At 43.2% G+C, this 144,179-nt stretch overlaps 5 protein-coding genes and 1 long non-coding RNA gene across 10 annotated transcripts; 2 read left to right on the forward strand and 4 right to left on the reverse strand.

Annotated features, from left to right (window-relative positions):
* Positions 1 to 5,380: 5,380 nt before the first annotated feature.
* LOC106575243 (uncharacterized) lies at positions 5,381 to 11,219 on the reverse strand. The gene is made up of 3 exons (XR_014381082.1): positions 11,158 to 11,219; positions 10,850 to 10,934; positions 5,381 to 5,998 (listed from the first exon to the last, which is right to left on the reverse strand). It is a non-coding gene; the product is annotated as an uncharacterized LOC106575243 (long non-coding RNA).
* A 2,601-nt stretch (positions 11,220 to 13,820) lies between these two features.
* LOC106575194 (uncharacterized) lies at positions 13,821 to 19,829 on the reverse strand. 2 transcript variants are annotated; one of them, XM_014151528.3, is made up of 4 exons: positions 19,671 to 19,829; positions 14,595 to 14,673; positions 14,282 to 14,392; positions 13,821 to 14,041 (listed from the first exon to the last, which is right to left on the reverse strand). In XM_014151528.3, exons 2-4 carry the CDS (start codon positions 14,644 to 14,646, stop codon positions 13,938 to 13,940), a joined length of 267 nt encoding a protein of 88 aa, XP_014007003.1. In that variant the 5' UTR covers positions 14,647 to 14,673; positions 19,671 to 19,829; the 3' UTR covers positions 13,821 to 13,937. The 2 variants fall into 2 exon arrangements, with proteins under 2 accessions (XP_014007003.1, XP_082819528.1); XM_082963402.1 differs by lacking the exon at positions 19,671 to 19,829 and having other exon boundaries at positions 14,595 to 14,697.
* A 4,703-nt stretch (positions 19,830 to 24,532) lies between these two features.
* Positions 24,533 to 33,772, reverse strand: LOC106575193 (ras-related protein M-Ras). Its single transcript, XM_014151527.3, has 6 exons — positions 33,630 to 33,772; positions 31,867 to 32,078; positions 31,416 to 31,569; positions 31,167 to 31,266; positions 29,849 to 29,928; positions 24,533 to 29,673 (listed from the first exon to the last, which is right to left on the reverse strand). The coding sequence occupies exons 2-6, from the start codon at positions 32,057 to 32,059 to the stop codon at positions 29,574 to 29,576; spliced, it is 627 nt and encodes a 208-aa protein (XP_014007002.1). The 5' UTR covers positions 32,060 to 32,078; positions 33,630 to 33,772; the 3' UTR covers positions 24,533 to 29,573.
* An 810-nt stretch (positions 33,773 to 34,582) lies between these two features.
* Positions 34,583 to 70,842, forward strand: LOC106575192 (tyrosine-protein phosphatase non-receptor type 4). 2 transcript variants are annotated; one of them, XM_045698815.2, is made up of 26 exons: positions 34,583 to 35,018; positions 39,257 to 39,411; positions 50,423 to 50,530; positions 51,176 to 51,218; positions 51,315 to 51,393; positions 51,522 to 51,566; positions 51,677 to 51,729; positions 52,975 to 53,095; positions 53,379 to 53,466; positions 53,671 to 53,759; positions 54,648 to 54,711; positions 55,755 to 55,927; positions 57,064 to 57,132; positions 57,369 to 57,515; positions 57,743 to 57,904; positions 59,373 to 59,529; positions 59,638 to 59,778; positions 59,904 to 60,063; positions 60,921 to 61,111; positions 64,213 to 64,303; positions 64,452 to 64,516; positions 64,808 to 64,954; positions 65,142 to 65,270; positions 65,449 to 65,597; positions 65,879 to 66,014; positions 66,661 to 70,842. In XM_045698815.2, exons 1-26 carry the CDS (start codon positions 34,934 to 34,936, stop codon positions 67,903 to 67,905), a joined length of 4,092 nt encoding a protein of 1,363 aa, XP_045554771.1. In that variant the 5' UTR covers positions 34,583 to 34,933; the 3' UTR covers positions 67,906 to 70,842. The 2 variants fall into 2 exon arrangements, with proteins under 2 accessions (XP_045554771.1, XP_045554772.1); XM_045698816.2 differs by having other exon boundaries at positions 57,746 to 57,904.
* Positions 70,843 to 70,969: 127 nt separating this feature from the next.
* On the reverse strand, positions 70,970 to 81,334 carry LOC106575191 (ras-related protein ralB-B). Of its 3 annotated transcripts, none has more exons than XM_014151519.3 (5): positions 81,124 to 81,258; positions 79,622 to 79,803; positions 79,235 to 79,443; positions 76,748 to 76,925; positions 70,970 to 71,443 (listed from the first exon to the last, which is right to left on the reverse strand). In XM_014151519.3, exons 2-5 carry the CDS (start codon positions 79,733 to 79,735, stop codon positions 71,402 to 71,404), a joined length of 543 nt encoding a protein of 180 aa, XP_014006994.1. In that variant the 5' UTR covers positions 79,736 to 79,803; positions 81,124 to 81,258; the 3' UTR covers positions 70,970 to 71,401. The 3 variants fall into 3 exon arrangements, with proteins under 3 accessions (XP_014006994.1, XP_014006993.1, XP_014006992.1); XM_014151518.3 differs by lacking the exon at positions 70,970 to 71,443 and adding an exon at positions 74,178 to 76,499 and having other exon boundaries at positions 81,207 to 81,334; XM_014151517.3 differs by lacking the exon at positions 70,970 to 71,443 and adding an exon at positions 74,178 to 76,499 and having other exon boundaries at positions 81,124 to 81,257.
* A 6,809-nt stretch (positions 81,335 to 88,143) lies between these two features.
* Positions 88,144 to 101,180, forward strand: LOC106575190 (inhibin beta B chain). Its single transcript, XM_014151516.2, has 2 exons — positions 88,144 to 89,381; positions 98,801 to 101,180. The coding sequence occupies exons 1-2, from the start codon at positions 88,967 to 88,969 to the stop codon at positions 99,574 to 99,576; spliced, it is 1,191 nt and encodes a 396-aa protein (XP_014006991.1). The 5' UTR covers positions 88,144 to 88,966; the 3' UTR covers positions 99,577 to 101,180.
* Positions 101,181 to 144,179: the final 42,999 nt, after the last annotated feature.

Raw genomic sequence — 144,179 nt, forward strand, 5'->3', positions numbered from 1 at the left:
CATACCTCTTCTATGTTAGGTTTTATAGAGTGGTGCTGTGCTGAGCTGTGTGGAATCACAGCAGCTGTGCTGTCTTCTAACTACAGTGTCATAATTAGTCTACAGGTGAGGAGTGTTTCTGACACTGGCTGCAGTTCAGAACCAGAGTCAGGTTCAATCTGTCCATTTACAGTAGCTTTAGTTTACACAGAGTGAGATTGCAGAGAGTGAATGATGAAGGGTTTGGTAACTCAGTCTCTGTCTTCTGTCATTTGGACCACAATTGCATGTTTAAATGCAATCATGTATTTAGTAGAAATGGCATGGGGCCCCTCTCAAGTCAAATCAAACTTTATTTACCACATACGCCGAATACAGCAAGTGTAGACTTTACCGTGAAATGTTTACTTACAAGCCCTTAACCAACAGTGCAGTTCAAGAAGAAGAAAATATTCACCAAGCAGGCTAAAGTAAAAAGTAATAATAAAAAGTAACACAATAAGAATAACATTAACGAGGCTAAATACAGGGGGCACCGTAACGAGTCAGTGTGCGGGGGTACAGGCTAGTTGAGGTAATCTGTACATGTAGGTGGGGGCGAAGTGACTATGCATGGGTAACAAACAAACAGCGAGTAGCAGCAGTGTACAAGGGGGGGGGTGTCAATGTAAATTGTCCGGTGGCGATTTTTATGAATTATTCAGCAGTCTAATGGCTTGGGGGTAGAAGCTGTTGAGGAGCCTTTTGGTCCTAGACTTGGCGCTCCAGTATCGCTTGCCGTGCGGTAGCAGAGAAAACAGTCTATAACTTGGGTGACTGGAGTCTCTGACAATTTTGGGCTTTCCTCTGACACCGCCTATTATACAGGTCCTGGATGGAAGGAAGCTTGGCCCCAGTGATGTACTGGGCCATTCGCACTACCCTCTGTAGCGTCTTACGGTCAGATGCCGAGCATTTGCCATACTAGGTGGTGATGCAACCGGTCAGGATGCTCTCGATGGTACAGCTGTAGAAACTTTTGAGGATCTGGGGGCCCATGCCAAATCTTTTGAGTCTCTTGAGGGGGAAAAAGTTTTGTCGTGCCCTCTTCACGACTGTCTTGGTATGTTTGGACCATGATAGTTCGTTGGTGATGTGGACACCAAGGAACTTGAAACTCTCGACCCGCTCCACTACAGCCCCCCGTCGATGTTAGTGGGGGCCCGTTTGGCCCGCCTTTTCTTGTAGTCCACGATCAGCTCCTTTGTCTTGCTCACATTGAGGGAGAGGTTGTTGTCCTGGCACCACACTGCCAGTTCTCTGACCTCCTCCCTATAGGCCGTCTCATTGTTGTCGGTGATCAGGCCTATCACTGTTGTGTCGTCAGCAAATTTAATGATGGTGTTGGAGTTGTGTTTGGCCACGCAGTCGTGGGTGAACAGGGAATACAGGAGGGGACTAAGTACATATAACTTATAAATGACTCATTTATAATGCCTCAGAACCAAAGCTTGTTTTACTTCAATGTGTGCAAACATTGTAAATGTAAACAAACACTATATAGCCTCCAAATAAACTTCAAACTCTATTTTTACATTCCTTGAATCAAGAGCTCTGCATTTTTATCAACATAGAGGCAGGGTAGCCACTTTGTTATTGTTTCAACTACAGATTACACCTTTAAGCTATAAGGCTATATCTCAGGAAATGCCAGAGTTACTCAATAAATTACACATGTACATTTTATTCACCTGGTGGTCCAACCACACTGCAACTTTCAGGAGGAGGAATACCCCCTGCTCCTTTAAAAAAATGGTTAAAGAATATGTACTTATATGCATGCGTGTGTGGAGAGGGGGATCCTTGCAAGCATGTGGTGGAGGAAGTAGGTAGTTGGTGTGGGGTCTTGTAGTCTCCTGCAGGCTGCTGAATGGTATTTTCCACAACCCTGGTGGTTTCCTTCCCCCCTGACTGGGGGAAGCCTCTGCCAATGGGGTGTCCCCTACAGTATGGGTCATAAAACCAGGGTCGGGGAACCCCTGTGTCTATGTGGGAATGGAGGAATGGACGTGATACGAGTTGCCTACTTCAGCCATCGACGTTTGCATGTGTGTGTGTTTGTGTGTGTGTGATTGTGTGTGTGTTTACGTATCCGCGTGTGAGTGAGCACGGGGCTTTCCGCTGGCAACCTTTTTTTTTACAAGTACAAGTATTCCCTCGACTGTGTTAGCCTTTAGAAAACAACAATTCCATGTGGAGCATGAGCATACAATTCCCTAGGAGGGGTAACGATTGGTTATTGGAGTGTAATGAATTAAATAATTAACTATTGACACAGACGGAGCTTGTCTCTCAGCATGGGTGTTTCAGTCAATACACTACTACACGGAGTCTCTTGACACTAGGGCTGAGTCCCGAATGGCACCCTTTTCCCTACATAGTGCACTGCGTTTCACCTTATGGGCCCTGGTCATAGTAGTGCACGAGCCCTATGGGCCCTGGTCAAATTGAACGCACTATATTAGGGAATAGGGTGCCATTTGGGACACAGCCAAATAATCATTATCTGTATAGAGTTTGAATTATTAATACATTTTGTTTTTATTCATGTCAAATGTATGATCATGATGTATTGTAGGAAACTGATGAATGTAGTTTCATTCAGCGTATTAATAATGCATGTCTGTCACCATGGAGTGATCTTCATGCTGTGCCCAGCTAAACCATGAACTATTTGTATTGGACTATGTTGTAAGTAGGAGCTCTGTTGACATCTAGTGGATAAATTATGTATCAGTTTCTAGTCATTGTTGACAAATCGGCCCAGAAATCATGTTGTAATTATGCTGTAATATTTTCTGAGTTGAAGTGTGAAACTGCAACCTAAAAAAGATCTGTAACCTTAGACTATAACCTAAAAAAGATCTGTAACCTAAGACTATACCCTAAAAAAGATCTGTAACCTTAGACTATACCCTAAAAAAGATCTGTAACCTAATACTATGACCTAAAAAAGATCTGTAACCTTAGACTATACACTAAAAAATATCTGTAACCTTAGACTATACCCTAAAAAAGATCTGTAACCTTAGACTATACCCTAAAAAAAGATCTGTAACCTAATACTATGACCTAAAAAAGATCTGTAACCTTAGACTATAAACTAAAAAAGATCTGTAACCTTAGACTATACCCTAAAAAAGATCTGTAACCTTAGACTATACCCTAAAAAAGATCTGTAACCTTAGACTATAAACTAAAAAAGATCTGTAACCTTAGACTATAACCTAAAAAAGATCTGTAACCTAAGACTATAACCTAAAAAAGATCTGTAACCTAAGACTATAACCTAAAAAAGATCTGTAACCTTAGACTATACCCTAAAAAAGATCTGTAACCTAAGACTATAACCTGAAAAAGGTCCACGAACTGTGTAAACATGCAGATATTTATTGATTTAACTGCATGTGATTTAACAAATGGAAGACTAAAATCAAATCAAATCAAATGTATTTATATAGCCCTTATATCAGCTGATATATCAAAGTGCTGTACAGAAACCCAGCCTAAAACCCCAAACAGCAAGCAATGCCGGTGTAGAAGCACGGTGGCTAGGAAAACTCCCTAGAAAGGCCAAAACCTAGGAAGAAACCTAGAGAGGAACCAGGCTATGAGGGGTGGCCAGTCCTCTTCTGGCTGTGCCGGGTGGAGATTATAACAGAACATGGCCAAGATGTTCAAATGTTCATAAATTACCAGCATGGTCAAATGATAGTAATCACAGTGAACAGGTCAGGGTTCCATAGCCGCAGGCAGAACAGTTGAACAGTTGAAACTGGAGCAGCAGCACGGCCAGACTAGAGAAGACATTTTAAATGCACTGTCCCTTTAGTGGTTACAGAGGTCATATTTGCAGCAGTAGCTGTGGAGGAGTCCTCCCTCGATGCCCTGGAGATGTTCACACTCCTTGCTGCTGATGAATCCTTGGAAACATGACACCATTACAAGGAGAGAGAGGTGGACCGTGGGACACAAAACGGATGCAATCACAACCAGTGGCGGTTCTAGACCATTTCAACTGGGGGGGCCAAGCTGGGGCCAGTTGTACTGTTAGATGGTCCAGTTACATTAGACGTTATTGTTGTCGTATCGTTTTCTCCACTGCATTGCAGGCATTAGCAGGCAAAAGACCATGTTCATAATCATTAGTGTTCTGCGTTGCCACTGTCTAATAAAGGATGTAAAAAAAGAACGATAGCAAACATTTTTATGTAAAAATTATTTCATACTCCACATTTAGGGGGCCACAAGGGGTCCAAAATTGTTGTCACAGGGGCACTGCCCCCCCTCCCCCCCCCAGAACCGCCCCCCCCAGAACCGCCCCTGATTATAACATCAACAAACATACACAAACAATATAAAAACAAGATTTCACTGATCTTAATGTAGCAGATTATGAGACATTGGGGAAGAGAGAAATTAGAGTGAGTGGAACCTTGATTTGTGGCTTTCTCACATTTGATCTGAAATAATTCATTCCAATAACCAAGTGATAAATGAGACCTCTCCACACACAGCTTCATTAGGAGTGTCTGGGCGACACCGGTAACACTGGGCGACACCGGTAACACTCTCCTACACCTAGACAATACAGTACCACAAACTCAGTTTTTAAATATTTTTTTGTAAAACTTTAATATTGTGTTCTTATATATCAGTATATTGTATATTCACTGAATCAATTAGGTTGTTAATACAGTTCACAAACACTATACAGCATGTTATTGTCATGAACACAGAGTGGAAGAGTTTCAATGTTGTTTTGAAGTTATTTCCGGAACATTCTATTCACTCACATACCACAAATAGAACGCATCAGAAGAAGGAAAGATATAGCCACGACTCTCATCTTCACTGCTTAACCAAACACAGGATAGTCCGAGATATTTTCATTACAAGGTATTTTAGAATGGCTATGTAATTGTCACCTACAGAATGTAATAATCTAATAAAATAAAAGTTATTGTGCTTCACATGTGTATGTGGAACTCTAGTGTTAACTCAGTGCTGTCCTCATATACGTAAACTGTATTTTCACTGTTACGTAAATACAACTTTATCACTGAAGTTCCTGATAAAGATGGTGTAGTGTTCTGGGAATTGTGACACGGCAGGCTGCCATGGGAATTGTTCTAGGAATGCCACCTGGATCTTTCCCACTTGGTCACTATAGTAACAGCATTGCAGCTCAAGCCTTGGGTGGTGGCAAATAGTGCTGCTCAGTGCTCATGTTTTATGCCATCAACTTACCTGACCAATCACATGCTAAAGAGTCAGATGATATCTGTATAAGCCCATCTATTTTATCAAACTGAATCATGCTTTCAAGTTAAAGCTGACATCAATAAACTAATGCAAACTGTTGGGGAACAAAGAAACTTTTATTTTGTAACTACTTCACAACAGTAACGGATGGTAAATGGACTACATATGTGGTACTCTTGCGGTGCCAGACATCATACCAAATTATAGAATCAACTATGGTGGTCAACGGTTGTCTCAGTTGCATAGGTCAGAGGAACAGCACCTGACATGAATGTTCTCACTCTCGTCTCCAAACATCCGGCATTCTGACATCTGCATGCATCTCTTGAATGTTGAGAGAGGATTGAAAATACCAGATACCTAAGAAAAATAACCTGGGCCTGTATTTATAAAGCATCTCAGAGTTCTGATCCAGGAATAGGTCCTTCGTGTTCATATAGTCTTATTCGTTATGATCGAAAAGGCAAAACTGATCCAAGATCAGCACTCCTGCTCCAAAATGTGTGTGTTTTACTGATCATTTAAAACTTGTAGGTCGCACAGATGAAGCACAAGGTAAAGTGGCCAAGTGAAGGAGGGAGCTACATATGAAGTGAGTGTTTCAATGTGATTCTAGCGCAGATGTTTTTTTTCTCTCTTTGGCAGGTCTCCAGTGTGTCCCAGCTATGGTCTCCACAGCCACTGTCAAGACGTTTGTTTCACCTTAGGCCCTCTCCTGGAAATACAGTAGACCAGCATTATCTCTGGTGTAGTTTAGTAGTTTGGTAAACCTGACTGAACGCTTCACGTTTAACAATGGTGAAAACATTTGTTTAGTAGCTTGATTAAACCTGACTGAATGCTGCATATTAAACAATGCTGAAAAAATGATTTCACAATGGTTCAGTCTGGTTAATAACCAGGCAAGTATTCAGTGAGACAGTTTATGATACCTAGTAAGACACAGAGTACTCTTTTTGGGTAGACTCGCCATAGCTTAAAGCCAGCAGCAGGAGAAGGAGAGAAACACACACCACTTTCATCTTTCCTTCTCGTCAGGTGTCTTTTGAGCTGTCATTTTAACGATAGAACATATGTCATCAACGAGTGCTTAGTGTGACTAACGTATACAGTTGGTCCTGTCCCGGCGCTTCACATGCAGGCTTGTGTATAATGATAGACATGGTGAAACCCAAGTAGCACAATTTAATTGAGACAAATATTTGTCACACTTTACAACTTTTTAAGCATTTTAGCGTTTGTGTTTGTTCTCGTAGCGATTTCGACGCTTTTTTATAGTGTGTTGTTGTTATGAGCAATAAATAGTGAAGTAGTTGAAGGTAGGCTACAACTCAAACAGAATCTCTGACCTGGTTAAGTTTCCTTTCTTTTTCTTTCTTTCTGGTCCAATAAATTGTATTTTGATTCTAGCTTTCCTTTCCCTGCTCCTCACCATATGTCATGAAGCAGCTAATATACTTGAATCTATTCTGTGATATTCATTAGGCAATGTTCTATTTATTCAGGTTTAGCACATATATTGGATTGTGGGGCAGCTATATCACAAAAATGTCTAAACTACAGTTGTTGCGTGTGAAAACTAAAAGAAGAAAGACAGATGGGAATAAAAGGCAGGATCATGTGGACAACACACTTAGGAAAGTAAAGCAACTCTAAATCATTCACGCTGTGGGTTTCAGATAAGTAGATGCACAATTTTCTTTTGTAAAATGTTCAGTGTGAATGAAGTTTGATTTTAGTTGACTGATTATATAATGATTAGAAAGTTAAGCTATTATTTGGAGGGAGAAATGAGATGACAGCTCTTTAAAAGTATTTTTGTGGTAGTTGAAGAACTACGTAGAATAGGTTCGTATTCAGACCTACTGATAGCTAGCTGAAGTTGTATCTATATTAAATAAACTCTTTAGGCTAACAGTGATCACTGAAAAGTACATATCCGGAAGAAAATGTGCTGTGTTTGCTAGCATGTTTCAAAGTATGTATGGTTTTGAAATACATTATAAACTCAGCAAAAAAAGTGACGTCCCTTTTTCAGGACCCTGTCTTTCAAAGATAATTCGTAAAAATCAAAATAACTTCACAGATCTTCAATTGTAAAGGGTTTAAACACTGTTTCCCATGCTTGTTCAATGAACCATAAACAATTAATGAACATGCACCTGTGGAACGATCATTAAGACACTAACAGCTTACAGACGGTAGGCAATTAAGGTCACCGTTATGAAAACTTAGGATACTAAAGAGACCTTTCTACTGACTCTGAAAAACACCAAAAGAAAGATGCCCAGGGTCCCAGCTCATCTGCGTGAACGTGCCTTAGGCATGCTGCAAGGAGGCATGAGGACTGCAGATATAGCCAGGGCAATAAATTGCAATGTCTGTACTGTGAGATGCCTAAGAGAGTGCTACAGGGAGACAGGACGGACAGCCGATCGTGCTCGCAGTGGCAGACCACGTGTAACACTTGCACAACACCTGCAGGACAGGTACAGGATGGTAACAACAACTGCCCGAGTTACACCAGGAATGCACAATCCCTCCATCAGTGCTCAGACCGTCCACAATAGGCTGAGAGAGGCTGGACTGCGGGCTTGTAGGACTGTTGTAAGGCAGGTCCTCACCCGACATCACCGGCAACAATGTTGCCTATGGGCACAAACCCACCATCGCTGGATTAGACAGAACTGGCAAAAAGTGCTCTTTACTGATGATTTGCGGTTTTGTCTCACCAGGGGTGATGGTCGGATTCGCGTTTATCGTCGAAGGAATGAGCGTTACACCGTTACACCAAGGCCTGTACTCTGGAGGGGGATCGATTTGGAAGTGGAGGGTCCATCATGGTCTGGGGCGGTGTGTCACAGCATCATCGGACTGAGCTTGTTGTCATTGCAGGCAATCTCAACACTGTGCGTTACAGGGAAGATATCCTCCTCCCTCATGTGGTACCCTTCCTGCAGGCTCATCCTGACATGACCCTCCAGCATGACAATGCCGCCAGCCATACTGCTCATTCTGTGCGTGATTTCCTGCAAGACAGGAATGTCAGTGGTCTGCCATTGCCAGCGAAGAGCCCGGATCTCAATCCCATTGAGCACGTCTGGGACCTGTTGCATCTGAGGGTGAGGGCTTGGGCCATTCCCCACAGAAATGCCTTGGTGGAAGAGTGGGGTAACATCTCACAGCAAGAACTGGCAAATCTGGTGCAGTCCATGAGGAGGAGATGCACTGCAGTACTTAAAGCAGCTGGTGGCCACACCAGATACTGACTGTTACTTTTTATTTTGACCCCGACCCCCCCTTTGTTCAACGACACATTATTCAATTTCTGTTAGTCACATGTCTGTGGAACTTGTTCAGTTTATGTCTCAGTTGTTGAATCTTGCTATGTTCATACAAATATTTACACATGTTAAGTTTGCTTAAAATAAACAGTGGACAGTGAGAGGACGTTTCTTTTTTTGCTGAGTTCTGTAGTGGTAGTGTCTGCACTAGTAATGGTGGTACTGTAACTGGTTATAGTTGACAAAGTAGGGTAAAGGAAAAGTTAGGATAGCCTGAACATGTGAAAATTGGTTTGGTGTATCTAGCTTCAACGGTTCAAGAGTTACTGTTGGTGGGTTATTTTATACAAATTTATATAGTTAGTTAATAAAATAATTAGAATTTAGGATAGCCTGAACATGTGAAAGTTAGTTTGGTGTATGTAGTTTGAACAGTTAAAGAGTTGCTGTTGGTGAGTTATATTATGCTAATTTATGCAATGGTATATAGTTAATTCAAGTTTTAAGTAATTTGAAGTTAGGATAGCCTGAACATGTGAAAATTGGTTTGGTGCTGTGACGATCGTCGAAAGGAGGAGACCAAGGTGCAGCGTGGTAAGTGCTCATGTTCAGTATTTATTATAACTCAGAACACTAAATCAAAATAATAAACGGAAAACGAACGTCACGTTCTGCAGGCTTACTGAGCTGTACAAAGACAAGATCCCACACTGAAGGAGGGAAAAGGGCTGCCTAAGCATGATTCCCAATCAGAGACAACGATAGACAGCTGCCTCTGATTAGGAACCATACTCGGCCAAAACAAAGAAATACATCACATAGAATGCCCGCCCCACACCCTGTTCTAACAAAATAGAGAAATAAAACGTCTCTCTCAGGTCAGGGCGTGACAGTACCCCCCCGCAAACCTGAACCTATAGGGGAGGGTCCGGGTGGGCATCTACCCATGGTGGCGGCTCCGCTTCGGGGCGTAGCCCCTGCTCCGCCCACTGATCCCTACGCTTTTGTGCCACCGGACCGTGGATCGTCGGAGAACCGGACCGTAGATCATCGCCGGAGGCTCCGGGCTGCAGGCCCTCAGGAGGTTCCGGGCTGGGGACCGTCGCTGCAGGTTCCATGCCATGAATCATCACTGCAGGCTCCGCGCCATGGATCACCACTGGAGGCTTTGTGCCATGGATCATCAACACAGGCTTCTTACGTGGAGCCGGAACAGGTCTCACCGAACTGGGGACTGTCGCCGGAAACTCTGGACTGGGAACTGTCACCAGAGGCCTGATGCGTGGGGCTGGCACAGGTGGCGCCAGACTGGTAACATGCACCTCAGGGCGAGTACGGAGAGCAGGAACAGGACACACCGGACCGGACCGGAGAGACTCATTGGAGGCCGGGTGCGTGGAGCAGGTACAGGTGGAGCCAGACTGGTAACACGCCCCTCAGGGCGAGTACGGGGAGCTGACTCAGATGGCACCAAACTGATAACACGTTCCTTTGGGAAAAATCCGTGCATCCTCCACCAACGCAACAACGCTCCCATATCTATCTTCTCCTGGATTGACTCTGGTCCCCTCCTCAGGTCCGTCGACTGCTCCATGTGCCCCCCCCCCAAAAAAAATAAATGTATCTTGGGGTTTCTGTGGCCTTCCTTCCCGACTTCGTAGCTGTCCCTCCTTCGCTGCTTCCGCCTGCTTCCCTGGCAGGCTCTTGTCTCCTGCCACTATTCCTTCCAAAGTCCAGGATATACTCCTCCTAATCTTCTCAAAAGTCCACTGGTCCATACCACGCTGCTTGGTCATATTGTGATGGGATCTTCTGTGACGGTTGTTGTAGGATGAAGCGGACCAAAGTGCAGCGTGATTATCGTTCCACATATTTTATTGAACTGTGAAACTTCGCAATACATACAAAATAAACTGAATGAACAAAAACAACAAACCGTGACGAAGAGTTATCATACACTTACTCAGAATCAATCTCCCACAAACCCAGGTGGGAAAAACACCTACTTAAGTATGATCTCCAATTAGAGACAACCATGACCAGCTGCCTCTAATTGGAGATCATCCCAAACAAAACCCAACATAGAAATACAAAACTAGAACATAACAACATAGACAATCTAAACTAGAAAAAAAAAACTGTCACGCCCTGACCTACTCTACCATAGAAAATAACAGCTTTCTATGGTCAGGACGTGACAGGTGCATCTTGCTTGAACGATTCAAGAGTAACTGTTGGTGAGTTATTATATGCTAAAATAAGACCTTGTTGGGCAGACTCACCAAAGCTACATGCCAGCAGCAGGAGAAGGAGAGAAAAACATACAGCTTTCATCTTTCCTCTGTTGTTCTTCAGGAGTCTTTAGATCTGTCTTCCAACAATATAAAGTGCATCATCAAAGACTCCCTTTATATGGTGGGATTATGCTATGTCCAACAATTACAACATGTACTGTAAGTCTATGTAGGTCTACCTCTTATATACTTTAAATGTGCAGAAACATTCTGAAACCAACCATTTCACAACCCAAGTAGCACAATATCATGAGACAAAGTTATGAAGAGCAATAGATTGTGGAGTAGTTGCTCACCTGATTGTACTTCCTTTAGATGTGTGTTGAGCTCTCTTTTACTTTACTTTCCTCTCCTTCTCTTTTTATACAGCATAATATGCTAATAAAGCTGCTATCTATGAGTCACTTGTGTGAGATAATGGCAATATTTACTCAGGTTTAGTAGTTCCCTTAGCCTACTCGATATACAGTAGCAAGAAAAAGTATGTGAACCCTTTGGGATTACCTGGATTTCTGCATATATTAGTCATACAATTTGATCTGATGTTCATCTAAGTCACAACAATAGGCAAACACAGTCTGCTTAAACTAATAACACACAAACAATTATACGTTTTCATGTCTTTATTGAATACATCATTTAAACATTCACAGTGTAGGTTGGAAAAAGTATGTGAACCCCTAGGCTAATAACTTTTCCAAAAGCTAATTGGAGTCAGGAGTCAACTAACCTGGAGTCCAATTAATGAGACTAGATTGGAGATGTTGGTTAGAGCTGCCTAGCCCTATAAAAAACACTCACAAAATGTGCATTTCCTATTCACAAGAAGCATTGCCTGATGGGACCCATGCCTCGAAACGAAAGAGGTCTCAGAAGACCTAAAATTAAGAATTTTTGACTTGCCTAAAGCTGGAAAGGGTTACAAAAGTATCTCTAAAAGCCTTGATATTCATAAAGTCCACGGTAAGACAAATTGTCTATAAATAGAGAAAGTTCAGCACTGTTGCTACTCTCCCTAGGAGTGGCCATCCTGCAGTCCAAAGATGACTACAAGAGCACAGTGCAGAATGCTCACTGAGGTTAAGAAGAATCCTAGTGTCACGGTTGTCGTCGGGAAAGGAGGACCAAAACGCAGCAGGAATGTGGATGCTCATCTTGATATTTATTGAAACCAAGAAAACACCAAAATAACAAACGACGAAGAACTCACGAACAACCAAACAGTCTTGTAAGGCTCACACACACAAAACAAGAGACAATCTCCCACAAACACTAAACCAAACACATACCCATATATAGGACTCTCAATCAGAGGCAACGAGAAAGCACCTGCCTCCAATTGAGAGTCCAACCCCCCATTAACCTAAACATAGAAATACAACTAACTAGACTAAACATAGAAATACATTAACAAGGAACAGTGCCCAAAAACCCCAGAATACCTAAATCAAATACCCTTCTACAAAAAACACCACCCCGAACCACATAAAACAAATACCCTCTGCCACGTCCTGACCAAACTACAATAACAAATAACCCTTATACTGGTCAGGACGTGACACCTAGAGTGTCAGCTAAAGACTTATAGAAATCTCTGGAACATGGTAACATCTCTGTTGACAAGTCTACAATATGTAAAACACTAACAAGAATGGTGTTCATGGAAGGACACCACGGAAGAAGCCACTGCTGTCCAAAAAAAACATTGCTGCAAGTCTGAAGTTCTCAAAAAAGTGCACCTGGATGTTCCACAGCGCTCCTGGCAAAATATTCTGTGGACTGATTAAACTAAAGTTGAGTTATTTGGAAGGAACACACAACACTATGTGTGGAGAAAAAATAGGCACAGCACACCAACATCAAAACCTCATCCCAACTGTAAAGTATGGTGGAGGGAGAGTCATGGTTTGGGGCTGCTTTGCTGCCTCAGGGCCTGGACAGCTTGCTATCATCGACGGAAAAATGAATTCCCAAGTTTATCAAGACATTTAGCAGGAGAATGTAAGGCTAACTGTCCGCCAATTGAAGCTCAACAGAAGTTGGGTGATGCAACAGAACAACGATCTAAAACACAGAAGTAAATCAACAACAGAATGGCTTCAACAGAAGAAAATACGCTGTCTGGAGTGGCCCAGTCAGAGTCCTGACCTCAATCCGATTTAAAATGCTGTGGCATGACCTCGAGAGCGGTTCACACCAGACATCCTTAGAATATTACTGAACTGAAACAGTTTTGTAAAGAGGAATGGTCCAAATTTCCTCCTAAACGTTGTGCAGGTCTTATCCGCAACTACAGAAAACGGAGGGTCAACCAGTTATTAAATCCAAGGGTTCACATACTTTTTCCACCCTACACTGTGAGTGTTTACACGGTATGTTCAATAAAGACATGAAAACGTATAATTGCTTGTGTTATTAGTTTAAGCAGACTGTGTTTGTCTATTGTTGTGACTTAGACTCAAACTGTATGACCAATTTATGCAGAAATCCAGGTAATTCCAAAAGGTTCACATACATTTTCTTGCAAATATACTTTTTGAAGCAGTTGCTTTCTCAGATCTGTATTCAAATAGTTAAACAAAAGTAGTTACTTTCTCAGATCTGTATTTAAATAGCTTAGAAAAGTAGTCAATTTCACTGAATAATTTTTACTTTCCACAAAGCACAGTTAAAACTATAGTTATCCATGGTCTGCTCTGTTCCACATGTGGACATTCCACATCGGGACAGAGTGTGTAATGATCATTTTAAGATATCAAACCCTCAACAGAACAACTACATGTAGTCTATATTTTCTGTGGAGGTATTGGGTAATACTTAATATAGGCTGTATATGACTTGTATTTGACTTATCATGTATAAACTGAACTTGCTCAGTGCAATGGTCATGTTTCAGGCCATCACCTGGCTAATCACATGTTAATTATGTCAAACATAAATAATAAATAAATGCTAACTGTTTGGAAAAAAGCACAACTTTATTTCTGTTACTTCTTGACAGTTTCAATCATGTGCATTGATTAGTACAATTAATGGACTGTACAGTATACAGTATGGTAGACAGAGGATGTGTCTCTCAGTTGCATTGGTTGGTGGTGCAGCAATAGGCATCAATGTCCTTGTTGCTTCCCAGCAGCATGCATTCTGACATCTTCATGCATCTCTTGAAGTATGAGATAGCTGTGGAGAGAGAGAAGCGAGACAGGATAAAACACCAGACACAGAAGACAAACCAGCATATTTTCTTGATTGGATAAAGCAAACGTTTTCCTTAGACGTCAATCAAAAGGATCCAATATTTGGTGTTTTACAAATTGGTTACTGATCCTAGGGTTAAACACAGTAAAGTGCCTAGTGAAGGGATATATACAGATGAAACTCAGGGAATACTGCCTAGTAAAGGGGATAATAGATACGTACGGAGTGGGGGCTTGAATAACACCGTGCCGCATGTGTCATGGTCAAAACGGCAGGTCTCCACTGTGTTTCTGCAGCCTTTGCCAACACAACGGTTGCATTTCAGACCCTCTCCTGGAGAAAACAGAAGAACAGCATTATCTCTGTTGTATTGGAGTGTGTCTGGTTATCCATTGTGTAGACTGGGAGACTGGAGAATAAAGAATGGAGATGAGAATAAGCAAGCAAGCTTTAATCTGGTACATGTGTTTATTTGGCATTGTCCCTGTCAAATAAAGACATGAAATAAGATGAAGACCTTGATGGGCAGACTCACCAAAGCTACATGCCAGCAGCAGGAGAAGGAGAGAAAAACATACAGCTTTCATCTTTCCTTTCTTCGGGAGTCTTTTGATCTGTCGTTCCAACAATAGAAAAAAGGCATCACCAAAAACTCCCTCTATTGTTTCAGTATGATATATTGGATAAAGTAATAAAGACAGACACCAATGTCTAGTTCAATAGCCTTGTTCATGCATTGTACAAATCCCTACACGCGGAGTCCGGGGAACAGTCCGGCTAGTCGATTACCTATCAACTAGACTCCGTAACATCATCCTTTTCAATAGAAAGTGCAAACATAACAGCATAACATTAAATTCTTAACAATCAAGTCATAACAATTAAGAACGCATGACATTTTCTTTTTACTTCAGTTGTCATCTTCCTTTCTTTTTAAATTTTCTTTTTTTCTTTATTTTCTTTTATTTTATTTATTTTTATTTTTTAAATGTTTATTTTTATAAACAGGAGGACAAGTTAACACAGTCTCTTGCTTACAGAGTAAGCCTGTCCGGTGGCTTGCACAGCCGACCCACCCGTGAGTAAGTATTGGCTCTGACAGGGGTAGGATTAGGGCCACGAGCTGGAGAGCTTGGTGGGGTAGAAGCCTCACCTTCAGTTGGCTCATGTCTCAATTCTGCACCTCTTACCCTTAGGCCTGGACTGTGATCCATCTCATCTAGGTGAGTGTATGGCGTGTTCTGGTTTGTCCGCTCTGCTATGCGCAGATCCACCCGATTGCGACGATAGAGGGAGCCACCAACATCCACCAGGTAAGAGCGTGGTGCAACTCTCTGTAGGCACGTGCCCAGCCTCCAAAGTCCTGTGTGGTCTCCCGGCAGCGGTTTCATCCTTATCGTTTCACCCACCTCCAGTTCTGGTAGGTCTCGAGCAGTCCGGTCGTAGAAGCACTTAGCGAGCTGCTTTCTGCGACGCAGTTTGTCCGTGACGCCAACCATGACGCAGGGCTCAAGTAGCTTGTTAGCTACGGGGATGGTAGTCTTCAGACGTCTGGACAGAAGGCGTTGTGCTGGGCTGCTGTCCATGTTTTCGGTGGGTGTGTTCCTCCACTGTAAGATCGCTTTCCATGGGTCGTTGCTGTCGCGCGCGGCCCTGCTTAACAGGTTTTTTGCAATCTTGACAGCTGACTCTGCCTTGCCATTTGCTTTTGGGTGTCTTGGAGAGGAGGTTACATGGTCAAACTCCCATTCTGAGGCGAAACGCTTGAACTGTGCAGTGAATTGTGGGCCATTGTCCGTGATTACCTTGTCAGGCTGACCTTGCCTGGCAAACTGCGCCTTGCAGCGCTTTATGACCGTCTCTGCAGACAAGTCAGGGAGCAGTTCAATTTCCCAAAAGTCAGAGTAGTGATCCACAATGAGAAGATAGTCCTTTTGTCTGTGGCTGAATAAGTCCATGCTGACGATTTGCCAGGCCCTTGTGGGCAGTTCGTGTGACATCATGGTTTCCTTTTGCTGTTCATGAGCGTACTCGTTGCATGTGGTACAGTTGCTGACAAAGTCTTTAATTTCTGCTTGCACGTTTGGCCAGTATAATGTTTCACGAGCCTGGCGGTAGCATGCGTCACCTCCAACGTGACTGGAGTGTATGCGGGTAAGCATCTCTGGACGTAGTGATTTGGGAATAATGACCTTCTGACCTCTGAACAAGACGCCATTTTGCACGCTGATCTCATCTCGAAAGGTCCAGTATTCTCTCACTGTGAAAGGTGTCTCCTCTTTCAGGTATGGCCAACCTGCGAGAGCCATGGACTTCAGTGATTGTAGGTGTTCGTCCTTGTCAGTGTGTTGCCTGATCTGGGCTAGGCGGTGATCTGTGACGTTTAAGTAGTCTGCCTGATTGATCTGTTGAACATCTTGTTGTTCCTGCTGTAGCGAACAGATGGCCTGCCGCTGATAGGCAGTGCCTCTGCCTGTACATTGTGCCGTTGCCCTGCTCAGTGTGTCGCTGATGTACATCTCTGGTCCTGGCTTGTAAATGACCTTCAGGCTGTAGTTTTGCAGAGTCAGGAGCATGCTTTGAAGCCTCTTGGGCGCGTTGAGGAGAGGTTTACTGAATATGGCAATGAGTGGTTTGTGGTCAGTTTCAGCGGTGACCAGCTCTCGACCATACAAGTAGTGATGGAATCGCTGGCAAGAGAAGACGATGCTGAGGCACTCTTTCTCAATTTGTGCATAGTTCTGTTCGGTGGGGGTGAGCGCTCTCGAGGCAAACGCAACGGGTTGGCCTTCCTGCATAAGGCAGCATCCAAGTCCCCTTTGACTGGAGTCACTCTGGATTGTGACAGGCTTCGTGACGTCGTAGTAGCGCAACACTGGCATGGATGAAGCCAGAGATTTCATCTCCTGCACCGCTGCCTCGTGCTTGGGTAGCCAGTGCCATGGTGTGTCTTTGTCCAGCAACCGGCGCAGAGGCTCACAGACTGCTGATAGGTGTGGCATGAACTTTGCAAGATAGTTTGCAAAACCGATGAGACGCTGTACTCCTTTTGCATCAGATGGGTTTGGCATGTCGAGGATCGCTCGGACCTTGTCTGGGTCCGGCTTCAGGCCTTTTGCCGAAAGAATGTGGCCATGGAAGTGGACGTCTTTCACCTTGAACTGTAGTTTCTTCAGGCCAAGACGAAGCTTAACTGTTCGACAGCGCTCCATCAGTGCCAGGAGCTTCACATCGTGGTCGCGTTCTGCTTCATCGTCTGTGTCACCACAGCCTACGATCAGGACATCATCAGCGATGGGTTCAATGCCCTTGAGCCCAGCCAGTAACTCGTGCTGCTTGCGTTGGTATACCTCAGGTGCCACTGAGACACCAAACGGGAGCTTGAGCCAGCGTTTCCGACCCCAGGGGGTCCAGAAGGTAGTCATGAAGCTGCTTTCTTCGTCCAGCTTGCATTGAAGGAATGCATCTCGGGCATCCACCAAGGTGAAAATCCTGGCCTTGGGAAGCTTGTAGAGGACATCCTCTAGTGTCGGCATGATGTAGTGGGATCGTTTCAATGCTTGGTTCAGATGCTTTGGGTCGATGCAGACCCTCAGCTTCTCTGGTTTTTTCACTATGACCATATTGCTGATCCAGTCAGTTGGTTCGGTCACAGATGTCATGTGGCCATCGGCCTCATACTTGTCCAGCTGGGCCTTCACAGCCACTTTCATTGCAATGGGCACATTGCGAGGAGCACACTGGACTGGAGTGATGCTCTCATCCACTTCAAAGTGTACCTCACCAGGCACTGATTCAACGGGCATGTTGAATACATCGTCATATCTGTTGAGTAGTTGTTCTTTGGACAGGGGTCCATGCTGGACATGATCCACAATGTGCAGGTCATTTGGTACAGTGAACTGCATCAGTCCCAGGCGTTCGCATGTAGAGCCTGAGAGGAGAGGATGTTGACTGGTTTTCACAATCTCAAACTCCAGCTTGTGTTTGCGTCCCCGAATAACACATTCGGTCTCAAAGGTGCCCATAGAGCTCATTAGCTCTCCTGAGTACAGCTTTAGTCTAGTATCGCTGGGCAATAGATGCGTGTCAGGTGCCAGATTGATTTTGTCTTTGTAGCTCATTACGTTGCATGTAGCACCGGAATCCAGTTGACATTGTTGTTGCTTGTTGTGTAATCGTAGTGTCACAAACCATTTCTTCCCTCTTGAGTGTACAGCCCCAATGGATTCATGCATGTAAATGTTACTTTCACTGTTCAGCCCTGAACATTGAGTGACATCATCAACACAGTGAATCTTGCCCTCACTCACCCTTCTTTTGCTTTTGAGACACACTTTTGCAAAGTGATTATTAGTTCCACAAGCTCTGCATGGTTTTCCATAGGCAGGGCAGTGCTCTTTGCCACGTGTGTGCGTATTCCCACAGTATATACATGCTACTGGGCTCTCTGTGTTCACCGTTCGTGGTGAATTACTCTGCCTTGATTGGTTTTGCCTGAATGTCTGCCTAGCAACAGCGTGAACAGTGTCAACGTCGGAGCGTGGGGTTTCGATTTCCATTGCTCTCATTCTCATGTCAGTGACTTCAGCAGTGCGGCACATTTCGATGGCAGTTACTAATGTTAAGCCTCTCTCTCTCAGTAGACGCCGGCGTGTATCCTCATTTGCAATTCCCAGTACTATTTTGTCACGAATCAATTCATCTTTCAATCCCCCGTATTCACAAGTGGCGGATTTTTCTCTCAAACGGGTTACAAAGTTGTGTACTGACTCACCCTCTTCCTGTTTGCAGCTTCCGAAAACGAACCGCTCGTAAATTACGTTTCTGGCGGGTTTGAAGTAATTCTCCAATGCATCCAATATAGCCTTTGCATCACACTGTTGTCGCGCTGTGAGGGTGAGATTGTGCCGGTAGATATGCCTGCATTCGCTGCCCATTAAACTCCTCAGAGTTGCCGCTTGTACCTCGTTGGGTTTCTCATGTAGACCGGTCGCCAGCGCATAGTCCTCGAATTCATCCCTGAAATTGTCCCAATTAGTATTCCAGTCCCCTGTGAGAACCATGGGATTAGGTGGCGGAATGTTCGCTGCCATAGCGATGGAATAGGAGACTTCTTTGCCTTCAGTCATCGAGGTAGGTAGTGATGCTAGCTAACCAGCTAACAACTAGTTGATCAGTGTTGTGACTAGGAATCGGCGTGTGTTCGCATATGGAACGTAACCGCGCCTATACTGTACTTAGCTACAAAAATAACAAACGTATGGTTTTCGAGCCACTTCTGATACCATGTTTCAGTATGATATATTGGATAAAGTAATAAAGACAGACACCAATGTCTAGTTCAATAGCCTTGTTCATGCATTGTACAAATCCCTACACGCGGAGTCCGGGGAACAGTCCGGCTAGTCGATTACCTATCAACTAGACTCCGTAACATCTATGCGGTGGGATTATGCGATGTTCAACAATTGCAACATGTAGGTCCACGTAAGTCTGATTTATTTGAAATGTGCAGAAACATTCTGAAACCAATCATTTCACAACCCCAGTAGCACAATATCATGAGACAAAGTTATTAGGAGCTGTAGATAGTAGAGTAGTTGCTCACCTGATTGTACTTCCTTTAGGTGTGTTGAGCTTCCTTGACTCTCCTGTCCTTCTCCTTCTCCTTTTATACAGCATAATATGCTAATAAAGCTGCTATCTATGAGTCACTTGTGTGAGATATTGGGCAATGTATTTACTCAGGTTTAGCACAAACAGTGCCCTATGTCTCTCTGTAAATAAATGGAAATTCACGGATTTCACGAGACAAAGGTTTGCAGTGTCGTGTTCCATACTGGGACATTCCACATTGGGACAGAGGGTTAAGAGAATTTCGAAACATTAAAGCTCAACAAAACAACTGACTGGTGTGCAAAGTTTATGTAAGAGGTGGTATTGGATGATGAATCATCTTATGTAAACAAGTTCTTATGACATTTAGACATATGTTGAAACCAGGAACAAAAGATTAAAATATCATTTTGCAATACTGAATGTATTTCATTGCCATTTGAACTGGGCTCCAGCCACATGCATACCAATGATACAGAAGATGAGTAGAGACAAGAAATGTCACCATGTCATTGGATTTAGGTTAAAAGCTGGGTGATAAAAAGAGGAAATGCCCTTACGTTGATGACCTTTTTCAAACCCAATCAGTATTCTATGTTGATTCAACGTCATCACATAGATTTTTGTGGGGTTATAATGACATGGAAACAACATTGACTCAACCAGTTTTTGTCCAGTGGGTAATGACTTTCGACTGAGCGATAATCTTGTAGGCCTACCTAGTAAATAGATTTCTGTGTGTGTGTGTGTGTGTGTGTGTGTGTGTGTGTGTGTGTGTATGTCTTTGATGGATTTCTGGTCGGATTAATAAGGCACTGTGGCAGTGATTGTGGCTATATGCCATGCTGACTGAATGGTGCTGGGACTCACCATAAGGGGAAGGGTAGGTCACTTTGGCACAGGCGTCCAGCTCAGGAGGACAGGTCTCCACAGTCCACACACAATCACCACTGCCTGGCGTGGCCCGGACACAGTTATGGCCCTGCAGGGCCTCACCTCAGAGAGGAGGGAGAGAAAGAGAGAGCAAGAAATAGAGAAACATTCATGAAAACACGACTAAATCTTGAAAGTCATTGGCCATAGTCATGGTGTGCAGTCTAGTGTGCACTACTGACCTACTATCGAGTTTTTTTTAAATCTGAACTTTTGAAAAGAAAAACATTAGGATGGTTCAACATGAAGAGATGATATTTACCATAGATGACGGCCACTAGGAGCAGGAGACCAAAAGCAAAGACTTTCATGTTTGGAAGTGGTTCTAGGAGAAAGAAAGACACATTTCAACAGTGTAACCTATATAGACACGACAGTTAACATATTGTTCAATACCTTAAAGTCTTTGTGTCCTAGGCTCAGACAGACATTTCAAACAGGGTCAAAAAGTGGGAAGTCAGTGCCCTTGCGCCCATCTTACCTTCTGGACCTCTGCAGGTTTCAGTGTAACTCTCCTTCCTCCGGCCCCTCCTTCATTCAGAAATATGAGACTGATAAAGACAGTGCTGTGGGAAAATAACCAGATTTTAAAAAAACATGATCTTTTTAAAACACGGACACAGGTGCAGTGTCAGACATGAATACGTACAGTACTGGAATGGGTAGCCTACCACTCAAATGAAAGGATCATTGGGTTTAATATTCCTTAACTGCCATTGGCTGTAATTGTGCAGTTACAGTAGCTAAACACACTTTTTCAGCTTCCACCTACTTTTTATTTTTTAAAAAGGGTTGAAAAAGGAGGTGTGGAAATACAAAATAAGATTAACTATTTGAAATTAACCTGTAAAGCTTTGAAAATGACAACAAAAACAATTAAAAGAAAAAAGGGGGAAATATAAAGAAAGATTAGGCCTTCCTAGCAAGCCAAAGTGGTGGGTAACCTTGAAGAGAAGCCAAACCAAAGGATGAGGAGGCTGTGTAGCTTGCGCTGTGAACCGACCTGATGCAGCAGGTCAGAGTGGGTCCCATTATGCCTGGCAAAAACCAAACACTGCATTCCACAGTAAGAACCTTATGCCAATGGTCAAGCATGGTGGTTGTCGTGTGATGTTTTGGGGATGCTTTGCTGCCTCAGGACCTGGACAACTTGCCTTAATAGAAGGAACCATGAATTCTTCTCTGTATCAGAGAATTCTAAAGGTGATTATCAGGACATAGGTCTGTAAGCTGAAGCTGAAGCGCAGCTGGGTCATGCAGCAAGACAATGATCCAAAACACACATGAAAATGGCTAAAAAGAAAGAAATTTGAAGTTTTGGAATGACCTAGTCAAAGTCCAGACCTTATCCCAATTGAGATGTTGTGGCAGGACTTGAAACAAGCAATTCATGCCTGAAAACCCACAAATGTCACTGAGTTACAGCAGTCCTGCATGGAAAGGTGAAACAAAATTCCTCCACATTGACGTGAGAGACTGATCCACGACTACAGGAAGCATTTGGTTGAAGTCATTGCAACTAAAGGTGGCACAACCAGTTATTGAGTGTAAGAAGGAATTTACTTTTTCAAAGGGGGCATTGAGTGTTGCATAACTTTGTTTATGAAATATATGAAATAAGTATGTGATTGTTGTGTTATTTGTAAACTCAGGTTCCCTTTATGTAATATTTGGTTTTGGTTGAAGATCTGATAACATTCAGTATCAAAAATTGGCAAAAATAGAGAAGATTAGAAAGGGGGCAAATACTTTTTTTTACAGCACTATACTGACAATATGCCAAATAAAATGGGAGTATACTGTACGTTTAAAACAGGTTAAAACAATAATGTTCTCAGTTTATTCGCTTCCAGAAAACTAGAATATAGAATAGAATAAAATACATATAGAATAAAATGGAAATATAAGCCTAGCAAGCAAATATGAAAAATCTGATATATTCTCAATGTAGCAAGGTGGTAAAAGCGCATGGCTGTATTAATTTATATCCACTAGATGGCACTGTCCCTTTAAGAGATGCATAAATGAGGTGTGCAAGCAGTTATGGGATTGCGCATGCGCAGTGTGTGAGACTGAGAGCAAGCAATTAGACTGGAGAGCTGTTGAAATCCATGGTTGGTCCAACATTACTTTAGGTGGGTAAATAATATTTTTTTATCTTACTCTTGCACCGGAATATATCATAGTTTGCATAATCTGCAATGTACAAGAGTTTGTTTTGTAATATTGTTAGCTTCTTTCTCAAAAACTCCTTGACATTATGTTGGCCTATTTAAATAAGCATGTTAATTATCTATGCTGCTGTTGGTCTTTGTACTGTATGTCGTGCTCTGCGTGATCCATTGTACTACTCTCTGAGCTAGACCATTTCCCCTATATTACACTTTTACAGGTTGATCACAAAGGATCGCATTACTCATCAACCCTTTTCACAACGAAGTACACTTAGTCACCAGCCTAATTTGGATTATCATGAATTGAACATCACTGGCTAAAATGCAGCATGCTTAGAAAAAGGGCTACATGAATATGATTTGATATATTCAGAAGATTTTCGGTCTCTAAATCTAAGAAACAACAAATTGATCCATAACATAAACTAGATTTGGTTATTTCAGTGCTTAGCTTTCTGTGGGATACAGTGCCTTCAGAAAGTATTCATATTAACCCTTGAAAATTTTAAATGGTTTAAATCTTCATTTTTTTTCTTACTATCAACACACACAATTCCCCATAATGAAAAAGTGAAAACGTGTTTTCAGACATTTCTTCACATTCATTGAAAATGAAATACAGAAATATCAAATTTACATAAATATTCACAGCCCTGATTCAATACAAGTTAGAATCACTGTTGGCAGAGATTACAGCTGTGAGTCTTTCTGGGTAAGTCTCTAGAAGCTTTGCACACCTGGATTGTACAATAATTGCACATTATTCTTTAAAAAAATCTTCAAGCTCTGTCAAATCGGTTGTTGGTCATTGCTAGACAGCCATTTTCAAGTCTTGCCATAGATTTTCAAAGCTGATTTAAGGTAAATCTGTAACTAGGCCACTCAGGAACATTCAATGTTGTCTTGGTAAGCAACTCCAGTGTATATTTGGCCTTGTGTTTTAGGTTATTGTCCTGCTGAAAGGTGAACTTGATGGTCTGTTGGAAAGCACTCAACCAGGTTTTCCTCTAGGATTTTGCCTGTGCTTAGCTCTATTACGTTTATTTTTACACTTAAAAACTCCCTAGTCCTTGCCAAAGACAAACATACCTATAACATGGTGGAGCCACCACCATGTTTGAACATATGAAGACTGGTATTCAGTGATGTGTTGTGTTGGATTTACCCCAAACATAACCCTTTGCATTCAGGACATAAAGTTAACTTCTTTGCCACATTTTTTGCATGTTTAATTTAGTGCCTTAGTGCAAACAGGATGCATATTTTGGAATATTTTTATTCTATACAGGCTTTCTTCTTTTCACTCTGTCATTTAGGTTAATATTGAGTTAGGAAGGACATGTCTTTGTAGTGACCAGGACTGGATCTAGGCTTATGGGGCCTTAAGCGAGATTTGATTGAGGCACCCCATCACCATGAGGGCAAAATGTTTTAGTAGACATTTTAAAGTTTTTTTGCAATTCTACCCATTTTGCCATGAAGCGTACAGAAAATGATGTCGTTTTAGAACCAGTTTTCTGTAGTTCTACACATTTTGCTATGGGTTGGAGAGAAAATGTAGCAATTTTATAACCCATTTCATGCAATTCTGCTCATTTTGCCATTTGGCAGAGAGAGGTTTTGCAGTTATAAAGCACATTTCCTTCAATTCTACCCATTTTACCATGGGGTGGAGTGTTTTAAAGGGACATTCTTGTCAGGCGGTGAGTGTAGCTGGTGCATGAAGTCAGGCGCAGGAGAGCAGAGATGAGTGAACAACGCACTTTACTAGAGAAAATAGCACAAAGTAACAAAACCAATGTGCGAACAATAATGGTTGCCATAAAACACGGGTGAACACAGCACCCGGAACAAACCAGCCGGAAACGTACCGACCCTAACAATAAACAAACACACACAAAGACATGGGGGAAACAGAGGGTTAAATACATGATCAGTAATTGGGAAATGAGACCCAGGTGTGTGGGAAACATAGACAAAACCAATGGAAAATGAAAAGTGGATCGGCGATGGCTAGAAGAGCGGCGACGTCGACCGCCGAGCGCCGCCCGAACAAGGAGAGGAACCGACTTCGGTGGAAGTCGTGACAATTCTGCCACTTTTCAACCTCGTATTCATCATCTTCATCACAAAACCAGTGTCTACGGAAAGTATTCAGACCCCTTGACTTTTTCCACATTTTGTTACGTTACAGCCTTATTCTAATATAGATTTTTTTTATCCTTAGCACTCTACATACAATACCCCATAATGACAAAGCAAAAATGTATTACAAATAAAAATCAGAAATACCTTATTTACATAAGTATTCAGACCCTTTGCTATGAGACTCACAATTGAGCTCAGGTCCATCCTGTTTCCATTGATCACCCTTGAGATGTTTCTACAACTTGATTGGAGTCCACCTGTGATAAATTCAATTGATTAGACATTATTTGGAAAGGCACGGAAATGTCTAAGGTCCCACAGTTGACAGTGCATGTCAGAGCAAAAACCAAGCCATGAGGTCAAAGGAATTGTCCATAGAGCTCCGAGACAGGATTTTGTCGAGACAGGATTTTGTCGAGACAGATCTGGGGAAGGGTATCAAAAAATGTCTACAGCATTGAAGGTCCCCAAGAACACAGTGGCCTCCATCAATCTTAAATGGAAGAAGTTTGGAACCACCAAGACTCTTTCTAGAACTGGCCGCTCGGCCAAACTGAGCAATCGGGGGAGAAGGGTCTTGGTCGGGGTGGTGACCAAGAATCCGATGGTCACTCTAACAGAGCTCTAGAGTTCCTCTGTGGAGATAGGAGAACCTTCCAGAAGGACAACCATCTCTGCAGCACTGCACCAATCAGGCCTTTGTGGTGACCAGACAGAAACCACTCCTCAGTAAAAGGAGTTTGTGGGCACATGACAGACCATTTGGAGTTTGCTAAAAGGCACCTAAAGACTCTCAGACCATGAGAAACAAGATTCTCTGGTCTGCTGAAACCAAAATTGAACTCTTTGGCCTGAATGCCATTCGTCACGTCTGGAGGAAACCTGGCACCATCCCTATGGTGAAGCATGGTGGTGGCAGCATCATGCTGTGGGGATGTTTTTCAGTGGCAGGGACTGGGAGACTAGTCAGGGTCGAGGCAAAGATGAACGGAGCAAAGTACAGAGAGATCCTTGATGAAAACCTGCTCCGGAGCGCTCAGGACCTCAGACTGGGGCGAAGGTTCACCTTCCAACAGGACAACGACCTTAAGCACATAGCCAAGACAACGCAGGAGTGGCTTCGGGACAGGTGTCCTTGAGTGGCCCAGCCAGAGCCAGGACATGAACCAGATCAAACATCTCTAGAGAGACCTTAAAATAGCTGTATAGCAACGCTCCCCATCCAACCTGACAGAGCTTGAGAGGATCTGCAGAGAAGAATGGGAGATACTCCCCAAATACAGGTGTGCCAAGCTTGTAGCGTCCTACCCAAGAAGACTCAAAGCTGTAATCACTGCCAAAGGTGCTTCAAAAAGTACTGAGTAAAGGGTCTGAATAGTTATGTAAATATAATATTTCCGTTTTTTATGTTGAAGAAATTAGCAAAAAAATCTTCACAAAATGTTGAAAAAGTCAAGGGGTACTTTCCAAAGGCACAGTATGTGAAAACAGCGCGTTTCTAGGATCTGTGGTTAAAAAGATAAGGTCCTAAAAAAATGCTTAGAAGTAAAAAAAAAACGGTGATTTTCAAAACCTGGAACGAGTTTCTAGCACAAGGTAGGGTATTCTCTTGCTCCCCACATCCCCTTGAATCTCATATTGTTTGAAAATCACTGTTTTTAAAAAACATTTTTTACTTTTGATGATGTCATCGGGTAGAACATTTCAACTTAATATTTCATTCTATGAAACTTAGAAATGAGCCATTTTCACATATGTTGACACTGATATTGTGCTGGAGATAATGCAAATGACGTTGAAAAATTGTCCTTTAAAGCAAATTACCTGCAATTCTACCCATTTTGCCATGGGGCAGAGATAAAAAAAAATCTCACATTTTATAACAAATGTCATGCAATTGTACACATTTGCCATGGGGCACAGAGATATTTTAGCAGTTTTAAAGAACGTTTTCTGCAGTTATACACTTTTGCCATGCAGCAGAGAGAAAATGTTGCAATTTTATAACAAATTCTATGCAATTCTACTCATTTTGCCATGTGGCAGACAATTTTTTTTGTCGTTTTAAAGCAAATTTTCTGCATTTCTACAGATTTTGCCATGACTTACAGTATGCCTTGATAATATTATCTGAGTGAGAGTGACTAACAAAATCAATAGGGGCCCCCCGGCGATCAGGGCCCCTGGGCACATGCCCCAAGTTTAGATAATTGGCCAGACAATTGACTGACAAAACAAGAGAAAAACTGCTGACGCAAAACCACATTTTTAACTTGTGCCTTGTGTATTCTACTATTCTAACTCGCAACAGTAAGTTCAGACCCCGACTGAGTTCCCCAAAAAACACACATAAGCGACTGCTTATGTCGCTTATGCCTGGATCCGGCCCTGGTAGTGACTTGGTACTGATACACCATCCAAAGTGTAATAATAACTTCACCATGCTCAAAGGGATATTCAATGTCTGCTTTTTTTGTGTTTTTTTACCCATCTACCAATAAGTGCCCTTCTTTGTGAGGCATTGGAAAACCTCCTTGGTCTTTGTGGTTGAATCTGTGTTTAGAATTCACTGTACGTGTGGGGTATAGAGATGAGGAAGTCATTCAAAAATCATGCTAAACAATAGTATTGCACACAGTGAATCCACGCAACTTATGTGACTTGTTAAGCTAATTTGTACTCCTCAACTTATTTAGGCTTTCAATAACAAAGGGGTTGAATACGAATTGACTCAAGACATTTCAGCTTTTCATTTTTAAATAATTTGTAAACATTTCGAAAAACGTCATTCCATTTTGACATTATGGGGTCTTGTGTAGGCCAAAGAAACAAAATCTAAATGTAATACATTTTAAAATCGGACTGTAACACAACAAAATGTGGAAAAAGTCAAGGGTTGTGAATATTTTCGGAATGCAACCCAATATCCCCCGGAACAAAGGGCCAAATGTACAACCATGCTGAATGTTGTTCCATTCTTGCAATGACATTTATATCCACTGGAGGGCACCATCAACACACTAATATTCACTGAGATTGACAGAGACAGACAGTCTTCTGTGTCATTATAATTATGGTTTTATCCAGACAAACCAGTTTACCCAAGATGTGTACACATATAATAGAACACAAAATGTATTAACACACATTCATACTTTGCTTACACATCTTTTGTTCCTTCAATTTCTTAGTTAAGCTCTGTGCTTTGTGCCTCTCTGGAGTAGCCTTGTACTAATGATAACACAGTAATAAATTACTTATATAAAATAAATACTGAAATAGTAGCAAGGAAAACTAATATTCACATGTGAACATTAGATTTCATCGTCTAGGCCACAACATATCCGGGGCACTCACGCACACACAAACACACACACACACACACCGCGTTTTGAGAGGTACACAACTACATCCAGCGAGCACTGATAAGTCAAAATGGTCATGGTTCATAAGTGTACATTCAAATAAGACATTTGGTGTGTTCAATAAGCTACAATACAGTTATATAACAGTCTTGTTCAGAGATTATAAAGACGTTCTCCATGTATAAATTATGGGGCTACACATTGGCTGCCTCCCAGGCTTTGACACAATGTCTGGAGTCCCTTTGCCAGATGCTATCCATTTGGAATCTCTCTTTCTCTCTCTGTGTCTCTTTCCTCACTTTCCCTTCTTCTCTCTGTGTCTGACAGGCCCACTGATTCCAACACAAACAGACACATCCTCTCCCCTCCTCTCACTCCCCTCTCTACTATACTCCCCCTTGCTGGGGAAAGCTCTCCGTTTCCTCCCTCCTTCCAGTGCTTTACTCAGTGGCCTCCATCCTAATGATAGGGACTATCACAATAAAAAAATAAAAATGGACCAAGTTTTAAAGGCCTACCTCTTAGTAAAACAATGTTTGTGTGACCCTGCTACAGTATGTCCTAATTATTTACAGATTATCTTTGTGAGCCCATATGTCCAGTTTCTCTGTCAAAGAGCTTCATTGGTAGATAAAGGCAGTATTGATGCCACTTTATCGCCATGTAGTTGAGTAAGTTAGTGCACATTCCCAGAAGAGCTGTAAATTATTCCACTGGTCGAGTCAGTCACATCCCATGTCTGGGCAACTCATGTGCTGTTGGACCTGACCCTACAACCTAACTCCTGTGCTGTTGGACCTGACCCTACAACCTAACTCCTGTGCTGTTGGACCTGACCCTACAACCCAACTCCTGTGCTGTTGTACCTGACCCTACAACCTAACTCCTGTGCTGTTGGACCTGACCCTACAACCTAACTCCTGTGCTGTTGGACCTGACCCTACAACCCAACTCATGTGCTGTTGGACCTGACCCTACAACCTAACTCCTGTGCTGTTGGACCTGACCCTACAACCTAACTCCTGTGCTGTTGGACCTGACCCTACAACCTAACTCCTGTGCTGTTGGACCTGACCCTACAACCCAACTCCTGTGCTGTTGGACCTGACCCTACAACCTAACTCCTGTGCTGTTGGACCTGACCCTACAACCTAACTCCTGTGCCAGGGTAAATGGTACAAACTGCCTCATGGAACTCTGTGTAGAGAGTAAACACTCCTAAATGTAATCATCTTCCCCTTGTCCTGTAGCGAGCAGCTGTACAAGTAAAAGCCATCATAGGACAACACAGTGCAGTCTGTGGGAGACAGTGGACCTGTCGGCCCGCCACTTGGTTTTCCTCTTCTTCTTCAGGCTCCTCTCTGGAATCTGTTGCCTGGGTGTGAGAGAGAGAGAGAGAGAGAGAGAGAGAGAGAGAGAGAGAGAGAGAGAGAGAGAGAGAGAGAGAGAGAGAGAGAGAGAGAGAGAGAGAGAAAGAGAGAGAGGCTCTCATAGGTTTTGTATCAAACAGACAAACCTTCTCTAAATAATCTGTGGTGGTGGTAACATACCTGATTACTCTAACTAACTCGTGGAACGCCTTGTCAACATTCATGGCTGGGTCCTTAGCACTTGTTTCAATGTAAGCTATCTGTAAATTAAAAAGCTCAGAATTGAGTATGGAGATCAAACAATGTCTGTAGATTACATACAGTGGCAATAAAATGTATGTGAACACTTTGAAATTACCTGTATTTCTGCATAAATTGGTCATACAATTTGATCTGATCTTCATCTAAGTCACAACAATAGGCAAACACAGTGTGCTTAAACTAATAACACACAAATTATTGTATTTTTCTTGTCTATATTGAATACATAATTTAAACATTCACAGTGTAGGTTGGAAAAAGTATGTGAACCCCTAGGCTAATGACTTCTCCAAAAGCTAATTGGAGTCAGGAGTCAGCTAACCTGGAGTCCAACAAAGACGAGATTGGAGATGTTGGTTAGAGCTGCCTAGCCCTATAAAAAACAGTCACAAAATGTGCATTTGCTATTCACAAGAAGCATTGCCTGATGTGAACCATGCCTCGAACAAAAGAGATCTCAGAAGACCTAAGATTAAGAATTTTTGACTTGCATAAAGCTGGAAAGGGTTACAAAAGTATCTCTAAAAGCCTTGATGTTCATCAGTCCATCAGTAAGACAAATTGTCTATAAAAGCTATGCACTGTTGCTACTCTCCCTAGGAGTGGCCGTAAGGAAAAGATGACTGCAAGAGCACAGCGAAGAATGCCCAATGAGGTTAAGAAGAATCCAAGAGTGTCAACTAAAGACTTACAGAAATCTCTGGAACATGTTAACATGACAACGACCCAAAACACAGAAGTGAATCAACAACAGAATGGCTTCAACAGAAGAAAATACGCCTTCTGGAGTGGCCCAGTCAGAGTCCTGACCTCAACCCGATTGAGATGCTGTCTCATGACCTCGAGAGCGGTTCACACCAGATATCCCAAGAATATTGCTGAACTGAAACAGTTTTGTAAAGAGGAATGGTTCAAAATTCTTCGTGACCGTTGTGCAGGTCCGATCCCCAACTACAGAAAACGTTTGGTTGAGGTTATTAAATCAGTTATTAAATCCAAGGGTTCACATACTTTTCCCACCCTGCACTGTGAATGTTTACACGGTGTGTTCAATAAAGACATTAAAAAATGGTTTGTGTGTTATTGGTTTAAAACAGACTGTGTTTGTCTATTGATGTGACTTAGATGAAGATCCGATCAAATTTTAGGACCAATTTATGCAGAAATCCAGGTAATTCTAAAGGGTTCACATACTTTTTCTTGCCAATGTATATGTAAAGTTCACACATTCACTCACACTGTGTTTACTAGCCATCTCCTTCCCCTGATCACTGGGTATTTTACGTAAGTGCAGCAGATCCACTTTGTTGGCCACAAGAACCATAGGAAAGGATTCCCTAAAAAAATAAGGAAAATAATAATGAATAAATGAACGAATGGATGGATGGACGGAGTAATAAATGCGTGAACGCATGGATAACTGAATGAATGAATGACTGTTGTCCTGGCTACGGCCACCAGTGGGAAGTTAAGTCGTAAATCCCACCGGTCCTTCACCCTGAGGATGAGTTGATGGAAGCGGTCCACATGTTCAAAGCTGGCCTTGTCTGTGACAGAGAACACGATGAGGAACCCGTCTCCAGTCCTCATGTACTGTTCCCTCATAGCACTGAACTCCTCTTGGCCTGCTGTATCCAGAACTGCAGAGACAGACACATGCACGATCAGACAGGTCACACATATAACATCTACACTGAGAACAGTACTATGAATGATCCTGGTTATTCATAAATATGTGTAACTGTGTGCTGATCCCTCACATCTAACAATGGCAGCACAATAATGTTATCCTTTTTTCTCCTTATAACAGAACATTCAATCTTGTTCTTCAGTACATTACAAAGGTTATTTCTGGGAAAACGACATAGTACTTTTGGCCAGATTAACAGGTTGGGCTTTTTATTTGTAATGTATGTGCTATCTATAAATCCATTTACCATCCAATATGACCCACTGGGCATCAATCTCAGTGTGTTTGAGGTAGGAGTCCTCGATGGTGGGGTCGTAATCAGGGACAAAGATCTTCTGAAAGAACTGAATGGTGAGAGCACTCTTCCCCACTCCCCCATCCCCCACCACGACCAGCTTATACGTGGGGAGATTGTCGCTGGGAACAGCGCTCGTTGCCATAGTGACAGCTATGCTATACCTGGAACACAGAGAGAAGACGGAAGATGGTGTATGTCTGACTGATGCCATTTAGAATGGGCTTTTTGCCCCTCTCTTACTCTGGGCAAAAATACTTGACAAAAATCACAAATGAAATGGCACAGGTAATAGCGAGGTAATAGATCAATACAAATCTTAAATTAATATTATAAAAGCAGAGATCCTTCTTTTTCACTGCAATGCATAGAAAACACGATCATCACAATGTTTATCTTCCATCCCTTACATAGTTGCTTCCTCACTGGGCCAAAACAGTATCATTCTTATGCTGGAAAACCCACACTTTTTTCACTGAAAACATCAAACACTCAAACAAGGCTGAGGTCTGTACTGTAGCTGTCTATTCCTTGTCTGCTGGATCTTCACTGACGTACTTAAGTCAGGGAATTACCCACCCACACACACGCCATGAGTAAGCAAACCCAGCCTGCAGCTCCATACAATGGCACTGGTCTAACAGGATGGGGTCACACAGAGAGTTCTTCCTTCCTGCAGTCAACAATGGCAGGAAGTGGAAGGTTTACTTTCTCAGTGGATACTGTAGCCTGCATCCCTGGCCAGAGCAGGAACGGAACCCAAATGCCTGTGGAAATTACAGGCCCTCCAGAACAATATTGCAGCCAGAGAATGGGACAAGGGCCGACCAACCAATAACAATTCTCAGTCGAACCTGGGGCCTGGGGAGACCTTATTCTGGGGGGTACTTCTTTGGGTTCCAAGAGGTATCACATTCTCTAGGGCAGGGAAACGTTTTTTTTACATAAAAGGCTGTAAAAACACCAGGAAATCAGCTCCAAGTGATTTTAATGTAATAAGTCTGTTCCCAAGTATTCCCACGCATAATAGAGAGTTACACGTGATCTCATACAAATGTTAGCGAGTTATTAAATGACTGTTTTAGGCAAACATTATATCTATTTGGGGTTCTTGTGGACAATTTGTTGTCTACAAATGATTTGTAATTATGTTCCAGCCCCCGACCACCAGCTCAAGTACAAATCGTCCCGCGGCTGAATCTAGTTGATGATCCTTGCTGTAGAGTATTATGAAAAAATATATATTTTTCAAAGTATGCAAGATAGGCCTTTAAGTTATTTTTCAGTTATATGTCATCAAAGGCTGTTCTAATCGCATATTATGTAGTACTACCTGCCCAGCACAACCTGTTGATCGAGGACTATGTAGCCTGGGTGATTCCTTATTTCTCAGACACACTTCGCGCACACATACACCTCATTGGTGATCAGTCAGCTCTGTGATTCACAAATCCCATATCCCCACTGAACAGTTTTGTTTTTATAGTGCCAAATTCGATCCCATAACAAAGTTGAACAATTATTTGCTTAGGCATAACCAGATAAAGTGGGATTCGGTATTGTAAAATGCCTCGCCATACCATATTATTCCAAAGTATAATTGGACTTTCACACACATTTCAGTAGGATACAGCTAGCCGTGACTTTACATCTGAAAACACCAGACATCCCAAAGCATCACAATCTGTCGTAGCCGATTAAATAAAATAGCTTACCCCAATATATTTACTCTAAAGTCGCTTACATGAAGTCACATTTCCTTCCTTCTCATGTTGTAAAGTTGACTTCATTCAGATCTGTACATTTATATCTAATCCATTTCATATCACAGCTGCGGGAAAGTCCAGCATCTGCCACAAAAATGTAAGTTACTTTGCGTTGCAACAGCTGATACGATAGGTTTACTTCACGCGGGAGATGGGGGGGGTCAACATTTCTTATTTTAGCGCAAATAAGCCATTATTTTAATGATTATAGGTCCCATTTAGAGTTTGTCGGGCTTAATATAAATGCTTAAATGATTTACTTTCAATGTGTTATGTTTTTAACCTGCCATTTTTGGAGGTAAAGTATAACAATATTTGAACAGCATCCCCCTGTTGTAGAAATGGAGCATTCCATAGTGACTCAAATCCAGATGTGACCGTATAAAAAATTATTAAATGTTCAACCAATGTATAGCCTATTGCTTATTTACAAAGTATCTATAAACTATCTACAAAAACGAATAAAGAACTATTTATTAACAACTTACAAACTCCCATGAATAATTTTAAGTAGGCCATACCTTAATGTTTCTTACGTGTTACCTAAAAGTGGGCAGTTCGAAATGGGAGTGTACAATGATGTGGATCACTATCAGTGTTTCTGCGTTTCATTTTGAAACTATATACAATATACCAGTTATTACCATTCATCTCAAATAGAAGTGGCATGGACATAGAATTGTGGCCACAAGATGGGAGTATAGGATATTTATTTGTAAAGGTAGCTAAATGTTTACTAAACTTTTAATATATCACACAAAAACTACGTTCATGGAGAAAAAAAATATTTGAAGTTACCTACAATCTAATAATAATAATAATAGTATTAATATGTCTCCCATTTCTCAGGCTGCGCGCGTGCGTGTTGTGAAACCTGCGCCTCAAATGCCACGCCTACTAGTTTGACAGACATCAACCCCGTTCAAAAAAAAATGTGTTGTGGAGTTTACGCCATGTTTCGTTGATGCCCCGTGGTTTATGCTTCAGCGATTATAAATGATAAACGTCTTCAAAACGGGGTTGTCTTTGAATTGAGCTACAGTTTGGGGACCGCGGAAAGGAAGCTCTGGTTTTTCTGGGTGATCATACCTACCTGCTGGTGCTTGCCTTGCCCGCATTACAATGGTTGCGTCCTGTATTGACGTTTGCCTGGGTCCATCGTCGCTGTGGTGCTGAAAAGAAACGAACCCGTGCGGCCGTAGCTAGTGCATGCTGCTGCGAACGATGAGGAGGTTTCTGTGGACCTGCAGCGGATGAATTGCACCACCTCGCCCACTTATTGCTGTGTTCTTGATTTTATCCCTCAAAACCTGGACTCTACCGGCGCAGTTTATGAAGGTAACGTTAAGCAGCCTGCATAATAATAACGTCATGCCATGGTTAGCTTGCTAGCGTGCATAGCACAGCTGATGTAGCAAGTTAGCTAACTAGCTGTTCATCTATCCAGAGACAGTATAGCTACACCTCTACGTTAGCTGATGCTAGTCTTAGTGACAGTGACAACTATTTGATAGGCTGGTGGCTGGCTGGCTTTCTAGCTAGCTAACATCAATGTGTTGTTATTTTTCTGCCCCTGTCATATGTCAGTTGACAGCCTTATAGGCTACAGTTAACTAGAATAGAACCGAACAGAATAGAGTGTGCACTTCTAACCTATGTCTGGTTCTGGGAGAGAGTGTAGGCCAGGGGAGAAGGTAGAGGCTAAATATATGTCTGTGTCAATAGATAGATTAACCTCTTTCTTGAATCAGTACACAGAGAGACCCCACTGATTCTGATTTACAGGTAGGCTACACACTGGTTTAGCTGGTTGACATAATGAACTCCACTCAGAATTACATACAAGTCTTGTTTGTCTGTAATAATGCAGTTATGACACATATTTATGTTCTATTCATGCTGCTGGATGCAAGACCCCGTGCTCGGTCCTACCACAAGAAATATAGACGCTCTAGTTTATTTCACCGACTGACTTCGTAGAAACACTAGGCTTCTAATCGACATGCTGCCACAAAGAAAGGCTGAGCGAATAGAGCTTCACCGAAATGGCACCGTCCTGGAATCTATAGAATCCCCAGTGATGTCATCATAATATTCCCTTCTCTGCCTCCTTGCTGACCATAGTGGAATATAGAGGAGCAGCCATTTGCTATCACACAATCTCAACTGTCTCTCTCTCTCTCTCTCTCTGATAAAGAGCTGCAGGGCTATAGTGGAGAATGACGAGAAAGAGTGGAAAGAAGAGGAGGATTGTATCCTACCCACACGGCTCCGTCTCTCCATCTCTCTCCGTCTGTCCAAAGCGGCCTCACGTTTTTAGAGACTGGGTCAGTTATTGTCAAGTGCAAGGCTTTTTTTTTGACAGTGCAGTGAATGAGAGTGATGGAGTACATGGGATTTGATTGGGGAGAAGGGGGAGTGTGCTGAAACAGATGAAACCGAGCAACGGGGTGTGTGCTGCAGACAACGGAGAAGTGTGTGGTAAATGACATAAAACACATATGTGCTCATGAAGCTCTAAAACAGGATGATTCACTAGGGGGTCTACACTGTAGTGTCCCCACCTCCACCGTTCGGGGTGGTGAGTTACTAGCTACGCTGCTGCTGGGGCTAAATATCTGAATGAATGAGATCGGTAGCAACAAACGCCTCTGGAGCTTTAAGAATGGGAGAGGAGGAAGGAAGGAATCAGGGAGAATGAGAATGGCCTCAAAGGGGGTCCTATCAATGGCAATGCTCTCTAACCGCTAGCTCACAACATAATTGTGTTTCTTAGGCTATTCATCATTATGCTCAATTCTGTGTGGACATATGTTGCAAAGGAATGCAGCTGATTTAATTTGCGACCCCAGAAGCCTTTTCAGGGAGAATCTCTTCTGTCGTGAACAATGTTGTTTAGATTTGTGCCCAGGGTTAAATGGCTTGTTAGCTACTGTTGGCTTTAGCCTCACAATGCTAAGAAGGATTACTAGACCACGCACGGAAAGAACTGAGAATAGTGGAAAGAGAGAGAAAAAAAGAGCGCATACGCTCTCTAGTGTCACGCATGAGTGTGTGATCTGTGATGCATGTGTTGCGCTCCCCAGTTGATCTGCTGATGGTAGCCCTCCAAATGGCCTCCTATCCCCTACATAGTGCACTACTTTTGACCAGAGCCCTGTGGTGAATAGATGCCATTTGGGACTCAGCTGTGGTGACTGAGGTCTGCAGAGTGGAAGATCTGAGAGGAAGGGGAACTCCCTTTGTGTGTGGAACATAACCTACCTGGGTTGTGTTCAGTAGGCCCCACTGTAGCAAAACGTGTTGAAACGAAAAAAATGAGTGTTTGTTATTGGACAAGTCCAAGCAGTCCTTCCTTGTTTTTGTTTTTTTTTCAAAATCTGTTTCATGCCTAATGAACATGACCCTAGTTGTTTGTACTGTATTCTCTTGGGGGAGAGATGTGTCTGAGCTGTACACACAGCATGCTAATCCAGTGCTGGAGTGGGTGGGTGTGTTTGAGGAGCCAAGGTTTAATAAAACGATTATGTCCCTTAGCTGTCATAACAGTTTATTGTGCACAGATGCTTTGAAGAATGACTGTAGCCTAAGTACATAAGATATTTCTGTTTTATAACCCATAGTTATACTGTGTCAGATAGGTAATGCTGTCCCGTTATACTTGGTGTGAAAATACTAAGACAATGGTAGGTCCAATATATCACCAGGTGGATCTGTAAAGCAATGTGTAACCTAATTTATTAAGGAGTGAGGTTACTAACTTCGGTCTATGGCCTAGGGGATTGGGATTCAAGGTAGGCTAGCTCCTCTGCATTTGGCACGGTGTCCGTCTGGTCTCTCCACCCAGCTCCAGTAATCCAGAGCTCTGGCTCTATTACTGAAAGGTCACTCAGCCCCATAGACTCAGCCTATGATTTGAACTCTGTTATGGTGGGTGGTGGTGTTGGCAGGCGAGCCAGGTTGGAAGCGGGTTACACTGACACTGACACACAGTCTATCTGTTCCCATCCCTCAAGTTCATGTTTATTGGATGGACCCACCCCACACTCAAGGCTAGCTGCCATGGCCATTCACTGCCAACTTTGTGTGGTTGTCCTGGATGCTATGGGGACAGAAAGTGCAGTAAACAAACACAGTGACAGACAGTAAAGGTCAAAGTAGGTATTTATGGATCAGTATGTTTATTAGGATTCTACTGTGACTGTTCCATGTGTTGACATCTGCACACTGTAGGTGATGTTTTTGGACTGCAACTTCGTTCAAAGGAGGGCCGACGTTGTAAACAACCTTAGTCTTAACCTGAGAGTCGTTGGGACATTTGGCTTTTTTCTATTGGTAGGCGTAAACAAAAACGGTCATGTCCTGAATAGACTTGAGTAGATAATAAGGTATGATTCAGGCCAGGACAGCTCCACTCCCTAGATATTGTTTAGCTAGTAGGTTTTGAAGTGTCTGATCCCCCTGATTTAACCTCTAACTGTGAGACGTTGAGACCCGTGAAAGGGTATTGACCCATGTGGGAGTTCTGGAGACGGGTCCAGTGTGACAACACCGTACAGCGACTCAGCGTGTCTTTGTGTGTTGCACTGTGACATTCACAGGAACACCATTGTCACTGACTCGGGACCTTTCTGTGTGCAGTCAATGGATGATGTCATGCAGGAAAAAGGTCAAAGGTGATATAGCCTATCCTAGTTGTTTTAAAACAATTTCTATGTTTCTGCTGTCACTTTTCTCCCTAAAATTAGATATGATTGTGAAATAGGATTTTAATAAGTATTTATCACCCTTCCCCCTGTTATTACAACTTTATAACTCAGAATTAGGCCTAACAGCGTCCATCAAAGAGAGAGAGTGTGTGGTGTGTGGTGTGTGGTGTGTGTGTGTGTCTGTGGGGACTCTGGTGGGGACGTGAAGACTGCTAACCCTCCTGGGGAAGTCCTCTTTAGTGTGTGTAGCTCTCTTCCTCCCAGCAGCAGTGAACTGGGTCATGCCTCACTGAATCCTTTCATTGTACTGCAGCCTGACTGTAAGAGCATGGACCATAAAGGATCAAGGGTCTTGCATCTGACGGGGATCTCTTTCTAGATAATACTAGAATGAAGGATGACATCATCAGCATCGGTCACAGATTTAAGGAGGAGTGCGTTGTCTTTATTCTTTTTACTTGACTCAAATATGCTGTTGCCGACGGTTTAAATAAAAAATGAAAATGAACAACATTTTGAAAAATGGTATACTGGTGTTGAAGAGGAGGCTAACCGTTCTCCATTGCAGAATTTTAATTTTTATTTAACCTTTATTTAACTAGGCAAGTCAGTTAAGAACAAATTCCTACCCCGGCCAAACCCGCACCTTAACCGGACGACGCAAGGCCAATTTTGCGCCGCCCTGTGGGACTCCCGATCACGGCCGGTTGTGATATAGCCCGGGATCGAACCAGGGTCTGTAGTGACGCCTCTAGCACTGAGATGCTGTGCCTTAGACCGCTGCGCCACTCTGGAACAATGTAATGTATTTAAATGCAGTATAATATAAGGTCCCTAACCCTGTTGTTTTGTTTCTCTGTGTTGCAGACCCAGTGTGGACAGTAATGACCTCACGCTCCCGGTTGCCATCTGGCAGTAACGACAATGTCCGAGCATCAGAGCTGGCACAAGACAGGCAGCACACAGAGGTGGTCTGTAATGTTCTTCTGCTGGATAACACAGTTCAAGCCTTCAAAGTTAATGTAAGTACTGTACTATACTACTCCCGGCATCTACACTGACTGTACAGCCATACATTTCACCATAGAGAATGACTGGGTTAGGGCCTTCAACCTCTTCTCGAAACCAGTTGTCTATCAATAGGCTACGCAGTAACCAGGTAGTCCTATAAAGATAAATTAGACTTTGTTTAAAGGGTTTTCAACCTCATATTCATTACCTCCAGAACCATAGCAGTGTTTGCATATGTGAAAACGGCCTGATTCTATGATCTGTGGTTAAAAAGATAAGGAAGGTCCTAAAAAAAATGGTTCTCTTTGACATCACAGGGTAGGATTAAAACGAAGAAAAAAATGGTGGTTTTCGAAACCTGCAGTGAATTTCTAGCCAGAGGGAGGGTATTTTCTTGCTCCCCACAAATCTTAGTGTTTAAAAATGTCATCGGGTAGAACTTTTTAACTTCAATATTTTTCTTCAAAATGTTTTTCACATACAGTGCATTCGGAAAGTATTCAGACTAGTGATGCACCGATATGACATTTTTGACCGATACCGATATTCCTTGCCCAAAAAGCAATACAGATATTTAACATTTTAGCGGCCTTTTAAGCATTCTAGTACAGTTAAATAGTTAACACACACACATGGACGCAGCGGTCTAAGGCACTGCATCTCAGTGCTAGATGCGTTACTACAGACCCTGGTTCGAATCCAGGCTGTATCATATCCGGCCGTGATTGGGAGTCCCATAGGGCGGTGCGCAATTGGCCCAGCGTCGTCTGGGTTTGGCAGGGGGTAGGCCGTCATTGTAAATACGAATTTGTTCTTAACTGACTTGCCTAATTAAATAAAGGTTACACACACCACACTGACCAAAAAGTTATTTTATTGGCATTTACGTATGTCCCCATTACCAGTAAAACATAGTCAAGACATATTTCTTTCACTTGCTTGCTGTGCTGTTTTGTTGTTCATTTGTTAAGTCGTTTCATTCTCAACCAGGATTTCTATGGAACACCGTTTGGGTCTTTGCTATGGAACGCCGTTTGGATCTTTGCGTGTCAAATAAGCTTGTTGACCAATCAGGACCTGAATATGACTCCACGTCACCTAATAATTTAACGCGTTCATACACATTTTACATAGTTATTACACATTGATTACACTATCACTCGTATTTCATATGTCACAACGATTCATCGATACGTCTGCTATGATGCTGGTAAAGTGGTCTCGCGCACCTGCAGTGCTGGTCATAAAAAAAAGCTAGCTAGCTCATGGATGCAAACAATGTTCTTCCCCCAAAACATAGCAAACCGACATAATCTGTTTCAGTAGCTATAGTTATCTAGCTGTCATCAGCTAAAATAACCCTAATTTATGAGACAGTTCTTGTTTGATTAATGGTGAGCGGACCCATCTATGTGAAGCCAACCACAATAAGGATTAGCCACAATAGTGGACTTTGCTGTTAGCCTTCAAAATAAAAGTATGACATAATTATACTATTTGTATTCGTTTGCATCACTATCAATGACGTACTTTTACTTTGAAGGCAAACCGCAAATTCCACTATTGTGTAACTACGGTAACTAGGTATGTACGTCAGCTTTGACATCGGTTTTGCACTTCCGCGTTAAACTAGACATCTAGATATGTTCACGATATATCGTGCATCCCTAATTCAGACCCCTTGAATTTTTCCACATTTTGTTAAGTTACAGCCTTATTCTAAAATAGATTCAATAGTTTTTTTTCATCATCAATCTATACACAATACCCAATAATGACAAAGTAAACCGTTTTTTTTGTATTTTTTGCATATTAAAACAAAAATAATAATAATAATGAAATATCATATTTACATAAGTATTCAGACCCTTTACTCAATACTTTGTTGAAGCACCTTTGGCAGCAATTACAGCCTCAATTCTTCTTCGGTATGACGCTACAAGCTTGGCACACCTGTATTTGGGGAGTTTCTCCCATTCTTCTCTGCAGACAAGCTCTGTCAGGTTGGATGGGGAGCGTTGCTACACAGCTATTTTCAGGTCTCTCCAGAGATGTTCGATCGGGTTAAAGTCAGGGTTATGACCAGCACTGTAGGTGCGCGAGACAACTTTACCAGCATCATAGCATACGTATCGATGAATCGTTGTGGCATATGAAATACGAGTGATAGTGTTATGACTTGTTCCAAAGTCACTCCATCATTGTCTTGGCTCTGTACTTAGGGTTATTGTCCTGTAGGAAGGTGAACCTTCGCCTGAGTCTGAGATTCTGAGCACTCTGGAGCAGGTTTTCATCAAGGATCTCTCTGTACCTTGGTGGTTCCAAACTTCTTCCATTTAAGAATAACTGAGGCCACTCTGTTCTTTTGGACCTTCAATGCTGCAGACATTTTTGGTACCATTTCCCAGATCTGTGCCTCGACACAATCCTGTCTCGGAGCGCTACAGACAATTCCTTCGACCTCATGGCTTGGTTTTTGCTCTGACATTCACTGTCAACTGTGGGACCTTATATAAACAGGTGTGTGCCTTTCCAAATCATGTCCAATCAATTGGATTTACCAAATGTTGACTCCAATCAAGTTGTAGAAACATCTGAAGGATGATCAATGGAAACAGGATGCACATGAGCTCAATTTCGAGTCTCATAGCAAAGGGTCTGAATACTTATGTAAATAAGGTATTTCTGTTCTTTTTTTTTATTTTTTATAAATGTGCAAATATTTCTATAAACCTGTTTTCACTTTGTCATTATGGGGTATTGTGTGTAGATTGATGAGGAAAAACATTTAATTTAATCCATTTTAGAATAAGGCTGTAACGTAACAAAATGTGGAAACGTCAAGGGGTCTGAATACTTTCCAAATTCACAATAGTATATAGACACTGGTATTGTGCTGGAGATAATGAAAATGTATCTGAAAAGTGGTGGAATTGCACATTAAAGTACAGATGCATTGTAGTAGTAGGGACCAAAGGAGCCTGGGTAATTTTAGATATCTGTCAATATCGGGTGTATGAGAGGCGAAGTCAGGTGCAGGAGAGAAGCGAAATGTAACCAAGCGCACTTTATTATAGTTCCAAAATACGAGAGCACTACATAAATAAAAATGCGCTCAAAACCACGGAACATAACCAAAGTGAAGCGCGTAAATCAAACACCACGAAAAACATGAAACAATTACACACAAAACATGATGGGAAACAGAGGGTTAAATACAAGTAGATTGATTGGGGAAATGATAACCAGCTGTGTATGGAAACAAGACAAGACAAATGGGATAATAGAAAAATGGAGCGCGATGGCTAGAAAGCCGGTGACGTCGATCGCCGAACGCCGCCCGAACAAAGAGAGGAGCCGACTTCGGCGGAAGTCGTGACAATATCTGTCATTAATAGCAGCACAGCAGAGACATAGCAGAATGTCTGGCATTCTGGTTTTAAAGGAGACTCCTGGGGTCGCTATCTAATGGAGTAAACACTTACACCAAGACTGAACTGCAAACATCACAATGGCTTTTCCGAGCCAAGCGTGGGGGATATCTGGCCCGTGTGGTGCGCTGTGGGGAACGGGGGCAGAGAGTCACGATGTTAGTGCATTCCCCCTAATTATAACCGACACCCACAGCACCTCAGTCAAACCCACGACCATCTCTGTTGCCCCGATACTCTTTGTTCTGTTCTGGGTCAAATCTACTCAGCTGCTGCCCACTAATCCCCTGGTCATGAATTAAGATGAGTCCATTTCAGGGACTACGGAGCTGCCGTTATGGAGTCCTTTGTCTTTACTAGTGCCATGCGGGGCTAAACCAGGTCAACGCTTCACTGCCAGTCAGGATTAGGTGAATACAGGCCCTCATGTTTGTGTGCATATGTGTTTCATATGGTTGGTTGGCGGTGATGTCGGTTCTATCCTCTGGGAACCATCCAGTGTGCACAGACACCCATCATGTATACACAGGGGAAGTCAGTACTGAATGACAACTGACAGCTCCTTCATCATGCCCCCTGGCATTCTACCGCCATGCGGGAACCACCTCCAATACCGGCACTGCACAGGGAATATACAGAAGGCTTCTAACAGGCATCTGTTTAACTTCTGGAGCTGGAGAACTTCAGTGTTTCAGTAAAGCCCCTCGTTAGCTGGTAGTTTGGTTCCCCAACGTGGCTGCTGTGCTTTAGCCTAGTGGCTGGAGAGAGTATGACCTGATCGCTGCTGACCGCTATGGTTAGAGCTCATCTCCAGGTTGAGGCACAGCACTCTGATCTCACCCGTTAGCGCCACGTAGACTTGTGTGTGTGGTGTTTAGGGATGTAGCGGTTACCGTATTACCACCCCAACGGCAGTCATGAGTCACGTTGACCGTAGTAAAATTCCATGTGACTCGTAATCTCCTCTTATGCACTCTGGACATGTTGTGGTAGTACCCAACTCACTAACGGTAGGGGTGCTAATGGCCTGGTACTCAGGGCTCTGTTGTCCCTCCATCAGGTCCTAATGGCCTGGTACTAAGGGCTCTGTTGTCCCTTCATCAGGTCCTAATGGCCTGGTACTCAGGGCTCTGTTGTCCCTTCATCAGGTCCTAATGGCCTGGTACTCAGGGCTCTGTTGTCCCTTCATCAGGTCCTAATGGCCTGGTACTCAGGGCTCTGTTGTCCCTCCATCAGGTCCTAATGGCCTGGTACTCAGGGCTCTGTTGTCCCTTCATCAGGTCCTAATGGCCTGGTACTCAGGGCTCTGTTGTCCCTTCATCAGGTCCTAATGGCCTGGTACTCAGGGCTCTGTTGTCCCTTCATCAGGTCCTAATGGCCTGGTACTCAGGGCTCTATTGTCCCTCCATCAGGTCCTAATGGCCTGGTACTCAGGGCTCTGTTGTCCCTCCATCAGGTCCTAATGGCCTGGTACTCAGGGCTCTGTTGTCCCTTCATCAGGTCCTAATGGCCTGGTACTCAGGGCTCTGTTGTCCCTTCATCAGGTCCTAATGGCCTGGTACTCAGGGCTCTGTTGTCCCTCCATCAGGTCCTAATGGCCTGGTACTCAGGGCTCTGTTGTCCCTCCATCAGGTCCTAATGGCCTGGTACTCAGGGCTCTGTTGTCCCTCCATCAGGTCCTAATGGCCTGGTACTAAGGGCTCTATTGTCCCTCCATCAGGTCCTAATGGCCTGGTACTCAGGGCTCTATTGTCCCTCCATCAGGTCCTAATGGCCTGGTACTCAGGGCTCTGTTGTCCCTTCATCAGGTCCTAATGGCCTGGTACTCAGGGCTCTGTTGTCCCTCCATCAGGTCCTAATGGCCTGGTACTCAGGGCTCTGTTGTCCCTCCATCAGGTCCTAATGGCCTGGTACTCAGGGCTCTGTTGTCCCTCCATCAGGTCCTAATGGCCTGGTACTAAGGGCTCTATTGTCCCTCCATCAGGTTCTAATGGCCTGGTACTAAGGGCTCTATTGTCCCTCCATCAGGTCCTAATGGCCTGGTACTAAGGGCTCTATTGTCCCTCCATCAGGTTCTAATGGCCTGGTACTAAGGGCTCTATTGTCCCTCCATCAGGTCCTAATGGCCTGGTACTAAGGGCTCTATTGTCCCTCCATCAGGTTCTAATGGCCTGGTACTCAGGGCTCTGTTGTCCCTCCATCAGGTCCTAATGGCCTGGTACTCAGGGCTCTGTTGTCCCTCCATCAGGTCCTAATGGCCTGGAACTCAGGGCTTTATTGTTCCTCTAACCACTCTGACATCAATGCAAATGCGGTCGAAAATCACATCAAACACTTATCATCAAAATAGTATGTGCTTTTAAACTCGCCTCACTGTGATGATCAATTTGAAGAAAGGAGTTCAACAGCAGGTTGAAGCTGAATGTGAAACATGGTCGTTGTGGATGTTGTTTCCAAGCCTAACACAATGTAATGGACAGCGCTTTCTAAGGTTGAGGATTCATTCAAAACACCCATACGCATATTAAGAGCATATTAATCAAAATTATATTTGTGCCGTTATACAACTTAGCCTACCGCATATTATGCATGGCAAAAAGACTAAACAGATTGAAGATGTCTTTGGTCCATAATAGGTCTAGCCTCTTGAGGATCGGGGTTGGTTGAACAACAACCAGTGAGATAGCACGGCGCGATATTCAAAACAAAATAATCTCAAAATTAAAATTCAAGTATTATACGGCATTTTAAAGATACTCTACTCGTTAATCCAATCACATTGTCCGATTTCAAAAAGGCTTTACGGTGAAAGCAAAACATTAGATTATTTTAGCATAGCACCTCAGCAAAAAAAAAAGCAATTTTCCAAGCACGATAGCCATCACAAAACCAGATATACAGCTAAAATTAAGCGCTAACCTTTGACAATCTTCATCAGATGACACTCCTAGGACATCATGTTAGACAATACATGCATTTTTTGTTCAATCAAGTTTATATTTATATCCAAAAACCCAATTTTTACATTGGCGCGTGACGTTCAGAAAATGTTTTCTCCCCATAACTTCCGGTGAATAGGCACATTTAATGTACAGAAGAACTCATAAACGTTGAAAAAATGTATAACAATTATTTAAAGAAATAGAGATAATCTACTCCTTTATGCAACCACATTGTCAGATTTCAAAATAACGTTACAGAAAAAGCACATTGTTCAATATTCTGAGTACAGAACTTAGCCTTCAATGCTAAGCTATACAGTTAGCCTATTTACTTACCTTTGCTGATCTTCGGCGGAATGCACTCGGAGGGGCACCCACTTCCACAAGAAATGTTCATTTGTTCTGCAAAGTCCATAATTTATGTCCAAATACGTCCGTTTTGTTGACCCATCCAGAATACTTTACAATGCCATGTGGCGTGGACGCAAATCCATAGACGAAATGTTCAAAGTTCCATTACCATTTGTAGAAACACGTCAAACGATGTTTACAATGAATCCTTTAGGGTATTTTTTTACGTAAAATTGCGATAATTTTACAACCGGGCAATAGGTATTCATCCCAGAAGAAAAATAAAAAAACAACGAAGTCACGTGCACGCGCATCATAAGACACCTCTCCTCAGACTGGCCAATGATTGACTGAGCCATAATTATCTGCCCAGTAACAGCTGACGGTTGAAACCAGTTCCTAAAGATTGTTAACAGCCAATGGAAGAGTTAGGAGGTGCAACGTAAATTGTAGTTTTGTCATTGTAGTTTTTCAAGGGATTCAAAACAAAAACTACATTTCTAATTTCTCCCACTTCCTGATTCAATTTTTCTCAGGTTTTCTGCCTGCCATATGAGTTCTGTTATACTCACAGACACCATTCAAACAGTTTTAGAAGCTTCAGAGTGTTTTCTATCCAAATCTACTAATAATATGCATATTCTATTTTCTGGGCCAGAGTAGTAACCTGTTTAAATTGGGTACGTTTTTCATCCGGCCATGAAAATACTGCCCCCTAGCCCCTAGAGGCTAGCCTATACTCCAAAATGAAACGCATTCGAGTAATCGCCTTTGAGAGTATCATTATACATACTGGATAGACTGGTTACCTTATGCTACACTCCAACATTTCTATCCACAAGTCTGGGAGGGAACTTATAGCCCTAGGCGATGCTGTTGGTTGTGCAGGGTAGCTAACAGTTATCCTCCAATTATAGTGCATTTTTATTTTGAATGCCCTAGTAATCGGGTTTTAAAAAAATGATTATTATTAATTGTGTGACATGACCTTTTAGCTCCAGAATATCTCACCACCGTGCGTTTCCATCTCCTCCTCTCTCTCCTTCATTCCTTTAGCTGCATACTATCTCACCACCGTGTTTCCATCTCCTCCTCTCTCTCCTTCATTCCTTTAGCTGCATAATATCTCACCACCGTGTTTCCATCTCCTCCTCTCTCTCCTTCATTCCTTTAGCTGCATAATATCTCACCACCGTGCGTTTCCATCTCCTCCTCTCTCTCCTTCATTCCTTTAGCTCCAGAATATCTCTATTTTAAGAATGTGAAATGTCAGAATAATAGTAGAGAGAATGATTTATTTCAGCTTTTATTTCTTTCATCACATTCCCAGTGGGTCAGAAGTTTACATACACAAAATTAGTATTTGGTAGCATTGCCTTTAAATTGTTTAACTTGGGTCAAACGTTTCGGGTAGCCTTCCACAATCTTCCCACAATAAGTTGGCTGAATTTTGGCCCATTCGTCCTGACAGAGCTGGTGTAACTGAGTCAGGTTTGTTGGCCTCCTTGCTCGCTCACACTTTTTCTGTTCTGCCCACATATTTTCAATAGGATGAGGTCAGGGCTTTGTGATGGACTTTGTTGTCCTTAAGCCATTTTGCCACAACTTTGGAAGTATGTTTGGGGTCATTGTCCATTTGGAAAACCCATTTGCGACCAAGCTTTAACTTCCTGACTGATGTCTTGAGATGTTGCTTCAATATATCCACATAATTTTGCTTCCTCATAATGCCATCTATTTTGTGAAGTGCAGCAGTCCCTCCTGCAGCAAAACACCCCCACAACATGATGCTGCCACCCCCGTGCTTCACGGTTGGGATGGTGTTCTTCGGCTTGCAAGCCTCCCCCTTTTTCCTCCAAACATAACGATGGTCATTATGGCCAAACAGTTCTATTTTTGTTTCATCAGACCAGAGGACATTTCTCCAAGAAGTACGATCTTTGCCCCCATGTGCAGTTGCAAACGTAGTCTGGCTTTTTTATGGCGGTTTTGGAGCAGTGGCTTCTTCCTTGCTGAGCGGCCTTTCAGGTTATGTTGATATAGGACTCGTTTTACTGTGGATATAGATACTTTTGTACCTGTTTCCTCCAGCATCTTCACAAGGCCCTTTGCTGTTGTTCTGGGACTGATTTGCACTTTTTGCACCAAAGTACGTTCATCTCTAGGAGACAGAACGCGTCTCCTTCCTGAGCGGTATGACGGCTGCGTGGTCCCATGGTGTTTATACTTGCGTACTATTATTTGTACAGATGAACGTTGTACCTTCAGCCGTTTGGAAATTGCTCCCAAGGATGAACCAGACGTATGGATCTCTACGATTTTTTTTCTGAGGTCTTGGCTGATTTCTTTTGATTTTCCCATGATGTCAAGCAAAGAGGCACTGAGTTTGAAGGTAGGCCTTGAAATACATCCACAGGTACACCTCCAATTGACTCAAATGATGTCAATTATCCTATCAGAAGCTTCTAAAGCCATAACATCATTTTCTGGAATTTTCCAAGTTGTTTAAAGGCACAGTCAACTTAGTGTATGTAAACTTCTGACCCACTGGAATTGTGATACAGTGAATTATAAGTGAAATAATCTGTCTGTAAACAATAGTTGTAAAAATGACTTGTGTCATGCACAAAGTAGATGTCCTAACTGACTTGCCAAAACTATAGTTTGTTAACAAGAAATTTGTGGAGTGGTTGAAAAACGAGTTTTAATGACTCCAACTTAAGTGTATGTAAACTTCCGACTTCAACTGTATTTAGCACAACTCCGCTATAAAACCGAAGAAGCCTATTCGCGTGCATACGGATTGCTCCCCCCCTTGCCACTGTTCCTGCCACTGTTCCCGGCCAATCTAAATCAAAACTAATTTTACATATTAGACAAGATTAAATTTAGAATAATCTGATGGGTGAAAATATGATCACTTGATGAGAGAACAGCTGTGCAGCCTGAGGCAAGGAACAGAGCACAAGGTTCTTCTTTTATGTGACTCTCTCAAATCATCAATATCCTATAGTCAATCACCACCTTCCATAGACACCTGAAACCCCACCTCTTTAAGGAATACCTGGGATAGGATATAGTAATCCTTCTAACCCCCCCCCCCCCCCCACAAAAAAAAGATATAGATGTACTATTGTAAAGTGGTTGTTCCACTGGATATCATAAGGTGAATGCACCAATTTGTAAGTCGCTCTGAATAAGAGCGTCTGCTAAATCACGTAAATGTAAAATGTAAATCATGCATCCCATATATGTTTTCATTTCTGAGACATTAAGGTTTGTGTCATTGACAACTAAAGTTGCCAAATAACTCAAAATCTAGTGTATAGTACTTGTTTCAAATGATCACTTTACCCTCAACATATCCACTTAATGGGAAAAATATCCTTCTATTTTATTCAGCTAAATTCTATTACATTCTTCTTACTATTGCACGACAATAACCAGCTGACAAAATGTCATGACTGCCACAGCCCTTGTGGTGTTTACTTATTTATGCAGATACTGAAGGTTTTCAGTTATTATTAATTTCCTCTACATTATTGATCACTTAATGCCAGTGACACAGTCAAACAGAGTTAGGGAAGTACTTCCGTTTCAGTGCATGGGGGATTTCCATGGGGATTTCCATGGAAATCACTGTTTCACTGAAACATGCCAGTCAACTGGTTGGTCCAGTTTCTTTACATTACTGAGAGATTGGCGTATGTAGTTAGGTGATTGAAACGTGCTTTTTCTGCTTTCCTGCCTGGTTGGCATTACAAGGTAGACTGTGATTGCGGAGCCTCAGTTGAGATTGAGACGTATGGTGTTCCTCAAGGCTCCATGTGCGGACCAATGGTCTTCCTACTACTAGTAGCCTAGTGGGTAGCCTATATGACATGGGCCAATCAAATCAGGCAAAGAGAAGTCACTGTGTGTAGTATAGTTTGTGTTCCCTCCTTCTCCCAGCTCTCTGTAAATAATACATGGTCTGGTTCAGTGTTCCGGATGCCTGTGGCTGCACATTGCCCTGACACTTCTAGAAAGCAGCTGTGAGGCCTTGTTGTGAAACGCTTGCAATGCCCAACCTCCAGTCAGAAACCCAGTAGGGTAAGCATTACACATAGTTGTGTGATAGTTTTTCAATAGCCCTCTATCAATTAAGTATTTTTAGGCTACTCTGTATTGGAGGTGTCAATCACTTTACGGCCAACACACTTCTCAGTCCTACGCTGCTTCAGTCATCTGTATTATGAGATAGTCATATATCTGTACTACAGGATTGTGAAGGTCTGTCTGGTTTCTCTCGCCTGCAGAAGCACGATCAAGGACAGGTCCTGCTGGATGTAGTGTTTAAACACCTGGAGCTGACGGAGAGAGACTACTTCGGCCTCCAGCTGGCCGACGACTCCTCAGACAGTCAGGTGAGGCCTCTAATCAGGACCCAGAACCAAATCTTGCGCAACGCTCGGTAATTAGCTAGCTGCTCGATTGACTCGTTTATTTCAACAGGCTGTCGCAAGAGTTCAGGTGAGGCCACCTGAGATTGTGCACGTTAGACTACATTGCAGCGGCGCAGAATCACTGATCTCCAAATCAACTGGCTTCCGAAATTACTGATTGTTATGTGATCAGGATTAGCAGATCTACGCAGAGCCCTGCTCTGGCTGATCCCCTCAAACACTCTGACTGGCAGCATAGCAGCATCTCATGAATAGGCTCTCTCCAGCCCTGTCAGCAAACTGTGGCGTATTTGCAGCAAACAGTTTGAGATAATAAGAAGGTTATGGGTCATGATCTGCAAACAATAGAGTTGAAACAGCGTCTAGAATAGTGTTTAGAGGCTACAGATTGTGTTTCGGAAAGTTCACAAAATAACAATGCAAATATTCATTTGTGACTGCTGAAATTCAGACTTTGATACGTATGTATATTTTTGATGATGCTATCTCGCAGGACAGTTTGATTTCTATTCTGAACTTTCTCTAATGTTTTGAGTAAAAATGTATCTTTCATTTTCCCTCTTGTCCCCTACTGTGTCTGTGGTTTTCTCTATCCATATTTTACAGAGGTGGCTGGATCCAACCAAACCCATTAGAAAGCAATTAAAAAGTATGTTTGATACATTTGGAATATTCTCTAGTATTTTCAATATTATATTTATCGCTAGTTTTAGTTCCATTAATCTGGTTGTTTGTTTTTCTTCAGGGAGGTCTCCACACAGTTTGAATTTTAGGGTTAAATTCTTTGTAACCGACCCCAATAAACTTCAGGAGGAGTATACAAGGTAAGTTCTTAATGGGTGGCACTGTGACAGAAGTAAGCAGTACTTCCTCTATGCTATTCTCCATACAGTTTGATTAAAGTGGACTTAAAAGGTTTTGTATTGATCTTGCTGTTTTGGGTCCCCTTTAGGTACCAGTACTTTTTGCAGATTAAACAGGACATACTTAGTGGAAGGTGAGTGTGGATTTTATAAACACACAGCTCTGTATTTGGTTGGTTTGTTCAAACATTTGAATAATCTTCATGTGGTGAATTTGAGTTATAACTGAATCCTTGGCTCGCAGGCTGCCGTGTCCGTACATCACAGCCGCTCTTCTTGCTTCATACGCCGTTCAGTGTAAGTACTTCAATTATTCCTCTCAGCTATTCAACTAGAACTGTACTACTGACTTATGGTCGCACACATTCTGCCTGAAACCTTGTCACTAACTACTATTGATAGAACGTGTTCAGTAGTGTATTTTCCCTATCTCCGTCCTAATATCCACCATAGGATTTCAAGCATTGAGAGTATGGGGGATCTGGCTATTACAGTAGCTTGGAAACCTCAGACCGTAGTATTACTTCATACTGTACTTGTCTTGTAATGATGCTGCTTTCATGTGGCCTGGCTGCTGCAGGTCTTTGTTTACACATTGACCCCAACACGCTGCTGAGGGGGGAGGAGTAACAGCACAATCACCACAACCAGGCTGGCAGCAGGGCAGAAGAACACTGCTCATTGGTTGTTAGCTTAATAGGCTGGCTGACTGACTGACTGACTGGCTGGCTGGCTTGCTGGCTGACTGGCTGGCTGACTGGCTGGCTGACTCTCTCGTGGGGTTGTAGTAAACGTATCATGCTATATGGGAGGTATAGAAGTCACAGGAGGAAATGGAAAGTGGCCATGGTGGTCTCACCGCAATTACTATAATAACAACAATAGAATGGAGGACATTTCACATGTGCCAGTCTGTATGTCAGTCACAGGTCTGAGCAGGATAGTTAGTGTATACTGGGCTATTACTGTTCATTTTTCCCACTGTTTTCACATACTGATGTAGTTTCTGTTAAAATGATTTATTAATTGATTCACATTATTGTGCTACATACTTTTCTTAAAGGGCTTCGGAAATAGTGGCACTTAACCCCCAACTTCCTTATGTCTGCTCCCTTTTCATTATGGAAGACGCGTCGTATCCCAAATGGCACCCTGTTCCATAGATATAGTGCACTATTTTTGACCAGAACCCTATGAGCCCTGGTCAAAAGTAGTGCACTATATAGGGAATAGGGTGCCATTTTGGAAGAAGGCAGACTGTTTATACAGAATGGAAACACTGAGACACTCAGCAGGACGACTCATCTCCCTGTCTCTCTTTTCTAAACATTGACAAAAAAAGGCAAGTGTTTGGCTCCTCTCAAGCTGCAAAAGTCCTGCTTCTTTCCGTTTGCACACAAAGGACAAGTTTGACCAGAAAATGTGTGAATGAATGGGAGCTGTGCAGGAGGGAGAGGAGGAGAGGAGTAAAGGCTTCCTTGTGCTTTGTGTCACACGCACACTTACACACTCACACACTGTGTGCTTTGTGTTGTGTTGCAGCTGAGCTAGGGGACTACAGTCAGGACGAGAACTTGCCCGGCTACCTCTCCGGATACTCTTTCATCCCCAACGCACCACATGACTTTGAGAAAGAGATTGCCAAACAGCATCAGCAACACAAGTAAGAAGCAATCTCTCAGCTGATATTGTGTGAGGGTGTGGATACATTGGTGTAAAACGGGAAATGCACAGAAAATATCAAATAACTTGTAGATTAAACGGCGATGGACTCTGCTCATTCACAGCAGCTGAGATTGAGGCGGCTCAGACTTTGTGCCCAGGTCAGAACAAGGGCTGTCATTGTTTATCGTCTCACGTAGATGGTAGGGTGGCCTACTCTCTGAATGGCCTGTGTGGAGCCAACTGAAGTCGCTATCTCTCACTCTCACTCTTTTTCCTTTCAGGGGACTGCCTCCTGCCCAGTCAGAGTTCAATTATCTAAACACAGCACGGACGCTAGAGCTCTATGGAGTGGAATTGCACTATGCCAGGGTAAGTGTTCAGTTGTGAAATGGAGTGATGCATGCATACTATGCTCCCCAATCAACCTTCTTTAACGTGGTTTCATTAGACAGTGTGGCGGTTAGCACCCTCCTCCATTGCCCAACTATAGGGTTTCTGTTAAGTAGGACCCATCCACAGGAAGTCTGGGCACCTTACAATCCTCCCTGTCCTTTTTCCCCTCCTCCGTTACAGGATCAAAGCAACACTGAGATTTTAATCGGAGTGATGTCAACTGGGATTGTCACCTATAAGAACAGGGTACGAATCAACTGCTTTCCATGGTGAGTCAAGTCAGTTGAGTATGTTTCCACATTCAGCCACATTCTCCATATAGGGGAGCCATTGGATGGGACGCACAGAACCTAAAGAGTATTATAAATTGGGTGGTTCGAGCCCTGAATGCTGATTGGCTGACAACTGCGGTATATCAGACCGTATACCACGGGTATGACAAAACATTTATTTTTACTGTTCTAATTACGTTGGTAACCAGTTTATAATAGCAATAAGGCACCTCGGGGGTTTGTGGTATATGGCCAATATACCACGGCTAAGGGCTGTATCCAGGCACTCCACGTAGCATTGCGACTAAGAATATTGTATATTGGCCATATACCACACCTCTTCAGGCCTTATTGCTTAAGTAACAAACAGTAGTAGCAGACATAGCATGAAAGCGGTTATGAATCAATAGCATTTACGATGCTCTACTTCTTTTCATGGCCCAGATTCAGCCATAACTTACTCCAGCTCTACTGTAAAGTGACAACACGAGCCCTCTCCCCGCTGTTTGATCTTGCCCTACTCCCTTTGATGGTACAGCACAGTGAGAGTTTATCTTCATGAAAAGAGACTTCTATAGAAATGAGTAATAGCGTAACTGTGTCAGGTTGGGACACAGTGCGGTCTATATTTAGATTCTCTCTCTGAGTCATGCTTTAAGGAACCAGGGAAATAGGCCAGCAGGCACAGTGGAACTATAGAACACTGAACATGATTTGTTTCTGATTAAAGAATGGAAGGGATTCTTATGGATGATAACATGGGGAGTATGTATTCTCTATGCTTGTCCAGTGGCTTCAGAACGCTGGATAAGTTCGCTGTTATGTCGGAAATAAAGGAGAGATTCCATCCTATGGGTGACAAAAGCTTATTTTTCTTTCTTTCAGGCTCCAGATTGTAAAGATCTCGTTTAAATGTCGACAGTTTTTTATTCAACTCAGAAGAGAATTGGTAAGTATGTCCTGGTTTCAACTGGGATTACATCCCTACTATTTGTGCGAGCTCAAATTCTCTCTCGTCATTATGAATAATACATAATACATACATAATGCACTTTGTGGGTGTGCTAGGCTGGTCATATGAAACTAAATCTAAAATGATTTGATCCCAACTAGGGCGTCTGGTAGTGGAAGACACACAAAAACACCTGGTTGAATAATGCAAGTCAAGGAGACCTTTTAAAAGCAGTTGTACAGTACTTGATATCTAGATGAAGTGATGTCATGCGCTATAATTCATGTATCTGAGTAGAGAAGTACTACCGAGCACACAATAGTGTCTGGCCTAGAAGAAGCTATCTCATGGCCAGCTATGCAAGTCGAAGGGTGATTTCTTCCTCTGCATCCATGTTCTTTTAGCTAGATCTGTGTGACATCAGTTGATCATGTGTGATAACCCAATCAAATTGTATTGGTCACATACACATGGTTAGCAGATGTTATTGCGAGTGTAGCGAAATGCTTGTGCTTCTAGATCCGACAGTGCAGCAGTATCTAACAGATAATGTCTAACAAATCCACAAAACCTAATATCAAACAAATTCCACAACAAAACCTACTACACACAATCTAGTAAAGGAATGGGATGAGAATATATAAGTATAAAATATCTGGATGAGCAGTGACAGAGCAGCTAAGATGCAGTAGAAAGTAAAGAATAGATAGTGAGGGGTACAGTATACAGTAAATACATATGAGATGAGCAATGCGAGATATGTAAACATTCTTAGTGGCATTTAAAGTGACTAGTGATCATGTTGATCATGTGTGATAATCACACACACCTACTGTACCGTGCATCATGCAATACTGTACGCCTAAGTGTGCTGAGCCCACCACTAACCTCTCACTCTCTCCCTCGCCCTCTCTCTCTCACGCTCTGTCTCGCCCTCTCTCTCCCTCTCTTTGTCTCTCTCTCGCCCTCTCTCCCTCGCCCTCTCTCTCTTGCCCTCACCCTCTCTCGCCCTCACCCTCTCTCCCTCCCTCCCTCTCCAGAATGAGAGCCGTGAGGCGCTGTTAGCCTTTCACATGGTGAACTACCGAGCCTGTAAGAACCTATGGAAGGCCTGTGTAGAGCACCACACCTTCTTCAGACTGGACCGACCCTTACCACCACAGAAGAACTTCTTTGCACACGTCTTCCAACTGGGCTCCAAGTACCGCTACTGGTGAGTGGGCCTGGGGAATGTGTGACTGTGTCCCAAATGGCACCCGATTCCTTATATAGTGCGCCACTGTAGACCAGGCCCCGGTCAAACGGAGTGTACTATGTAGGTGAATATGGTGCCATTTTGAAGTGCATAGTCTCTGGTGACCGTTAGCCTTCAGCAGATTTGGTCCTTGGTGCTGAGGTTGCATATTAAAATGTGTTTTGAAAGAGAGTCCGTGATCAAGTTGGGATCCCAGCAGGCAGAACTGGCTGTAATGATGGCGTTTCAACCAGCCTTTCCTGCTAAGATTATGTTTGTTTGTCAATGTTTACATGAGTCTTGTCAATGATAGTGTGTGTAACTGTAAAACTGCTGTCTAAAGGTGTCTAAACCTCACCAGAGAAAACAGTACTCTCTTAGAAAAAAGGGTTCTGCGGTTGTCCCCATAGGAGAACCCTTTTTGGTTCTAGGTAGAACGCTTTTTGGTTCCATGTACAACCCTCTGGGGAAAGGGTTCTACATGAAACCCCAAAAGGTTCTACCTGGAACCAAAAGGGGTTCTTCAAAGGGTTATCCTATGGGGACAGCCGAAGAACCCTTTTTGGTTCTAGATAGCACCTTTTTTTCTAAGAGGTTACACATTACCTAATCCTTTCAATTTCCCCTGACTCACTCCGTTCAGATCCAGTCCTTCCTAATTCGTGTTGCCCTCAGGATAACACCATCATCATTTTGCTGAAGCATATTTACATTTTTGTACCACTCACGACGGTGCCATTTGACCCATTGTGCCGCGTATCACAGAAATCGTGTGGGCTGGTTTGCATAACACAGGAATATGTTTACCGTGCCTCCTACAACTGCCAGTAGAGACCCAAAGCTCCAGTCCTCTCAGCTTTGCCAATGCCTTGTCACACCGTATGAGTGACTGACAAATAGTGTGACAGAGTAAAAAGAGCTGCGGTTTCACACACTGGGGTGTGTCCCTATTAATACTTCCTGCTGGCTCACTACACACATTAAAATGTCTAAATGGTAGGTAGTGCAACACTGGTTTGGTCTCCTCTTACTGCAGGATATAGAAGTGTGAGGGCAGTTGGTGTATGAATGTTTTCCGTTTTAATGTTAAAAAGATGTTTCTGTGTTATATGCAGTGGTAGGACAGAGGTGCAGTCTGTCCAGTACGGCAAGGAGAAGGGCATCAAGGACAGGGTGTTTGCCAGGTAAGACACTTTCTGAAGCCTAAATGAAGTGACACTATTGCTTACTGATAACTAAGAGAATCAGAAATGTGAGAACATGAAGAGACAGGGATGGAGGAATCTTACACTGAATAATGAGCAAAAGTCTAGTGAGTTGTAAGCCGTTTTCATCCTGCTAAATTGAAATCTGATGAACGTTTTACCTGCTGCAATGCAATCTAACAATAACAATGACCTCCATATCATCAACCAATCAGGTCTCCCAGTAAGCCCTTGGTGCGGCGGCTGATGGATGGAGGGATGGACTGGGAGTCAGTCAGCCGGAACTCCAGAGCCTCTCTGTCTGACGACCGCCTGGAGACCCAGAGCCTGCCCACACGCTCCCCACCAGGCACCCCCAACCAGTGAGTAGCCCTAACCCGTAGTGTAAGCAAACAGTACATTCCTTAGTTTCAAATCTATGAGTGGGACTGAACAAGTGCACACTTCAAGGGAGATGAAGGGGGAAGGAAATTGGGCTAATCTACTGTTGAGGAGGAGGAGCGATGTCAAGTACCTCTAAAAACCTTGGATAACAGTACACTCGGGTACCTTACATGTCCCTCCCTCCTCCTCTCTCCTCTTGTCTCAGCAGGAACTCCAAGTTTGCACAAGAGCGCCCGCGGCCGTCCTCCGTGGGACACCTGCTGGACCATGTGATCTACCACGACCCTGCCTCGCCCTGCCAAACCTTCACCAATCACAAGTCAGCCTCCTCAACCCAGGCCAACTCCATCAGCCTAGATTCTACCCCGTATGTCTGTCTGCCACACACGCCAACGCACACACAGCCCTGAGTCATTTCAAACCAAAACAGAAAAGAAAGAAGAAACCTGCACACTGCTCTTGATAGTATCACTGCTCTTTAATAAGCTTTACGTATTGACCTCAAGGCCTTTGTCATGCACCTGCAACAAAAATAGCTCAGATGTGCGAGTGCCTTTTGAATTTTCAAACCAAAAGACCGGGCCATGAGCATCTCTTTCATCGAGACTTGATTGGGTTGAATGTCCTCATACCGTAAACACACATACACCGGCCTCTAATTTCTATGTCTTTACAAACCGTTTGTTTTTATTATGTAAATACCCCGGGGCTGTAGCACCAAGCTCTGCTTGCCTGAAGACTACAAAATAGGCCTCTTTCATGACTGTCATTTAAGCGTCCATAATGAGCATGGTGCTTGGCAGGCTGGCCGAAGCCAAAGCGCTGCAGCAGTAGGTTGGGGCTGCAGGCACATCACAATGGTGAATGCTTGGTATGTTAATAACACAGGTAGAGTGGGCTGAACCATTGCAAATCTTCTCATAACTTCAAGGAAATATGCCATTACCCCGTTTCTCTTTCACTCTTGAGAGACAGTATTCTCTGCATGTGAATTTGAGAAAGAGCAGAATTATTTGAAGTGGTTTGGTGTGTTTGTTTCGACTTGGATCATTTTTTTCTTCTCTCTCTCTCTCTCTCTCTCTCTCTCTCTCTCACCTCTCTCTTTCCCTCTTTCTTTGGATAGGCACTTCTTCGGTGTAACTGTGCGTGTCGTTTTTGACCTTATCGCTCTCTGTGGTCCTCTGTGTATCTCTGTGTAAACTCCTTTTGAGGAGCCCATAGCGCTAGACGCTGTTTGTTTTGGTGAGTGCTGTCCCAACCGGTTAACCTCCACCAGGGTCTGCTCAGGGCTGCTCCGAGGCAGACAGCGGGCTAGACAACATGGATGCTCTCTGACTGGGGGAAGTACATGAACAGTACATGAACACATCAAGCTGAGGGTAATATGCTGGTAGGACACGCAGCGCCTCTCCAAGGGGCTCGTAAGCTGTTCTAGTCCACAGGTTGAGGCTATAGCACTGAGCAATGATAGGAAATAGGGGGAAGAGTTTCTATGAACTGAGAAAACCCTCTGCTCTGACTGAGCCCTGTAATGATTCAGTGTACACAGAAGATGATCATTGCCTTCTGAGAAATGGGTCGCGTGAAAAGAACATGTTCCATTTAGAGGTTAAGCTCTGGAACATTACAGTTTCTACTGTGTAGTTAATGTTGAGTCGGAGTGTGTTTCCAGGTTCATATATAACCCTCAAAAAGGGGAAAGCACACGCAATAACACTCTTCATTTATGTATTTATTGACTTGTTCTCAATAAAGCCAGCACTGGGGTTGATGTTTGGATATATACTGTATTCCAATTTTGCCGCAAGGACTCATTTGGATTTGCCTGTGTCCAGGTCACCAGACTCGACCATCGACGACCAGCCGCCCGCTCTGCCCCCTAAGCAGACCAGGAGGCCTCTGTCCAGCCAGTCCCAGTCCCACTCTCAGCAGGAGTTGGACAACCACATCAATGAGCTGTATGACACGCCTCTGTCAGAAGACAAGACTATGGTAGGAGAGAGACCTACGCGCACACAGACACACACTCACACACACACACTGTTATTTCGTTGGACTTAAACGTTGTTTTGTCCTCTGTGTTTCTTCTCACTCTCACAGCCCAATGGAGTGCTTCCTCATGACAATCTGGTATTCATTAAAATGTGCCCCGACGAACAAGGCCGATTTGGATTCAATGTGAAGGGTGGGCTGGACCAGAAGATGCCTGTGATCGTGTCCCGAGTGGCCCCGGGAACAGCGGTACGTGTCCTACTACCTGGGCCACCGTCACTGCCAAACCCCTGAACTTCTCAAATGACCTTCACAGGTAATGAATAATGATAACCACACTGTTCTCTTGTATTCTGTGTTAATGCCCTCCCCAGGCTGACCTGTGTGTTCCCCGGCTGAACGAGGGAGACCAGGTGGTTCTGATTAACGGTCAGGACATCTCAGAGCACACCCACGACCAGGTGGTCATGTTCATCAAGGCCAGCTGTGAGGAGAGCGACTCAGGAGAGCTGAACCTGCTGGTCAGACCCAACGGTGAGGAGAGAACAGAACAGCCCTCTTAACAGGCCTTGTGGTCCTTTACGGTCATTTATGATCCTTTGCGGTCCGCTGTAGCTCAGTTGGTAGAGCATGGCAACGCCAGGAGAGTGGGTTTAATTCCCGGGACCATCCATACATAAAAAGTCACTTTGGATAAAATCTTCTGCTAAATGGCATGTGTTATTATTCCATTTTTTTACAGCAGTGTTTGTAAAACCATAGCTTGCCTGTCCCTGAAACAAGAGGGAGTGAGGGACCATAGTGGACCCCAGGAAGAGTAGCTGCTGCTTTTGCAACAGCTAATGGGGATCCTGATAAAATACAAAATACCAAATAGCTTGCCTGTCCCTGAAACAAGAGGGAGTGAGGGACCATAGCTTGCCTGTCCTATATTGGGTCAATACAAATCCACTATACTATGGGCATTGGTTTGATTAAAGTTGGAGTCCTTTGCGGTGAAACTGCCACGTCCGTCTGGGATATTACAACAACAAAGACATTACTTCATATGACAAACACTGTTTTATTCCCTCGGACATTGTTGCACGCTCGATAGAACAGAAGAGTATGTACTACGATATATATTTTTTTATTGCGTTTCCGGATGCTCTTCTCCTCCTTTTCAAAACCAAAACAATAACAAATGCGCCTAATGCGGATCTCAGCTTTAAGGCAAAGCATCCGTCTGACAGTGTATTCACTTGGGAGGGACGTTTTTAATTTGGCTGCTGCCTTTCTGCCGTTCCCTTTTCTTTGTTTTGCTGTTGTCGCTTAGTTTTTCTGAGTTCCTGTCACCTGCAATGGATGTGCAATGTTCAATCACGCTGTCATCCTTCCTGTCGTTCCTCCAGCCATGTATGACCTGGTGGAGGAGGAGAAGCTGGAGGATGGAGATACAGAGTCTAACTACCAGTACTCCCCAGAGAGGGCTCCCCAGGACCAGCCCCAGGACCAGCCAGACCACCACCCATCCTGCTGGAGAGACTCCATACTACAGCTGAAAGAAGGCTTGAGCACTGGGGCCGTACAGCAACAGTTTGATGTTAGTCCACATATACTACAAAATATAGTTCATGTTTAGCTGAAGGAGGGCCTGAGTACTTGGAAGGTTGACGTTTATTGGGATAAATCTTGTCCTGGAGGCAGAGCTGAGCGATTTCTGGTAGATGGGCCAGTTGCAGTCAAAATTGGCTATATTGTAATAATGTATGAAAACAAAAATGTGTTTTTTGGTCTTAATGTAAGGTTAGGGTTAGGCATAAGGTTAGCAGTGTGGTATTATTATTAGATATTTTTGTGGTTAATGTTTTTTTTTTTGTGTGGTTAACGTTAGGGTTAGGTTTAAAATCAGATTTTATGACTTTGTAGCTGTGCCAGCTGGTGACTTCCCTGCAGAGCTGCCTCCTATACATGAATCATCCCAAGAAGAGATTTCATTAATGAGGGTTGCAGGTAGCCTAGTGGTTAGAGCGACAAAGTGAAAAATCTGTCGATGTGCCAACTTAACCCTAATTGATCCAGGGTCGCCGTTGACAATGGCTGACCCTGGTCGTGACCTCACTCTCCAAGAGGTGTCTCAGAGGGAGTTGGGATATGCAAGAAAACACATGAAATAGGACTAATATAAGAACTCACCAAATATTATAATATTATATATTATAATTAAATGCCAACCTGCGAGTACTGGGTCCATACAGGTACAGTTTGATCAAAGATTTTGATAACTATTTGCATTATTCCATTGGGGAACGGCTACTCTGTGAAGTGCTCGTGTGCAATAACTACATTCGCCCTTGCATTCCTTCTAAACAATGCCATTTTTGGAGAAATTGGCAAAGGGTAAAGTTCACAAACTTAGTCCACTCTGTCTGTAAACAGATTCTTGTTCTGGGAACAGAAAACTTAATAGAGATGCTTCTTTGATGAGAAATCGTACAGAATGTAGGCCCAGTTCCATCTCACTCCGTACTCTCCCACTGCCGGCCACCAGGCTTCCTCTCCTCACCATATTTGGTGGGGAGTGGACATTAACTGGATGCTTCAGATTTATACAGTGAGGGGAAAAAAGTATTTGATCCCTTGCTGATTTTGTACGTTTGCCCACTGACAAAGAAATGATCAGTCTATAATTTTAATGGTAGGTTTATTTGAACAGTGAGAGACAGAATAACAACAAAAAAATCCAGAAAAACGCATGTCAAAAATGTTATAAAATGATTTGCATTTTAATGAGGGAAATAAGTATTTGACCCCTCTGCAAAACATGACTTAGTACTTGGTGGCAAAACCCTTGTTGGCAATCACAGAGGTCAGACGTTTCTTGTAGTTGGCAACCAGGTTTGCACACATCTCAGGAGGGATTTTGTCCCACTCCTCTTTGCAGATCTTCTCCAAGTCATTAAGGTTTCGAGGCTGACGTTTGGCAACTCGAACCTTCAGCCCCCTCCACAGATTTTCTATGGGATTAAGGTCTGGAGACTGGCTAGGCCACTCCAGGACCTTAATGTGCTTCTTCTTGAGTCACTCTTTTGTTGCCTTGGCCGTGTGTTTTGGGTCATTGTCATGTTGGAATACCCATCCACGACCCATTTTCAATGCCCTGGCTGAGGGAAGGAGGTTCTCACCCAAGATTTGATGGTACATGGCCCTGTCCATCGTCCCTTTGATGCGGTGAAGTTGTCCTGTCCCCTTAGCAGAAAAACACCCACAAAGCATAATGTTTCCACCTCCGTGTTTGATGGTGGGGATGGTGTTCTTGGGGTCATAGGCAGCATTCCTCCTCCTCCAAACACGGCGAGTTGAGTTGATGCCAAAGAGCTCCATTTTGGTCTCATCTGACCACAACACTTTCACCCAGTTGTCCTCTGAATCATTCAGATGTTCATTGGCAAACTCAGACGGGCATGTATATGTGCTTTCTTGAGCAGGGGGACCTTGCGGGCGCTGCAGGATTTCATTCCTTCACGGGGTAGTGTGTTACCAATTGTTTTCTTGGTGACTATTGTCCCAGCTGCCTTGAGATCATTGACAAGATCCTCCCGTGTAGTTCTGGGCTGATTCCTCACCGTTCTCATGATCATTGCAACTCCACGAGGTGAGATCTTGCATGGAGCCCCAGGATGAGGGAGATGTGTTTCTTTCATTTGCGAATAATCGCACCAACTGTTGTCACATTCTCACCAAGCTGCTTGGCAATGGTCTTGTAGCCCATTCCAGCCTTGTGTAGGTCTACAATCTTGTCCCTGACATCCTTGGAGAGCTCTTTGGTCTAGGCCATGGTGGAGAGTTTGGAATCTGATTGATTGATTGCTTCTGTGGACAGGTGTCTTTTATACAGGTAACAAGCTGAGATTAGGAGCACTCCCTTTAAGAGTGTGCTCCTAATCTCAGCTCGTTACCTGTATAAAAGACACCTGGGAGCCAGAAATCTGAGAGGGGGTCAAATACGTATTTCACTCATTAAAATGCAAATCAATTTATAACATTTTTGACATGCGTTTTTCTGGATTTTTTTGTTGTTATTCTGTCTCTCACTGTTCAAATAAACCTACCATTAAAATTATAGACTGATCATTTCTTTGTCAGTGGGCAAACGTACAAAATCAGCAGGGGATCAAATACTTTTTTCCCTCACTGTACATCCAGTGTAGCATCTGTTTCCTTGCTCTATCTGTGGTGTGATGTTAGTCCACTCATCCTAACTATAGTATTATGCTTGTTGTTCACATGGGCCAAATAACAAGCGCTACCGCTGTGGCCCAATGGCCCCTGTGTCTCTGAACTGCTCCGATCCACTTTGATATTATCAAATGCAGTTGGTTATTCAAAGTTTCCACTTGCTCTAGAATGTATTTCACATTGCACATGGCTAAGACTGATCACATAGCATATAAGTCATTTACCAGAAAGAGAGATGGACGAGAGTGAAATAGAGAGATGAAAGGAAATATTGAAAGTCTATTGCTTCCTGTTGTTGCTCAACATGGTCTCAAACGTTTCCTGTTTGTGTTCCACTGATGGGTTATCAGTGAGAATTGTGGTTTAGTGTAACCTAGAAACCAAGCTCATGTCATGGCCCGGTCTGAACTTCAGTTAACTTAGGACAAATGTTAACCATTGTTTTTTTGTTGTGATATTTCTCAGCAACTCTACCGGAAAAGGCCTGGATTGACAATGTCATTTGCCAAATTACCTCAGAACATTTCCAAAAATCGATATCGAGACATTTCACCGTGTGAGTATACTATAACCATCAGAATTGGCATATTCTGTCACATATGCTGTACTTCCTCATACAATGATGTAAGTAAATGCCCTCTGTCTCAACTGCCACCCCTTTCTTCTCTCATCCTCTCTCTCTTCCTGTATCTGCCGTCTCACAGATGATGCAACCAGGGTTATTCTGAAGGGCGAGGATGGGGACTATATCAATGCAAATTACATCAATGTGAGGGCCTTCTCCCTTCTTCTTTTCTTGATACTCAACACTCTTTGATATATGCCACAATCTTTGATTTTATTACCAAGACCGGACACCTTCCTTCGACTAGGTAATGAATATCACACAGACAAAAACACCCCCGGAAAGAGATGGACTTTTCTTGACAGATACTCAACACTTCTTAAAGTGTGTGTACATAGACTGAAACATGGATTATGTTTACATATATGAATTTGCCAATATGCAGCTATACGTATGTGTATATTTGCCAACCCATGTCATTCTCCTGGCCCATAGATGGTGATCCCAGCGTCCAGTGCTGTAAACCGTTACATCGCGTGCCAGGGCCCGCTGCCCGCCACCTGCTCTGACTTCTGGAGGATGACTTGGGAACAGGGCTCCAACATGGTGGTCATGCTCACCACGCAGGTGGAGAGAGGACGGGTATGTCTCGTCCCCAACCAGGGTTCGCTCTCTCCATTTCAGCCCCTTCCCAATGCTTTTGGTCTTGTTTTGGAATTTCTTGTGGTAACGTATGAGGTGAAAACTGAAGACGTTTCCATTCCCCACAAAGGAAATAGACAAACTATTCCTCCTCTTATCTCCAATGATCCTTTTGTTTCATTCCAAGGTGAAGTGTCATCAGTATTGGCCCAACCCTGGTGCCACTGCTACCCATGGGGACTTCCTGGTGTCCTGTGTGACGGAAGAAGAGCAATCAGCATTCCTGGTCAGAGAGATAACTCTCACACACCTGGAGGTAAGGACCATTTCTTGTATCATCTCTCGTGGACAGACTACATAAACATCGAGCATCTGACCAAAATGACTGGAGATTTTATTTCTGGGTTAACCGAGATTACGTCTTGCACTTAGTGAAAATTGTATGGGGAAAAAAGTATAAAAACATAAAAATACATTTGATTGATTTTATTCAGAGTGAAGAGAGCAGGCCGCTGACTCAGATCCAGTACATGGCCTGGCCTGACCACGGAGTACCTGATGACTACACTGACTTCCTGGACTTTGTCAGTCTGGTCCGCAGGAAGAGGGAGGGCAAGGAGGAGCCAGTGATAGTACACTGCAGGTAAGGTCTAGTTCTTATCCCCTCAACTAACATCTGTAAGCCATCTCGCTGTTGATACAGCTTTGAAGTAGGCCTTTGTACATCTGCCTCATAACCTGGCTTAAAGAAAAACATGTTCCCATTTCCTTCGAATCAGACGTTAAGACACTTTGCATGTTGTTGTAGCAACCGTGATTGATTGCAGTGTAAGTAGCGGGAACGAGGATTTGAATCCTCTTCTCTCATTGCTGCCATCTTCAGCCTCATCTCACTCACCTCGTCCTCTGTGTCTCTGTGTGCAGCGCTGGGATTGGTCGGACGGGGGTGCTCATCACCATGGAAACAGCCATGTGTTTGATTGAGTGCAATCAGCCCGTGTATCCGTTGGATATCGTGAGGACAATGAGAGACCAGAGGGCCATGATGATCCAGACTCCGGTAATCTGATCTGTGATGCATAGAAATGAGACTAAGAGAAGAGCAGAGGCTCTATCCTCAATAGACGGGTTGGTTGTTTAGGAACAAAGCCCACACGTGCACAACTATGGGGCAAAACAGACGGAGCCGGCTTAGACCAGGGGTCTCCAAACTTTTCTAGCATAAGAGCTACTTAAAAATAAATTAACATGTCGCGAGCTGCTAATTTCTTATTTTATAGCTTTCAAATCGGCACATTCTTCTCTACACAGCAACTTCCCCGGGTCCTTGGTGTACAAGATATGTATTTTCTGTCAATATACCTGGTAAAATAATGGTTAATAAACAATTCTAAGGGGGCCCGAATTTAATTTTCTCCGTAAATTTTTTTCTTCAGTTTTTACCTTTCAGTATTACAATTATTCATAGACAAACAACGGAAATTGATGTTCTAAGTCCATGTCAGTGCCTAAATCACATCCGAAGGCAAAAAAATACTAACAAATTTGGATTTGTGTGTAATTCTAGCGTATCTAGCAAGAGAGGAATGTGTTGGCCTAAGCTATGTTTCTGCTGTTAGGCTGAATCTAGTTACTCTATGACCTTGCTGTCATCAGTACTGTTCACTCCCATTTAACCTCGGTCTCTTTGCTCTGTTTGCTTCCAGAGCCAGTACAGGTTTGTCTGTGAGGCGATCCTCAAGGTGTACGAGGAGGAGCTGGTCAAACCCCTGACGCCCACAAAGCCCCTGACACCCGTAGAGTCTCTGACGCCCACAAAGCCCCTGACACCCGTAGAGTCTCTGACGCCCACAAAGCCCCTGACACCCGTAGAGTCTCTGACGCCCACAAAGCCCCTGACACCCGTAGAGTCTCTGACGCCCACAAAGCCCCTGATACCCGTAGAGTCTCTGACGCCCACAAAGCCCCTGACACCTGTAGAGTCTCTGACGCCCACAAAGCCCCTGACACCCGTAGAGTCTCTGACGCCCACAAAGCCCCTGACACCCGTAGAGTCTCTGACGCCCACAAAGCCCCTGACACCCGTAGAGTCTCTGACGCCCACAAAGCCCCTGACACCCGTAGAGTCTCTGACGCCCACAAAGCCCCTGATACCCGTAGAGTCTCTGACGCCCACAAAGTTCCTGACGCCCACAAAGCCCCTGACACCCGTAGAGTCTCTGACGCCCACAAAGCCCCTGACACCCGTAGAGTCTCTGACGCCCACAAAGCCCCTGACACCCGTAGAGTCTCTGACGCCCACAAAGCCCCTGACACCCGTAGAGTCTCTGACGCCCACAAAGCCCCTGACACCCATAGAGTCTCTGACGCCCACAAAGCCCCTGACACCCGTAGAGTCTCTGACGCCCACAAAGCCCCTGACACCCATAGAGTCTCTGACGCCCACAAAGCCCCTGACACCCGTAGAGTCTCTGACGCCCACAAAGCCCCTGATACCCTTAGAGTCTCTGACGCCCACAAAGCCCCTGATACCCGTAGAGTCTCTGATGCCCACAAAGCCCCTGACACCCGTAGAGTCTCTGACGCCCACAAAGCCCCTGACACCCATAGAGTCTCTGACGCCCACAAAGCCCCTGACACCCGTAGAGTCTCTGACGCCCACAAAGCCCCTGATACCCGTAGAGTCTCTGACGCCCACAAAGCCCCTGATACCCGTAGAGTCTCTGACGCCCACAAAGCCCCTGACACCCGTAGAGTCTCTGACGCCCACAAAGCCCCTGATACCCGTAGAGTCTCTGACGCCCACAAAGCCCCTGACACCCATAGAGTCTCTGACGCCTACAAAGCCCTTGACGACCTTAGAGCCCCTGACACCCACAGAGCCCCTGACACCCACAGAGCCAGAGGTAGAGACAGAGAGAGTCAGCTTTATCCCTCCTGGGACTGACTGACTGACACAGGGCTGCATGGGCCTAAGCACCACCCTCTTCTTCCACAGCCTGTCTGTCTATCTGTCTGTTTAGAGCCTGTCTGTCTGTCTGTCTAGAGCCTGTCTGTCTGACTCCCTCAGTCACAATAGTTTCTTCCCACATCCACCATCTTGAGTCTGGCAAGAGAGACGACATTCATAACCATGGAGACGACTATGGACAACCACTCAAACTGGCCTGGGAGGGGAAACAAAGCACTGTTGCACTTTATGACGACAAAACGCGATACTTTGGAGAATTAAAGGAAGAAGAAAAAAAGAAACAAAGTTACGATGATCAACTGGAATTTGGGATATTAGCAAGTGTCCAGGATCAAGAGAGAAGTGAGAAACAGAACAGTATCTGGATTGGATAATATTGCTGTAGTGTCATTACTTTCAGACAAACCTTCATAATGAACCAGACCACTCAATGGAAAGTGGACTGACGTTTGTTTTCAACCCGTCAGTGCATCATCACCAAGTGTCACATCAGTGGTTCCTTCACAGACTAGTCTTTCTGTCTTTGATTACACCATAGACTTAAGAGTCCATTTTCTTTTTTAAAATACACTATTCATCAACTAAAGATCCATTCAGAAGTGGGTTGACCCCTCTATGTGAGGTCCTAGTAAAGCACTCTGACTACTCTATGGTACTACTCATCTTACCATCTCGTTATTTCTCTCATTGAGGCTATTGGTTGTCAGATGGGTACTTTTGGGCTTTTATGTTAATTTGTCTACAGATTAGAATCATCTCCAGGGTAAGTTCTTACAACTCCAAGTTGTAAGTCCTTTGTGAAGGATTTTCCCCAAACCAAGGTAAAAGGCGGGGTAGGTTAGGAGCAGTGGAGGCTGCTGAGGGGGAGGACGGCTTATAACAATGGCTGGAGAGCAGTCATTGGCGTGGCATCGACCACATGGAAACCATGCGTTTGTTACCGTTCCATTGGCTCTATTCCAGCCATTGTTATGAGCCGTCCTCCACTCAGCAGACTCCACTGGTTAGGAGGAGTCTGTTGACTCCTCCCTCCTCCTTTACCATAATCTCATTAGCTGATTACCTGTCATTGAGCTCGGCCCTATGTGGTGGTGGTGGTGTTGTTGTTATTTTTGAGGCAGCTATTCAACTTTGATTCAGATGGCTCAACATGTGACGGTACATCGGTCTCTCGAAGATGCTATACCACTAGCCCAAAACGGGTAGTATTTAAATGCAGGTTTTGTTATTCCTAGTAACATAGAATGACCTTGCCATGCAGGATTGGGTTGGTACAGTACATAGGTGGTTTATCAAGTGTCATTGCATCAGATTTTGAAATTGAATATGAGGTATTCAGAGCTCTCTGAGAGCATCGGGGTATTTGGTACCATGGTACTGTACATCAGGATTTTAGGCAGTACATACAGACGGTACATACATTACATAAAACGACTGAGCTTTCAGGACCAATAGGTTTTTAGCCTTGTGAGTAAAACAAAAAGTTTTCAAATTGTGTTGAAAAGCGATAAGGCTCAAGCTATAGATTTGCTTCTGATATTTTTTATAAGAGACCCTTTTTGCTTCTTGGGAATGGACAGCACTTTTCAGCTGAACTTGTAGCATATTTGCTGCTATGTATGATTAGACCCCCAAAAATTATTTTGGAATTGTATTTAGCATTTTCTTAATATTTGTTGGATATAGACACCTCTATGGGAAATTTAAGCTATATGGTGTCATCTAGAGTTGTGTAATGTAACTAGTGTACATTTACCATGGTAATTTATAAGGTTTAATGAAATTTAAAATAATGTGAGACTAAGTTATTTTTTATATGAGCAGAAAAGTTCCAAACTTTTCCACTTGTGTAAAGTCCTGCTGGAATTAGAAATGATTGTTATGGGAAAGCATTGCAATAGATGCATGCTGTGTAAAAGTGCTCTCCATAAATCCAGTGGCAGTGGAAAGAATTGGGACCGGCAACATGAAGCTCTGTACACTGACTAATAGATTAATCACCATTAATACTGTTCTTTTTATGACAATTGAAACCCACAAAGTGATTTTATTCCCATGACCTCTGGTTGAATCAATAGATGCGATTGTGCTTTTGAAATCAGAAAGCTGGCTTGGTCAAACTTCATTTTGCTGATACTTCTGCAGTGGGTTTATGCAGTACTATTGCTGACAATGTTTACAAAATGGTTCGTGAGTTGGTTCTGTGATTTAAAAAGGACGTGTATCTACTGAAAGTCGGTGTGTTTACAAAAAGCTGTTGTGCGATGGGGAACTTCGGCCCAATCAGATCACTCGCCGCTGCGTCCCAAATGGCACCCTATTCCCTATACAATGCACCACTTTTGACCGGGCTCTAGCCAAAAGTAGTGCACTGAATAGGGAGCCATTTAAGACTTAGACGGTGTCTACCACTTCACCATGAAATGGACTGAGGCACTGGAATGCTTATTTTACCAGGTTGTCCCCATTAAGGTCAAACACTTCTTTTTCAAGGGAGACCTGGGTGGTGTGTTTTTTGTTTTGTTTTTGCACGATGCTTTTCTACCTTATCATCACTTAGTAATAGTACAACATTCTGCACAACTGTGATGTAAATATAAGCTTAAAATCTGTGAACTAGTGAAATATATTTGAAGATCATAATCAGGAGGATGTACAAATGTAATGTTTGTTGTGAAGCTGTACAGAAATGGAATGTATCGAGCTAAAGCTTTTAGTTGTTCGAAAACTTAAGGGATGTACAATTTGACTTTTGGAGGGGAAATATTTTTCATACTACTGTACTTGTAAATGCAGGTAAATATCAGTCTGGCCTCTGCCTGGTCTGCGACCTGCTCTGTGTTTTTGTTGTAAATAGGAGCAATATCATGTCAGTAAAGTGCCAATGTTCTGTAAGTAAAGTCAAATTTCTGTTGTATTTTTTGGTTGACATGGTCCTTTCTTTCTATGCCTTGACTGTGAATATGTACACAGCAGACTCATTTGCCTTTCCACATTCACCATTCTAGATTCAACACCGCAGCAACAATCACCATAGAATCAACAACCATTCAAAACATATTTATTTATATAGCCCTTCGTACATCAGCTGATATCTCAAAGTGCTGTACAGAAACCCAGCCTAAAACCCCAAACAGCAAGCAATGCATGTGAAAGAAGCACGGTGGCTAGGAAAAACTCCCTAGGAAAAACTCCCTAGAAAGGCCAAAAACCTAGGAAGAAACCTAGAGAGGAACCAGGCTATGAGGGGTGGCCAGTCCTCTTCTGGCTGTGCCGGGTGGATATTATAACAGAACATGGTCAAGATGTTAAAATGTTCATAAATGACCAGCATGGTCAAATAATAATAATCATAGTAGTTGTCGAGGGTGCAACAAGCACGTCCGGTGAACAGGTCAGGGTTCCATAGCCGCAGGCAGAACAGTTGAAACTGGAGCAGCAGCACGGCCAGGTGGACTGGGGACAGCAAGGAGTCATCATGCCAGGTAGTCCTGAGGCATGGTCCTAGGGCTCAGGTCCTCCGAGAGAAAGAAAGAAAGAGAGAATTAGAGAGAGCATATTTAAATTCACACAGGACACCGGATAAGACAAGAGAAATACTCCAGATTTAACAGACTGACCCTAGCCCCCCGACACATAAACTACTGCAGCATAAATACTGGAGGCTGAGACAGGAGGGATCAGGAGACACTGTGGCCCCATCCGATGAAACCCCCGGACAGGGCCAAACAGGCAGGATATAACCCCACCCACTTTGCCAAAGCACAGCCCCCACACCACTAGAGGGATGTCTCCAACCACCAACTTACCGTCCTAAGACAAGGCCGAGTATAGCCCACAAAGATCTCCGCCACGGCACAACCCAAGGGGGGGGGCGCCAACCCAGACAGGAAGACCACGTCAGTGACTCAGCCCACTCAAGTGACGCACCCCTCCCATGCACGGCATGGAAGAACACCAGTACGCCAGTGACTCAGCCCCTGTAATAGGGTTAGAGGCAGAGAATCCCAGTGGGGAGAGGGGAACCGGCAAGGCAGAGACAGCAAGGGCGGTTCGTTGCTCCAGCCTTTCCGTTCATCTTCACACTCCTGGGCCAGACTATACTTAATCATAGGACCTACTGAAGAGAGAAGTCTTCAGTAAAGACTTAAAGGTTGAGACTGAGTCTGCGTCTCTCACATGGGTAGGCAGACCATTCCATAAAAATGGAGCTCTATAGGAGAAAGCCCTACCTCCAGCCGTTTGCTTAGAAATTCTAGGGACAATTAGGAGGCCTGCGTCTTGTGACCGTAGCGTACGTGTAGGTATGTACGGCAGGACCAAATCGGAAAGATAGGTAGGAGCAAGCCCATGTAATGCTTTGTAGGTTAGCAGTAAAACCTTGAAATCAGGAAGCCAGTGTAGGGAGGCTAGCACTGGAGTAATATGATCAAATTTTTTGATTCTAGTCAGGATTCTAGCAGCCGTATTTAGCACTAACTGAAGTTTATTTAGTTCTTTATCCGGGTAGCCGGAAAGTAGAGCATTGCAGTAGTCCAGCCTAGAAGTAACAAAAGCATGGATACATTTTTCTGCGTCATTTTTGGACAGAAAGTTTCTGATTTTTGCAATGTTACGTAGATGGAAAAAAGCTGTCCTTGAAACAGTCTTGATATGTTCTTCAAAAGAGAGATCAGGGTCCAGAGTAACGCCGAAGTCCTTCACAGTTTTATTTGGGACGACTGTACAACCATCCAGATTAATTGTCAGATTCAACAGAAGATCTCTTTGTTTCTTGGGACTTAGAACAAGCATCTCTGTTTTGTCCGAGTTTAAAAGTAGAAAGTTTGCAGCCATCCACTTCTTTATGTCAGAAACACAGGCTTCTAGCGAGGGCAATTTTGGGGCTTCACCATGTTTCATTGAAATGTACAGCTGTGTGTCGTCCGCATAGCAGTGAAATTTAACATTATGTTTTCGAATGACATCCCCAAGAGGTAAAATATATAGTGAAAACAATAGTGGTCCTAAAACGGAACCTTGAGGAACACCGAAATTTACAATTGATTTGTCAGAGGACAAACCATTCAAAGAGACACTGATATCTTTCCGACAGATAAGATCTCAAATAAAAAAAAAATTATAATCAGAATTCTGATCATTGAAATCAGAATCCTGGCAATTCTATTTCTACTGTATATACGGTCTTTTCTATGACAGTATGTTTACAGTAACACTAATAACCAGGTCAGGATAGGGCAGTCAGCTGGAAGGAGGCCTGTCTGGTGACAGACACGCCTAGTTGTCCATGTTCAGCAGAAGGAAACAAAAATAATTCTTACCTTCCTATCAAGATTCTCTGCCTCCACCATGTGTTCAATTTCAGACTGCTGTGGCTGATGATCGAGGCAAAACGACTCAACTAGGCTACAGCAAAGATGTATTATATTCCTCTCTGACCGCAGGAGGACATGATATTGCAAAATCCTGACATCTACAGAGAGGCTATAGGTCTGATGAAGCTGTGGCTCTTATTTTGTGTTTAGTGACTGAATGACTTGAGCCAGTAGAGGGCTCTCTTGCCAAGCTAGAAGGGTCTTCAGAACTAGTTGAGGTTTCTCAGGCCATAGGTGTTGTAGAGTGTAAGTGAGATAGGATGTACTTGGGCGTGGGAAGAGGTTAGCCAGCCGTCAATGGAACATGCCATCTGTGCGCTACTGAATCTAAGGCCGACCTGGATCATATTCATTAAGCACCAAACGGAAGAAAGCAGGCTAAAACAGGGAGGAACTACCTGGACTTGTCCAATAAGATACACTTTAGTTTGGTTTAGTTTTATGCAGCAAAAATGGTTTGCTACAATGTGCACTAATGAATATGTCCCTGTCCTGCCGCTTTGCAACAGAGTGTTAACAGACTGAAGGCCACATAAGGCCTCTGTCGTCCATTCATTCAAAGTCAAGTTGTACAGCACCGGAATGGTGTTTTATGACACTCAAACATAAAACCTTTTGGTGCTCTGCTGCCCTCAAACACATCAAAGGCACTAGTCAAACCACACCAGCAACAAAAAGTCCAGCACAGCCGACAAGGATGCAATTCTTTACTGCACTCTTTTCATGCAAATTTTGAACAGCACCTTTGACCTTGAATAACTGGCAACTGATCCTCAGGAGGTGACAGACCCAGAAGTTGGACTGCAGGGTTGGGGTCAATTCCATTTAAATTTAGGATGTACAGGGGCTTCTTTTAAAAACTGAGCCACACTACAAATTCATTACAAAAGAGAACTTTATTTGGTAACAAAAACTGTTTGTATATAACACATAATAAGTGTGCATAGAAACAGGAATTTAGTTGAATGCTTCAGTTTCAAGTGTAGAATTAGAAAGGCAACACTGAAACATTTACATTTTTGTGGAGAAAAAGTGCAGTCGACAAAAGATTTTCATTAAAAAAAAACAAAGTACCAGTCAAAAGTTTGGACACACCTACTCATTTCAGGGCTTTTCTTTATTTTTACTACATTGTAGAATAATAGTGAAGACAAACTATGAAATAACAGATATGGAATCATGTAGTAACCAAAAAAAGTAATCATCAAAATATTTCATGAGATTCTTCAAAGTGGCCACCCTATGCCTTGATGACAGCTTTGCACACTCTTGGCATTCTCTCAACCAGCTGCATGAGGTAGTCACCTGGGATGCATTTCAATTAACAGGTGTACCTTAAAAGTTAATTTGTGGAATTTCTTTCCTCTATTTTTTTTGAGCCAATCAGATGTGTTGTGACAAGGTAGAGGTGGTATGCAGAATATACCAACTAGGGCTAAAAGACCAAGTCCATATTATGTCAAGAACAGCTCAAATAAGCAAAGAGAAACGACAGTCCATCATTACTTTAAGACATGAAGCTCAGTCAATCCGGAAAATTTCTTCAAGAGCAGTCGAAAAGACCAAGCGCTATGATGAAACTGGCTCTCATGAGGACCGCCACAGGAAAGGAAGACCCAGAGTTACCTCTGCTGCAGAGGATAAGTTCATTAGAGTTACCAGACTCAGATTGCAGCCCAAATAAATGCTTCACAGAGATCAAGTAATAGACACATCTCAACATCAACTGTTCAGAGGAGACTGCGTGAATCAGGCCTTCATGGTCGAATTACTGCAAAGAAACCACTACTAAAGGACACCAATAAGAAGAAGAGACTTGCTTGGGCCAAGAAACACGAGCAATGGACATTGGACCGGTGGAAATCTGTCCAAATTTGAGATTTTAGGTTCCAACCGCCGTGTCTTTGTGAGACGCAGAGTAGGTGAACAGATGATCTCTACATATGTGGCTCCCACTGTGAAGCATGGAGGAGGTGGTGTGATGGTGACACTGTGATTTATTTAGAATTCAAGACACACTTAACCAGCATTGCTAACACAGCATTCTGCAGTGATACGCCATCCCATCTGGTTTCCGCTTAGTGGGACTATCATTTGTTTTTCAACAAGACAATGACACAAAACACACCTCCAGCCTGTGTTAGGGCTATTTGACCATGAAGGAGATCGATGGAGTGTTAAATCAGATGACCTGGCCTCCACAATACCCCGACCTCAACCCAATTGAGATGGTTTGGGAAAAGTTGGACCGCAGAGTGAAGGAAAAGCAGCCAACAAGTGCTCAGCACTAGATGATTCCATATGTGTCATTTCATAGTTTTGACGTCTTCACTATTATTCTACAATGTAGAAAATAGTAAAATAAAGAAAAACCCTTGAATGAGTAGGTGTGTCCAAGCTTTTGACTGGTATTATATATATATGATGTGGATATAGTACATGTTGGATTGTACATGTGGACAATATGTTGGATTATGAATAAGGTGACTTAATTATGACTGATTTTCATGCGGTGGACCATAAATAAATAAATACGTTTTTTAAAAATGGTGTAGTAGTGGTAGTAGGAATATAAAATTGATTGCAGTGCAAACAGTAAGACATCAAACAGCATAGCCAATTTCTCTTGGTGATGAGGCTACCTATTCCTACAAGTGAGCATCAAACCAAGGCCATATTTAAGTAGTGTGCGAGTGAGTGATTGTCTGCGATCATAACCTATATATTCACAATCAATGTTGAGGCACTTCATCTATACAGTCCCCTCTGGACCCGTCCCCAACAGCGGCACAAAGGATGGTTTGCATAACTAGGTTAGACCACCCCTCTGACTGCCACAATGTGAGAGGTACTGTATATGGATTTGATATGCGTGTGTTAAAAATGGCAGAAGGCTCAGTTCAGTGGGAAGGATCTGTAGATCTGGTTTGTGGGAAGGATCTGTAGATCTGGTTTGTGTTCAGTAGGCAAGAAAATGCTCCAAAGGTGCAGTATGTCCTAATGAACTTGTCCCTGTCTAATGCCACTGTGCTGCGGAGGCTCTGGTCTGGTTTGGCTCTGTGTGTCTGACTGAAAGGTCTGGTCTAGATCAAAGCAGACAACATTTGAAAGCCTTCTTGATCTTGCCTTCTTTTCCACCCTTATCCTTGCTCTCTGACATTTTCTTTTTTCGCACCTCCCTCATAAGATCAAAGAGCACCTGAAAAGGATGGACAGTTGATAGTTCAACACTATAGTTACATTGACAATGGAAGTTGATTTACTGTAAATGTTGTTTTTAATCATGCTTGCTTGTAGTTTCTGATATCTCTTGTCCGGAAACATATTTTGATAACATAATCCCCCATCTAAAAAAGTATAAATCCTAAGAAAGAAATTACATGAAGGTATATTGTTCCTAGTCCTACTGTAGCAAAGTGGACAGTATGTTTAAGTTTGGTTACATACCTTGTCGACATTGGCTCGTGTCTTGGCTGAGGTCTCCACGTACTGCACCCCCCACTCCTCTGCCTTGGCCCTGACCTCCTCCAACGACACCTGCCTGCGGTCCTCCAGATCCGACTTGTTTCCCACCACCAACAGAGGGATGGTATCGTTCTCTGCTTTCACCCGCATAATCTGCTCCCTAGGAAGACACAATACATTAGTCCTGATGAAGACCCAGTTGGATCTAAAACACTGTCCTTCATTTTTTTTTACAAACTTAGCACTGGGGCACAATTAGCATTGTGCAGATGTATTTTTTGTTCTGGGCTTTTCCATATAAAAGTGACCATGAGCACCAACATGAAGTTAGGTGTCAAATTAGGTGTCAAATGAAAGCTAAGAGTATATTTTGGGGAAATGAAGGCGTCTTTTTTCTTTTTCTTAAATGGCATAAGTAAAGGCTTTGATTTGTGGATAAACAAATGGAAAAAGTATTTTAAAAAGTATCAGAAATACATCAAAACACAATGTTGACGTAAAGACCCCTGCCAATTAATATCAACATATTTATTGGCTTGTTTATTACGTTACCAAAAACACATCTTTAAGGTATTTCTAAGTTTGCTCCCTCATCAGGAGAGAGGAGAATGAAAGTTCACAGAAGTAACAAGTAAACAATTAGTTATAGGGATTTTACTGATACACATTTTGTTTGAATTAAGTGATTAAAACTCGTAATTTCGTTACCAAATTGGTAACGGAATTACCACAAAAAAATGATCAGTAACTGAATTACTGCAACTGAATTGGCTACAATGGGAAACCATAAGTCACAGACTACAGTTGAGTTACCTGCCACTGTCATACTATTACTGTATGTTCAGCGCATCACTTTCCTTTGTTGTCTGGTGGTCAAACCAAGAGTCTAAAACAGTCATTCTGGACAGACAGAGGCTCACAATCACTCACTCACCCAGAAAGACTCACAGCTGTAATCACTGCCAAAGGTGGTTCTACAAAGTATTGACTCGGGGGTGTGAATACATTTGATATTTTAGTATGTAATTTTCAATCAAATGTGGCAAAAAAAAATATAAAAACACATTTACAATTTGTCATTATGTGTATTGTGTGTAGATTGGTGACAAACATTTTTTTGAATCCATTTTCAATTCAGGCAGTGACAACAAAATATGGAATAAGTCAAGGGGCATGAATACTTCCTGAAGCTACTCTATGTTCCGGTCCACAGACGGACCAAATCTGAACATATCATAGACGTATGTTTCACAAGTTTGAATAGCACAGTACAGTGAGTAGAGTACGATATAGTACAGTGAGTAGAGCGTACAGTAGTAGTACAATAACATGGGTCACATTAGCTTTAGTTAAATAAAGGTTAAATACATATTTTATTTTTATTTTTAAGTACAGTAGAGTATATTGTACTTTACTGTAACTGAACTCTACCTTACTTGTAAAACATGAGGAGAATGACATATCCATAATTATGCATCTGTGTAGTACAGATCAAGGACCCATGATGTAAGTCCTTTACCGGATATAAATCCACTTCACTTACTAAAAAAATATTTATTTTATTTTACAAATGGGCAACTTCAGCGTGCATAACTAGTCAACCCCCCCCAAAGTCAATACTTTGTAGAGCCACCTTTGCAGCAATTACAGCTGCAAGTCTCTTGGGGTATGTCTCTATAAGCTTGGCACATCTAGCCACTGGGATTTTTGCCCATTCTTCAAGGCAAAACTGCTCCAGCACCTTCAAGTTGGATGGGTTCCGCTGGTGTACAGCAATCTTTAAGTCATACCACAGATTCTCAATTGGATTGAGGTCTGGGCTTTGACTACGCTATTCCAAGACATTTAAATGTCTCCACTTAAACCACTCGAGTGTTGCTTTAGCAGTATGCTTAGGGTCATTGTCCTGCTGGAAGGTGAACCTCCATCCCAGTCTCAAATCTCTGGAACACTGAAACAGGCTTCCCTCAAGAATTTCCCTGTATTTAGCGCCATACATCATTCATTCAATTCTGACCAGTTTCCCAGTCCCTGCAGATGAAAAACATCCCCACAGCATGATGCTGCCACCACCATGCTTCACTGTGGGGATGGTGTTCTCGGGGTGATGAGAAGTGTTGGGTTTGTGCCAGACTTAACGTTTTCCTTGATGACCAAAAAGCTCAATTTTAGTCTCATCTGACAAGAGTACCTTCTTCCATATGTTTGGGGAGTCTCCCACATGCCTTTCTGCAAACACCAAACATGTTTGCTTATTTATTTTTTTAAGCAATGGCTTTTTTCTGGCCACTCTTCCGTAAAGCCCTGTGGAGTGTACAGCTTAAAGTGGTCCTATGGACAGATACTCCAATCTCCGCTGTTGAGCTTTGCAGGTCCTTTGTTATCTTTGGTCTCTTTGTTGCCTTTGATTAATGCCCTCCTTGCCTGGTCCGTGAGTTTTGGTGGGCGTACCTATCAGCATAGACGTACCTGAACTCTGAGGCGGCAGTGAACGACTCGTGTTCGGTGATGGAGAAGACTAGCAGGAAGCCCTCTCCGCTCCTGAAGTAGTTGTCTCTGATGGCAGCATAGTCCTCCTGTCCAGCTGTGTCCAGGATGTCAATCTGGACCTCCTGTCCATCCAGCACCACCTTCTTCCTGTAGCTGTCTGCCTTGGTGGGCTCGTAATCCTCCACAAACTAGGAGGTGGGAAGGAATCATTTTATTTACAGAATCGTAAACTCTTTTCAATGGAAAAGCAGTATTGGAGGTTTGAGTGGCAGCTTGCCCAAGTCTCTCTTTAGCCTCAGCGTCCACCACCTGCTACAAAGGGAGCAATGTACAGAGTCTGGTAAGGACCAGACTTATCGCTCTTACCTCATCATACATGAACTGCAGAGTGAGGGCTGACTTCCCAACACCGCCACTTCCCACCATGATCACCTTGTGCAGCACCAGAGAGCTCTGGTTCTTACTTTTTCCAGTAGCCATCTTTGGATTTGGACACTGTCCACAGCTACTAGACTAATGGAAACTGCCTCCACCAACACCAGAACTTCCTACAGTTGGACACAAACAATGTAAATTCGCCTACAAAACTAAACATTCAAACATAAAAAAAAGTTGCAGAAAAGTGTTCAGAGAAAGAAGGCAGGGTTTTGTATGCGTACGTACATCTAATGTCAAAACAGATCCACATGGACCTAAAAGGTTGACAAAACAGCCAATCTCAAAATGGCAGCTGACTGAAACATAGGCTATGGAAAAATCCTATTCGACTGACCCTATAATTTCATTCATGAGGGCAGCAGTGGTGTGGCAGCCTTCAATGCCAAACTTATGTAGGTTACAATGATAACACAGGCATGTTGTAGCCTACTACAACCTAGCCTACTGTATTTTCAGTACACACCTTCACAGAAGTTTTTTTTAAACGAACCTCCGACTCGCTATGCAGTCGATACGTAAAAAAGTGTATATTCTTAAACCCTTACCGTGTACCTATGTTTGTCATCTGTTGAAGCGTGTCTTTCTTTGTTTGCTGAACCCCCCCCCCCCCCATTTAACATTTTTATGGAGTAGAGACGTCCCAAGGACCCCAGATAGCAAGGACCAAAGTTCAAATAATCTGAAGGAATGACATCAGTAGATCATGCAATGGATTTATAAATCAGGCATACAACAAGAAGAGAAAGCAGAAGAAAGTGTGAGAGAACCTCTTGTAAGTGTCCTCAACTGAATGTTGCCATCATGTCAAGTGTAGCTGCTGCTTCTGCAAAAGCTAATGATCCAAATATGATTTTTTTTTAATTATTAAATTAACAATGTATTGCAACAAGACCCGAGGAAACATTCCCACAACGTAATAGGCCTTATTGTCAGTTGCAAAACAGAAACTAAAATCATAATAAAACACTGCTCAGAGGAACTATAATACCATAACTTCCCCATAACTTGTGGCTATTTTAAAAACAATTCTGCTAAACATATGTCCCTTTTAACTGCCCTAACTTCTGCCCTAAAATCCAGGGGCCAAACTTTGGGGGGGGGGGGGGGGGGGGGGTTGTCCAGTCAGATAAACACTCCCAACAGCCTACCCGACTGCACCCCTGCCAAAATCAAAATAGGTCCAAATAAATTGATTTCAGACTTCTGCTACTTTCTACCTGCCACTTTCTCTCAAGGAGCAGCTCTCGACTAGATATAAATTAGAAAGATGTGGTCAACCGAATATTGGATGAGAATCTGTCAATCAACAGACGTTGCGCAAACAGTGGTATGTTTGGCCAAGATAAAATATAAATCAAAATCCGCTTCTGATATCGATTTCCACTTGTACATACTTCCACAAAAGTGCATAGCGATATCAAACGTCTCACCTCGTAATGGGTTTGGTGTCTTTCTTTGCTTTTATCCGGTATTCACCATGGGAACGCTAAAGTAGAGATCAAGTTCCACTTACCTGCCGCAAATGCGGATATTTTGACCACTCCCGGACGTCGTGTGATAACGATTATATCAACCGGATGTGACGTCATGTGAAATTGTGCCACCAAAGACAGTACAATATGGGCTAGAACTGTTTCTCACCGATCACACTTGTAGGCGATGTCATGGCAACGTTGAATAACTAATACCGCGTTAAAAACAAACCATGGTGTCTTGGCGCACACCATACATATGCATTTTTGCCTTTATAAATCAAACTATCATTAAAACTCCGCCTGAAAAACGCCCATCATTCACCTTTTATGGTGACAATAATGCCCTCGTTTGCTGCATGCTTTGGATGTATAGAGTAGGGGAGATGGGGTGGTTGTAACACTTTTCACCTTTTCATCAGTTTCTCAGAGATTGTTTATGGTGGTGTATTCGAAACTTGATACAAACAACCTACATCTGTCCACACACATTGGTGTCGTTATTATATATGTAAATGAAATGGCAAATGCATGGTGTTGTCTTAAAAACAAGGAGTGAAGTGTTACAATTTACCCCATGGTCTGGGTTAGTAACAGTGCTTGGGGTGAATTGTGCCAGAATGAAAAAGTGCATAAATCATGACATGCAACTAATTATTAAGTGTCTTTATTGAGACCATGAGAGCAACATTGCCATGTTTAAAATTTGGTTGGGCAGAAATAATAATAACCTTAAATAATAAAATGTGTATTATTTTACCCTCCACTAAATGGTATTTCTCAACCAAACAACAACTAGGCTAAACGAAACACCTACACCTGAACGTTTGTGGTGTGTGTCTGTGAGTCTGTGTGTGTGACTGTTGGACATGCTCACTTAATCAGAGTCACAGTTGTGACAGGGGTACAGGCTTGGTGGGCCCATAATTTGCATTCCCAGCACTGCACGCAGACCTCATTGGAATTGTTAAAGTGCTCCATGCACACGCGTTTTCCTCGTTGGAGGAATCTGAATCTTCTGGTTCAATCTGCTTTGTTTTGTCTTTTTTCTTAGGCAGGACTGTTTTTTGTTGTTGTTCAGTGTGGTTTGTCTTGGCTTGCTTCTTTCCAGCTGTTGTTGTAGGCAGGACAATTTTTATTTTTGTCTTCTGAGTGCTTGACTCTTTATGCTCTTCTTCCAGTGCCTGCGTGACGGGTGTATCTGTCAAAATCACAGTTTTTCTCCTCTTCCTAATCCTTGTTGTAATTTTCCTGAACCCTGCTTTTGGGAAGGGGCGTACAACTGGGTTGAAATCAGAAGAGTAATCAGGTGTTTCCCAGCCACAGCCTGATACATGTGGGGAGGTGCCCTGTGAAGTGACTGGAGAGGTGGCCTGGGAGGCAGCTGGAAAGGTGGCCTGGAAGCCAGTTGGAGAGGTGGCCTGGAAGGCAGTTGGAGAGGTGGCCTGAATAGCTGTGGGCACAGTGGGCATAATGGCCTGAGAAGTGTCTGAAGAGGTAACCTGGGAGGCAGCTGGCAAGACCAGTGTGTCTGCTGGAGCAGGAGGATCAGTGACAAGTGAGGGTGCAATGTCACATCCCTTAAATATATCAGGATTGTATGGCCAAATGCCAGCACACCTGAACCCAGCCTGTACATTGGTGGGTGTTGTGGCACCTGTTTCGACAAGGCCTGGAATGTCATTTATGGTCAGTTGGAGAGGTGGCCTGGAAGGCAGCTGAAAAAGTGGCCTGGGAGGCAGCTGGCGAGATGGCCTGGAAGGCAGTTGGAGAGGTGGCCTGGAAGGAAGTTTGAGAGGTGGCCTGGGAGGCAGCTGGAGAGGTGGCCTGGAAGGCAGTTGGAGAGGTGGCCTGGAAGGAAGTTTGAGAGGTGGCCTGGGAGGCAGCTGGAGAGGTGGCCTGGAAGGCAGTTGGAGAGGTGGCCTGGAAGGAAGTTGGAGAGGTGGCCTGGGAGGCAGCTGGAGAGGTGGCCTGGGAGGCAGCTGGAGCTGTGGCCTGGAAGGAAGTTGGAGAGGTGGCCTGGAAGGCAGTTGGAGAGACGGCCTTGAAGGCAGTTGGAGCTGTGGCCTGGAAGGAAGTTGGAGAGGTGGCCTGGAAGGCAGTTGGAGAGACGGCCTGGAAGGAAGTTGGAGAGGTGGCCTGGGAGGCAGCTGGAGAGGTGGCCTGGGAGGCAGCTGGAGCTGTGGCCTGGAAGGAAGTTGGAGAGGTGGCCTGGAAGGCAGTTGGAGAGACGGCCTTGAAGGCAGTTGGAGCTGTGGCCTGGAAGGAAGTTGGAGAGGTGGCCTGGAAGGCAGTTGGAGAGACGGCCTGGAAGGCAGTTGGAGAGACGGCCTGGAAGGCAGTTGGAGCTGTGGCCTGGAAGGAAGTTGGAGAGGTGGCCTGGAAGGCAGTTGGAGAGACGGCCTGGAAGGCAGTTGGAGCTGTGGCCTGGAAGGAAGTTGGAGAGGTGGCCTGGAAGGAAGTTGGAGAGGTGGCCTGGATAGCTGTGGGCACAGTGGCCTGAGAAGTGTCTGAAGAGGTGACCTGGGAGGCAGCTGGAAAGACCAGTGTGTCAGCTGGAGCAGGGGTCATGGTCTTTCCGGGCTTCATCCTCAAACAGGCATCACTGGCTGAGTTCACCATTTTCTTCAATGGCCCGTACACGCTCCTGTCCAGTAGCTTCTTTCTCTCTTTGCAGAATCTGTACAGAGTGACATGACATGTGCCGTACAACTTTGATCTGATAGACTTCCCCTGCTCTGCTACATGATCTGCTACATCTCTGTTCAAAGTCTGGAGAGGTACTCCACTGTCTGTCTTTCTTTTCGATGATCTAGGCATGCTGAAAGTATAAGAAAACATGTACCAAAAACATTCAGTTTTACTCAGGGTTAGGTGTAAGATTTTCTCACAAGTTGTTACAACTAGGGCCTCCCAAGTGGTGTCACCTTGTCCGAAAGAGATTTACATGGTTATCAAAACGTCACGCCAGGTTAAGCTTACACGAAACACAGCCCTTATTTTAAGTGTTTTTAAAATCCCCTATGGGAAAAATGAATGGTGTAAAAACAATTGGAATCATTTCCCTGTTGACCACTAGGTTTCATGGGTATTATAACACCACTGTGGGGCTCTATAGAACTTGCCAGCGTCTAGTCCCAAAACCCAGAAATGAGTTACCTCTGGTTTGTTCAGCCATCCATGGGGAAAGATGAATGAGGAAAGAATAGGGTTTTGGAATAAATTATGAAAATAAGGTCTGATGAAACCTCTACGGTATCAGTGTCCCCCCAACGGGACGGTTGAGCTAACGTGTGGTAATGTGATTAGCATGACCTTGTAAGTAAAAAGAATATTTCCCAGGACATAGACATGTCTTATAAGGGCAGAAAGCTTATATTCTTGTTAATCTAACCACACTGTCCAATTTACAGTAGCTATTACAGTGAAAGAATACCATGCTATTGTTTGAAGAGAGTGCACAGTTATGTACTTGAAAATGTATCAATAAACCAATTAGGCACATTTGGGCAGACTTGATACAATATTTTGAACAGTAACGCAATGGTTAATTGGATCAGTCTAAAATGTAGCACGTACACTGATGCCATCTAGTGGCCAAAATGCACCTAAACCGCAATAATACATTGTGGCATTTCTATTGCATTTCAAATATGGAAAAATACAAAAACAAAAAAACATGTTTGTTTCTTTGTATTATCTTTTACCAGATCTAATATGTGATAGTCTCCTACATTACTTTCACATTTCCACAAACTTCAAAGTGTTTCCTTTCAAATGGTATCAAGAATATACATATCCTTGCTTCAGGTCCTGAGCTACAGGCAGTTAGATTTGGGTATGTCATTTTAGGCGAAAATTGGGGGAAAGGGTCCGATCCTTAGCACAGGCTTAGGAGATCTTATTTGTTTTGTTCTATGAGATAATAGCAGTTAACATGACCTTTATGAATTATGAAGCATTTATGTTCTTTGTGCTTTTTTTTATAACATCAATTCTTTTAAACTCACAAAAAGTGAAGATTATTTCATAGAACAAAATGTATAAGATCTCATAAGCCTGGGTCTGCCACAGACTTTGTTTTCGGGCTTTATCCAAAAACTCTCCAAAAACACCATTCATTTTCCTCATAGGTTTTGTCCAACAAACCATGGCGGAGTTTGTGCCTACAAAAAGACTCCATTAGGTTACTATTTCTCTTTATTGCAATCTGGCCAAGGCAGTTTCTAAAGGAAATGGCCATGGCGAATGTGATCAAATGTCTCTGGAGGTGTTGGCAGAATGTTTAAAACTTTTACAGTGACATTTGCTGTATCTGACAATTTCTGAATTAAAAAAACTATTGCAAATTGTTGTGGACCTGTAAACAGATCATTTGAATTCGATAATGTTTTGCATTTACTTTTCCCCAAACCTAAATATGCTGCACTGCCCACAAATTCTGAAACGTTGTCTAGTATGCTCGACAAGCTGTAAAACCTAGTAGGCCTATTTACGGTGGTATCCTACACTCTTCAAAGCAAAGCTCATCTGTTAAATTCTACTGTAGGCTATATTATAAACCGCGCTCCCTTTTGGATGCACAGAGCAAAATACTTGAAATAATAGCCTAACTAATAGGCCCAATTAAATGAGAGATGCGCATGGTAATTTGTTGTAGGTTAAAACTCCTTCTGTAATATGAACCTATCATGGCCAGGAAAGGTGGGGAGGAATTTATTCTGCATGAAAATATGTATTATGTATTATGTTTCTAAATGAAATGTTGTTTACTTGAGGCATTTGAAATTACAGTAGGGTATTCAGATATACAGTAGCCTAGCCGGAAAAAAATTTAAATGGGAAAGGTGAACCGCCTGTTCTACCCTTAAACTGCACTCCGAATCGGACCGCATGGAGCAAAATTGGCTACTTGAAATCTAATTACTACTATAAAGTGGATCCAATTAAATTGGAGATGGGAGGTTGTAGTCCTAATAGGCCTATGGGCAGGGGTGCAACTTTCACTGGCGACAGGGGGGACATCCCTCCCACATTCTGAAATTTCATTTTTGTCCCAGGTTTTATCATTGGAATGTAATACAAAACGAGGCAACAGTGTGCTTTAGGACCATGCGGACGCCTCCGAGAGGTTGGTTAGGTTGTTTGGACTGTTTATCCAACTGGATAAAACAAATGATTATATAAAGAATTTATGTCCCCGACTTCTAAAACCAAAGTTGCGCCCCTGCCTAGCGAGTACTTTGTGACTATGAAACCATCACAGTTAGAAAAGGTGAGGAATTTATTCTGCAATGATCATAGGAAATAGCAATTTTAGAATGCAAAGTTTCAAAGAAATTGATCTTCACTCTTCTCACTAACAGCAAGTAACTGAATCATATATATTATATTATAGGGTTTTTTGTTATGAAGAAGCACTTCATCATATCCCCCATTTGCACGAAATACTCGGCTGCTTGTCTGCTGGCAACGCAATACTTCAACCACTAGAAATTGTGCGTACGCATGGTCTAACTTTGCGGGAAGCTAAGAACATTCGCAGGTCAAGTTCCGTTTTTTTTTAAATGGCGCACGCATGTTTATGGGTAGCCTATGTATTTTGTATGTAGGCCTACGCAACGGTTATAAATGAGGCCCCATGGGTAATTGCAATTAACTACAGGTAGAAACAGAATCCAAAAGTGTTTCTGCCCTCCAGGACCGGAATTGCGCAGACCTGCATTTGACAAATACATCGGCTATAGGTCTGTAGGCCTGAAGGCCTATGACAATTAGAAACAGCGCAAACGTTTTAATGTATCACACCTCATTATCTATGGTAGCCTACACAGTCATTCTATGTGCATTGTTTTCCCTCAATATTATCCAGCATATTTCATGATTTATGCTGTAAATTAATGTTTTATTTTTAAACTGTTAGATAGATATGCCGATATAAGCTATATGGCTCAGGCCTATCGGTGTATTGCCTGGCTGCAGATTGCAAAAAAAACGTGTGCGGTTCATGCAATGTGTAGTTGCAATATTTAGAAGAAGGGTGGCAGCATTTAACAACTTTCAGCTTGATCTGGTTGTTATAGTATTGGGAGAGCGCACCTAAAAGAATGAGGTTAAAATATGTTGGGCATTCACAAATTGCTGTGCTGCCAATGTTAGGTCACATGTATTATGTGATATATGTATTAGGCATATAATTCACTCATATTTGAGTGACGACAAAACAGAGCTCTGAATTGGTCAATGTTTTTGTGTCACTTCAAATAATAAAAAAGTGGTGCCTTTGGTAGTGTCACCTTTGGCGCTTAAATCTTGATTACCTTGGTGTTGTTTCCAATACAACCAGCATTGTTTAGGAGATGCTTATGGTCGCCATGCTGTCATGCTTGAGCCACAACAAGAAAGGCCTGTCAAAAATCTGTCGGTGCCATTCATTTGACCGTTTTTTAATTAAGAGCATCTATAGGGGACACGTTTTCTGTTTGTTTAATTCATTAAAAGCCCCCCAAAAAAGTGAATTTGGAAAGCATGTGTTGATGGAAATGTTTTATGTTAAAACATGGCCTTGTCAAGACTATTAGACCGACAGGCTTTATAAGGAACATATTAAATGTTCATTAATTATATAATGGAAGTTTATTGATGTAATCCTCGTTCTTATTTCTAAAGTAGATCGTTTCCACTGTAAAGATAGCCTATGCTAATGATTATATATATTGTGCGCAAATCAATGCATTATGCACAAGTCATCAGTCAGTCTGGTAAACAATTGGTTACTCGAATTCTTAAGTCATTTTTTATCTCTCCTAATTCGTTTTCCATAGGCCATGAGCATTTTCTCTGGACAGGATAGGAGATCTAAGGAGGATAGTTTACCTTAAGCCTATGCATAATCTCCTACCAAATACTAGGAGTCTGTCTAGTTGGTGGGACGTCCCACGTGGTTTCAACTCCTTGTATAAAAACTTTCAGTCGATGGAGGGCTCCTAAATCGACCTAGCAAGAGAAAGGTTCGTCCGATCATCAGACCTCTTTATGCTCAAGTATATCAGGGCAATTTCCTATCGGGAATTCAAATCCAATTAAGATGCATTTTAATAAGGATACACAGGAACAAAAACTCAAGGAATAAGTCCAAAGCAAATGACAAACTGGATGCTACAATATGCGATAAGTTATTATTTGACCGACCCTTCAGCTTTTTCCATCTATGGAATATCCTGACTTGAGTTTATCAACCAATGGGTGATTTTCTATTCGTTTAGTTTGTCCTCTTCTAATCGTTTCTAAATGATGGTTATTGCGGATTGCAGTTCAATTAAACCATGGCACGATACGTCAGGCATTGAACTGAAACTCAATTGACGGATAATGGTAGCCTACTGTTTTTTAAATTGTGTTACCTTGAAAGGGTGAAGCAAAGTCATTGAGACAAGCAGAACGGACTTGACTCCCAATGTGCCCCTGAAGTGAAGTCAACTGAGTGACAGACATCGGGAATGAACACAGACACGAAATAAGGGGAATATTTCAAGTTACGGTGAAAGGAATATTTAATTCCATCACAATGCGTCTGAATTGAGTGAAATATTTATTATTGCATGGACTCCTTGCAAATGTATACGGACTGACGGGATTCTACAACTTTATCTTTCTTTTCATTCGAAATCGTATTTTCTTAAAAACGCCAAGTGAATAGCCTACATTTGAGAGCAATATTTTGCATACCTGTTTATAGTAGAAAACGAATTATAGGCATATTGCACTTGAAATATCACGACTTTTTTTCTTCATAAAGAAAATGATTAACTGTATAATCAAAGTGGCATTATTTGTGGCTTGCGTGCTGACTGTCCGCTGCAAAGAAGCGGCGCCGGGATCCTTGAACCCTTTGCCGGGAACGGAGACGCAAACCGTAGCTCAGGAAACTTGCACTTCGTGTGGCATCGGTCAGCCCGAGGAATCGGGACGGGTGGACATTGACTTTCTGGAGGCGGTGAAAAGGCATATCTTGAGCAGGTTACAGATGCGGGTAAGACCCAACATCACCCATCCTATCCCGAAGGCGGCGATGGTGACTGCGCTTCGGAAACTCCACGCCGGTAAAGTCCGCGAGGATGGGAGAGTAGAAATCCCGAATCTGGATGGACACGCGACCAGCAATGCCAATGACGTGCTGGAGGAAAGCTCGGAGATAATCAGTTTCGCAGAGACAGGTGTGTAATTATTGTATATTATAGGCAAGCTACCGTTTACTCTATTGTATTAGGGGGAAAAACAACAAATAAAACCACTTTTACGCAAAGACCAAGCTTGGTCTGGTGCGTAAAGTTTGGACCACACAGTTGATCAAGGTGATGTCGCGCATCATCCCTGGCCCCGCTAAGAGCAGAAAGGGTCTGTGATTTGAAAACAATACATTCACAAATTCCTTACAGTAGGCACAGTAGTAGCCTACTTTCTAAATGTTGTGTATTTGTATTTAAGGGTAGGGAGCATGAAACCAGAAATCAACTGATGCGGGTTCCATGCATACAGGAAAATTAGGTCAAATAGCTTGAAATATAAAACGAAACAAAACCAAATGTTGCTTGTGTTTATCATTTATAGATATTTTAAATGATTACTTTCCCCAAGCTGTTCTGCTAACACTTTGGGTTATTTGGTAACCCAGCGCTGGTTAACTAGTGGACAGAACATGTTGGGTTATTTTGACCCAGCCAGTTGGGTTGGGTGAATAGCCCAACATGTTGGTTTGTTGGGATTACCCAAACATGGGTTAATTTAACCATCAGTTGGGTATTTATTACTCCCATGCTGGGTGTACCTAGCAGCTGGGCCTTTTTGAATGTAATCCTTAGGTTATTTTCAGGAGGCGTGTCTTATTAGGGGCATGGCTTTCGGCTAAATCTTATTGGCCACCCATGAGTTTAGTTTATTAGGATCCCCATTGGCTATGGTCATGGCTAAAAGGGATCCAGGTTTAGTCAAATGAACAGTTGACATTTTTTGGGAAACCATGTATTTGTTGTATTTGAGCCCATCCAGGGGCGAAAACCTGATATCAACTTTGGAGGGGACAATTACATGAAATTTTCTCAAGAGCAATTCCTGAGGGGGACACCAAAAGTAGTGCTGTAACACATAGCCTACATTGTAATATGGTAAATGTATATTGAGGAACCAAAGAAATAAGGTGTTTGCCGTACTCCTAACTACCGGTACCCAAAACTACACAACTAATCACAACAGCAATACCATTGCCTTTAACAAATCTTAGTTCAGTCACCAGTTTAAGTTGAGAGTGGGGGTATCCATGGCATTTTCCAATTATGTTCCTATTTTACAAGTCAAAAAAATTGAGAACCTTTCATAATGTTGCCAAACAAAGACTCAACAAACTTACCTGAGACTCCCTGTATCTGCCAGTCTGTCCCTGCATAGCTGTCCCCAACTCTGCTGTCTGTGTGCCATCTGTTGCCTGCTCTGCTTAATGACATCATTGTGAAACATTTCCATTAGAATTTCATTTCTTTCTTATGAACATTGTATCAACTAGTCTGAGATATTAGGCTACTAGGGTTCTTACTTTGCGTTTTGGTGTACTGAAAAATACTCTGATGTCCGTCTTTTATTTTTCTGCCATTTTTCTACCTGGCTGGCTGGCTGGCTACACACACACACAGTGTGTAGGTTATTTACAGTAGGAGATGGGCTTCTATCATCTTCTATCATTCTATTTGGGCTTCGATCTAAAAGGTAGCTAGCAAATGTGAAACGGATTAAAATGACAAGAGTTGACAGCTGTATGAGTTCACCATTTACACAACATATGCTGCAACCTTTTGTAATTTTAATAGTTTGTTTCATATTGGCTGGCTTCCAACAATAGCTGAATTTGAAAAGCTAGCGAGCACCAATTCAGTTTCAGTGGTGTTTGCTATAATCTTTGCTACCCGGGTTAAATAAAGGTGAAATAAAATAAATAAATAAAAGTTCCCTTGCGACAATTTAGCTTTTGCAACGAGACCATTAAATATATTTAAGACAACGGTAGAAGAGAGTGTAGTTCTGTTCAGTTTGGACTTCAGTTTATCGCTAACCTTATCACAGGGACTTTGAAGCACTAACTTACATCATCTGCATGCTGATCTTGGAATAAATTGACGATAGCAAAGATTCCATCTTTGACGACGCCACATAAATGGAATAGGTACTAGCTAGCTTAATAGTTAATATTTGCGCGCTAGCTCTGCATATTCCGCTAGTGTGTGTGCGCGATTGACTGGATTAACCTTACGTCAGTTACGTTCATTGAGTGCCTTTCAGACAGTAGACACGACCCCTCTGTTACCTTGCCAACTAAGGAACTGGCAGTGGATGAAACCATTGTGAGGCAAAGGGTGGGGGGGTCGCAATCTTTTGAAACTTAAAAACGCACTATTAAGTGTCTATAATCAGCACAATTGCTTTCATTGCGTATTATTAATATTATTTAAATTACATAGTTATGTTTCAGTGATATATTGGGGGGGACAAATCATATTTTTCCCAGGATGGGGGGGGGTCGTGTCCCCCCCGGGATTTCCGCCCCTGAGCCCATCCTCCCCAATTATGGCGCCACCAACCTCCCGTGGTCCACATAGAAACCTACAAATACATGACAAAGTACTGAACAGTAATATCAAGAACAACATAAAATATTACAATAAATTCAAAACAAAAATAGTTTTATATATAGGAAAGAAACCAAAATTCAACAAAACAATATTTACACACTATTCACATATACAGTTGAAGTCGGAAGTTTACATACACCTTAGCCAAAAACATTTAAACTCAGTTTTTCACAATTCCTGACATTTAATCCTAGTAAAAATGCCCTGTCTGAAGTCAGTTAGGATCACCACTTTATTTTAAGAATGTGAAATGTCAGAATAATAGTAGAGAGAAGGATTTATTTCAGCTTTTATTTCTTTCATCACATTCCCAGTGGGTCAGAAGTTCACATACACTCAATTAGTATTTGGTAGCATTGCCTTTAAATTGTTTAACTTGGGTCAAACATTTCATGTAGCCTTCCACAAGTTTCCCACAATAGGTTGGGTGAATTTTGGCCCATTCCTTCCTTCTTCACTTTGCTGTTGTTCTGGGATTGATTTGCACTTTTCGCACCAAATTACGTTCATCTCCAGGAGACAGAACGCGTCTCCTTCCTGAGCGGCATGACGGCTGCATGGTCCCATGGTGTTTATACTTGCATACTATTGTTTGTACAGATGAACGTGGTACCTTCAGGCATTTGGAAACCAGACTTGTGGAGGTCTACATTTTTTTTCTGAGGTCTTGACTGATTGCTTTTGATTTTCCCATGATGTCAAGCAAAGAGGCACTGAGTTTGAAGATAGGCCTTGAAATATATCCACAGGTACACCTCCAATTGACTCAAATGATGTCAATTAGCCTATCAGAAGCTTCTAAATCCATGACATCATTTTCTGGAATTTTCCAAGCTGTTTAAAGACACAGTCAACTTAGTGTATGTAAACTTCTAACCCACTGGAATTGTGATACAGTGAATTATAAGTGAAATAATCCGTCTGTATACAATTGTTGGAAAAATGACTTGTGTCATGCACAAAGTAGATGTCCTAACTAACTTGCCAAAACTATAGTTTGTTAACAAGACATTTGTGGAGTGGTTGAAAAACGAGTTTTAATGACTCCAACCTAAGTGTATGTAAACTTCCGACTTCAACTGTACATATCAATATTCTTATATGTAGTACAGTTAAATTAGATATTTAGAAATAGGAGAGGCGTTGTGACACAATATGTTTTTTAAATCTGTTTTTAAAGCTAGACTTTCTTTTGCCTGAGTAACCTCTGGTGGAAGAGCATTCCATGGTGACATGGCTCTATACATACCTGAGCTACACATCCAATCTGGTTTTGGTTTGGGTACAGTGAAGAGACCCATAGTTGCGTGTCTGGTGTGGTATGTCTGTTTGAAGTGTATGCAAATAGATTATACAAGTGGTTAGGCATTTTCAAAACACAAATGTTTTTTAAAAAGACTACGAGAGAAGTAATGAATTTCTCCTCAACCCCCAACCATGTTGTTGATGTTAGCTCTGTGTGTGCAGTTAAGGGCAAGGCGTTCTGCTTTGTTTTGAGCCAGCTGCAGCTTTTCTGGGTCTTTCTTTGCTGAAGCAGACCATATTACCAGACAGTAATCAAGATGGGACAAGATCAAAGCCTGAACAACTAGTACAGTTGATCTTTGTTTCGAAAATGAGGAACATATTTTTTTATAACAGACATACCTCACTCCATCTTCACAACAACTTTGTCAATATGACTTGACCATGATAACTGATCATCCAATGTTGCTGCTAAGAGTTCAGCTTCTTCAACTTGTTGAATGGTCACACCCTTTATGCACAACTCCAGTTGAGGTTTAGGTCTAAGACAATACTTTCAACCAAATAAAATGCTTTTGGTTTTAGATTTATTTAAGACCAGTCTGTTGTTTATTACCGATTCTAGCACTGACTGTAACTCATTGCTAAGAGTCTCAGTGAGCTCACTGGCTGTAGGTGCTGATACGTAGAGTGTGCAATCATCAGCATACATAGTGATTTTAGCTTCTTGTAAGACAAGTAGCAAATAATTTGTAAAAATAGAGAAGATTAACAGCCCAAGGCAACTGCCCTGAGGGATACCACACTGTACATATCTAATGTTAGAGAAGCTTCCATTGAAAAATACTCTCTGAGTCCTATTGAATAAGTAACTCTCCAACCACGTAATGGCAGGTTATGTAAAGCCATAACAAGTGAGTTTTTTCATAACAGATTATGATCAATAGTGTCAACGGCTACACTGAAATCTAATAATACATCTCCAACTATCATATTATTATCCATTTATTTTATTCAATCATCAGTCATCTGAGTCAGTCCAGCACAAGTTGAGTGCCCTTCCCTATATGTATTTTGAAAGTCAGTAGTTAACTTGTTCTTTAAAAAAATTGCATTGTATTTGTTCAAACACAATTCTCTCCATTAGTTTACTAAGAACAGGCAGCAAATGGTGCTTTACTATTTTTAGGGAGTGGAATTACTTTAGCTTCCTTCCATGCCTGTGGACGCACTCCTTTAGGCTTGGGTTAAAGACATGGCAAATAGGGGTGGCAATACAGTCTGCTACAATTCTCAGTAGTTTCCCCATCTAGGTTGTCGGTACCTGGTGCCTTATCATTATTGACAGATAACAACCGCTTTTCAACCTCTTCCACTCAAACTTGACCAAAATGTAACATTGCAATCCTTCTCTTTCAATATTAGATCTTCAATGCCCAAATGTGATGGTTCACTGTTCAATGTTGTCATTTCACTTTTCAGTTTGTCTACTTTACAGGTTGAAAAAACCATTGAAATCATTGCCTATATCAAAAGGTTTCGTTATAAATGACCCATCAACTTCAATGTTAAGTTTGGCCACAAAATGTCTCAATTTACAGTATGTCAACCAATCAGATGAGCAGCCTGACTTGTTTGCCACTGTTTTTGCATAATTTCTTTGAACCATAAAATTCTTCAATTCGTCATTGATCCAGGGGGCTCTAACAGTTCTCACACTTAGTTTCTTAACAGGTGCATGTTTGTCAACAATTGGCAAGAATCATTTTACAAATACTCCAAGTGCTGCATCTGGATTCTCCTCTTTATACACATCAGACCAACATACATTTTTTACTTCTTCAACAAAAAAAGTCCTCAGAAAACATTTTGTATGATCTCTTATAAATAACTTTAGGCTCTGCCTTTGGTAATTTGGCTTTCCCTGTTATTGCCACAATGTTATGGTCACTACAGCCAATGGGAACTGACATTGCTCTGGAGCAAAGCTCTGCAGCGTTAGTGAAGAGATGATCAGTGCAAGTGGTTGTCACAGATCCAACACTACTGGTATGCACTCCAGTTGGCTGAGTGATAACCTGGGTCATGCTACAGGCATTGGTCACAGTAAGAAGCTTCATCTGAGAGGACAACTGTTAGTGTCAGAGACCTTATCTAACATCAGACATGTCATTCCTGTTCGTCATGTTCATCATACTGCAAAGAATGCTTTTATTCATGACATATTATAACAAGGTATACCACCTTATTGTATCCCAACAATGGTATTTACAGAGGCTTTTAGGGAACTTAGGGAATGATGCTTATATTAGGGATTGACACTTATATACTGTACACTTCTATACGCATCATTAAAGCGACAAAGAAGTCCACATTTAACCATAGCATGTGGTAGCTATTCAACAGAACAGATGAATGACATTTACTCAGGTGGCTAAAAATAACTCTCTGAATGCCAGGCCCCTTACTAAACGGTGCCTCCAGTCTTCTGATCCTCTGGGTGATATCTCAATAACCCAGCGTCAATAACCCAGCGTCAGTAACCCAGCAGTTAGGTCAACCAAACAACCAAGCATTTGTTAGAGTGTGAGCATAGACAAAGTGTGTCCTCAGGCTTAGGTTCACACCCCAGAGACTCATAAATAATGTCACTATAACAGCCTCATAGCACTCATCTTCAAAACAACACATAAAATCCATGGTTGGCATAGAATAGATTAAGGGTAGGTATAATATCACATTCACATTCAAAGGAATGATATGGACAATCCCAAAAAGATTTGAAAAGCCCCATAATATTTTCACATTATTCACAAAAGCTCTGTAACTTTGTACTGTATATTTGTGTAGATTCAGTTGGGTTGCCTTCCTTGTGCCTCTTTGCCCTCCTTGCCAGTTGGCAGTATTACCCAGGGTGGTAGCTGATGCCAGCTGGTCGTGGCACTGAGAAGAGCTCACAGAACAATTTGCTTAGAGATGCTGAAGGGGGACTGTTCATGATCAATGATGCCACCTGCTTGGGTCCACGTGTATTCAAATCAAAACTCTTATTGCCTCTTATTCTTATAGCAGTTTAAGTCACCCCAGATTTTCTCTAACCGTCTGCGCATCTCTCCAACACAATTAGTGTCAGTGATTTGGTTAGCTGATCAAAACCAACCCTGTTTGGTGCTTCTCAAATACACTTAGAAATAATTGTGTTATCTAGAACCTAAAAGGGTTATTCAGCTGTCCTCATAGGAGAACCCTTTTTGCTTCCAGGTGGAACACTTTTGGTTCCAGGTAGAATCCTTTTGGGTTCCTTGTCAAACTCTTTTCACAGCGGGTTCTATATGGAACCCAAAAGGGTTCTTCTACCTGGAGCCAAAAAAAGGGTTCTCCTATGGGGACAGCCGAATAACCCTGACAAGCTGACCTGAAATCAGGGCTGCTTTAGATTGGCTGTACATCTACATAAGGTCAGCGCTTTGTGTCAGGACCATGCATGCTGAATGTAAAGTGAACTGGAATGGTGAACTCACTGCCACTGACTGTTCCGTATTAGAATGCATGGTGTGACCATCTCCCTTATATAGTCCTAGAGTGGCACTTGGTTCCTGCCTGCACAGTACTCATTGACTTCATCATGCTTGTATGTTAGACCTTGTATTTGCCGTTGTTGCGTACGGTTACTACAGCAGTTGCCTGACAAAGATGCCACAATGTCAGCTACAGTGATAGCATCTAAAGACGCTTTCTCTGCAACTCTGTTTCTGTTCCTGAGAAGGATAAAGAAAGAATGCTGTATACTGCATTGGCGCTTTCATAAGATCACCTGACAAACCACTTTCTGATTGGATGTGTCTTTTTGGGGAGTATTCTGTTCTTGAGTATCCTGTTCCATCTGAGAAAATGTCCCTCTTTACTCACAGAGTGAAAAATGGACCCCTTAGGTTTGTTTCACAAAGCCCCCCTCCCCTGTTGAAAGAAGAAATAACCGATACAGTAATATATCAAAGTCATCCATTGGTAAACAGAAGATAAATAGAACATCCATTTCAATCAGGAGACACTAGGTCTTAGCTTTTTGCTTATTGTTGGTCACGTCTTGACAGCTGTGCTGCCACCCATGGCCTGGTGCTAGTACAGTCAGAGTGTGGTCTATAGCTGTCTGTTGACTAAGTCTTTGAGTTTAGTAATAACAAGGAGATTACCTGTCTTGTGATGTGTGAGGCAGTGCAGATGGAGACTGGCTGGTGATGCCTGATGATGGGGCTCAGGCCCGCCCAGGTCGGGTCCCCTCACTTTGGGCGGCAAGCAAACAGGCAGGCAGGCAGATAGGCAGGCAGCACAGCTCAGTGTTCAGGCTGGAGAGGTGACCCTTGACATGTGTGCGTTTTCCCACTTTCCTCCCCCTGACAGCTGCATGTTGCTCAGTCAGTCACAGAGCATCCATGTAGAGTGCTGCTGATGGTCTCTCAGGTTAGAAGTTTTCACTCTCACTGGAGGACTGGGGTGAAACCATCTATTTCAATGACTGCCTTAGCTACTGAAGAGTGTGGATGAGTAGGAGTTGTTTTGGTCATGTCATGTGACAAGTGCAAGTTAGATTTGAATTTGATTTTGGACCCTGAACCCTACCCTAACCCGAACCTGAACCTACCCACACATGTAAACAATATGGCACAAGCCAAAAACGACTAAACATTGGCACACACTGTACAGCCAGTAAAAGGTTTATGTGGTGATAGTTGGGTTGTTGGGAAGGCCAGCTAGTTTCATGTAAATTACTTTTTTCCTTCATCATAAATCCACAGTGAAGCTGTGCTCCTCTTCACTCAATGTGCCTGGCTTTACCATGCGTTTGCTTCCTTTACATCACATTACTGTGCATTGTGTAAGCAGTTAGGCTCAGTAAGCTCTCGTTTTTCTGCAGTATTCACAGCAAAGCCTTTGAGCCTTTGTACTTGGCTCTGATAAGCCCTCTTCCCCATAACCAGCCTGACTCAGGGCCAGGGGCAACTTCAAGTGGGCCTGATCCCAGATCTGTACTGTTATTGTCACTGTCAAGGCTCCCTATAGGCAAGGGCCAGCTGGAACTGATTCCAGACCTGCTGATGCTGCACTGTCGTTGCAGTCCTCATGTAGGCCTATGTGACAAGACCAGGGCCTGTATTCATAAAGCGTCTCCGAGTAGGAGTGCTGATCTAGGAACAGGTCCCCCCTCTTATTCATGATGATCTAAAATACAAAACTGATCCTGGATCAGCACCCTGAGACGCTTTCTGAATACGGGCCCTGGACCAAGAAGAGGCTGACTGTCTCTGTTAGAGCTGTCTCCCAGTGTACACCCATCCACCAAATCCCTTTAGTACCAGTCCAAACTCTGTTTACATCCCAGGCCAGATAAAGATGACATTAAGACAGGCTATAACCAGGGAGGCCATAGTAACCGTCTATCTCAATTTAATCCCAAACTGTTGAACTGTTCCCAATGTGCCCAGTTCTTGTCCAGCTATTCATCCAACAATCCAAGCTTGGAACCACCCAGTGTGGTAGTATCTTCTTGACGCTTTGTCCAATAGCAGTAAGGTTTTTGAAAGATGTTTGTTTACACCATATGGCCAATGAATCTGTGTGTTTGTCTCCTCTTTTAGCATTGCCATACTAACCTTTATAGGTTTAAACGGACTTTTAACTGACTTTTCCTGTTCTGTTCCTGTCTTTCCCAGATGAGCTGGTATCATCCAAATCCAGCCTGTTCTTCCTGATCTCTAACGAGGGAAACCAGCACCTGTATGTGACCCAGGCCACCCTCTGGCTGTACTTAAGGCTGCTTCCTAACACCCTGGACAAGGGCCAGCGGAGGAAGGTCACAGTCAAGGTGTACTACCAGGAGCCTGGCCTGGGCAGCAAGTGGAACCTGGTGGAAAAGCGTGTCGAGCTGAAGAGGAGCGGCTGGCACACCTTCCCCCTGACCAACGCTATCCAGATGGTGTTCGAGAAGGGCGGCCGGCGGCAGAACCTAGACGTGCGCTGTGAAGGCTGCGAGGACCTGGCGGTCTTACCGATCCTCGTGAACCAGAACGACGAATCCCACAGGCCGTTTCTAGTCGTACAGGCCCGGCAAGCAGACAACAAGCACCGCATCAGGAAGAGGGGGCTGGAGTGTGACGGGAGCAGTAGTCTGTGCTGCAGACAGCAGTTCTACATAGACTTCCGCCTCATCGGCTGGAACGACTGGATCATCGCACCGTCGGGGTACTTTGGGAACTACTGCGAGGGCAACTGTCCAGCGTACATGGCGGGAGTGCCAGGGTCGGCGTCGTCCTTCCACACTGCAGTGGTCAATCAGTATCGGATGAGAGGCATGAGCCCCGGCTCCATGAACTCCTGTTGCATCCCCACCAAGCTCAGCACCATGTCAATGCTCTACTTCGACGATGAATACAACATCGTCAAGAGAGACGTACCCAATATGATCGTGGAGGAGTGTGGATGTGCTTGAGTTGAGACTGCACGTGCTTCAAGTGGACTTTTACGAACATTTGTAAACAAGAAAAAGATATTCCAAAATGAATTATAGAAATCAAAGTGATATTTATGGACATAAGGCATACGCACATGCACACACAACTTCATTCATTTACGCATATCCTACACACTCATTCTCACACATGCCTGAACAAACACTTGTATATATATTTATGTTTGTTAATAATGTTCTCTGGTCGAAGCCTTTTTTCTTTTGCCAACATGTGAACATATGATTCAATCCCAATTCATGTAGGTGTCATTATCAGAGGGATTGGAACTAACAGGTTCTTATCGCATTATATATTTTCCAAGATTGCCATTTCTATTCTGAAAATGGAGAGTTCTATTTCGATACTCTGACGAAGGTGGAAAAGAGGCTGAGATTATGAAGGAGGTGCAATTGCTGATAGACAACTCCCAACCACGCCTCTTTCAAGAAAGTATAACTGCAAAACGTATAGTGAAAGCACTGACAACCCACCTCTTGTACAACTTCAGCACTTCTAACAAGAAATACATTTTGTTGATGTGTCACAAGATTCCATTTTTATATAAAACCATTTTCCTTTTACGGGCCAGCATCCGGAAATCAAAATGGCTTCCATGTCAGAAGAGTGAGCAGAAAATAAAAATACATTCCAACACACCATGCGAATGTTGAAGCTGTCATCAAAACCTGGGAGTTTAGGCTGTGATATGAAACAGTGACAATAGGGAAAAAATTCTGACCTTCTGTTACTTCCTTCTGAATCCTTCCTTCTTTCGTTCATACTTTTAACGGGAAGAGTTTAAATTCTTCAACAGCTGTAGCACAACAAGTTTCCCTCTCATTTCAGTCAGCAAATCAAAAGCGAAGAGTTACCATATTGCTTGGTTAAAGTCCTGGTGCAGCATAGCACTTAATAATACACATTAAATAGCACTTGCAGATTGAAATGCCTTTAAAGAGTACAATGTGGTACACCAACCCTTGCTCACAATCCTTTTAAATGTAAGTGCCGCATGAGCTATGCAATGTATAGTATTGACCCACAGACACCAGACAAACTGAACTTTTAGTTACAGTTATTAACTATTACCAGTACTTGAAATGTAATCTTTCACTTCTTCTTCAAAGTGAATGACAGTTACAATATTTGCACTGAAAAGTTGCGTGATTAGTTAAAAAATAAAGAAACTGCTATTGGAAAAAAAGTTATTTTTCTAGAAAGCAAATTGAGTTCTGTTCAAATGTATTATACCTAATCATGGAACCAAAGAGGCCAAGATTTTTTTTGCTATTATAAGAGGCCGTGGTATTATTTTGTAAAATACTTTGTGACCAGTTAAGAGGCCTAAACACTGCATCAGGATACAATATTATGGATTCCATTTTCAGTTCGTCTTTTTTTCTATTTTGTATTGACAAATATTTTTTCATCGACTTAAATACTCTTCGGTTTTCTAGTTCAGTTCTTGTTCCAGAATCATTTAGAAAAAACACGTCATCTCTGTACAGCTGATGTAAGATATAAATATGATTAAAAAATATTTTGTTCTTTGGAATTGTTGAAAAATAAAATGTCTTATTCTGAATTTCTCACTCTCTTGAGTCTTTCTGGAGGCTACTTCAATATGTAAGATATGGCAGGAGTGGCCAACTCTAATCTAGTCGTTAAACGTGTGACCACTCAAACTCGAACACACACACACACACACACACACACACACACACACACACACACACACACACACACACACACACACACACACACACACACACACACACACACACACACACACACACACACACACACACACAATAATTAGTGTAGAGTGAATCTGGGCAGAGCTCCAGGGCTCAAGTGGTTGGCCCTAGGTCACACTCTCAGTGATTGGTAAACAGAAGCAATCAACAACATTAGCTGATAGCATCAGATCTGGTTACCTATAGGCTCTCGTTTGTTTTGCAGTAGTGTTTTTAAAGAACGCCACTCAGTGTTAACCTGAGGGTGAACAAAATACCTCACACGTCAGAATCAGTGAGAGAGACAGACGGCAGGACTGCACACGCACAAAGACATGCGCTCGCGCACACACACACACCAATGCCAGGAGACCACACATGACAACACGATGCTGTGTCTCTCACGTCCATCAGCAAGATAATCACTTTAAATGTATCTAGCACGGTCTGCCAAGGGAATTAAGTGTTTTTGTCAGCCGGGTGAAATAATATGTTTCAGATAAAAACAGACCGTCCCTCAATCTGGCAGTGAAGGGATGAGTCAGTGTTATAATCTGGTGTTGTGAGAGAGGGGGGGGGAGAGAGAGAGAGAGAGAGAGAGAGGGGGAAGGAAGGAAGGAAGGAAGGAAGGAAGGAAGGAAGGAAGGAAGGAAGGAAGGAAGGAAGGAAGGAAGGAAGGAAGGAAGGAAGGAAGGAAGGAAGGAAGGAAGGAAGGAAGGAAGGAAGGAAGGAAGGAAGGAGATAGAGAGAGAAAGAGAAAGAGAAAGAGAAAGAGCGAGAGAAGGAGAGAGAGAGGAGTGAGAAATAACAGAAAGAAAGATGTTTCCTAAATTACAGAGAGAGAGAAAGACAGAGAGAGAGGGGAGGATGGACAGAGATAGAGATAGAGAGAGAAAGATAGACAGGCAGAGAGAAGGAGTGAGAAAGATGTTTTCCAAATTACTGGCAGCACAAACTAGTTGTTAGAGTTGAGTGTTGAGAGGTGTAGTTCCAGGAACAGTTCAACAAGGACACAAGGAGGGGGTATGGAGTGTGCCGCTCAGGTCCCAGGTGACAGGCCGAGCTGTTTTATCATGTAGCAGAACATTCAGAACATTAAAGGAGCCACCTCTCCTCAGCTGCAGGAATGTTAATGACACAACAGAGCTTCAGGCTATGCTAGTTTGCTGCACAACACTGACTGACTGACTGACTGAACAGCCACATGCTTTTAGCTAAATTGAACATCTTGTAGCGAAGTGAAGACAGGCAGGCTGAGCTAGGCATGCTGAGATAGGCAGGCTGAGCTAGGCAGGCTGAGATAGGCAGGCTGAGATAGGCAGGCTGAGATAGGCAGGCTGAGCTAGGCAGGCTGAGCTAGGCAGGCTGAGATAGGCAGGCTGAGCTAGGCAGGCTGAGATAGGCATGCTGAGCTAGGCAGGCTGAGATAGGCAGGCTGAGATAGGCAGGCTGAGCTAGGCAGGCTGAGATAGGCATGCTGAGCTAGGCAGGCTGAGCTAGGCAGGCTGAGATAGGCAGGCTGAGCTAGGCAGGCTGAGATAGACATGCTGAGCTAGGCAGGCTGAGCTAGGCAGGCTGAGATAGGCAGGCTGAGCTAGGCAGGCTGAGATAGGCATGATGAGCTAGGCAGGCTGAGATAGGCCAGCTCTGTGTTTTGACACTAACTGACAGCATGATCCGATTAGAATCACATGGCATGAATACAGCTAAAGCCAAGAATATGCAGCTACAGGTATATTGATTTATGGTATGGGTGATTCGCTAATCTCATTTTTAGATCATAAATTCATACATTAAACCTTCTCTTGAGACATTTATTGTATGTCAGGCGTTCCATTTTTCAAGAACTTTTGAAGATATATTAGTTAGAAGTTATTAGCAATAACTTATGCAATTGATCTGTGGGTTATATAGAAGACTTATCACTCCGCGAGTTGGTTATAGGTTCAGTTGTGGTTGAACAAGTAGCTGCAGGTTTTCATTTAGCTGAACCCATCACACCATATACCAGTCACAGCCTACAGATCGTCTTTTTACATGTACGTGCCCATCAATCCTGGAAAGGCTGTCCTGAATAAAGGTGTGAACGTCTCCCTCACTGTTAGATCAAACTGTTCGATTTATTGGGTTTTGACTGTCAAAATGCCAAATTGAAAAACGTACCCACTAGAGACAAATATGTGATTTTTACTCAGAAAAACCTTGCATGCCACAAGACCTTTCTGCCCTTCAGTACTATAAACTACCCCAATAGCCACAAATATGTCACACAAGGCCTCCTCTGTACAGTAGGAATGCTCTTCGGTTTCATGGAATTGACTCAGCTCCCCTCTCAAGGGGCTTTATAGCTAAAACAAGAGACAACAAAGGAACATCTGAAGAGCCATAACATGTTGTCATCGGCCTCTAGTGACCTGACCCAACTCCAACCTCATCCCTCCTCTACCCCTTCTCATCCCTCCTAACTCCAACCTCATCCCTCCTCTACCCCTTCTCATCCCTCCTAACTCCAACCTCATCCCTCCTCTACCCCTTCTCATCCCTCCTAACTCCAACCTCATCCCTCCTCTACCCCTACTCATTCCTCCTAACTCCAACCTCATCCCTCCTCTACCCCTTCTCATTCCTCCTAACTCCAACCTCATCCCTCCTCTACCCCTTCTCATCCCTCCTAACTCCAACCTCATCCCTCCTCTACCCCTACTCATTCCTCCTAACTCCAACCTCATCCCTCCTCTACCCCTTCTCATTCCTCCTAACTCCAACCTCATCCCTCCTCTACCCCTTCTCATCCCTCCCAACTCCAACCTCATCCCTCCTCTACCCCTTCTCATTCCTCCTAACTCCAACCTCATCCCTCCTCTACCCCTTCTCATTCCTCCTAACTCCAAACTCACCCTCCTCACATCAACCTAACCCCTCCTCTCCGCCTTCCTAACTCCAACCTCACCCCTCCTCACTCCAACCTCAATGAGATGGGTGGGTGTGGCGTTGACAGGGTGACAGGACAAGTCAATGTTGTTCTCGCCAGACAGCCAAAGTTCACAACAAGTTCTCAACAAAACACTTGATTGATCTATACACAATAACAGACACATTCTTGTAAATGTGAGTGAGATGCCTGCGGTGTTGAAAATCCCTGAGTGTATGTATGAATGAACCATACACGCTGTATGAGTGCACTTCAATGGAATGCGGTAACATAAAACATGTCTATAATTTCACAGAACACAGGAACAAAAGAGGATTCAATACTATTATTATGAGAGAGATAACGCTCTCTTAGACAACTTTAAAGTGAACACAGGTGCCCGTCGATTATGCACTATGATTATGGGCTCTGGCCTTCCCTTGTAGTTCTCTTCTTTTTTCTGTCTTTCTTCTTCATAGAAAATGGGACTGAATTACGAGGCTTCACCTGATAATCCCCTTCTTGGATAGGAATGTAAGAATGAAAAACACCATTCCATGTGAATACCGGCACACACTGCCTTCAGAGATTATTCACTCCGCTTGACTTTTTCCACATTTTGTTGTGTTACAGTCTGATTTAAAAATTAATTAAATTGAGATGTTTGGTCACTGGCCTACACCCATAATTATGTTTTTCAAAATGTTTACAAATTAATACAAAATGAAAAGCTGAAATGTCTTGAGTCAATAAGTATTCAACCCCTTTGTTATGGCAAGCCTTAATAAGTTCAGGAGTAAAAAATGTCCATCAAAAGTCACATATGTTGCTCACTCTGTGTGCAATAACAGAGTTGAACATGATTTTTGAATGACTACCTCATCTCACACATACAATTATCTGTAAGGTCCCTCAGTCGAGCAGTGAATTTCAAACACAGAATCAACCACAGAGACCAGGGATGTTTGCAATTCTCCGCAAAGAAGGGCACCTATTTGTAGATGGTTAAAATAAAAAAGCAGACATTAAATATCCCTTTGAGCAATAGTGAAGTTATTATTACATTTTGGATGGTGTATCAATACATCCAGACACTACAAAGACACAGGCATCCTTCCTAACTCAGTTGCCTAAGAGGAAGGAAACCGCTCAGGGATTTCACCATGAGGCCCATAGTGACTTTAAAACAGTTACAGAGTTTAATGGCTGTGATAGGAGAAAACTGAGGATGGATCAACAACATTGTAGTTACTCCACAATACTAACCTAATTGACAGAGTGAAAATAAGGAAGCTTTTACGGAATGAAAATGTTCCAAAACATGTACTGTATCCTGTTTGCAACAATGCACTAAAGTAATACTGCAAAACATGTGGCAAAGTAATTAGCTTTTTGGCCTGAATACAAAGTGTTATGTTTGGGGCAAATCCAATTCAACACATTACTGAGTACCACACTCCATATTTTCAAGCATAGTGTTGGCTGCATCATGTTATGGGTATGCTTGTAATCACCAAGGACTGGAGAGTTTTTCAGGATGAAAAATAAACAGAATGGAGCTAAGCACAGGCAAAATCCTAATGGAAAACCTGGTACAGTGTGCTTTCCACCTTTCAGCAGGACAATAATTTAAAACACAACGCCAAATCTACATTGGAGTTGCTTACCAAGAAGACAGTGAATGTTCCTGAGTGGACGAGTTACAGTTTTGACCTAAATCTACTTGAAAATCTATGGCTAGACCTAAAAATGGTTGTCTAGCAATGATCAACAACCAATTTGACAGAGCTTGAAGAATTTTGAAAAGAATAATGGGCAAATGTTGCACAATCCAGGTGTGGAAAGCTCTTACAGACTTACCCAGAAAGACTCACAGCTGTAATCGCTGCCAACCGTGCTTCTACAAAGTGTTGACTGAGGGGTGTGAATACTTACGTAAATTAGATATTTCTGTATTTCATTTTCTATATATTTGTAAACATTTCTAAAAACATGTTTTCACTTTGTCATTATGGGGTATTGTGAGCAGATGGTTGAGAAAAAATCTATTTAATCCAATTTGAACTCAGGCTTTAACATAACAAAAGTTTTTATAAGTCATCTGGGTATGAGTACTTTCTGAAGGCATAAACATAATTCCCAGTTAGGGAAAAGGATTAAAGAAGATGGGACATTACGTCAGCCCATTATCAGCCCCAAAGCATAATTGATGCTCATCAAAAAAAAAAAGTGGTGTTAACCAATTGATGCTTATGTCAATTGGCCATGCTCCCATCAGGTTTTGCGGTAGCAATGGGAAAAGATGAGCGTCAACCAAATGATGCTTATATCAATACATTGCTGTTAATGGGAAATTGGTTGACACTGTCTACCAATTGATGCTTATGTCAATACATTCCATTCAATTACATTTTTAGTCAGGTCGGTAAATAAATAGAAATTCTCATTTGCTTCTAACAGTACCAAAAATTAGAACAGGTCATGGTAGAAATAGTTTTAGTTACTTAGCTCCGTGGTCCTGCAAATCTCTCCTGAACATTTGAAAATGTGATGATCTAGTTTTGTTGGTGGAGTTCAAACACTTGATCGATGTATATATCATAGAAGAGTGTAATTGTTTTTAGGCCAGCTGTTTTTAGTCAAGACTTTCATGTTTGTTACGTAAAATGTTTTTGTTGTACTGTGTATGTTTATAGTTTTGTTTAATGTTGTGTTAGTGTATGTAAGTTGTTTTGTCTGAAACTTTGTTCCCCTGCTGCTATTGGACCAGGTCTCAATTAGAAAAGAGATGTTATCTCAATGAGAAAAACCTGTATAAATAAAAGTTACAAATAAAAATATATATAAAAAAAATGGGAAAATATGAAAAGATGAGACTCACAGACAGACAGTCCTTCTCTCTTTCCCCGTCTCTCTATTCTCTCTCTCTCTCTCTCGCTCTCTCCCTCCTCTCTCTCCCCCCTCCCCCTTCTCTCTCCTTCTCTTTGCCTACTTCTGTCTCTATCTCTCTACCTCCTCTTTATCCCCCTCCTCTTCTCTCCATCCCCTTCTTTCACTCCCTCCGCCTCTCCCCTCTCTCCCTTTCTCTCTTTCCCTCCCTCTCTCTCTCTTTCTCCCTCCTATCTCCCTCCTCTCGCTTTCTCTCCCATCCGTCCTCTGTCTTCCCCTCCCTCTTTTACCCCCTCCCTCTCTCATTCCCCTCCCTCCCCGTCCTCTCATCTCTCTCTTTCCCTCCCTCCCCTCCTCTCAATCCCTCCTCTCTCCCACCTCTGTCTGTCTGTTGACTCTCTCTCCCCTCCCTCCTCTCGCTGCAATGTACTGACGTAAACGTCAACCCTATGACACTCATATTTTCCCGTTGAATACAATGTATTGACATAAGCGTCAATTGGTTGACACTCATCTTTTCCCATTGACTGGGATGTATTGATCCTCATCCACCTCTGGACTGCTGGCCCCCCTACCTCTGAGGAAGCACAGTTCCCGCTCAACCCAGTCAAAACTGTTCGCTGCTCTGGCACCCCAATGGTGGAACAAGCTCCCTCACGACGCCAGGACAGCGGAGTCAATCACCACCTTCCGGAGACACCTGAAACCCCACCTCTTTAAGGAATACCTAGGATAGGATAAAGTAATCCTTCTAACCCCCCCCCCTTAAAAGATTTAGATGCACTATTGTAAAGTGGTTGTTCCACTGGATATCATAAGGTGAATGCACCAATTTGTAAGTCGCTCTGGATAAGAGCGTCTGCTAAATGACTTAAATGTAAATGTGAATGTAAATGTATTGACATTAGCATCAAGCCTATGACACTCATCGATATATTGACACATGCATCAATTGGTTGAAGCTCATCTTTTCCCATTGGCACCGCAAAGCCTGCTGGGAGCATGACCAATTCACAGAAGCTTGAATTGGTTGACGCAAAACTATTGGCAATAACATGACAAGATTCCGTTTTCCTATATCATCTTGCACATGACCAAAAATACCAGCAAACTCCATTGACATACTGTCTCTCAAAGAGACAGAGTGATACTAGCTGTGGGCAGAAGTAAAGTGTCTTGTTTCAAACGGCGTCACCACTTTCCTGGCTCTCGTTCTCATGAGTTTATTACCGGGAATGACTGGAATGTTCCACTTCAGTTATCAAAATATGTACATCTCTAGATATTTCTACCCGAGGCATCAACACACAACGATTCATAGTTCATAAATCAAAATGGTTCCCTCTTCCTTGAGTTTCATTAGGCAGATCTGTCTTTCTCTGACCTCCGTAGCCCAGAGATGTTTTCAGACAAAATGTTTAACTTGTGAACGGTCTGTTAAAGAGACACATAGACAGTCCAGTCAGGCCACACAAGATGAAGAGTCCTGTAATGACTGTGTTTTTACAGACTCATTAAAGCAACAAAAGAACTGCAATCCATTAAAACCTGAGACACACACAAACACACTGACAGGCACTGAATTCACACACAGTGATCAAGTTGTTAGTCAAAGCTTCTTTCCTGCAGCCATCCATCCCCACGCAGCAACAGTGCCTTGCATATTTGTCCTCTCCAGTCAGGCTCCACACATTCAGCCCACTTCAGCCCAACCCAGGTCTCAAGATGAGGGATAAGTCAGATGCTCAACCACCCCGTCCCAAACACTTGGCTGTACGTGGGATAACGTTGGGAGAAGGTTGCTAGTTGGTACGATAAGAACAGAATGATCTCAAAGGCATAGCTAATGTCTTCACCTCTGAAAATAACCTGTGGGTCATTACTCCTTACAATCCCAGGGGCCCGTGGTCGGTAACGTGATGTGTGCACTAGTCTGTTCAGAGCACATGGGCTGTGCTGATGATGAACCAACAGATGACCTTCACATTGTTATTGAACCACAGCCTTGACGAAGAAGGCACCTAAGAAGAGAGAAAACGCCGTTGCAGAGGAATGAATGACAACAGGCAAACATTTACCGCTATTCTGCAGCTTTGATCAATTATTCAATTAACATGGATGAAGAATAGAGAAGGAACACTAAGTGACTGACCTAGACAGCGCAGATCTAGACTGTATCCTAAAGGGTGATATGGCGGTCAACTAGGACAGTCGTGTAATGTGTTCTAGTAAAAGCATGGGCAGAGAAACGTGGTCCACTCTGGAGGCTTGTAAGCATGTCCTTTTACTTTTGAGACCTAGCGCAGAGTAGCTACAACATTCTTCTGCTAAATGCTACAGATGGTGTGTTGCTTTTACTGTGGGACCACTGAGGATAATTGTCCCCCCGCAACAAACACGCGCGCACACACACACGTGCATGCACGCACACACCGTTGGAAACACGGGGCAGCATCGCAGCATCTTTCCCTCATGAATATTGATGCAGGACGTTTGTTGCTTGTTGGGAGTGAAGACAGCCTCCCCCCCCCCTCCCTCCAACCCTTTCCTCCCCAGCCTCATTAGAATATTCATATTGCTCAGAGCTCATGAGAATGACGTCAGCCTGTCCTGCTTATAAATATTCATGCGAGCGGTCCTATGAAGATTTAGATAATGCAGTACATTGCACCGTGACACGTCTCTCACAGTAGATCAGTAACCTTAAATAATGAGAGTAATTCATAAAAATACTGTAAAGTAGTGGATATTTTTCTCCCCGATGAAGGCAGATGCTGATCCTCTTTCCTAGGTCACAGAGAAGAGAGACAAGGCATACCAATAACTTTTCTTTTTGCAAGGATTGGACTGATGACTTGCATTTCATTGGTTAGTAAAGATGAATACATATATTACATTCACTTAGAATTTAGTTTTACTAGAAGATCACCAACACATTGTTTTTGTAAGTTTCCATTGTTTTATACTGTATATAGGGAGATCTAGGTCAGCGCACATACGTTGAGGATATAACAGTGGGCCTTAATTGCTCTTTTCAGTATCTTCTGGTCAGGTTTTGTAGGACTACAATTTTAGTAATCGACCAAACAGGTGTCAAAAGCAGCCTGAAACCTATAATTCTATCAAATTAGGTCACAGCAGACATGTCTTCACCCTGACATCCATGTTATTTAAGGACACATACATACAGTATCAGTGTGGCATCTCTAGAAGCTCTAGAATCCCTCAGAACCATTTGCAGTGTTCCGTTGGCAGAATGAAGAACATTGACTGACTGAGTGGGCCTAGAGGAGATTCAGATCCGCACTGTTCCATGTACTGTACACACTGGTTTCTGCCTTGGCAGGTTCCAGCATGCTCCTGGAGTCCCGAGTTAGATAGGTGGGGCGTGAGGGGTTCATATTTCCAACAAGTGTATTTCTGGGGGATTTTCTCTTTTTCTATATGGTGTTGCCTGCCTGCCTCCAGGGACCGGATTCACAAAACATTACTTACGAAAAAACATACGTTTCTTAAGGGAAAAAATAGGACGTTCATAAGATAGTTCGTAAAGGCAATTCCTCAAAATGTTCTTAGGAATTCGTAGTTTTCTTATGAACTTAGTAAATATCTTCTTACGTGGCATTGACATTAGTGACATGCTTAAAACCAATAAATAATCCTATGTGACAGGGATGATCGGATTTCGTTATTTCGTTATTTTCACACATTACAGCCATCAGACTAGCTATATCAAAATCAAACATGGATAACCAAGAAAAGAGATTGATGTGATGGTGGAGGAAATAGCAGCCAGGAAAAGGTTGCTGTTGGGGAGACTTGATAACTGCGGGGTCACCGCAGAGACCAAAAAGAAAGGATGGGCGAGAGTGGCTGAGTCTGTCTCTGCCGTCGGGGGTATGGCAAGGGACAGTGACGCCTTAAAAAACAAGTGGTCCGACATCAAGTCGGCAGCTAAGAAGAAGGTGAGCTGAAGGACCATTCATGTGGACTAGTTGGAGGAGAAGGTGTCGTCCATCATAGAGATGGCGGTAGAGGGACTGTGCGACCGGTAAGTTAGTTAGCTACGTTAGCTAGCTAACGTGTAAAGACATTATAGCCAACATAGCTAATGACGTTAACGTTAGCTAAGTCAGCCAAGTTCTTCTTTGCAAATTGATGAGATAGCGCTAGCAAATTTAACACTTCTAGAATATTGTAATATATTGCTAATTACTAGCTAGCTAGATAATGCGTGTTTCATTTGTATTCTTGCTGTATTTAAAAATCCGGTAGCCAACTGGGTCTGTGGCGCAAGAAAACGTTCATGGTTACAAAAGTATCCATTTGTCTCAAGACAAGGGTTTAGCTGTCCTAAAGTTAAAAAAAATTATAAAAATACATTTCCAAGAAGAAATCCTATAGCATTATTTTCAAGAATCCCATTTCTTCTTAACTTTTTCCTTAGGAATAAACTTAGGAAAAACCTTAAGAACATTTCCAATAACTTTATTGAGGAATAGCAACTTTGCTTTCTTCTTAAGTCTATAGTTAATGAAAAAATGGCAGTTAAAAAGAAAAGTCTTCTTAAGAAGGTTTTGTGAATCCGGCCCCAGGTTTCCATATTTCTGCTTAGTTAGCTGCATCTCTTTAGGGCACATACTTCTGGGCCACATATTCACAGTCATTAGTTCCAGAGATTTGGGGGCCCCCAGAGTGCTCCTCCTGTGTTGAGTAGTGCAGTTCCCATTGTACTACGCAGTAACGCTGGGGCCTGATTGAGCTGCTGATTGCCTCAACTTTTAGGGGGAGCAATTACTGTGTCTTGCGGAGTCTGTCTGGCTGATGTATGTAAGGGGCTATAGGGAATAGGAGCAAACACACACGTACGCACGCACACACACACACACACACACACACACACACACACACACACACACACACACACACACACACACACACACACAGGGTCGTTGTTGTGTACCAGTCCGGGGCCCAAGGATCTATGAAGACCTGTCAGTGTGAAAGAGTAATGGAATTTGGCTCTACCACCTGATGATTAACTAACTCCACATTCCTAATTATTGGTAATCGTATGCTTCCATGAAAGACATAAAGACGCGTTGTGTTATCGAGGTTGCATGACCTCTATAGAAATCCATACACACGCTGGACAGTAAAGCAGCTCAACCAATAGGCCAATCTGATGCATGTTTATTGTGGGTCAGCTGCAGAGCAGCCATGCTATTTTAGGGTCACAGCCTCACAAGCAATCCACTAATCGGCTGGTATTAGTGACTTCACCAGTTAAGAACGCAGTCGCCAAAACGATTGTACAACGCACATGATTAACGGGGCTTAAAGAAACTTGTGTGGGAATACCAAAATGCTATTATGGTCTTAGGTGGATTTCATGTTGGAATGTTTGCTTTAAAGCCACACTTTTTGTTCCTAAAGAAAGAGGACTTACTACGCCTTATTTCGTTAAGCTGAGTCACTAAGTTGTTTACCACGACGACTTAAAGCTGCATTTTGGGCAGACCCGACCAAATTCATATTGAAATGTATGTTATAGATCTGTCATTCTCATTGAAAGCAAGTCTAAGACGCGGTAGATCTGTTCTCTGTGCGTTATTTCTATGCTTCCCGTCCTTAAGTTTCGTTTTTTTTGTCTTTTACTTTCGGTTTGGTACACCAGTTTCAAACAGCTGAAAATACAATATTTAGGATTATGGTAAAGATATTTCACAGCGGTTTACATGGGATAATGTCATGGAATGAGCATGTTTTATACATTCAGTGTAAATCAGGTAGGAACCATATCAAGCATCAAAGACGTACAGGTATATTCTTGACTTTCAGTAGTTATTTGTACAGAAACTACAGAGAACACTTGACAGAAACAGACCCGTTTGAAAATATTTAGAAAATGACTCAATGCTTGCCATTAAAACAGTACCTTTCTTGTGATCAAAGAAATGTACACATACTGTAGGTGACTAGATTTAAAGCCAATGTAGACAATGAACCACTGTGTTCTTAGCTTATATTGCTTTTGCAATAAATCTAACCCGATACTGGCACATAGCTGATTTATCCTATATCTATTTGCGTATCAAATCACTCACAATGATGGTTTTGACTCCCAAAACAGTTCAGCCAACATCTCATGGACTCATTAACCTTCCTTGTTTCCAGCCTGACTGACTGCTGACTGACCTGGTAAGTGCACGTGCTAACAAGTGTAGAATAAAGAGCGCCCGGCTCCACACACCATTCCCCAGGAGAGATGGCAACCGTTCAAGAAGCCAGCTATGGAGCTAGGGAGCTAGGGAGTTGCTGCCTGCAACTAATCTGTTCCCATTCACAATTCATTACTGGGATTCAAACCCCAGGTCCCCGGCTCAATGAATGACATCACTCGCAGCTTGTGTTCATACAAAATTCAGCCGGGCTGAGATCTCAGTTGAGGGAACATGAACAAATATTGGCAAGAAGCCTCTAGGAACTGAGGGTGGACACGTCTCTTCCGCTCGCAAGCAGGGCTTTTCTTTCCAGCACCTACTTCTCCTAATCACACTTCTTATATTAGATATTGGATGGATACCCCATTAAGATGTGATCACCATAGTCAAATCTATAGAGGATGTATGGTGACTGTATGGTGAGTGTCACATTAGTGTGTAGAGAAGGACCAAGGCGCAGCGTGAGTATCGTTCCACATCTTTATTAATATATGAAACTTAGCCAAAATACAAAAACAATAAAGAATAAACAAAACGTGACTAAAGAGGTGCTACATGCACTAACTCAAAATAATATCCCACGAACACAGGTAGAAAAAACAACTACTTAAATATGAGCCCCAATTAGAGACAACGATGACCAGCTGCCTCTAATTGGGAATCATACAAAAAACCCAACATAGAAAAAATAAACTAGAACCCAACATAGAAATAAATAAACTAGATAAACGCCCCAGTCACGCCCTGACCTACTCTACCATAGAAAATAAGAGCTCTCTATGGTCAGGACGTGACACTACCCCACCCCCCAAAGGTGCGGACTCCGGCCGCAAAACCTGAAACCAAAAGGGAGGGTTGGGGGGGTGTCTAGTGTTGGTGGCGGCTCTGGTGCAGGACGAAGGACCTTCTCATCTCGCGGATCCTCCAGCATCAGAGGCGACTCTGGTGCGGGACGAAAAACCCGCTCATCCCATAGATCCGCCAGCATCGGGGGTGGCTCTGGTGCGGGACAAAGAACCTGCTCATCCCCCGGATCCAGCCATGGACCCAGACTGAACGCTGTGCCTGGACTGGGCACCAACACAGAAGAAGACTCTGGCCTTTGAGCTGGACTGGACGCCTTGCTCAGACTGGGCATCGGCGCAGGGGAAGGCTCCGGCCATGGAGCTGAAGGTTCCGGACTGTTGACCCTCTCAGGAGGTTCCGGACTGCGGAACGTCTCTGGAGGCTCCGGACCGCCGACCGTCGCTGGAGGCTCCGGGCCCTGGATCTTCGCTGGAGGCTTCGGGCCGTGGATCATCGCTGGAGGCTTCGGGCCGTGGACCGTCTCAGGAGGTTCCGGACACTGGGCCTTCTCAGGAGGTTCCAGACCGTGGGCCTTCTCAGGAGGTTCCGGACCGTGGGCCTTCTCAGGAGGTTCCGGACCGGGAACCGTCTCAGGAGGTTCCGGACCGGGAACCGTCGCCGGAAGCTCTGGACCGGGAACCGTCGCCGGAAGCTCTGGACCGGGAACCGTCACCGGAAGCTCTGGACCGGGAACCGTTGCTGAAAGCTCTGGACCGGGAACTCTCGCCGGAAGCTCTGGACCGGGAACTGTCATCGGAAGCTCTGGACTGGGAAGGCGCACTGGAGGCCTGGTGTGTGGAGCTGGAACAGGTAGCGCCAGACTGTCGACACGCACTTCAGGGTGAGTGCGAGGAGCAGGCACAGGACGTATCTGACTGGGCAGGCGCACTGGAGGCCTAGTGGGTGGAACTGGCACAAGTGGTGCCAAACTGGTGACACACACTTCAGGACAAGTGCGGGGAGCAGGCACAGAACACACCTGACTGGGCACACGCACTTCAGGGAGAGTGCGAGGAGCAGGCACAGGACATACTGGACTGTGGAGGCCTGGAGCTGGCACAATCCGTCCTGGCTGGATGCTCACTTTAGCCCGGCAAGTGCGGGGCGCTGGCACAGGACGCACTGGGCTGTGAATGCACACTGGAGACACCATGCATATCACCGCAAAACATGGTGCCTGACCGGTCACACGCTCCCCACGGTGAGTGGCACAGGACGTACTGGGCTGTGAAGGCGCACTGAAGACCTGGTAGATATAGCCGGCCTCATTTGTATCGGAACTTTAACACACTTCTCGGGATGAGTACGGGGAGCTGACTCAGGTGGCATCTGACGGCTAACACGCTCCTCAGGGAAAATACCGTACATACTACGCCAAACCAACAGCTCTCTCTCATCACCCCCCTCCACTATCTCACAGTACTCCTCGCTCAGTCTCTCCCAATATTCCTCTTCGCTCTCAGACTCACCCCTCGGCTTTGCCGACCAACCCGTGTGCCCCCCCCAAAAAAATAAATGTGGCTGTCTTTTTGGCTGACTTCGTGGTAGCGAACCCCGGCGTCGCAGATTCTCCTCCCTCGCTGCTTCCGCCTGCTTCCATGGCAGGCTTTTGTCTCCTGCCATTATTTCATCCCAGCTCCTCCTGGGCACGCTGCTTGGTCCGTGAGTGGTGGGATATTCTGTCACGTTTGTGTGTAGAGAAGGACCAAGGCGCAGTGTGAGTATCGTTCCACATCTTTATTAATATGTGAAACTTAGCCAAAATACAAAAACAATAAAGAATAAACAAAATGTGACTAAAGAGGTGCTACATACACTAACTCAAAATAATATCCCACAAACACAGGTGGGAAAAACAACTACTTAAATATGATCCCCAATTAGAGACAACGATGACCAGCTAGCTGCCTCTAATTGGGAATCATACAAAAAACCCAACATAGAAAAAATAAACTAGAACCCAACATAGAAATAAATAAACTAGATAAACCCCCCCAGTCACGCCCTGACCTACTCTACCATAGAAAATAAGAGCTCTCTATGGTCAGGACGTGACAGTGAGTGTATGGTGAATGTATGGTGAATGTAATACATGGATGGTGATTTAAGGTGGGTGTGCGTTATTAGGGAGAGAGGCCTGATAACAATCATGTGGGGCCTGTGTATGCATGTGTATGTCTGTTGTGTGTGTGTTGAGGAGCACAATTGAGAGATTTGTAAGGGGTTTAGAGCTCTGTAACCCCCCATGGGGCCAGAACAGAGTGTCTGCAGTCTGTGTGCTCCGAGGGCAGAACCCAGCACACTGAGCCACTGTCCCCCACTATGACCCTGTCCATCATTTACTACCGTAGCACCACAAGTGGAGCCAAACACTGTCTATCAAACTAACGCTAGTGTAGCCAAATAATGTCCATCACACTACCACCAGCCCAGCCTGGAAGAGGCCCGGAGAGAAAGAACAACGTTGAATGGCACTGGCCATCCCTTCAACATTAAACAAACAAGAGGAATGGTGTATTTTGATTCAACATTAGGACTTATTTCCCCTTCAAACAGCATGAAGCGCAACGTATGAAGCACAACTGAGAGAGGTTGGTTGGTAAGGGTACAGAAGTGACTGACGAAAGACTTCAAGAAAAAACACTTTAGACAGATGTCATGTTAAGAAAATAAATCACCATCAGTCTGGGTCTCTCTCTCTCTCTTTCGCTCTCTCTTTCTCTCTCTCGCTCTCTCTCTCTCATGCCTTCTAATCAAGCCAGGAGAGTACAGAAACCAGCTGGACTGCTGATGTGAAAGGGATCGTTTCATGAGAAAACAGGTGAGAGGCCTCTCTCAAGTCCTTGATGATTTAGGGTGACTTCTAAACAAAATACAAATGGTTTTAGTATTTTCCTGTCCTATGACAGTGGATGAAATATTACACAGCGCGGCCCATAATTCAAGTGTTTTAGGAGAAGTCTGAATCAGTTCCTGATGCAACACTCGAATGAGGGGACTTTCTGGTTTCGTGTTGCGGTGGAGTGGACTTGCACTATACACAGGGACAACAGTTGGAATAATATAAGTGAATAAGTTACACAGCCATAACTCAAAATAATTAAAACAAGCTCTACTCCTCTAGAGATGATGTACATGATAGTCCAAAGGAATGGGCTGGGGAGGAGGAAGGAGGAGGAACGGCATACACCACAGACCAAGATTGGGTTGGAAAGCTCAGTGAGAGAACCAGCGGCACTAGGCTGGATTCTTAATGCACTGACTATCCTCCTCCAGGCCGAAGTTTGGAACGGTCGGCCTGTGCTGGGAATACCAAGCGCCTGGCTCTCTGCTCTGGGAATAATGGGAGAATGGGTGTGCTGCTGCTGCGCCAGTTCAACTATTAAAGAGCGTGAAGCAGAGAGCAGGGAAATCACTGCTGCCTATCTCTACAGCCCTCTGACGGACATCTCTAAAGTGAACACAGAAAGAGATATTGTGATGGAAATGATTATGTTGGCTCAATATTAACAGTGATTTTTTTTTTATGATTGAAGACTATACTGGGATTTGAAGGAAGTTAGTGTTTAATGTGAATTTGTTTAAGATAAGAGAGAGATAAAGTATGTCTCCCCAGCAAATGATGCATTGGTTCCAATGTGGTTATTTAGGGCATCAACATGACTGGAATTAGAAGCTACAGTGCCATCCATACATCTCAAGGTCTGGACTAACGTATGAGATCTATTTCAGTAAATCTCAGTCATTTCTCCAATCCTTTATGAACTTCCTATGACACAATCACTTTCCCAGGGTGTAGTTATGCTTTACATACACATTTAAATGATGTAGAAGCATACAGTCTGGGGCATCATATTATATACAGTACATGCTTCCATATAATTACATATAGAATCCAGAGGTATAATTTATAAGATCTCTCTGCATGCTTCTGTATTCTATCAAGTTGATCACTTGAAAACCAAACGAAAACATCTGAACCTAGAAAGAACACTGCAGCCCCCGGGGGAGGGAAGGGAAGGTGGGGCCCGTCTTCTTGAAGATAGCTCATATGGAAAGTTCGGCCATGTTTCATCCTCTGGCCTCAGCCAGTCAGCCAGCCAGTCAGTCAGTCAGCTAGTCAGTCAGCCAATCAGCCAACCAGTAAGTCAGTCAGCTAGTCAGTCAACCAATCAGTCAGTCAGCCAATTAGCCAGTCAGACAGACAGACAATCAGTCCGTCCGTACGTCCGTCAGTTAGCTAGTAAGTCAGTCAGTGAACAAGTCAGCCAGCCAGTCAGCCAGTTGGTCAGTCAGTCAGTTACTCGGTCCGTCAACCAGCCAGCCAGTCAGACAGTTAGTCCGTCCATCAGTCAGTCAGTCCACATGTCCTCTGTGATGATTCATCTGCCAGTAATTAGCCCTATACAGCCGCTGACACCTGATCTCCTCACAATCACAGCAGCACTGCTCAGGGGCGTCATGCACCATGAAAATCTGAGGGGGCACAAAGTACATGAGGATGGCTGGGGGGTCGAAGTTGTAGAATTTTGAATTTTTCAAACACCTGAAACAGCTTTTTCCTGCAATCTAGAACCATAATCGTTATGCTTGATTCTATGTCAATAATATGTTTATTATTTTGCATGTCTAAGCATACCTCTTGAGCTGTCTGTGTCCTCCTGACTGATGGTTATTTTGTTAAAGAAACTAAATATGCTTCTCTGCTAAAATCTGGGTAAAAGATTGAAAGGAATGTTAGATTTATTCAGTACATTTAGTAATTGGTTGCTTTTCTAAAGTCTACCAACCTTGCCAGCAGGGATGACGCCTAAGATAGTTAGTTAGAACATCTAGCTACTCTAACTTGATTGATAGCCTGAAATGGCTTCTTGGTACCTAGTTATGAGGTTGGGAGATTGGGATCCTATCTGGGCTAGCTAAAGCCAACGTCATTAAATTGCTAACCGGCTAGTAGTATTATACAGAAACAACAACAAACATTTTTACATTTTATTTTATATATATATATATTTTTTATTTTATATATATATAATATACATTTGAGGGGGCACGTGCCACTTTTTCCCCCAATGGGCATGATGCCTCTGGCACTGCTCACTTTTTTGTTTCTGCGCCCAAAGCTGAATTAGAGGGAGAATTAGCATACTAAACACAGGGCACAGGCCCTGTCTGGAATGTTGGAGATAATGTCAGTCCTTTCCATAGCCTACATCAGTCAGGAATCACACAACCTTCTGGAATCCTCCCTCTATGAATACATGCTGTTAGCACTTTACATTACTTAAATATGTGCTCTATCCCACAACCCCAACCTTTTGAGGACCACAAGGACTCAACTAACCCCATTCCAGAAGTATTCAGGCAAGAAAGTGATAACTTGTTTCTAGTTATCTCAACAAGGGAGTTCTTTTGGAGGATGTTATTCTGCAAAGGTTATGTTGGGATGTTGCCAGCCTGCTGCGTAGACACCAGGAATCTTGTGGATCCTAAAATAATCATAAATTATTGAAACCTTTTCTTAAATAAAACAGTAGTTTTCTGTGTGACATTTCTGCACGTTTGTCCCTAAATGACGTTCACTTGACACAAGATGGAGAGAGATATAAAGAGAGAGAGAGCGAGAGAGAAAGAAAGAAATACGGAGAGAGAGATATAAAGAGAGAGAGAGAGAAATAAATAAATAGAGGGAGAGAGATATATATAAAGAGAGAGAGAGAGAAATAAATAAATAGAGGGAGAGAGATATATAGAGAGAGAGAGAGAGAAAGTGGGAGAGAGAGAGATATAAAGAGAGAAAGAAAGGGAGAAAGAGAGAGAGAGAAAGAAAGAAAGAAAGAAAGAAAGAAAGAAAGAAAGAAAGAAAGAAAGAAAGAAAGAAAGAAAGAGGGAGAGACACGGAGACAAAGATAGAGAGAGACAAAGAGAGAGAGGACAATCTAGCCTATGCATCTATTTGAATACAAATGAATACGGAACTAAATACACTAATACTTTATCAGATATATGAATGAATACACAATTAGCATAACCACATAGATATATCCCTTTGCCTCCAAAAGGCAGGCAATGGTTCATTTCCATGAGAAGTGCTGCTCACACCAAAAGCCATTTTACAGCCCTTTGTTTCAGCTAAGCAGCTGTCAATTGCCTAACATTATGCATTTTGCATTCTTCTATGCTAATTATTTTGAGGGACAATTTTTCTACAATAAGCATTCGGGCCACTAACAGAAAGACCTTTTATGGCACAAACCCCAGGGAGCTATAAGCTGTTGCCAAGTCCAACAATCGCTTACTGCTCGCTCCGAGGCCGTCGGGCCCAGCTCTTAATAAGGCATGACGTTCACAGCACAACGTATCCCCGAGCTCCACACACTCAGCACCTGGTCCGACGCCGCCTGGCAATTAATGAAGATATCAATCAATATTGACAAAAACATATAGGGGCGAAATCACTTAGGGATGGAGCGTGGAATAGCTGTAATGTAGTATTCAAGTGGATCTTAGATTTTCTTCCAGTTTACGAATCAATAAACTGAATCATGTCACGTGTAAAAGGGAACCTCTGACGTCAGTCTTTTTTTTTTCACGCAACTTTTATGAATAATATCATTGTTCATGACATTAGAGGGGAAATTACACAATATAATTACTATACACACATCAAGCGTCTGAACATTCTCACTCGTTTGTTTCGATCTGCTGTGATCGAGGGATGAATGCGTTTCTCATCACTCTGTTTTCACCAATTGCCCTGTTTAATGCCATCAACGCACCATTTGGTCTGATGATCAGGAGTCAGCAGGGAGCTGGTTTAATTCATAGCCATTTCATCCATATTCGCTGATTCATAGTCAACAAAGAGGTTTGTCCATAAGTGAAGAATGACTCATGCATTACCAAGGCTCAAGTTGAATAATTCAACTGAACAGTAAAGTGTAGTTCAGATGCTCAACTACACTTTACTACTCAGTTTAATTATTCAAACTTCACGGAAAATATTCATTTAAAATAAGAGTTTTCATAATAACGAATATTATAAAACTGTATTGAGATAATAGACAAAATTCAACGAGAGAATGTAAGGTCTAGTTAGAGCGAAGTGGAGTAGAGATATGTTCCATATTGATCATCAAATACTGTAGATGTTGTGATCGCAATGCAGCCTCTAAAATGAACCGAATTAGCTCGCTCGAGCATTGCACGTGAGCGTGTTCATTTGTGTGTGTGTGCGTGTGTACAAGTGCGTGTGTGTGCATGGATGTGCGCACGCTCGTGTGTGTGTGCGCTCTATCTTTGACTTCATTGTGTTCCTTGAATTATCCCATTCCATAACCCCAGGCCGCCTCTCTCCCTGGACAAGCAAAGTCAACTCAAATTGGGTTATTGGACACCTCAGGCTGAACAGGCAGGCAGGAGGGCCACCATGAGTCCAAAATAAAGCAGCAACACTACTCCCCAAAATAGTTTCCTATTATAACCATCAGCTCAGAATCAGGTTAAACCATGAAAACTTCTCACTATGACTAAGTGGGTTAAATGTTAAATCTAGGCTTCTTTATTGAGCTATGCAGCTATTCTGTTCTGACCCCATAGATATGGGTACTTTTCATAATAAAAGCCCAACTCAAACAAATAAGGCCAGACAATAATTTAGAGGTCATTGCTAAGACCCCCAGGGGGAAATCAATTCCAATTCATTGTGAATGGTGCAAGGAGATTACTTTCAACTATCTGAGCTCTGTGAGGATGTGACAGGGAATGTACCAGAAACGAATTCAACCCTTTATTCCCGCGGCACAATCCGAACCATGCAGACAATGGGAGGGTCATCACATTAAGGACAAATCATAGTGTAACCTACACTCTTAGAAAAAAAGTGCTATCTAGAACCTAAAAGGGTTCTTCGGCTGTCCCCACAGGAGAACCCTTTGAATAACCTTTTTTGGTTCCAGGTAGAACCCTTTTGGTTCCAGATAGAACCCTTTTGGGTTCAATGTAGAATCCTTTCCACAGAGGGTTCTACATGGAACCCAAAAGGATTCTACCTGGAACCCAAAAGAGTTCTACCTGGAACCAAAAAGGGTTCTCCTATGGGGACACCTGAAGAACCCTTTTGAAACTCTTTCTTCTATGAGTGTACATTCATATCAGAACACTGTACACATTCACTGTGGTGTAAGACCACAGTGAATGCTGCAAGTATTATGTAATGGGTATCCCTTTACAAAAGTCCCCACAGATGCAGTGGTGACGCAAATTGTAAAGTTAAACACTTATCAATCAGGCATTGATGTGCTACAGTGCACGTCCCGCATGAATCACGATACGTTTCCTTAAGATCCCACATTAACAAGGTGTTTAAAAAAAAGCACAGCTCAGCTTAGCATGGGCTTGTCTCAGCCGGCATCTCTCTCTTTACGGCCTCTCTGACAGTAGGATAAGACGGACCTGCCATCAAGACAAAAGAAGGACTCTACTAAGATAAATGAACAGATGCCACCCAGGCTACACCTCTCAAATTCTTCAAAGATAATTTGCAATTTGTTTCATTTTTGCAATTTGTTTCATTTATACACTATAGCAGGGCTGCCCAATCCTCTTCCTGGAGATCTAATGTCCTGTAGGTTTTCAGTCCAACTCTAATTTAGTATATCTGATTCAGCTAGTTAAGCAGCTAATAACTAGAATCAGGTGTGTTAATTAGGGTTGGACTGAAATCCCACAGGACGGTAGATCTCCAGGAAGAAGGTTGGACTGAAAACCCACAGGACGGTAGATCTCCAGGAAGAGGTTTGGACTGAAAACCCACAGGACGGTAGATCTCCAGGAAGAGGGTTGGACTGAAAACCCACAGGACGGTAGATCTCCAGGAAGAGGGTTGGACTGAAAACCCACAGGACGGTAGATCTCCAGGAAGAGGGTTGGGCAGCCCTGGTATATAGTAAAGAGTAGACATAAGTGTAAGATATTTACAGGTAGAAGTGGTCTAATCAAAAGGTAATACATTATTCTGGTGGAAAAATCAACAGAAAGAGAATTGATGCATACCAGCCAGGCCCATGCATACACTGACAACTAGTGAAAACCTGCAGTGCTGTCCACCTCTTGCTTAGAATGGGGCTATATAAGGATTTATGACCCTTCTGCATCCCACACTGCAGCAGGGCAGGGCAATGGAGAACATAGAATTTGAATTAATTTGATAAATTATTCTAGAACATTCCTCTATAGTGGAGAGTGATGGGACACAACTAGGACCCCAGTGTGCCAGAAGGATAGGGGTGGACGGTGTGTGTGCATGCATGCATTTGTATCTGTCTGTATGTGTGTGTGTGTATATGTGTGTGTGTGTGTATAGTGTGTGTGTGTGTGTGTGTGTGTGTGTGTGTGTGTGTGTGTGTGTGTGTGTGTGTGTGTGTGTGTGTGTACACTGCGAGAGAGGTTTGGGCAGGGTGACAGGCAGGCCCTGAAGGATCTTTACACACATCGCCTCATGGTGCCTGTCCTCTGCCCTCAGATTAAGGGGAGCTACCCATGTCAAGTCAATCTGTGTCAGTCCCACTCCGTCCTACTAACCACAACTGGACTGATGGGCAGAGTGGAAAAAGACTGGATGTGACTGGACACATCAGATGCATTCTCCACGCCTGTTAGCTAATGCTTCCGTTCTGAAAACGCTCATCTGCTGCGGTACCCAAACACACATACACATTCTGGGTTTGGCTAGCTGTTCACGTTAACTGCTATACTGCCAGACGTAAGACATGCTGTCTGGCTGACACATTTCCAGCCTGGAAATAAGGGGGGAATTCACCCCATGGAGGTTGATATTCTCCAGGTCTGCACTGGTACAAATCATTAGATGATGTTGTGTCAATTCCTATTCCTTGTATTGCAGATTTTTTTTAAACTGGTTCCATACATAATTTCTGTAATAGGTAGACAAGGTTACAAAGTCTCATTTGGTTCCTTTAATTAAACGGACAAACATGAGCGCTCCTCACATTGCTATATTTGGAACAGAGTGCCTTTATATCCTTGTATTATCTCTGGGTGGGTTCATACAGTAGCCCCCCTAAACCCTCCCAAAGGACCCACCCCAACACACGCCCCTCCCCACCGCATCCCACTCTACCCTCCCAATGTTTTTGCCTTTCTGGTCCAGTTCCCATTTATAAGCCCTGGGGTGTTAACAAGACCATTTTGATCATTGGGGTTCACATGTATGGCATGCCCAGCACAGCTCAGCTCATAGAAGGGCAGAAGAAGGGAAGGGAAGGCCCTCTCACACCACTTAATGCGTCCGAAAATTGCACCCTATTCCCTATATAGTGCACTAATTTTGCCCAGAGCCCTATGAGCCATGGTCAAAAGTAGTGCAGTACTGTGAAGAGAGTGCCATTTGGGATGCAATACTTTTATTACACAGGTGACCATGCAATAATACAGGCCTTAGCTTAGTGCAGGAAGTCAAGAATGTCTTTGATCCAGTCTTTCCATTGATTTGGTACACTGCAGAGCGTAAACACTGTCTTTCCATTGATTTGGTACACTGCAGAGCATAAACACTGTCTTTCCATTGATTTGGTACACTGCAGAGCGTAAACATTGTCTTTCCATTGATTTGGTACACTGCAGAGCGTAAACAGAGTTTCTTTCATCCCTCATATTTACGATTGACGGGCTTATCTTCTCAGTGGCTGAATGAGTGGATCTTCTGACCTTATGAGGAGATGAACAAATAGGAATAGATTTTTCTAAGCTTTTCATTTACACATTTTGTGTGAGAACATCGATGTGACTTGACACAAAAAAGTCGATGTGAGTTTAAAAGTGGTGGTCCCAGCAAAAAGAGGGGTTCCATACACGCCTCAAATAATTTTTTTTTTAAATGGTGAAATAAAACTCAAGTAAAGCGACCAATCCACTAGCTCATAGTGAAATGACCTTGGGGTGGGAGCTCTTAGTGAAATGACCTTGGGGTGGGAACTCTTAGTGAAATGACCTTGGGGTGGGAGCTCTTAGTGAAATGACCTTGGGGTGGGAACTCTTAGTGAAATGACCTTGGGGTGGGAGCTCATAGTGAAATGACCTTGGGGTGGGAGCTCTTAGTGAAATGACCTTGGGGTGGGAGCTCTTAGTGAAATGACCTTGGGGTGGGAGCTCTTAGTGAAATGACCTTGGGGTGGGAGCTCTTAGTGAAATGACCTTGGGGTGGGAACTCTTAGTGAAATGACCTTGGGGTGGGAGCTCTTAGTGGGGTGGGAGCTCTTAGTGAAATGACCTTGGGGTGGGAACTCTTAGTGAAATGACCTTGGGGTGGGAACTCTTAGTGAAATGACCTTGAGGTGGGAACTCTTAGTGAAAGGACCTTGGGGTGGGAACTCTTAGTGAAATGACCTTGGGGTGGGAACTCTTAGTGAAATGACCTTGGGGTGGGAACTCTTAGTGAAATGACCTTGGGGTGGGAACTCTTAGTGAAATGACCTTGGGGTGGGAACTCTTAGTGAAATGACCTTGGGGTGGGAGCTCTTAGTGAAATGACCTTGGGGTGGGAGCTCTTAGTGAAATGACCTTGGGGTGGGAGCTCTTAGTGAAATGACCTTGGGGTGGGAACTCTTAGTGAAATGACCTTGGGGTGGGAGCTCTTAGTGGGGTGGGAGCTCTTAGTGAAATGACCTTGGGGTGGGAACTCTTAGTGAAATGACCTTGGGGTGGGAACTCTTAGTGAAATGACCTTGAGGTGGGAACTCTTAGTGAAAGGACCTTGGGGTGGGAACTCTTAGTGAAATGACCTTGGGGTGGGAACTCTTAGTGAAATGACCTTGGGGTGGGAACTCTTAGTGAAATGACCTTGGGGTGGGAACTCTTAGTGAAATGACCTTGGGGTGGGAACTCTTAGTGAAATGACCTTGGGGTGGGAGCTCTTAGTGAAATGTTTTACTTTTGATGGTTGGAAAAGCCAAGGTCAACAAGGTGGGTGGGTGGGTTACTGTATATAACTGCAGCCATAATGGTGCAATTTCTTATCAGTTTACTCAATAATGAGTCAATTTCATTCAAGTAAAATGTGTCAAGAATGGCTGGGAAATAACAGTGATACTGTAGTTACTCATGTTTTCTATCAGAGAATGAGTCAAATTCACCTGAGTTCTGAATTCCATTTGTGGTTTCCCAAGGAGGCGGAAGGCCCTCATCATTGATGGGTCCCTTTCTATGAAATCCAATCAAAAATCATAAACTAACAGGCGATAGTTAAAACATGGCGGACTGTAATTTAAACCAGGGCTCTCCAACCCTATTCCTGGAGAGCTACCACCCTGTATGGTTTTCACTCCAACCCTAATCTAACGCACCTGATTCTAATAATTAGCTAGTTCATAAGCTGAACAGGTTAGTTACAACTGTGGTTGTAGCAAAAACCTACAGGAGGGTAGCTCTCCAGGAACAGGTTGGAGAGTAAACCTACAGGAGGGTAGCTCTCCAGGAACATGGTTGGAGAGTAAACCTACAGGAGTGTAGCTCTCCAGGAACAGGTTGGAGAGTAAACCTACAGGAGTGTAGCTCTCCAGGAACAGGTTGGAGAGTAAACCTACAGGAGTGTAGCTCTCCAGGAACAGGTTGGAGAGTAAACCTATAGGAGTGTAGCTCTCCAGGGACAGGTTGGAGAGTAAACCTATAGGAGTGTAGCTCTCCAGGAACAGGTTGGAGAGTAAACCTACAGGAGGGTAGCTCTCCAGGAACAGGTTGGAGAGTAAACCTACAGGAGGGTAGCTCTCCAGGAACAGGTTGGAGAGTAAACCTATAGGAGTGTAGCTCTCCAGGGACAGGTTGGAGAGTAAACCTACAGGAGGGTAGCTCTCCAGGAACAGGTTGGAGAGTAAACCTACAGGAGGGTAGCTCTCCAGGAACAGGTTGGAGAGTAAACCTATAGGAGTGTAGCTCTCCAGGAACAGGTTGGAGAGTAAACCTACAGGAGTGTAGCTCTCCAGGAACATGGTTGGAGAGTAAACCTACAGGAGTGTAGCTCTCCGGGAACAGGTTGGAGAGTAAACCTACAGGAGGGTTGCTCTCCAGGAACAGGTTGGAGAGTAAACCTATAGGAGTGTAGCTCTCCAGGAACAGGTTGGAGAGTAAACCTACAGGAGTGTAGCTCTCCAGGAACAGGTTGGAGAGTAAACCTACAGGAGTGTAGCTCTCCAGGAACAGGTTGGAGAGTAAACCTACAGGAGTGTAGCTCTCCAGGAACATGGTTGGAGAGTAAACCTACAGGAGAGTAGCTCTCCAGGAACAGGTTGGAGAGTAAACCTACAGGAGTGTAGCTCTCCAGGAACATGGTTGGAGAGTAAACCTACAGGAGAGTAGCTCTCCAGGAACAGGTTGGAGAGTAAACCTACAGGAGGGTAGCTCTCCAGGAACAGGTTGGAGAGTAAACCTATAGGAGTGTAGCTCTCCAGGAACAGGTTGGAGAGTAAACCTACAGGAGGGTAGCTCTCCAGGAACAGGTTGGAGAGTAAACCTACAGGAGGGTTGCTCTCCAGGAACAGGTTGGAGAGTAAACCTACAGGAGGGTAGCTCTCCAGGAACAGGTTGGAGAGTAAACCTACAGGAGGGTAGCTCTCCAGGAACAGGTTTGGAGAGCCCTGATATAAACAGGGAAGAAATGCACCCTGAGAAAAAATGGATTCCCTGAAGTGTTGTTTAACACAACTGAGAATGTGCTTGATAAAGAAGGCAGAACTAATCCAAAATGGTGAAAATATATTTCAAAAATGACAATACGAAAGCTGTTAGTCATAACAAAAAACATTGTAAAGACTTTCTCTGTTTTCTTGGTAATTGAACACTGGCTTTGAAGCTTGATCTAGCCTCACTCTGTAAAAAAAAAAAAAGTAACAACAATCCAATGAAACTAAAACCTACTGTAGTAGCCCCATGCATAGCACAGCCATTAGCAGTTACAAATACACTTGGGTTCAATTCAGGGAAACGTGTGGAACAGAGGTGATCTTTGTCCAAGAAAGTGTCTAACCGGTCTGAAATGAAAATGACTCCCTGTAATTTTGTTATAACTACTTATAGAGTAACATCCAAATCACTGACATTCGGTTTTAGCTAATTACCATCAATGCAAATATTTTGATTATTTACTTTCCTAGTGCTTTGTTCTATTGGGACAACCATCCTCTCTGTTCCATTTTTAGACCAGGAATCCCCAGCCAAGTCTGTAACTGACTGTTGCCACGTCATTGTGTATTCGCTTTCACCTCCTTACAAGAACATCAATACAGGAATCAATTAACTAGTCATTTAATTAAACCTCTAGGAATTCCCTCACTCCCAAGGGAGAGGAGGCCCAGATTAGTCCATTACAAGCTCATAGGTTGGTACAGGATCTATAAGAGGTGCTATATCTACAATGGCGGCCATTCTTCCCAGAATGAGGTGAAACTTAGAGTGGACAGAGAGACAAGAGAGGCCCTGCTTGTAGAAGACCGCTCCCTCTCTGATTGTTAGGAGAGAAGCCCAGGAACATAAGCCCCTCGGAACTGAACAAAGATCATAACTCACAGGACACCCTTCAGCTCCTCGCTCCCTCGCCCCCTCGCCCCCTTTCAATCGCCTCTTTCGTTTTTGGTACTTACTGATCCAAAATCCTCTCTCTTGAGCGATTGTAGTGAACCACAAGATGGCCTGGTGCTTTGTTGTGGTGGGGTTGTGTGTGTAGTGGGATGGGACGGGGGACGGGACGGGGGATGGGGGGGCTGAGGCCTCACTTCAGTGTGTGGTGGGCCCTGGGCCCTGGCTTCTCTGCAGCAGTCTGGTCCTCATTAAACCATGAATCTACTGCCATATCTGCCTGGCCTGCCAAACTACCAGCCAGCAGGAACAATACAATACAACACTGATCAAGGAAGGGACAAACATGGCCGCTTTGGCTTTATTCTCCATTACGCATAAATCCAAAATGGCCATAAATATCAAAACGACTATAGACGGCTGTATGTAATGGTTGGAGGAAAACATGATATCTGCATGCATCTAAGTTTTATGTTCAAATAATAATGTCAAGAATTGAGTCCATGAACACATTATTTAACATATAATATGTGGTACCATATAGCCTATATGAACATTTATATATGATGTTCATGGTTTTCATCTAAAACCCTTAGGCGGAGTCAATAGAGATCCGGGTGCTTCGTTTCTCACAGATTCCTTGAATGAGGGGAACAATACGTATTAAAGGCAATAGACATATTTACATAATTTATGCATTTCCAAGGCTTTTAAAACTCCTTTTGCTGTTCGAGTTAGTGACCTTACTATCCCTCTTCACAATGGGCTGAGCAAACATTATTAATTAGGTCCCAGGACCCAGAGAGCAAACAGTCCCCTCCGTCCCAGGCCTCTGCCATAAGACTGCAAAGGAGAAAGGATCCCCAGTACAGGAGGCTTGGGAATGGACTCGGTAGATATACAGTTTCATCAATCATAGTCAAGGAGGTACTAGATCTTGGTCATGCCTTGAGTTGTATCCTGTAGAGAGATGTCTCACAGTGACGATGTAATGTCCATTATTGTTTGGGTGGTTAACATCACACTGATTATCTATGCTTCGAGATGATTGACGAGCTGTCATCTTTCTAAATAATGATGATAAGGTTTTCAATCGAATCAATTCTAATTCCACCACACATTAGGGAAACGAATGCACTTCTCAAGACAGCTTTGTGTGTACCGTGGCGCTGTTTAAAGTTGACGATGGGTTTGCAACAGGATTTCACTCTCCCTGAGCTCCCTGAAAGACTATGCAAATCACGACGTCAACAAATACACAGCGCCTGATGAAAGCCAACCTCAGCCTTTTGGATGAGACTTTTTGAAAATCATTCATTCAATTTAAATCCCAAAGTGGATTTTTACAGTAGCAAGTGATCCCAAAACATTCTTCTTTGTGTGACAGGTGAAATATTTCTCCTAGGAGAGAGAGAGCAGAGGAGTCAAAGGCAGGCAACCTATCTTGTTTGAATCCTGACTAACACAAAGGCTATTGAAAAGCGGACAAGCTCATGCATGAAGGGCTCGGCATGGTGAGAGGGGAGGCAGTTGTATGCAATTGAAGCGGAGACAAACGAGAATAAAAGGATGTGTATTCTTCCTCCGCTACTCTACTGTAATCTCGGCTGTTAAAAGCCATCTCCAGTCAGGCTGTGTGGTTTCTCTCTCACAGGGACGAAACAGAGACCATGGACAGGGAGGCTTTTGAAATAACTTCACTTCTCTTCAGCCATGGTGGCTGACCTCAAGAATCTGATAGCCTCTCTCTCCTTTTACGGAACGTACTACACAAAAACCTTTTATCGAAGTACTGAATGGAGCTTTTAAGAACGAGGATTGTTTCTCAAATCTATCAATTCATCTCCTACAGCCATTTACTCTTACCAAATGCAGCCTCCTTGCAGACTGCCCTTATTGTGTAATCAGTGTTACCATGCAGGTGCCAGGGTTGACCTGAGAGACTAATCGCTTGACCTCAAACCCATTTAGTGGACCGTTAAAGAACATATAAAGGATGTCTGTCCCCATTGGCTCTGGACCCCAATTGGGGACGACCTTGTGGGTAACGGGAGAGGGTGGGAGGTACAGAATAGAGAGAGAGGTGGGGGTAGGTGAACAGGCCGACAAGGTCAATTTACGATGTTAAAATATAGTCTAAAGCCTTTTGTTAGGCCTTAATTCTGTGTTGTGTGCCTTTGTCCCAAAGAATTGTATTCAATGGGATTTTCAATCAATTCAGAGGCGAAGTAAACATTATGTCAAGTTCAAAGTAGACAATGTTTAAGATATTTTCTTGCACGTTTGTTGAACCAGTAACTAGGGGCCTGTTGATTTGGGCATATTTGCAGATCTTTTCTGGCTCTTGGCTCACAGTTTGTTCACTATTTAAAAGGTCCAATAAAGTCCAGAAGATCCTCAGAAGATACAGGCCTGGTTAAACACAGTAAACGACTGGAGTTGGACTCTTTCAAAGTAGATTATCAGGTCAGGTCCATTTGACCTTGAATTATCCTTGACATATGTTTGGCCATTCTGTTGGCGCTCCAGAGGTAAAACGTATTAAGGGCCACTGGTTGAGAGGTCAGAAAGGTTGTGACCCCGACCTTTGCATTTTAAGCACTTTTCCAACCATTTGTCAAGAAATATTGACCCTAGCACTAGCTTAACCCTCGGATCTTAATGGGGTCCAAAACCATTACAGACTGGAAATCTACCCAGGCTCAAGAAAGCTTATACAGAACCATATCCGTGACCTGTGGCAATGGGCTCAATGTAGACATGCAATCTTCCAGAAACGTTGGGATTTGCTCTCATTGTTCTGCTATATGAGGTTCACACTTGTTACAGTATGTTTGGGACCAGGCTGTCTTAGAGCGAGAACTATTTGTAGTCACTTCACAGAGGATAAAAGGAGTACCAGAGTAGAGGGGGTTCCAGACCATAGGTCGCACATAAGATGACGCTGGAGAGACGAAGCAGGTACAGAGAGTAAAACATTTAATAAATAACTGACATGGAACGAGACAGGAACAGCGTCAGCAAATGAGTAACACAAATGAAAAAACAATTAATGCAGCAGCCGGGAACAGAGCTGGGGAACTGACAAATATAAGGGAGGAAATAAACGGTGATGAATGAGTCCAGGTGAGTCCAATATCGCTGATGCGTGTGACAAGGGAAGGCAGGTGTGCGTGATGGATGGCAGGAGTGAGTGATGCAGGGCAACCTGGCGCCCTCAAGTGCCAGGGGGAGGGAAGAGCGGGAGCAGACGTGACAGTACCCCCCCTCTTGGGGTGCCACCCAGCGTCCCACCTGGGCGAACCGGCTGAGACATGGGCGCTGGGAAAGCCGGTTGGGGTGTGGAAGCCCAATGAACCGGCAGGAGCGTGAGAGCCTGGCGAGCCGGCTGAGGCATGGGAACCTGACAATCCAGCTGAGGCAAGACGCCTGTCGATCCTGCTGCAGTAAGGGAGTCCGATGATCCGGTGGAGAGTGACGTGGGATGGGAAGCCGCCAAGCCAACCAAGGCAAGGAAACCGCTCGAGCCAGCCAGGGTGTGAAAGCCCGACGGGTTGGCTTAGGCGCCCCCTGGCGCATGTGACAGAATGCAAGCGCCATACATACGAAGCATCGGGGAGTACTGGCGTTCCGGTTGGTATGGTGGCATCGGCTCTGGGTCGCCACCGATGGAACCGGGGCTGCCTAGCCAGCCTGTCGGGCTTCCACGCCATGGCTGGCTCGAGAGGTTTCCTTTCCCCAGTTGGCTCGGATGGCGCCCATCCCACGTCGGGCCTCAGCCATATCGTCAGGTTCCCATGCCTCAGCCGGCTCGCCAGGCTCTCACGCTCTTACAGGTTCGTCGGGCTTCCACGCCCCAACCGGCTTGCCCAGCACCCATGTCTCAGCCGGGTGGCGCCCCAAGAGGAGGGGGTACTGTCGAGGGGGTACTGTCACATCTGCTCCCGCTCTTCCCTCCCCCTGGTGCTTGAGGGCGCCAGGTTGCCCTGTATCACGCACTCCTGCCATCCATCACGCACACCTGCCTTCCCTCGTCACACGCATCAGCGATATTGGACTCACCTGGACTCATTCATCACCTGTTTATTTCCTCCCTTATATTTGTCAGTTCCCCAGCTCTGTTCCCCGCTGCTGCATTGCATTGTTTTTTGTCTTTAGTATTAGTTTGCTGACGCTCGTTCCATGTCCGTCTTTATTAAATGTTTTACTCCCCGTACCTGCTTTGTCTCTCCAGCGTCATCTCATGTGACAATATGAATCCTTATTATAAAACAAACAACTTCTCACCCACATCCTCAGCAATTATCTAGACTTGGGGATGATTTACAAAACATTTACCAAGTATTCTACACATCGGAGTAGCTTCGAAGTCTCTGTGTCCCCTCACTGAACACTTATAGTGCAAATACTGCTTCTCTTTCTACAGTGGAAAAGCATCCCACTGGGGACAGACGTCAATTCAACGTCTATTCCACATTGGTTCAACGTAATTTCATCGAAATTAATTGGAAACAACATTGATTCAATCAGTGTGTGCCCAGTGGGATCTCTCTGTCATGGTAGGGAGCAGGAGAAAGCTGAGTACTCACACTTTCATAGCTCTATCTCGTTGGAGGAGCTGGGAATAACTGCATATGAGCAAAATTGTTGCCACTGACTCTCAGACACATCAATCGACAGAAGGCCATTTAAACACTAGCGGTTCTGGGGGGGGGGATGTGGGGGCCAGTGCCCCTGTGACAACAATTTTGGACCCCCTTGTGGCCCCCCTAAATGTGGAGTATGAAATAATTTTTACATAACAAATTTTTGCGATGATGATTATGATGATGATTATGAACATGGTCTTTTGCCTGCTAATGCCTGCCATGCAGTGAAGAAAACGATATGACAACAATAACGTCTAATGTAACTGGCCCCTCTAATAGTACAACTGGCCCCAGCTTGGCCCCCCCAGTTGAAATGGTCTAGAACCGCCACTGCATTTAAAGGGCTCTTTCCCATGGGAATAAACTCACGTTATATCTTCAGACTGATATACAAAGCAGCACATTTTTCAGGAAAATGTTGTGACAGGGTTAACAAAGATACGTGTCTCTAGAATTGCAGTGACGGTCCATGATCGTGAATGTTTTTGGAATAAAATGTGTTGTTTGTACTGCTCTGAAAAACGCTAATATTCAGAGCATGAGAAAAAGACAGAAAGACAAAACACATTTGCAGATGGCCAATTAAATCTCTTGAGGTTACATACAGATACAGGTATCTCTGTACTGTAGTCGCAACATCAAGCTAAAAACAACATTATCTGTTCTCTTGTCCAAACTGGAATACGCCATGTGTGATCCCACAAAAGTGAATTGCATGAAAATCAACATTTTAAAAATGTACGATTTGAATCGAAACAATCTGTGCATTTCCTGCTATAAAACAGACATGCACTATTGCATTTACAAGAGCGTTTGACAAGAACACATCCATGTTTAAATGAAGCGCAGAAACCAATGATCTGGAAACAGAACATCAAACATGAATTGTTGGGGTTCTGGAACTACAATGAGTCATGTTGATGACTCTGCTTTCATGTGGCCCATCAAACACCAGACACATAGAGGAGCGTTGAATAGATCATCCATCTGTCCTCTACAGGACCCTCGTCCGACAACACCTGTTCTCTGAGGCACTCAGAGGACATTTATGGGCTGGGTTGAACTTGTTTGAAATGTGTCATGTGTTATACCTAACTTCTAACCGATGGATATGTGGTCTCTTATGAACGTGCCAGACATTCATATAAATGTACTAGTTAGCTGTAGAGTTGGTTAAGGCTTGCGATACTAACTGAAAGCTTAACCTCAACACGGCCTGAGTAAGTTCCCTCTGAGCACACACAAACACACAAACACACACACGCACGTCCCTGAAGATGAGCTAGAGGTTTGTTTTTGTGTTGAGGGGTGTCTATTGTGGCCTGTTGAATCCCACCCCAGGGTCTACACAATGTGGCATAGGGAGGGTTAATCAGCACTATCCCACTAATTGGCAAGACTGTGCTTTTCCCACGACCTCGCTATTTAACACATTATTAGCTGTATTGTTCTGTCCATTCAGCATTACCTCATCATTATCATATACTATGGATACAGATGTAGGATCTTAATTTGAGCCAGTTTGCTACAGCAGGAAAATAATCCTGCAGAAACAGGAAACATTAATTATTATGTGGATTACAAATCATTGACTTTTTTTGTGGGGGTTGATACATTTTTCGTTAGAGCAAATCAAGTCTGACATTTTAAAGTGGAAATTTCAAACTTTGAAGCCTTTTTAAACCTCGAATACACTACAAGTTTGCATTTACTGCTGCGCAGGAAAATTCTCAGCAACAAAAGAGTGATCAAATTAAGATCCTACATCTGTACTTCACACACACAGACCAAGTGTGACTATAAATCATATAAATCTGTCGCAAATAGATGAGCTGCTATGTGCAACAAACTCATTGACCCAAACCTCTGGCTTTTTACCTACCAGCACAAATAGCAACATACTACCTGTCAATGCCATGCATACCACAACTATGATTTTAAAAAATCTGAGTAAAATATAGGACAAGTATTGAACTTGGATTAATCTGTGTCAAGGAAACCAGACCTGTGTGTCTTGTCGTGGCAGTGCACCGAGGTATAGGTTGCCCCAAGAAGGACAGAAGGCCTTATTGAATACTGACCAGCTACCTATTTACTTTCCACTGTATATTCACCCGTCCAAGTCTACAGCTCAGCCAGCTCTGTATCCAACCTTCTCCTCCTCTAACCCCAAAGTAAGTCACAATTGTGTTTAACAGAGCTTTTTTTGAAGGGCATCTCTCTGTCACGTTCTCTCTGGTTTTGGGGAGGCAGTCAGCTCAGAGAGAGAAGAGTAGAATTGACAAAGCTTGAAAATGTGAACAAAAAAGCATCTGTGGAGGAGCAGTAAAACAAAGTGCGCATGCATGTTGTCCCTGCGTGGCACACCCCCCTTAGCCACGGCAACTGAAAAGCATGCATAGCTAACGCTTGGGATTTTGTGCAGTCTTTTGTCTGGCACACAGGCTCTGCGAGAGGCCTTGATTACAGAGTTTGGCATCATACCCAATCATTTTTTTTTGCTAATGGGCCGTTGTACATCACTGAAATGCGTAATACGAAATGTATTCTTCAGCCTCACCGGTTAAAATCATTTGAAACACTTTACCCCGACAAAACAATGGCCACTGGACATGCCTATTATCTGCCAATTTATTACAGAAAATTGTCAGGCCTCGGCTCGGGGGTGACAGTTCTGTGAGAGTGAGAAAGAGGGCGGTTTGGCAGGAGGGATGATCAGACCACGCCCAGAGAGAGAGAGAGAGAGAGACCAGATGCGTTTCCTCTTTCAACATCATCTAAAGACTTAGACTTTACTTTTCAGATAAAAGAAATGCACCACTCACTATTCAAATACATTTCTAATATGTCATCTGTTTATCAGATGGCAATGATAAAGAGATATGAAGCCAGCTCACCAAAAAAAGAGATTAATGTAAGCTAGATGCTTTTTACAAAGTAAAAAAAGATGCTTCCAGTCAGAAAGCCATTCCTGTGACAAAGCAGTCCTACTGTCTGAGTGGCTGTGAATAAATTCAGGGATGATGTGGTGAAGTGATGCCAGAGAAGATGGGATGGGACAAAACTACCAACTGCTGTGCTTACTGAGCAGTTACTGAACACTCTGAGTCTAAGCGGAGAGCAGAGAGCCCAGAAATGAGGCCATCTGAGGACACTGACCTCAGACAACCTCTCTAGCCACCTTATCTATGGTGTGGCTGGAGAAGAAAAGTAACCAGGAAGAATGTGTGTACACAGACACACATTTACATTACATGCGTATGTAATGTACATGTACCGTACACACACACACTTTTCCGAACAATCCCACTGAGCGCAGACGTCATTTCAACGTCTAGTTTTGATTGGCATTTTCTTCAGTTGTCAACTAATGTGAAATCAACGTCAAACCAACAGCAAATATCACCATCATTGGATTACGGTTAAAAATTGGACACATTTTTTTTAAATTAAATTCCCTTACGCCGATGACCTTTGCAAATGATCCAATGTCATCACATAGGTTTATTTTGTCGAAATGACATGAAAACAGCATTGATTTAACCCGTTTTTGCCCAGTGGCATAGCACTACAGCAATGTGTGGAGAGCTGTGTAGTATACACACCAAGACCATGCCATTGCACCCCATAGCGCACTCCACTCCACTCTGACTGAAATACTGAAGATACAGAGAATGCTGTGAGAGGGAGAGCATTGCATGACCAGAGTGATGTTCCTGGGAGCAGAATGAATGCACTGCGTAGCTGATTGTGTGTGTGCTCTTTAGGTCATCATTGTAATGCACTCCTGCAGCACTGAGGCACAGTTGCCCAACAAACACACGTCATTGGAGTGGTCCCCTGCTGGGTTCCTATTACTGTCAGCAGTGAACAACTTGACTCATTCAAGCAGCAGTAAACCCCAAATCTCATCTCCTTGACCCTTTACGGACAATAAACAGCCTCTGATTACGGCACACAGGCAGAGACAGGCTCTCACAGCACAGCACAACACTCCTCCCCTCCCTTTGGCCTGTAGTCAAATTCAAAATACATGCCGAAGGTTGTGCCAAACGGTAACGTTTTTTGACAGGCTTTGCCTTTTGGTAAATTGAGAATTCGGAGAATTGTGGCACTTAGGGTCGTAGCTTAGTGTGGCGCCCGCTCGGCTCACACAAAAGGTCATGCTTAAGTCGTGTTGCTGCTGCTTCCTTCTGCGTAGGGAGGGGAAATAAAATTGCTTCTCTGCGGACATGGCATCCTGCTGAGCGCAACATGTTGCCTCATATTCAAGCAGGGCTTTAGGAAAATTATAACACATCCTCAGCGCGCTGGCGGGATATTCACCGCCGCTTCTCTCTCCCTCCCCGACCATCTGTGCCCCCTCTCACAGACATTGTGTAAAAATGTCAATATCGTTTGAATTCCTTTATGGCCACCTATCCCTTCCTTCCTCTGGTCCTGAAAGAGATGTGGTCAGGGCGATTGTGGGGTGCAAACTAGAGCTGAGCCTCGGAGCCTCACAGCTACTGACAGCAGCTTTTTATTAATGATGGGTTCCCCCGCCCTGCTTTCAATAGGTGGGCTGTGGTAACAATGGCTGTTGTTGGGGCATTGGGAGGACGTTGAGAAGGATAGAAGGTTCCTTTTGAAAAAGCCGGCCTGCTGACAGGTGTTGGTGAAAAGGCGGGTAGGGTGTCGCTGCCCATGTGCCCTCACAGGTGTGGGGAATTAGGGAGCTCAGAACACCTGCAGTCTTCTTCTTGTCTTCTTCTTCACGCTAATGATTTCACTGTATGTATCGCTTTGGCTTTTCATATGGCCGGACGCACACACTATATCGGTGAAAACAAGATCAGGATAGAAGATGACAACACTGGCCAGGCGTTTGGCCACACACGGTTGACAGTTAGTGTAGCTATGTTTGCCAAGCCTGGTCTCATAGACTAGACGTAACATAGCAAACGTACATCTGTAACTTGTTAAAACAAGATCCTATGAGGGAGATTTGATTAATTGATGACACTGGGGGAAAATGCCGTTGTGAAATCTTGTGATAATGAACTGCAGGTTGTGGTGGGGAAACTCACAGTCTAACATGACAAGGAAGTGATGATTAATAAACAACAATACGTCTTGCATGAGTAGCTAAAATCTTTTACTATTGATCATGAAATCATTGGCTACTGAGGGAGGGGGGATCCCATTGTGCGTCAGTTTATCAATGCAGAACTAACACACTGACAAAATTAAACACTAGAATAGACGATGAGTAAATTATAGTTTTTTTGTCTCTCTCTCTCTCTTACTAAATCTTTTCAGTCACACAAATATGTATCCTGTGACCTAGAAAACCACACAATGGCAACTTTTGCCTCTCGGAGTCTGAGTAAGAACAATGATGGCATTCATAGTGGGTCCGTTTGAGTGGCAGGACAGGGCTGATGTCGTCAGTGAACCCTGTCATTAGCAACACAACCTGGTGTGTCTCCTGAATCACAAACCATTAAGGCTGCTCACGGCAACAGCACCGCCATTATTCTCTCCGTGAGCCCAGCGAGCCACAGGCAGGCCGCACACACCACAAAGATGCCTGTCATCCTCTGTCTGATGTCTGCCCTGGGTTAGTACTGCCTTAGTGGGCAGCAACACTAAGGTCGATCACCTTTTACACTGGCTGAACGTACATCTGCATTTTAGAATCTCGGGTTAGGTTAAGGGTTAAGGGTTACGGTTATAGGGCTAGGGTTAGTGGATATTGAATTAAACAATGAGTTGTTAGTTGAACGTCTATAAAGCATATGTAAGGGGACTCTCCAAATGAAGTGTTACCAAATGTGGCAGCACGAGCTCATCACATTCTCAAGAGCGGAGACATACGGAGACATAGGACATACCGTAGGATTGATAGACCCCCTCCTCCATATGAAGAGAACAGGAATGTCCGCTGGGAATTTGGGCATACACAGACAGGTTCCATGGAGCCAAGGCTTTTACATTATCATAATTGGAGACAAAGGGACATGTTGGCTGGCTGGAATCTGTCCCACTGTGATATCATGGCCTCTGACTGCAGGAACAATGGCCATCATGATCGGGGTGGACCATGCTCTTTTCAGTTGTCAAGAGAACACATGGATAACTAAAAAAAGATGTCATTTTACAGTGTGAGCTTTGTTTTGGACAGTGTGGGTTTCTCATAGGGAGTTTTCACACAGGCTTTTCAGAAATGTAATCATTTCACCGCATTGAGTGAGTGTAAGAGAACGTACAGTAAGAACTGAGTTGACAGTTTTAAGATATTAACTTGGGTTTTTCTCAGCATAAGCACAACAAGTTGCATTCTTTGGTTGAGAAAGATGCTTGAAGAGATTAAAACAGCTATTACAAATCTAAGTATGATTGTTTTTAGCAATGTTTCAAACAATAGAAACTGAGAAAAATATATTGATTTATTGAATGGCTCGGTTTTGGACACTAAATATTGCTTGTCGGTTATGAACAAATACATGGCAGGCAGAACCACAGTCAGAAGAGATGTAATGTGGAAAAACATATCTGAGTTGTTGGGGGGGAGGGCATGATGAACACATGTTCAAGCCCGGAGGAAACTAGGGGATTTGAGGAACCATCTGTTGGTCAAAGCCTTTGGGAAGAACACTAAGATGGACTTAGGACATTATGCTCTCCTCTCCACAGGTGGGAATGGTAGGGGCTTGGTAGGGTCTTGGTAGGGGCTTCACGGGCCCGTGACCTTCTGGGAGAGCAGTTGGGAGGAAAGGGAGGTAAACTGTTGGGCAGCTTAGGAAACCAAAGGGTTGTAAAGATGCTTAATTGCTAAGCCGCTGTTTAATCTCATTTTAATTCATATCTTAGAGGCATTAGTGGAGGGAAAAATCTATGAAAATCAAATGAGGAGACATAGGGTATGTTATGTCAGTGTTATCGTGACTAAGGGCCTAGATCTGGGGAATTCATTTGTTCTTTAATTCAACTTTCAACTTTTGTCATCTTTTTTGAAAGACTAATAAAGTCAGCAAAGGTCAACATTTTTAGTCACGCGGGAATTTTGCACTTCAAATGCAGGATAATTACAGAAATCGAGAATTGCTTTATTTCAAATTCCACCACTTTAGGGTGGGAGACAACGTACAGTGGGAATTGATTAGCCTACGTTGTGAGGCCAGACTGAGAGCAGTTGGCCATTACAGTGGACATCTTGTCCTGGCTTATAAGGTTATTGCCTACAGTACTTGTTTGTTTGTTTGGCGTGTGAGACAAGCTGGAAGTTAGAGGGTTTCACTGTGTATCAATGGGACTTAAGAGCAATAACACATCCGTTCTACCTAGAAAACTCCACAGTCTTCTGTAACAGAGTTCACCTGAGTTCACTCAACCTGTTCATGGTCCTTCTGTGTCCTCATGCACTCTGGATGCACCCCGTGACATCATCAGGACTGGACACCTGGCTGCACACAGGGTGGATATATGATAGGCAGAAATATCCAAATCACATGGACTAAAACAGAGCCAAATATTAAACTTTCAAAACATTTGTTTTGGCAAGTAGCTACAGTTGAAGTCGGACGTTTACATACACCTTAGCCAAATACATTTAAACTCAGTTCTTCACAATTCATGACATTTAATCCTTGTAAAAAATTCCTTGTTTTAGGTCAGTTAGGATCACCACTTTATTTTAAGAATGTGAAATGTCAGAATAATAGCAGAGAGAATTATTTATTTCAGCTTTTATTTCTTTCATCACATTCCCAATGGGTCAGAAGTTTACATACACTCAATTAGTATTTGGTAGCATTGCCTTTAAATTGTTTAACTTGGGTCAAACATTTCAGGTAACCTTCCACAAGCTTGCCACAATAAATTGGGTGAATTTTGGCCCATTCCTCCTGACAGAGCTGGTGTGACTGAGTCAGGTTTGTAGGCCTCCTTGCTCGCACACGCTTCTTCAGTTCTGCCCACAAATTGTCTATAGGATTGAGGTCAGGGCTTTGTGATGGCCACTCCAATACCTTGACTTCGTTGTCCTTAAGCCATTTTGCCACAACTTTGGAAGTATGCTTGGGGTCATTGTCCATTTGGAAGACCCATTTGCGACCAAGCTTTAACTTCCTGACTGATGTCTTGAGATGTTGCTTCAATGTATCCACATCATTTTCCATCCTCATGATGCCATCTATTTTGTGAAGTGCACCAGTCCCTCCTGCAGCAAAGCACCCCCACTACATGATGCTGCCACCCTCGTGCTTCACGGTTGGGATGGTGTTCTTCGGCTTGCAAGCGTCCCCCTTTTTCCTCCAAATGATGGTCATTATAGCTAGCTAACAAGATAGTTAGCAGATGATCTAGTCAAAGCTTAGCTCCCTCTTTTCAACGGTACATCTGTCAGTATCATCATGTCAAATCTCTCTGGTGAGTAGGTAGCCAAAGTCAAGGTAAATCGCTACAGTATAACCAGAGTCACGGTAAGTAGCTACAGTATATACTGGATCAATCATTGTACAGTAGCAAGCAAATTACTCAACATAACTATTGTAATTTGTGACTCCAAATAGGTAGAGGACTCAACCAAGGCATTTCGGATGTTTTAACAAATTGTATGTTGGGGTCCATGTGATGGAATTATGAGCAAGTCACATATTATCTATCATAGATAGCATACCAATAAATGAACTAGCAACTAGGCCAAAATATAATGGATATATATATAATTACTACATACTTGAGAGCTCCTTGTTGATGAAGGTCACAGACAAGGGCTTCTAGAATTAGGACTTTTCCAGCTCCTAATTATACACCCCTACTGGTTCAATTCATCCTCTTCCTCCCCCTCCTCCTCCTGCTCCTCCTTGCTCTAGGTAAAAAGTCATTTAAGTTGAGGAAAACAAATATTTGGGGAACAGACTGCTGCATGGTAGTTGACCTGTCAAAGCATACAGAAATGTGCCGAAGGATTGAGATACTAAATCGGTATTAGAGGCTTTTGTTGGGCCTGCTTGGACTCGCCTGCACGCATGCAAACATTTATCTCCCTCCAAAAAGAGGGGGACAGCCGGGAAGGGTGCTTTTACCCCCAGAGCCTTCAACCTCTCTTCTCTCAAGCCTTTAGACAGACACACGGACACACACACAGACACACACACACACACACACACACACACACACACACACACACATGTAAATAGTGCCACACAGGCACTCAAACGCATACAGTCTGCCTTGCTGTTATGATTTTTGTTGTCCTTGATGTCTTTTGTTTTTGTGTTGTTGTTTTCTGTTGATTTCCTAGTTTTTCTATTTTGTTCATTTTGTTGGTTGTTGGCGCATTGGGGGATGGTGGCTTGGTGGGTGTTTGGGGGTGGTGAATGGGGGGGGGGGTGTCTCGGATGGTTGAGGGGCAGCTCTTGGGGAACTGTGGGGGGATCTTGGATGGTTGGTGGCCTGGCAGTTCGGAGCTTGGGCCGGTGGCCGATGGGTCGCTGGTTTGCGTCCCCAACTTGACTTGGTGGGAGATCTGTCGACATGCCCTTGGGAGGGGCGCTTGACCCTGGTTGCTACATGGGAGTCTGCTAGATGACTGATGTAATGTAAATGTTGAGCGGCTTCAATAAAAAAAAGTCAACTAAATAAGAATACATAAATAAAAGTAGTACTCAATGTCAATATCTATTCAATGTTAGTATCTACACATGGTGCTAAGACTATATCTCAAAATATTGATATGACATCATCAAACCAAAACCAAATGAAATATTCAGCCGAACTTGAATTTTAGTCAATATCTATATTTTCAGTAATTACCTTAACCCTTTGATATGATTACATAATTGCCTTGATTTTATGCATGAGCCCTAAAACCTAGTTATCACTTCATTGAGAAACTATAGCATGTGGTTCTGTCACCGGAGTTCTATGTGGTAGTGTAGCTAGTGTCTGTTTGTTTGTGTGTCTGTCTTAAGAATGATCCAATGGGATCATCGTTTAAACTAGACTCTCCCCTTTAATCCCTGACAGAAACGCCGTAGTTGACCTTTTCTTCATTCTATTTTTCATAGCGCTCCTTCCTCTCTCAGATGTACACTCCACATGACGAACTGTTATTATGAGTCATTGTTTTTCTAATTGAAAGGCAACATGTTTGACTGGCCTGTGGAACAAACACACTGAAGGATTAATTAAATAGATTCGGTCCCCAGCAGTGCAGCGGTCCCGCTGGTCAAATCAGCACAAAGACTCAGCAGCTTCTTAGAAGATTAATTGCTGGCAACATTAAGCTATTAAAATCTTATCACAGAGTAATCATCTATCAAAGTCTAGGAATTCATTTATGTCCCATAAAGACTAAAGCGTAATCCTGATTAGCAGTCTTTGCCTCCGACCGTCAGATAAGGGTCCATTGTGGAAGAGAGGCTCTTAACCATTGTCAAAAACAATAACTGAATGTCATTGTCAATTGACTCCTGTATAAATGACAACGGAAAAGATGATGTTGTCATACTAGCTGCGTGGCAGATCATTCATAGCGAACCTAAAAGCTAAATATAACAGAACCACTACCTGATTTGCTTCATCAAGAAAAAGCAACAAGACCTCAATGTCGGGCATCACGCCCACCTACAGCCCAGAATAAACATCACATGGTGCTCTTCCCCTTACAACACACATTTATCATCTTACTTTACAAGTCTTTGTTTCTGACAAAGGCGATAAAAAGTCCCCCTTATCTGTTTCAATCTGTACATT

This window comes from Salmo salar, chromosome 17, assembly GCF_965601325.2.
Source record: "Salmo salar chromosome 17, fSalSal1, whole genome shotgun sequence".
NCBI lineage: Eukaryota > Metazoa > Chordata > Actinopteri > Salmoniformes > Salmonidae > Salmo > Salmo salar.

Bases quoted from the DNA above. Each gene is read 5' to 3' on its own strand.
- LOC106575192 (XM_045698815.2), top strand. From the start codon at position 34,934: ATGAATTGCACCACCTCGCCCACTTATTGCTGTGTTCTTGATTTTATC. The intron at 53,096-53,378 runs GTAAGAAGCAAT...TTTTCCTTTCAG, and splicing joins AAACAGCATCAGCAACACAA to GGGACTGCCTCCTGCCCAGT. The intron at 64,517-64,807 runs GTGAGGGCCTTC...CCTGGCCCATAG, and splicing joins TCAATGCAAATTACATCAAT to ATGGTGATCCCAGCGTCCAG.
- LOC106575193 (XM_014151527.3), bottom strand. From the start codon at position 32,059: ATGGCAACGAGCGCTGTTCCCAGCGACAATCTCCCCACGTATAAGCTG. The intron at 31,570-31,866 runs GTAAATGGATTT...CTGTCTCTGCAG, and splicing joins CCAGTGGGTCATATTGGATG to TTCTGGATACAGCAGGCCAA. The intron at 31,267-31,415 runs GTGGGATTTACG...TTATTTTTTTAG, and splicing joins ATCCTCAGGGTGAAGGACCG to GGAATCCTTTCCTATGGTTC.
- LOC106575194 (XM_014151528.3), bottom strand. From the start codon at position 14,646: ATGAAAGCTGTATGTTTTTCTCTCCTTCTCCTGCTGCTGGCATGTAGC. The intron at 14,393-14,594 runs GTGAGTCTGCCC...TGTTTTCTCCAG, and splicing joins GCTGCTGGCATGTAGCTTTG to GAGAGGGTCTGAAATGCAAC. The intron at 14,042-14,281 runs GTACGTATCTAT...CTCTCTCCACAG, and splicing joins GTTATTCAAGCCCCCACTCC to CTATCTCATACTTCAAGAGA.
- LOC106575191 (XM_014151518.3), bottom strand. From the start codon at position 79,735: ATGGCTACTGGAAAAAGTAAGAACCAGAGCTCTCTGGTGCTGCACAAG. The intron at 76,926-79,234 runs GTACGTCTATGC...GTGTCTTCCTAG, and splicing joins ACTGCCGCCTCAGAGTTCAG to GGAGCAGATTATGCGGGTGA. The intron at 76,500-76,747 runs GTATGTAACCAA...CATCCTTTTCAG, and splicing joins CACGAGCCAATGTCGACAAG to GTGCTCTTTGATCTTATGAG.
- LOC106575190 (XM_014151516.2), top strand. From the start codon at position 88,967: ATGATTAACTGTATAATCAAAGTGGCATTATTTGTGGCTTGCGTGCTG. The intron at 89,382-98,800 runs GTGTGTAATTAT...TGTCTTTCCCAG, and splicing joins AATCAGTTTCGCAGAGACAG to ATGAGCTGGTATCATCCAAA.